The 101,237-nt window shown below is 55.0% G+C and overlaps 4 protein-coding genes across 7 annotated transcripts; 2 read left to right on the top strand and 2 right to left on the bottom strand.

Moving 5' to 3' along the window:
* The first annotated feature begins 8,933 nt into the window (after window positions 1-8,933).
* Window positions 8,934-60,180, top strand: Zc3h18 (zinc finger CCCH-type containing 18). Of its 4 annotated transcripts, none has more exons than XM_078032810.1 (19): window positions 8,934-9,128; window positions 17,254-17,861; window positions 20,524-20,608; window positions 21,330-21,401; window positions 30,834-30,982; window positions 31,296-31,388; window positions 32,071-32,228; window positions 36,361-36,478; window positions 37,896-38,164; window positions 50,590-50,781; window positions 51,473-51,598; window positions 53,924-54,028; window positions 54,285-54,428; window positions 54,858-54,923; window positions 55,980-56,140; window positions 56,287-56,486; window positions 56,759-56,852; window positions 58,917-59,013; window positions 59,352-60,180. In XM_078032810.1, exons 2-19 carry the CDS (start codon window positions 17,268-17,270, stop codon window positions 59,548-59,550), a joined length of 2,922 nt encoding a protein of 973 aa, XP_077888936.1. In that variant the 5' UTR covers window positions 8,934-9,128; window positions 17,254-17,267; the 3' UTR covers window positions 59,551-60,180. The 4 variants fall into 4 exon arrangements, with proteins under 4 accessions (XP_077888936.1, XP_077888937.1, XP_005335484.2 ...); XM_005335427.5 differs by lacking the exon at window positions 8,934-9,128 and adding an exon at window positions 9,340-10,218; XM_078032811.1 differs by lacking the exons at window positions 8,934-9,128; window positions 36,361-36,478; window positions 37,896-38,164 and adding an exon at window positions 9,337-10,151.
* A 6,298-nt stretch (window positions 60,181-66,478) lies between these two features.
* Il17c (interleukin 17C) lies at window positions 66,479-67,706 on the top strand. Its single transcript, XM_005335476.3, has 2 exons — window positions 66,479-66,898; window positions 67,195-67,706. The coding sequence occupies exons 1-2, from the start codon at window positions 66,555-66,557 to the stop codon at window positions 67,454-67,456; spliced, it is 606 nt and encodes a 201-aa protein (XP_005335533.3). The 5' UTR covers window positions 66,479-66,554; the 3' UTR covers window positions 67,457-67,706.
* Window positions 67,707-68,878: 1,172 nt separating this feature from the next.
* Window positions 68,879-76,803, bottom strand: Cyba (cytochrome b-245 alpha chain). The gene is made up of 6 exons (XM_005335426.4): window positions 76,634-76,803; window positions 71,840-71,909; window positions 71,418-71,492; window positions 71,140-71,223; window positions 70,608-70,689; window positions 68,879-69,164 (listed from the first exon to the last, which is right to left on the bottom strand). Exons 1-6 carry the CDS (start codon window positions 76,689-76,691, stop codon window positions 68,946-68,948), a joined length of 588 nt encoding a protein of 195 aa, XP_005335483.1. The 5' UTR covers window positions 76,692-76,803; the 3' UTR covers window positions 68,879-68,945.
* Window positions 76,804-77,781: 978 nt separating this feature from the next.
* Window positions 77,782-88,192, bottom strand: Mvd (mevalonate diphosphate decarboxylase). Its single transcript, XM_078032816.1, has 10 exons — window positions 87,505-88,192; window positions 83,077-83,147; window positions 82,572-82,686; window positions 81,727-81,873; window positions 80,708-80,907; window positions 80,308-80,382; window positions 79,969-80,187; window positions 79,587-79,702; window positions 79,043-79,151; window positions 77,782-78,359 (listed from the first exon to the last, which is right to left on the bottom strand). Exons 1-10 carry the CDS (start codon window positions 87,572-87,574, stop codon window positions 78,279-78,281), a joined length of 1,203 nt encoding a protein of 400 aa, XP_077888942.1. The 5' UTR covers window positions 87,575-88,192; the 3' UTR covers window positions 77,782-78,278.
* Between the last annotated feature and the right edge of the window lie 13,045 nt (window positions 88,193-101,237).

Raw genomic sequence — 101,237 nt, forward strand, 5'->3', positions numbered from 1 at the left:
TGTCTGAGATGTGAGGTAGCCCAAGGTACCAGCATGATGAGGGCCAGGCTCACCAGGTAGCAGCTGGATTTGAGCAGTCGGATCCACTCAGCAAGCAGAGTGGAAGGCAGGACTGGGCAGACTGCCGAGGGCTTGGAGCGCGCGCGCACACACACACACACACACACACACACACACACAACTCACATCACACAGCATGCACAATACCCACAGCATACCTATACACACGGCCCCCAACACAATAAACACACAGCACAATGTGTGCACGTGTGTGCACACACAGAGCATGGCCTCCTGCACACACACTCCTTTTCCTTGTGCCCCTGCGGTGGGTGTAGAGTGTGGCGGCCAAGCCCCAGGGCCACGGGGGCAGACAGCACAGGGGACCCCTCCTGACCCAGTGGCACCCCCGCAGCCCACCATGGGGCAGGAACTAGCATTCCAGGCACTGCAGAGCAGAGGGAGAAGCCATGGTTCCTAGGATGCCACCCACACACCTGCACGCCCCTGGGACACAGCACAAAGCTTGGCCACATGACGCTCCACAATGCAGCACCTTGTGCAACATGTGCCGGCCCTGCCCATAGTGCAGGACCCAGGCCGAGGTGTGCAGGCCCAGCTCCTCCCCAGCGCAGGACTGCACTCAACCAGTACACAGGGCCACACACCAGAGCAAACACAGAGCTCCATGCAACCCCGTCCGCTCACTCCTGAAAATGAGCCCTGGAGCCAGTGACAGTCAGAAACCGCAGCCCACAGAGGCTGCAGCTCCCAGTGGCTGGACCAGGGTCTCACAGTGGCTCCTCCAGGCACAGCCCCTGCAGCCTCATCTGCAGGAACCCCACCTGCTCTCTTTTCCTACAGAATTTTCTCTTCATGCAATTGGGACCACCGCCTCCCAGTCCAGACCCCAAGAAAAACTTCTAAGCACAGAGAACTTACCTGATCAGAAGACTAAGAGCCCCCCTCCCTCCAGAGGCCATTCTGAGGCAAGACGATGTGCAGATGTGCACAGCCCCATCCCTCCCCCTGCAGAGCCCAAAGCAAAGCTCCAGCTGCACTAGCAGACACGCCCCTGCAGCAGGTGGACCTGTGAGAAGGACATAGGGACCCTTGCTCCCCCTGGGCTGTGAGTGGCTCCCCAGGATTTATCAGGATGCCAAGGACCTGGGTATCACCCACTCAGAAGGCCGGCCAGCTGAGCAATCCCTGGCCTGAGAAGGAAGAGACCCAGAGAGGAGCCGGGGAGGTGCTGGGCCAAGGTCCCCAGGTCCTGTTGTCCATGGAAAGCCCGGCCAGGATGACAGGGATGGGGTGGGGGCATCCAGGGGTCTGGCACCTAAAGGCGATTCTGGTGTTCAACTCCTCCAGAGGCCCCCACAGTCATCTGGGACCAAAGGAGCAGAGGCATGACGCTAGGCAGCTCCTGCGGCCCAGTCAGAAATTCCCACAGGGCAAGGACCTCTGGGAGGAGACTGACACGCGGGAGCCTGCTGGGGCGCAGGGGCTGGTACAGGAGCCCATGGGAGACACAGAGGCACGATGTGTCCAGGCCCTCCCAGCTAGGGCTGATGCACAGCTTTCCCCCATGGGGACAGCTGGCACTGTCCGCAGCGCTGGGGAAGAGGTCTGAAGGGGTCCTAGGCACAAGACTACCTCCCCAAATGGCCAAGAGATTTAAAAATGCAGTCCAGTCCAGTGGCACAGCTCCAGGCCCCAGAACCAGGTGGAGGTGCCAGAACCCCGGCTGCACTCTAGACCCACAGGACCCCCGGCTCTCGGGTGGTGCCATGGATGCGATTTTAGTGGCCAGCTCCCCTAGAAAATCCAATGGCCCCTAACGCCTTCCTCACCCTTGATTTTATTATTCTGAAGCGCAGCATGCAGAGCAAGGCCCCACACTCATGCATCATAGTGTACTGCAACAAGGGCGACACTGGAGCACCCCAAGCCCAGGAGCCAACTGCTCCAGCCCATCACTGTCAGGTGACGCCTAACGCCAGACTCTCACCTGGGAGCTCCTCACAGCATCGGCTTGGCACGACTGGTGGAGGGGCATTTGTGCTACGGAAGCGTGCCTCCTCTTCTCCCACCATGTGGGCTGACTAGACTACATGTGACCATGCAGCCACCCCACCCTCGGCCTGGACTGGGATGTGCCCACTGCGTGGTCACAGTCAGGCTGCACTAGGATGTATTCAACCACGACTCCATCGATGGGCTCCTGGCTGTGTCCAGTCGTGGGTCGGGACAAGGCTGCCAGGAGAACCCTGGACAAGAATTCCAGCTGATGCTCTTTCTATCCACTCTCAGGACCCAGCTAAAGTCAGGACCACACAGATGAGTGGAGGCAGGCGAGGTTGGGAGAGGAAGTGGTGGCAGAGGGGATGACCACACCAGGCAGGCTGTGGACCCCCCAGGACTCCCAGTCAACACCCCACAGCTCACCTAGAGCTGCCTGGATCAGCAGGGGGCCATCCCATCACCTACTGCGGCCTGAAAGACTGGCTGCAGCAGTGGACGTGGGTCCCCACCTCTCCATCCCGGCTGCTGGCCCAGCCCACCTCACTCGCCACGGTCTTCTGCTCCAGGTGGCCCTCACAAATTCAGTCCCAGGGATGGCTCCTAGGATGCTGTCTACCCCAGCAGGTGCTGAAATCACCCCAGCTCCATGACCACAGAGGCACCCAACCTGGAGCAGAAAGGAACGGGTGGCCCAGGAAGGAGCCAAAGGCCTTCAACCCCATGCTCCCCCACGTGGAAGGGAAAGCACCAGTTCACAGCCTATGACCTGCCCAGGTCCCAGAGCCTGGAGCCCAGTGAGACTTCCCACAACAGCTGGGACTTACCAATTGCGTCCTGCACACTGGGCACAGTGCCAAGGTCACACGTGGACCACCTTGGCCTATCCACAAAACGAGCTTACAACTAGGAGAAAGCTCACCCACAGGCAGCCCCCTTTCTCCATCCCCCTCTCTCTAGGAGAAGAGAGCCATGGTCACCTTGCCCAACAACCTAGGAGGTCCCCTGCTTCTGCCCCAGTCCTCATACGGCTAGCTTGCCTGCGCAGGGCCTGAGGGACGCTCTCCTCCCGCCACGCGCACCTTGTGTGCACCAGGAGACTTGCTTCCCAGGCCCAGCAGGGCAGCAGCAAGGAGGCCTCAGAGCACCCTCCAGTGCTCGCTCCTGTTCACATGGAGCCTGACGCCACGTCCACAGGACACCTGAAGGTGTGCAGGCAGGCTGTGCAGGACAGTTCACAAGACGTAGCATTCAGCAGCACTGTGACCAGCCAGGTGCTGGGCAGGCACCAGGCATCTGCATGGCCACAACCACCCACAGGTTCTCACAGCTCTTGCTGCAGTTCTCCAAAAAGGAAGCAGAGGCTGAGAGAGGTGAGGCTCAGGCCCGCAGCAGCCATGCAGGACCGGCACTGGACACTACTTCTACAAAGCTGTGCTCAGCACAGGCTTGGGCAGCCTTCCTTCCCACAGGACTCTGGAGAAGCCCGAGGGCAGAACACGGGCCCCGTGTTTCCTTGTCTGTTATGAACGGGGAGAAGCATGCTCAAGCAGCTGCCTCTCTGTGGCATCTCTCCTGTGCTTGGTCCCGCACAGTGGAGGTGGGCAGGCCGGGGGATAGGCTGCTCCACCTTCAGTGGGGGACACAGTGAGCCGTTTAAAAGGTCAGCCACCAATCCGCAGGCTTCAGGCTTGGCAGGTGGTGCAAATGCAGCTGGAAAGGGTGTCTGGAGAAGGTCAGGGTGTGGCTGCGCCAGCTCTGAAACCACTGGCCACTTCCACATGGCATGCTGAGCGCTCAAGGGCCTTCCACCTTGGCTACCCCCACCCTGAAACCCTCCAGGCCTCCTCCACAACCTGGGAGTCAAGGGCGAGCCTCTGGTCCCACTGCTGTGATCCTTCTGGTCAGCTGACAGCATCACCCAGGAATACTGGGAGGTGGATTATGCAGAAATTTGGTCAGAAAGGTGTGGACAGGTCCAGGCCAAAAACAGAAGGGGTGGGGCTGGGATTGTGGCTCAGTGGTGAAGCGCTTGCCTAGCATGTGTGAGGCACTGGGTTCGATTCTCAGCACCATGTATAAACAAATGAATAAAATAAAGATCCATCAACATCTAAAAAAAATTTTTTTTAAGTGGAAGGGGTGGGTGTTGGCTGCATAAGAGGTGGAGACAGACATGCAGAGGTCAGCACGAGGACACGAGGCTGGTAGGCTTGACGTTCAGTGGGCCAAAGGCAGGGAGAGATGGCATGCCGTGTGGAGTGACGCGTGAGCAGCCTCTGCTGGGGCGGGCTTCAGCACTGCTGCCTTGCTGTCTCCCCTCCTGTGGGCCAGCTAGGTGACTCTTCTCCTTGAGACGAGGCTAGAGTAGCCAGACTCCCCACACTGCCTACAGGGCAGGAAATCGCCAGGCCTCCCTGAGGTTCACACCACACCCAGCATCTGTTGGTCTGGGAGTCACAGGCAGCACAGGCAGGAGGACAAAGCCCTGTAGTGGTCTACTGGCCGGCTGGACTCTGGCTACCACAGCCACTGTTACAGAAAGGGCTCTGCTGATGGCAGAGGCCTTGGGTGGGGAGGTCCTGGCCGGATCAGAGTGGGGAGGCCCGGGATGGAGCAGAGTGGTTCCCTGGCCCACACCGACACAGAGCAGTACTTTGGGGTGTAGCTGTGACCCCATGAAGAAATCCCAGGCCTCGGTAAATCCCAGGCCTGGGTAGGAGCAGAGGACACTTGTTCTTTCACTCGGCATTCACTCCCCCAGCCTGCTACGGCCACCCAAGACCTTACCTGGCTCAGCGTGGGGGGCCAGGAATCCTGCCTAGGTGCCCTGGGGGTCTTAACTCCTCAGGGAAGCAGGGGGACTGGGGGCTCTTGCATGTCTCTAGGGCGGGAAGGAGACTGGGTGGGTTACCATCTCCCTACAGCAGAAGTAGGGTGTAGTGGAAGTGGGGGTCCCACATAGCCTAGGGTGCAGGACTTCCTCCAAGCTGCACCCACAGGCCCAGGGCCTGACCCACCTGAGAACAAGCTGGGCAGGCAGATGTGCCCTCTGGTGGCTATATGAGGAATTAGGAAAGGTTTGCCCTAAAATGCAGCTTCTAAGCCAAGAGGAAGGGGGGTGGAATGAAATCCTGGGACTTTGCCACAACGAATCTTGCACATTATAACACATTAATTAAAATAAGAAGAATGATCGAAGGGATTATCAGCAGAGTGGAGCAGAGCAAGCAGAAGGGGGGAGGAGACCTTGGGGAATAAGCCGATTATGTATGTGCACCTAGGAGTGTACAATCATAATGCACCAAAAACTCACATAAATAAAATAAAATGTTGCTTGCAGAGAGAACCGCTGTGTGCAACCCTCTGGCTAAAGACAAAAGCTGGACAGCATGAGCACGCATGCAGGGCACCCAGCGCCCCAGGCCTGAGGCCGTGAGAGAAGGAAACAAGGGGGCCTGTGCTCCCTGGCTTCCCCAGTGGGCATCTTCCCAGGGTGGATCAGAGAAAACAGACAACCTTGCTGAGCTGAGGAACAGGGACTGGAGGTAGGCAAATCTAGAAGGGAAAAACAGGAGAAGGAGCCCAGGAACCTGGTGCAGACTCCCTACAGGCTGTGGCCTGCCCACAAGCTGCATGAGGACTGGGAAGCTCCTGAGGAAGGAACAGCTGCAGGGTCCTGCGCTCGCCCTGTGCGAGGATCAGGCTGACCCTGAGCCCAACAAGGCAAGGCCGGTAACACCCCAGGTTACCAGGGATCTCCCAGGAGAGCACAGAAGTCCCCTCTCCAGAGGCAAGGGCTCCCCAAACAAATAGCAGCTCTGTAAGCCCCAGAGTAAGCCTTCACAGGGCCCAGAGGATGCCCCAACAGGCTGGCTGCCACACAGGGAGGCCTGACCTGGTCCAGAGCAGGCCACACTGCGCTGGTCCCTTCGCAGTAACAGGTCTACCACAGCCAGCATTAAATCATCACCAGGCATGCTCCCAAAAGGGACCAGATCATGAAAACCAGGGAAAAGACACTCAACTGCAACAGACTGGAAGGTGACTGGGACAAAGGTGTTATCAACAAGGGCCTTTACGATCACCTACACGAGCCAGGCATGGTGGTGCACACCTGTAATGCCAGGGACTCGGGAGGCTGAAGTAGGAGGGTCACAAATTCAAGGTCTGTCTCAAAAAATAAATAAAAAGGGGCTCGCTCAGGGTGTAGCTTTGTGGTAAAGTGCCCCAGGGTTCAATCCCTGGCACCAAAAGAAAATCACCTCCATGCTAATTTGTTACTCCTCTGCTCAAGAGTTCACTGTGGCTCCCCTTCACCTTTGGTGAGGCAGTCACCATCCTCTTTGGAAGCAACTTCACAGAGTGGACCCAAAAAGGAGGTGGGAGATCTGACCATAAGAGTGGCCAGGCCAGGGTGTGACTTCAGGCACACCCGGCTTCAGCCTTCCCTCTACAAATAAGGACTGAAGGAAAACTTCCAAGTCTGTCCTGGGAGGCGTGCCATGTACAGCAAAAGGCCAGGTCCTACCACAGAGTGATGACAGTCGGGTGGGACTGAGGCAGCCACCTTGCGAAAACGACCCCCTGCCCTCAACACTTCATGAATCCCTCGCACAGTTGACTTAAAAAGCTGGTTCCTGCCCTCTTCCTTCCCACTCCACTCCAACAGGTGACTGGTTTCAGCTCCACTTTCTGGCACTTCTTCCTATATAACATTTATACTGCTGCCTGTGAAGGCACACACCTGTGATCCCAGCAGCTCAGGAGGCTGAGGCAGGAGGATCTCAAGTTCAAAGCCAGCCTCAGCATTTTGGTAAGGCTCTGGGCAACTCAGTGAGACCCTGTCTCAAGGACGATTCACCATTTACACTCCCAGCAGCAGTGACTCTCACTTGCCCCATATCCTTGCAAAAGCTCATGATTTTCATTTTATAATTTTCATCTTTGTTTTCTTCTGCCACTTGGCTTTTTTGTTCAGCATCAATTATGAACTTCACCCTTTTTCTTTTTTCCAGTGACAAATAAAGTTCAGGAGCATCAGGAAGGCTCCTGATAAGAGCGTCTGGATGCCGGGAGACCTGAAGAATGATGAAATGCAAGCCATGCAAAGGAGAAAGGTGGGAACCATGTTCCTGGCAACCAGGACGGCCTGTGCAAAGGCCTGGGGGCAGAGAAAGAGGTGGAGAAAGCCAGGCATGAAGGTAAGTTTCAACCTGGTACATCATGCTCAGGAGTTTGGGTTTTATCTGATGTCCAGAGAAAGCCAGTTCAAGGTGAAGTGAGAGACCCAAAACCTACATGAGATTTAGAAAAGGTAGCTCTAGATGCTTGGGAAGATGAGACAGTGGCAGGAACCAAAAAAAAAAAGGGAAGCTGTGGCATTTACCTTGGCAGGGGACGGTGGCAGGAACCAGGGGTGGATAGCAGGGTGGAAAGGACAATTTAAGATTCATTTAGAAGGCAGACTTGCCCCATCTCTTCCTCTCCCTCTTCCTATCTTCCTACCCTTTCCCCTTCCCTTTATCTCCCCTCATTTTTCTTTTAAAAAAAATCATCATTATTGATAAATAATTCAAACATTATATGACATACACACCTTTTTTTTCTGTATGTGGTGCTGGAGATTGAACCCAGGGCCCGTGTGCTTGCTAGGTAAGCACTTTACCACTGAGCTACATCCCAGTCCTTTTTATTTGAGACAGGGTCTCAGTAAGTTGCCCAGGCTGGCCATGAACTTACGATCCTCCTGCCTCAGTCTCCCAAATTGCTGGGATCACAGGTGTACACCACCACATTCAGCAAAACTCGCCCTTTTAAAGCATGCAGTTAGTTCAATGAGTCTTATATACTCAAAGTGGCACTACCGTTCCCTAATCAAACATAATCATTACTTCCGAAAGCAACTTGTACCCAACAAATATTCTCCACGCCTCACACTCTTCCTGACTTTGTGAATTTTCCTATTCTGGTTATTGCATATAAATAAAATAGATGAGTGATCTCGGGCTGCTACAACAAAGAACTCTAGATGATGATTTAAGCAGCAGATATTTATTTTCTGTTTGGAGGCTAGAGGCTGAGATCACGGGCCACACAGCGGGTTACGGTGAGGGCTTTCCTTGGCTGCTAGAGGGCCGCCTCTCCCTGCATCCTCCCGGGTGGAAGGCAGAGAGGGAGGGAGGGAAGAAAGAGCTCTCGGGTGTCACTTCTCCCATGGATCGGGGCTCCACTTTACGACCTCAATCCGTCCAGCTTACTCCCTTAGAGGCCTCCCCTCCGATACACAGGACTGGAGGCCAGCGCTCCACCCGACAAGTGCGGAGCGGGGCTCGGGGCTGGGCTCGGGGCTCGGCCCGGAGCCCGGGATCGCGCCGCGTGACCCGCGGGCTGCGCTCTCCTCGGCTTTTCCAGGTGCGTTCCGGGCCAGCCGGTGTCAGGACCCCATGCCCCCGCACCGATGACGGCCCACCTTCTGTCCTTCCTTCGGGACCTCGGCTGCTCCCGCTGTGTGCTGGCCGGGAGGCCGCAGGGGCAGGCCGCTCGCCGGGCAGCCCAGCCCGCGCCGGGATCAGCCGCAGAGCTGCGGGCCGGCAGCCGGCTCCGGGCGGCCGCAAACCCCTGTGCCGCGTCTACCGGGTTGAGAGCGCGGGTGCGAGGAAGGCCCCGCCGCGACCACCAGCAGGGTCAAGCTGCCACTCTAAACAGCAGAGGAGACGCTCCCAGAACCACCGAGTCGCCACCCGACCCCACCGACCTCACGAGACCGTCGGCCCCGCGCAGGCGCCGTGGGGTCGCCGACGGACGAAGAGACACGCCTCGGGGGCGGGGCGATGCGCGCGCCGGCGCCGTGGCGCTCCCGCACGGAGGCCGGAAGGCAGCGCGAGGGGCGGAGCGAGCGAGGGAAGCCCGCGGCCCGCAGGACGGCCGTCGCGGCCGGATGACGTCGCACAATGGCCGGCCCCCGCGGGTAGTGGAGCCCGTTTGTTCCGCCAGCGTCGCGCCTGAAACCGGAGCCCGTGAGGAGCCGAAGGGCCGAGGGACGTCCTGCCCGCGCCGCCCCGACCCCAGCGGAGCCGTGGCCCCCTCCCCGCCCTCGCGCTGAGGTAAGCGGCCGCGGCCGACGGGCGGCGGGGGGAGGCCGCCTCGGCGGCGGGAGCGAGGCCCGGAGCCCGGCGCCGCCTCCGCAGCGCTCGGGCGCGCCCCCGCCGTGCGCAGCCGCGGGCCGCAGAGAGCCGAGCCGGGGCGGGACGCCGAGACGGGCGCGAGCCCGGCCCGCGGCCTGGGCGCCCGGGCCCCGCGGCCCCGCGCGCTGCCTCCCGCCCGCGGCGGAGTGGATTTTCCTGAAGCTGTCATTTCTCTTCCGGGCCACTCGCGTGGCACATGTTTGCCGCCCACAAAGCGGGGAGAGAGCACGCTGGTTCGCCCGGGAGAAGGCCCGCCCGGACTGTCGATGGGCTCTTCGGGGAACTTTGAGCTCTTTGGAGCCTGCCGGAACTTGCTCCCGCAGCTCCCGCAGCACGGCTCGGACGTACCGACTGCGCCCCAAGACGCGCGCTGGGCTCCTAGGAATGTGTAACTTCTTGCCCCTTTGATCGGGAGCTCAGAGATGCCGGGTCCTTGACATAAAGTAACTGCAGTTATGATGCTGGAAGCAAATAAGACTTCAAGACTTACAGTCTTGCTCCTGCTGGAACTTGAGTTTTCCCGAATCCTTTCACAGTTGAGTTTACTGGGCCCAGTGGTTGATCGTTTTAAATGAGCTTCCAAGAGTAGGTCATTCTTCAGACCCATTTGGGGGAAATGGAAGAGGGCATTTGGCACCTGAAGTACTGTTGGGGTGTCACAAGGCTCTCATCGTTTCTTCTATGAGCCTCACCAGTGTGGCATTGCCCATCTCAGTTCAGTGATTGGGATTCTCAGGGTGGGCCTGGACTTAGGCTGTATCCCACTTTCCAGCCATGGGAGGAGAACCTTTGCCTGATAATTTTAAAATCTGAGCACACATGTGGAGCCCAGCCAGCTCTGGAACCAGTCAAATGTGTCCCAAAGCCTGGAACTCTTCTGTTGTAGATGGGAAATGCTCAAACATTGTGAGAGAGCTTTGTGGAATCACTCCAGAAAGACAGGTAAACTGTGGCCTTGCTCATGTTTAAAGATATTTTTCACCTTATCACAACTCCAGATCGTCTCAAGGTGAGTACTTTCTTACCAGGGAGTTTTGGTGGTTGAGCTTAGTCAGTTTGGGAATGGTATCTGCCACTAATCTTGACAGCTTTCTTTTAGATATTGCTAAGTCTGTTAAATTAGGCATCAGAATTTTGACCAGATGTATCAGAACTTAGGCATTCAAAGGGGGACGCGCTGTTAAGAGTAATTGTCCCAAAAGATTATACTTTTATTGCATTGATGATCCTTTGCTAAAACCACTTCATAACTTCTTACTTATGAGAAATTTGGTCTCATTCAATAGTCACACCCCATGTTTGACCAAGAGTTATCTGGCTTGATACTAGACTAGTCTCTGAGTGTTTTACAATAGTTTCTCAAAGTGACCCACCAGCAAAGAGGAGGATTGGCCACTACTGAGCACACCCAGAGAGTGTTCTACAGACTGCAGAGCTCATTCAAAAGGGGAAGTTCCAAAAAATGTCCTGCAGGTCAGCAGTGCCATTGGAATCAGTATGCCTCCAGAGTGTCTTTTCCAAGGAGAGATGGCACCCACTTTGTGTCTAAGTTCTACATTGGTCGTATGGGACAGTTACTTAAGTATTGAGATTTTGTCATTTATTCACCGAGCACGTATCAAGTATCATCTGCCAGGTGCAGTTGGCACAGAGACAGGATAATGGATACTTGCCATTCTCTTCCCTGGACAGGTTCAACATTGTGGATTAGAGGACTAAAGATTTAGCTCTCAGCCTTGCCAAGATTTCTGGATTAGGGGGCGATGGTTATGTAAGAAGACCAAACTGAGCAAAAATTGTAAACCTGCAATCGGGTGTGGTGGCGCACGCCTGTAATCCCAGCAGCTAGTGAGGCTGAGACAGGAGGATGGCGAGTTCAAAGCCAGCCTCAGCAACAGTGAGGTGCTAAGCAACTCAGTGAGACCCTCTCTCTAAATAAAATACAAAACAGGGCAGGGATGTGGCTCAGTGGTTGAGTGCCCCCGAGTCCAATACCCAGTTAAAAAAAAAAAAAAAAGAAAGAAAGAAAATTGTAAATCTGGGAGTGGGTGAGCTTGACCAGAGGAGCCCTGTTTCGCTTTGCACTTAATAGGCTGCATGTTTCCTTCCCTTGCACCTGGCATAGAGTACCACTCAGATATCTGCACCTTTAATTAACCTCAAAACAGGACACTGGTACTCAGAGAGACAGTTAACCTGCCAGGAGCAGGGCCTAGAGCTCAAGCCATCTCCTGATTCCTACTGAGGTTCCTTCTCTTCCGTGCACAAGATATGACTCTGCTTCTAATAAACAGATAGATTCATTGGCATGTTTTTCTCTGAAAGGTCGATGGACTGAGTGAACTACAGCAGTAAAACTCCAGGAGGTCCTCTGGGAAAGAAGGTGATATGATTCCTTCCTTCCCTCAAGAAGCCTGTCAGGGCCTCCTAGAGGTGACTGTGTCCCGGGTACTAGGGCAGTCCTGCGCATGCCTGCTAAGTTTGTTAATGGTTTCCCCATCAGTCTCAGAAGTGTGTTCTAGTTTAGATAGTATGTTATTTGGTAGCTGGGCTATTGATTACCAGCTCTTTGCTGAGTTCAAGGAACAGGAAATGAATCTGAACCCCCACACTGTGTAGGGGGTATGTTAACTTTCCATCACTAAAACAAATCTCCCAGATAATCAACTCACAAAGAGAAAAGGTTTCTTTTGGCTCACAGTTTTGGAGTTTCCCATCCATGATTGGAAGGCAGCAAATTACAGCCACAGTATGTGGTAGGACAAGAGCACCCGCCTCATCGTGAACCAGGGAACAGAGAAAGAGACCAGAGTCTCACAGTCCACTTGGGGACACACCCCAGCAACTCAAAGACTTCCTATTAGGCCCCACTTCTTAGAAGTTTTAGCACCTCTCAGTAGCATCCCTCTTGGGACCAGGCTTTAACACATAGGCTTTGAGCTGGGGGGGGGGGGCATTTAGGGTCCAAACTATAGCAGTAGGTGGTGGTGGGGGGTATAAACCATTGCAATACGACCTGTAATGGAATGAAGGACACTATACAGAGGCAAGAATTCTTAATCTGGTATTTGGAATTCCCTGAAGTAAGAGGAAAATTTTACATGCCTAGGGTGAGGGCCCCTACCTGTCATTAGATTCTTAAAGCAGTCTGTGACACACACTCCCCCAAGGCTCCACTGACAAACTGGCAGTATCACCCAATCTTGGTGCCTCTTGCCCTGCTGCTTTGTGGGAATCACCATGAGCCCTTCAGTGGTCAGGAGAATTTGACTTACTGTACATTCTACTGTGGAGGGCTTGCAGGCTCAGTAAGTGCTTCTTGGGATAGTCTTACAACGGTCCTTGCTCTCTTGGGATCTAACTCTAGGTTGTACTTCCTGTGAACTTTGCTCTCTTGGGATCTAACTCTGGGTTGTACTTCCTGTGAACTCAGCATAAAGGTGAGATGCCTTGTATTCATCTTTAATTTAAGCGCCAGACAGGTTAAATCAAAATAAATGGTTGATGTCACCATTCAACTCTTAGTATGGTCATCACTGTTTTTTAAGTACTTAGCAGTCCAAACAGATCATATACTAACCTTGTCTTCTGTATGAAACTGGTTTTCTGGAAGGACTGAGATAGGGTTGTAGATGAATCAGCACCAAACTTTAAAAGGGAGAAAAGGAAAACAGGCAGGATGCAGTTGAGGTTAATAGAAGACTCCAATTTATGAAAGGGCTATGTTCCAGAAAAGAAGTTATAAAATCTGTGTAGAATTTGGGTCCCACTGTTCTGTAGAAACAGTGGCTAAAAGTGGATCTGGTTCCCAGGCAAGGAGCAGAAGCTCACATTGCCGTGGTCCAGGAGCATCTGCTCCAGAGAAGGCTTTTGCTACAGCCCCAGGACAGCCACACAGTAGCCATGTGGCCTTGGTGTCCTTACCTGGGAAAGGGGAGCAGTGCTTACGTGGAAGGTTGGTGTGAGGATTGAGTGACCTGGTAAATGAGTTAGTCAGGGCTGGCAGTAATCTCAGTATGATAGTGGTTGTTGGTTTTATAGTGGTGTTTGTCAAATGAGACAGGGAAAAAACAAAAACTATTCCTGAATGCTCCAGGAGACTTGAGCTGAAGCTTGGCAGGAGTGATTAGAGTATGATTTTTTTTTAATTGAGGATTGTATCTGTTTACATTCACCTTAGTTCTGTTTAAATTAAAATGTGTCAAACCAGGCATGGTAGCTCATACCTGTAAACCTAACTGCTTGGGAAGCAGAGGCAGGGGAATCACAAGTTCAAAGCCAACCTTGTCAATTTTAACTAGAGCCCATCTCAAAATTTTTAAAAAAGGACTAGGGGTATAGGTCAGTGGTAGAACACTCAGGTTCAGTCCCCAGTGCCACTAAATAAGTAAGTAAAAAGTAAATAAAAAATAGATAAATAGAAGGTGTGGAGCATGTCCCAGGCATGTTATCAGTTATCAAATTGTTGTAACAACCTCACAAAGTGGCTACTGTTATCCCTATGTTTTGAATGAAGAAACTGACTTCTAGCAAGTTCACATAACTTGCCTAGGATCTTAAACCTAGGAAGCAGCAGAATGAGGACTATGGTTCTCAGAAGCCCCAGTGACAAGCTAGAAGACAGTCTCCCCACTCTTGAACTGGCCCTTGGGCAGTAGTTCAGTTTTTTTTTAAATTATTTATTTGTTCTAATTTGCTATAGATGACAGCAGAATACATTTTGATTTATAGTGCACAAATGGAACACAATTTTTCATGTCTCCGGTTGTACACAAAGAAGAGTCACACCATTCGTTTCTTCTTACATGTACCTAGGGATAATGATGTCCATTTTATTCCACCATTTTTCCTACCCGCAGACCCCCTCCCTTCCCCTTCCTCCCCTTTGCCCTATCCATAGTTCCTCCATTCCTCTCATGCTCCCCTCCCCCAATTCCGGATCAGCATCCACTTATCAGAGAAAAGGTTCGGCCTTTGGTTTTTTGGGATTGACTTACTTCACTTAGCATGATATTCTCCAAATCCATCAAATTTACCTGCAAATGCCATGACTTTATTCTCTTTGAATGCTAATATTCCATTGTGCATACATACCAGTTTCTTTATCTATTCATCTATTGAAGGGCATCTAGGTTGGTTCCACAATTTAGATATAGTGAATTGTGCTGCTATAAACATTGATGTGGGTGCACCACTGTAGTATGCTGTTTTTAAATCTTTGGATGTAAACCAAGGAGTGAGATAGCTGGGTCAAGTGGTGTTCCAATCCAAATTTTATAAGGAATCTCCATACTTGGAGATTGCACCAATTTGCAGTCCCACCAACAATGTAAGAGTGTGCCTTTCTCCCCACATCCTTGCCAACACTTAGTGTTGCTTGTATAGATGTTCAGATTTTTTAAGTATTGTGGGGTTTGTTTTGTTTTGTTTTTGTTTTTCATTTCTGACCACAGAGTTTTAAGATTGCCAAAATATAAGAAAAATTTGGTTATACCTAATGATGACAGTGAAACCAAACTGCCAACTAGTTTGGGCTCCAGAAAAGAGCCTTTAGCAGGTTATAAGAGGCTGTGGTTCTGCTGTGCCCAGGATAGTATGTGGCAAGGCCTACAGCAGCCTGGGCCAGTGTTTTCTGCAGAGTATCAATTGTGTGATTTTTAATCTAGTTTGAGGGGACATTTAGTTTTGCATAACAGTGAGTTGATTTAAGAGATAACTTTGTTTCCAAGGTTGCCATAAGCTATATAATGTAAGCAGTGTGTTTTAAGTGGGTTATCTGAGACTCAGTGACCAGTCAGCAGGACTGAATTCCTACGGGCACCAAAGTACCACACCCAGGGTTTGGGAGATGAAAAGTCCTTGCCTTTCTCTGGGGAAAGTTTTAAAGTAAGTCTAATAAAAACCATACAAAGCTAGGGGTAGGATGTTCTACACAAAGGCAATCTTATGGGCACAGTTGATTTGTTGATGTCACTAATAATCAGAAGCTACAGGTACTGCCAGTTTGGCGCTAGCCCCTGACTGACTGCTGTAACCCTGCCACTGCATGCACACATGAGCTTTTGGTCTTAGCAATGGGAGAGCATGGAGGCCCTGGCCCTCCCTGACTGACCCTGGCTCCAGTCCCTTTGGTGGTGAGCTCTGCCCTTGCTGCAGGAGTCGATTTGCAGCCCTGTGTGGAGGCCCACCCAAAGATGGGTGGTGGGCTCCTCAACTTTCTGCTTCCGGTGTAGTTTGCCACTACAGCGCTGATGTTTAACAATTCTTTCCACAGTCCTACCTCTGAATACAGCAGTAAGGAAAGCAGAAACTAAACTGCCTACTTTGGAGTGACATAGGATAGGTTGGTTGGTTTATAACTTTATATGATGGTTAACCATTGTGTCTTTATAATGTGGTAAAATTTAAGTGGTTCTTCTGATGTTTATTCAATTATAGTAATCTGCTACTTAATATACATATATGTACATGTATGCTTTTTTATTGTTGTTTTAGATATATATGTATGTATGTATACATACTTTTTCTAACTGTAGTTTTTAGTACCAGCTCAGCCCTTTGCAAGTATAAATTTAATAATAATAAAAAATATTGAAAAAAGTAAAAGTATAAATTTACAATATACATATTTTTACCTTTAACGTGTAAATGTAAAATTGTATAAATAACTTAAAAGATATGAAATATGTGAATGTGCATGATTTGCTACCTCTAAACCCATAGTGATCTGGGAATGAATAAACTGTTTCTAGATCTTGCAGTTCTAGAACATCCTGACTATGATACCCTTATTTTAAACAGAATTTTTTAGTCCAAGACAATGGTGCACACCTGTAACCCAAACTACTCGAGAGGCTGAGGCAGGAGATTGCAAGTTTGAGGTCAGCCTGGGAAACTCAGTGAGATCCTTCCCTCAAAAAAACTTTTTAAACAGCTTCACATTATGAAGAATCAGATGGATGCCAAACTCTTGCCCATACCTGTCACCACAGTTGAGACTGCCCATTGGTTGGAGGGTTGGAAATGCTGGTTTATGGGCTGATGATCTAGGTGCCCTGCACGTGCACTCTGACCCACGTCAGGCAAACTGCCTTTGAGACAAATGGAGCAGTGTGCTTTCCATGGATTTTCAATGTGGGAAAATAAGAAAACATGGACTCTGTAATTAAATCTGGATCAGTGAAACAGAAGTGCAGTCTTCTAAAACTCTGCCATGCTTTTACATAAGCCCATGGCTTGGTGTGTGAAGTTCTCTACCACAGCAGGTACCCACAGGGAAATAGTGTTGCTGTCTCTGGCATGTCTCTGGACACTGAGCACTGCCCTGGGCCCCTGCTGAGTCTGAGTGCACAAGTCTGTGGTGACAGCCTGAAGGCTGTCTCTCTGTCTCTTTTAAGACCCTTTTTTTTTAATCTTTATTTTTATGTGGTGCTGAGGATCAAACCCAGTGCCTCACACATGCTAGGCAAGCACTCTACCATTTAGCTACAGTCCCAGCCCCTGCAGGCTCTCTTTAAAGATTGTCCACCTGGGGAACTGAGCAAATGAAGGCTCTGCTTTGAAAATTGTCCTCAGCAACAGGAAAGGCTCCAAGCTTGCAAACCACTGACCCTGACCCAGGCTGTGCTCTATTCCCTTTGGGATGACCCCGGACATGTGCCTTTGAGTTGTGCTCCCTTGATCCATGAAAATCTTACTGACTTTGAGAAGTAATTTAAGAATCCAAATAGCTGTCCTTTGCCGTCTGTGGCTTACTGTCTGTTAACCTTGAAGGTTGCACCTGAGAGTGGAAGGGCTATGCCAGGCCATGTGTCTCATGCTACCAGATTGCCAGAAAAGGAGGCATGTGCTATGCCGCTTAGTAGAATGTGGTCCAGCCTTGTGGGGTCTTTCTGCAGGGTGGCATGTGGGTTCAGGAGAAGCCATGTGGGCCACATACAGTGCAGGTCTGCTTCTTCCTTCAGGTGCATGAGCTAGGAGAACAGGATAGGGTTTACCCTCCATCCCGATCCATGCTGTAAGCCTGTGTTTGTTTCTTCCCCAGAACCGTGGGTACCGATGGATGTGGCTGAGAGTCCTGAACAGAATCCTCGCTCCCCAGAGGATGAAGAGGAACAGCCAGCCCTTTCTGACGATGACATTCTAAGGGAAAGTGGGTCTGATCAGGATTTGGATGGAGCTGCAGGGAGGGCTTCTGATTTAGAGGATGAGGAGAACACAGCCAGGGCACCAAGCCAGGAGGAGAGTCGCTCTGATGAGGAGGACCGAGCCAGTGAGCCCAAGTTCCAGGATCAGGACTCTGAGGCGCACGAGCTGAACAGGGGTCCGGCAGGCTCCCCCTGTGAGGAGGAGGCAGATGACGGCGAGGAGGACCGTGCAAGCGACCTCAGGGATGAGGCCTCCTCTGTGACCAGGGAGCTGGATGAGCACGAGTTAGACTATGATGAGGAGGTCCCCGAGGAGCCGGCTCCTGCGGCCCCAGAGGACGAGGCCGAGAAGACAGGGGCTGAGGAGGATGAGAAGGCGGAAGGCACTCCTGCAGAGGAGGGGAAGCCTGAAGCCCAGGGAGTGGGCGAGAAGGAGCCCCCAGAGGCTGCCAAGGAGAAGAAAAAAGAGGACGATGACGGAGAGATTGATGACGGGGAGATAGACGTGAGTACGAGGGGCAGCCTGGCCAGCAGGGCATCTTGCTCCCCGATGGACTCCTGTTGGTCCTCTTTGCTAGGGGGGCAGGGGGCAGGCTTGTGCTGGGACAGCAGGCAAGTGCGAACACGGAGAATGCCCAGTAGGCCTGCAGCAAGGCTTTTGTGCCAGGTGGCAGCCAGCAGTCTCCACGGACCCCTGAGAACACCCGGGCCCCACTGCAGTGGGGGTCTGGCCTTCAGTAACTTCATCTTAGACGTGGGGGGGTCTCATCTCATGGCAGGTAATTATGTTGAAGAACTTGAATCAGCAGTGTTTTGGAGAAAATAGCCTGAAGTCTGAGCAGTATTGAACTTGAGACGAATGAGGGGACAGAGCTAATGGGAGGTCTGGGGTTTCTTGGGTGCCCTGGGAAGAGCGTCTCCTTGTCCGTGTCATTAAGTGGAAGGAAGGTATGTTGGACGTGGGCTGGAAGGAGAGGGAAGCCTGCCAGTTGGATGTGGAGTCTAGGTTAACCCATGTACCCTCCTCTCCAGCAGGACACTGGTCTGTGTGGATTCAGTTCAATTTGGGCTGTGGTTTACTGCCCTGGTCATGCTGGGCAGACAGAAGGATTGTGGGTATTACCTAATTGGTATTGGTTCCTAAGAGCAGAATTCTGGGGTGTGTGTGGCTATGAGTTTAGGATTTTAGGTCTTTATCTTCTTGCTGTGTGCTCTCCTTAGTTAATGACTTGCTTAATCCGACCTTGCAGGGGGTTGTCAGGACTATGTTGAGCAGGTTTCCTTGTGTTTTGTTTTCCCTGCTACTGTTCTTGGGAAGTTTACCTCTATCCCAGGGTTGGCAAAGAGAAAAGGTGCTGTGAGACTCAAGTTGATCAATTTGGGTGAGGTTGTGAGTTGTGATTGCTCATGAGTTTGGGTTTTTGGTGTTTTGGAGAGAAACACTCTTTCCAAAGCCAGCAGGAGTGTGGTGGGGCCAATCTGGGCACTGGACACTCCGTTTACAGTTGAGAGGACTGTTATAGGCCCTTCCAGTGTCAGCGATTTAACAAGTCCTAGGGGAGCATTCATCAGAGGGGGTCAGGGCTTCCTTGGGATGATGGAGAATCTTAGTGCTGCAGCTCTGCCTGCACTGAAAGCGTGGGCAGTAAGGAGACGAATGCAGCCAGCCAGCCCTGGACAATGCCACAGTCTTATTTCCCCTAGAGACAGTGTGTGCCCCCACTTCGGTCCTGTGGTGTGTGTTGGGGCTTTTTGTTGTTTGCTTGTGCCTCCTACAAAAGCCCCTCAGCTCCATTGCAGTGTGACCACTGTCCTTCAGCAGCAGAGGAGGCCTTTCATTTTCTGTGCCAGGCCCATGATAACATGCTGGGGGTGTGCCAGGGAAAGCAGGGCACACCTTAGCTGGGTAGGTAAGTGGGCAGGAGCTGTGGTTGGTAGCTTTGTCCCCATTAGAGCACACCTGACTTGCCCCAGGAATAGTTCTGGTTTCTTCCTGCTGTCTCTTGCCCAAATATACATCCTGGTTGCCTCCCCATCCTCTGTGGGGGCTCAAGCCGTCTTCACTCCACTGTGATTCCAGGGTGCTGGTTGCTTCTTCAGACCCCATCCCAAGAACGGAGACTCCTAGGTTGGGATCTATTTGACTGATCAACCTCTTGTCCCCAGGGCCTGACACATTATAGGCAATTTGTTGGTGACTGTTGAGCAAATAGTTGAATCTTACTGCCTTGGGGCACATTAAAGTTGAGGGACTTACAGACATGAAGTGGCGGTGGTGGAAAGTCTACACTCGAGAGCCGTTTGCATGTAGAGCGTAGTCTGCACACCAGGGTCCACCTCCACACACCCAGTGCATGCGTCTGCTTGTGTGTGGCCTTGAACTGCCTGCTGGTCTTTCGTTTTCCCACACCTCTGAGTGGTCTCTCACCAGCCAGGCTTCCTTCCTGTGTGCCAGAAGCAGTTTCTTTGGTCTTCATGGGTCTTTGCCTTGGCATCACCAGCTCAAGTCCTCCTGTCGGGTCTCCTTGTTCTGCGTTTATATCTTGTCATTTGATTAGCAGACCTTCAGCCACCTGGAGTATACCATCCCTTTGGGAAGAGTAGAGGACATGTTTGTTCATTCTTCCTCTGGTGCTAGGGCTATGGGGAGGGTACTGTGTGCTCGTGTGGGCTGGGATGGTCCAAGGAGGAGTCTCAGCTGAGAGACATAGGTGGGAGTCTTGGCTGTAGCTTGTTGGGAACGAGCCCTGGGGCAGTGGGTGGCTAGGGAGCACAAAGCAGTGGTCAGGTCTTGGTTGCTCATTGGAACCCCTGGGCTAGGACCCAGCCTTTGGTCTTTGTAAAATCCTGAGTCACTTTAGAATTGGACAGTAAGGTTAGGACCCTGGATCAAGAATCAGCCACAAGGCAGAGTAAAGAGCTTCACGTAGCCCACACTGTAATACAGTGTTCTTCCTGTGGCCCTCAAGCTTACAGGCGAGCTTTGAGACCATCCCTGTGGTGCAGGATGGAATCCAGGGTTGGGGAAACGGACATGCATTGGTGAGTGGCCAAGACACGCCTCATGGAAAACGTCAGTGTTCCCCACACTCAACTTCTGTACTGCCCTGCGATGGAGGCGGTGCAGGGGGCAGTCACCTCATTAAGACAAGTGTCCTCTGTTGCAGGATGATGATCTGGAGGAAGGCGAAGTGAAGGACCCCAGTGACAGGAAGGTGAGGCCTCGCCCCACCTGCCGATTCTTCATGAAAGGTAATTGTCTGGGTTGGGCTCTGCTCAGGCTGCAAAGCCATGGCCTCTCCTGGGACCCTGGTGGAGGTTCAGCCTCATCAGGGTCCTGCTGTGCGAGGCTGCTTGTAGGGCCAGACCATGAGTGCTGCTGCAGCTGCTGCTGCTCAACAGCAGACCCTTTTATTGGTCCTTCCCTCGCTTAAGAGACTGCCTTGGAGAAGAGCCAGCCTGTCACTTTCACACACTTGGAGTAGACCCGTGACTAACAGGCAGCAGCCATTGTCTTTCTAAGGGGTCCCTTCTGTCAGGCTGAATACTCCGGCACCCGTGTTAATGTCCCCCACCTCTGTAAGAGATGACCAATTCCTGCAGCACGTTCTTCACTGGGGATGGACTTGAGAAGGCAAGGGAGGGCCTCTGGAGGCCACAGGCACTCTGCAGAGAACAGTGTGAGTTGAGTAGCTGGGCAGCAGGGGCAGTCTGGTAAACCCTTGCTTAGAAATCTGGACTGACCCCGTGTCAGCATGTAGCATGACCCCTCAGCATGGTGATACTGTGTCTCGTTTGTAGAGTCTTGGGATGTTAGTTTGTAAGAGTTTCTCTGATGGGCATGTTTCTTGTATGGGTGCTTCCCTTGGATAGGTAAGGAGATGGTTTCCTCTTGCCCTTAGATGACTTGCTCACTGGCCAGCTTGTGTGTGCAGTCTAAAGCTCACAAGAGCTTCCTGTACTTCTTTTCCAGATGTTGTGACACCATTATCCACTCTTCTTCCACCAATACCAAATTCCATACCACTCAGAGGCCAGGTTAAAGGTACAAAATATCCCATATTCGCTCTCTTTAGTACCTTAAAGTCCCCTGCTCCAGAGGCCAGACTTCTTCCTCCTGGATCCAGATCATGCCTGGGAAACTGCAAAGAAGGAGGGCTTCAAGGGACAAAGAGCTGTTGTGGCTGCCCTTTTTCCTCCGAGGCACGAGAGCCAAAGGTGGAGGCACAGGCTGCAGCAGCTTGCTTGGGAGGAGGCAGGAACTGACTTGGGGTGGGGGGAGTAGAGTCCCGTCTTACAGATGGGGCAGTTTGCACTGAGACTGGCCCTTGAGTAACCCCACCCTCAGGCCAAGAGACACTCTGATGAGGGATTCCTGAGAACCCTGGTCAGGCTCGCTCCTCTATGGTGTGTGCTTTTAGCCTACACTGTCTGTATGCTTGTTTTTGCCAAGTGAAAACAGTTGGCCCATCTGAATTATATGTGCATGCGATGGCCCCAGTGTGCAGACAGTCCTGTAGGACCAGCGGGGTTGTGGAAAATCTAGAGCCAACAGCCATGTGACATGTCTCTCCATCTCGTGACAGTCACCGTAGCCACACTGAGGACACAGCAGTGTACACCACATCTTAGTTTCTTAAAAACTTGGGCATTTCTAGTGTTGGTATTTCAGAAAAGTGAAACGTCGTTAGAAGACCTATTTTCTATAGTGGTGTGAGATTAAATGATGTCAGACGATCTCTGATTCCTAGACGTAAGTAATACGGAGAATTCTGCATGCACGCACACACACAGCTGCAGCCACTGAATTAGCACTGCTTACAGACTGTGCCACACACAGTTGGTTAGGACTGGCCCACAGGTTCCATAGCAGGAGACAGCAGGCCCACTGTCTCTGAGTGGAGGCGCTGGACCAGGAACTGGGCTCACACTGCTACATTGGTTCTCAGAATTTAACAACCAAGGCACAGAACAGATGAAGCAAGGTCTTACTGGAAATGTAAACTGAATCTCTGGGAAGATGCCTGGTACACGAGAGCAGCGGCATTGTCTCCATGGATGCAGGGCAGTGTGGGTGAGACTGCTAAGCTTGAGTGTCCATGAGTGAGGTCTCGCAAAGCAGTTTCTGCAGTCAAGAGAGTGGAAACTAGGGCCAGTGGTATTTTTGCAGCTAATTGAACGTGATCAAAAACTTCTTTCAAGAATGATTCTTTTCTTACCTTCCCACAATGTGGGGGATCAAACCCAGGGCCTTACACACACTAAGCAAGTGCTCTATCATTGAGCTACATTCCTATCCCTGGTCCTTAGTTGTTTTGGGTTTTTTTGTTTTGTTTTGTTTTTTCTTTTCAGAGATAGGATTTTGCTGTGAGGCCCACGTTAGCCATGAACTCGCACCTCAGCCCTCCAAATAGTTGAGATCACAGACCTATGTTACTGTGCCTCGCTGAGGAGTGTTCTTAAGCATATTTACCTTTCTTCTTGTTGGTTATTCTGAAAGGTGATGTAGTATGAAAGGAAACCATTGAATCCATTTAGCAGAACGTCTTCTGCTTTTTCTTAGGAGAAGTTTATTTGGGTGTAGGTGTTTTGTTTACCTGCAGTTTGAAGTGTGATGTTAAATTGAGATGAGTTGGTCTAAGAACTCTTCAGGAACAAAAGGAATCACTTTAAAAGTGTAATAGAGTTTGTCGTTGGTGAGGACAGGAGCAGAGCACACTGGCCCGCTCACACAATGCCCGGTGCGTGTGAGATGGTGCCCTTGCTTTGGTGCAGTCTGGCTGTTGCTCAGGAGTAAAGGACATCGTTAGTTACCCCATGGCCCTGCACTTCTGCTTCTGGGTTTCCGACCAAGAGGAGGGAAGACATATGGCCCTGCCAGAGGGCTTGCAAGCACTCAAAACAGGAAACCTTCTAGGTGTCCCAAAGCTAAGGAGACCATCCGTGCAGTGGAACACTCCACGGCTGGTAGGAGCCCAGGGAAAAGAACGCTGGCTAGCTGCAGGAACCTGGGGGACATGCCAGCGAGGAAAGCCAGCGTGCAGGGCTGCTCAGGGCTTGGTGTGGGACTCCAGGAACATGCATCTCCAGAGCCGGCAGAGCCCACGTGAGGCTGGGGCTGAGCGCTGAGGAATGCAGGGCTTCCTTCTTGAACATTCTAGCTAGATGGTGGTTATGACTGCACAGCTTTGTGAGTACACTAAAAACTACTAGATTGTACGTTTGTCTCTTTTTTTTGTAGATGGACATGATTATTTTATTTATTTTTTTATGTGGTGCTGAGGATCGAACCCAGTGCCTCATGCATGAGAGGCAAGCAAGTGCTCAACCACTGACCTACAACCCCAGCCCCTAGATCATATGATTTTAACAGGTGTGTGAGGTATGCTTCCATGACTACTTGTGATCTATTGATAAATCATTTAGTTGCCTAGGGCACACATTGGTACTTGTGACCACTGACTGCAAAGTGTACCAGCAATACAACTTTTAAACATTTTCAAGAATTGATACTTTGTGGCATGTTTTTACCTCTAGATCTGTTAAAGCAGAACACAAGAGTTCCATACACAAAGGAATAAGAAGCATTTGGAGGGTTTTTTTTGTCCTTTTTTTTTTTTAGAATTGGGGATTGAACCCAAGGGCACTTAACTACTGACCCACATCCTTAGCCCTTTATTTTTTATTTTGAGACAGGGTCTCACTAAGTTGCTGAGGCTAACCTTGAACTTGAAATCCTCCTGTCTCAGCCTCCCAAGTCATTGGGTATAGTTGTGCCTCACCACACGCAGCAAGAAGCATTTTCCTTAAGCTGTCCTGCTTCAGGTTTCTGTATCCCTCTGTGAACAAGCACTAGTCCATTTGTAACTGCCCTTGTTGTTGGTTTTTTTAATTGTGGAAGAAACGTGTTTTTCATGGAATTGACCATCTTGATTCAGGGTTACTGAAAGCACTTTGTTGTGTGACTGTCCCCATCAAGCATCTCTAGGACATTGTCAGCTCACAGCACTGAAACTGTGCCCAGCAAACCACAGTCCCTGTTCTCTATTCCAGTCCCAGCACTCCCCACTCTGCTTTTTGTCTCCGTGGACCCAACTTTGTTTTGGTACCTCATATAAGTGGAATCATGCAGAATTTGTCATTTGGTGACTGGCTCATTTTGTAGGGCCTACTTCTCAGGGTTCACCTGTGCACAGCATGTGCTGGAATTTCCTTCCTTGTTAAGACGGAGTAATATTTCATTGAACAGACAGACTGCATTGTTTTTGTCTGTTTATCTGCCGTTGCACACTTGGCTTGTTTCTACCTCTTGGTACTGTGGATAATGCTACGAACACGTGTGCAAATATCTTTGAGACCCCTGATTTCAATTTTTTTGCAAATAGACCACAAGTGGGATTGCAAATCATAGGGTAATTCTACCTTTGTTTTGATAGAGCTGTGATCAAACCCAGGGCCTCATATGTTCTGAGCAGCTCTTCACTGAACTAAACCCCTGCTTTACTTTTTTTTTTTTTGGTACTAAGGATTGAACCCAGGGGTGCTTAACCACTTAGCCACATCCCCAGTACTTTTAAAATATTTTATTTAGAGACAGGGGACAGGGTTTGGCTGAGTTGTTTAGTGCCTCACTAAATTACTGACGCTGGCATTGAACTTGAGATCCTCCTGCCTCGGCCTCCAGAGCCACTGGGATTACAGGCATGCACCAGCACCTGGCCCCCAGCCTTTTAATGTCTTGAAGAACTGCCCAGCTCTATTCCACAGTAGGTGCACCCTTCTGTGTCCCCCGGCATTGCACAAAGGCTCCCATATTTCCACACCCTCACCAGCATTGCTTTTGATTTTCTGTAGGAGCATTTCCAGTGGGTGCAAGGTGGCCTCTTGTGCGTTTTTTGTTTTGGGGGGGTACTGGGGATTGAACTCGGAAATACTTAACCATTGAGCCACATCCCCAGCCCTATTTTGTATTTTATTTAGAGACAGGGTCTCACTGAGTTGCTTAGCGCCTCACTTTTGCTGAGGCTGGCTTTGAACTCGTGATCCTCCTGCCTCAGCCTCCAGAGCCACTGGGATTTGGCATGCACCACTGTACTGGGCCACCTTATGGTTTGGATTTGCATTTTCCTAATGTGTGTGTTTAGCCACTTATGTGCTGCTTGGCCTTTTGTATATTTTCCTTAAGAAATATCTTTTGTTCATTTTCAAATCCCTGCATTCTCTTTTGTGTTTAAAGCAGCAGGCCTGAGTGTGGACTGGGGACCCCTGGGGGTCCTTGAGACCCTTTCAGGACACCTCCTGCAGGTTAAAACTGTTTCCTAATACTAAGACCATGCTGGCAGTAAGGTGTTCACCATCGTGCGCTCATGAAGAGTGCCGACCCATTCAGCGTCTCATACAGCAGTGAGCATTATAATTTAACTAAATTTTACACTTGAGTAAATGTCTTCTGAAAAATGAAACATAGGGCTGGGGTTGTGGCTCAGCGGTAGAGCACTCACCTAGCATGCCTGAAGCACAGGGTTCGATTCTCAGCACCACATACAAATAAATAAAATAAAGGTCCATCAACAACTAAAAAATATATATATATATATATATATATATATATATATATATATATATATATATATATAAGAGAAACATAGAGGTACAGCTTACGTGCCACAGAAGTCACACATTTAAAATGTACAGTTTTTAATTGATTTTTACTGAATTTGCCAAGTTATTCAGCAATCACCACAATCCAGTTTAGAGCTTTTGCACCATGGTGAAAGATCCCTTAGTGTTCATCTCAGCACAATGGGATGGCCTTTTGCACGGAGCCCTCGCCCCACACCCAAGCCTCTTGAGAGGGACTTGAGGATCTTAAGGGATAGTGCTTTGGAGGTTTGAGTGACAGGTGATGGAATGGTGCCTGGAAAAAATGACAGACAGATGTACCATAGCATTGTGGGCCTAGGCCCTTGGCAGGAAGAATGTGGGCCCCTCACTTCAAATAGAACAATGGCAATTTGCAAACAGTGTTAAAACCTGCACTCTCAAATAAAAACGAGACTTTGGAAAATTGGAATCTGCCACCGACTGCATCTGCTTCCCATTGTGTAGCGAATTCTCCACCTGACCACTGGGTGGTGCTGCAGAGTCATGCCAGGGAAGAGGTGCGCTCAGAGTTGCAGACAGACCAAGAACTTCATGAGAGCTGGGGTCCCACTGCACAGCACTCGTCTGAAGGACTGTGGGGACAGCAGCAAGAGTGTCTGGGGGGCTGTGAGCACCTCTCTGCAGTTGCACCACCCTGGAGCACAGAAGCAGATGGAGCATCCTGCTGCTGTCAGCAGGACGAAGCTGCCAGAGGAGACCTCATGCCACGCCTCCTGTCAAGTAGTCAAGGAATGTTTTCATGGAATATCTATGTTTTCAGACATTTGATTTATTTTTAAGTAGATTCATGAAATATCTTTGAGGTTTCTCATTTAGCTTGGATACAGAAAATATCACTAGAAATGACCCCCATAAACAGGCCACCTAGGGTGCTGGGAAAAAAAGGTTAAGAAAACTGCTAGTCTCAAGTCTGTGTTCCTTAAAGAAGCAGCTGAGAAGGTGTGCTGTTCTCTGCTGTTGTGAGCTGAGGAGGGATATGACCTAGGAGTCCTTGTGTGGTGCCCGCAGTGTGCAGAGGTTCACTGGGTTTCGGGCCTGTCAACATGCAGATTCGGAGCTCTTTGGTTTGTCTTAAGCTTAGTTACTGTTTTTTTTGTTTTGTTTTGTTTTATATTCTGACTTCCTTTTGTGAAGTGTTTTTGAAAAACCACTGAAGCACTTTAATCTGTTCTTTACCTAGACAACCTCTGTTTATTACCTGCTTGGAATTATGCAGGCTAACAGGAAAGAAGGGACTGAGGGAAATTCAAATACAATCACTGTGTCAGAAGGCTTTGTTTACAGTTAGGGTATAAAGCAAGTACTTTGTGTGGGAAATAGAAACACTGTAAAATTACCTCAGCTGTTCTAGCAGTACCTTTGCAAATGTGGGGATGGTGTGTCTGAGGGATGGGATTGGTTGGCTGTTCAACAAATCAAAAATTAAAATTCTGGTAGTTTGTGGACCCAACACACATGAGCACTCATGCAGTTGCACACCACAGACACTGTGCATGCTGCTCCTGGTGTCCTCACACTAGGAAAGAGGGATCCCCGGTTGTTGGACGTGGGATTGTGGACAGCAACTGCCAGGCCAGAGGTGCAGCAGTTTCCTGTACATGGGTTGTATCTGTTTCACTGACACAGTTTGGGTCTGTTTCTATTAAGGCCGTGGGTTCCTTTTTTGTAGCTATATTGTTCAGTGACAAAAAGCAACACAGAGTAATACAGTATACACAAGGGAAACTGGCAAGTGTCTCATTAGAGGTTCATTGGTCCCAATAAGTTAACAACTGCTTTTGGCACAGGACCCTGGAGGCCTGGAGTAGGAAGGATTCTTCACGGGCTGCCTTTTAGAGTTGTGGATACTTTTTATTTACATGCATTTCTATGTCTAGTTGTTCTATCATGAAACATGTATATAAAATATACAGTGTCTATAGGGGCATAAAGCTGAATTTTTAAAAGGGTAGAATTGCCGAGGTGCCCACCCTCCAGTTAAGAAAAGAATACTCTTTTCCTGGGAAGCCCCATGTGCTGAGGGTGGCACTTAGATGTGCAGGGGTGAAGGAACTGCCGGGCCGTCTTGACAGCTCTGGCTCGTCTCCATTTCCACTTGCAGAGTTCTAGCACGGGAAGAGTGAGTGTTTGTTTATGCACTCAGAATTGCAGTTCACCCAGGTTTTGTGTTTGTGAAATTCCATAAAAGCAGACGACCAGCTGAGTGAGGCAGCGCGGTCTGCGATGCCAGCAGCTCTGGAGGCTAAGACAGGAGGATGGCAAGTTTGAGGCCATCCTGCCTCAAAATAAAAAATAAAAAGGGCTTGGGTACAGCTCAGTGGTAGAGCATCCCTGGGGTCAATCTCCAGACCACAAAAGCATACCAAAACAACAAGCAGAAGACCTCGCAGTTCTAAAACATTTGCATTTTTGCTTCTGTTGACTTTTTTTTAAGTTGTAGATAGACAAATACCTCTACTTTATTTTTATGTGATGCTGGATCAAACCCAGTGCCCCACACATGCAAGGCAAGCACTCTACCGCTGAGCCACAACCCTGGCCCTCCATTGCCTTTTTTAAACAAATTCTTTTAAAATGATGACAGTAATGTACTGATGGGGCGTCAAGTTTCCCCTCCCCTCAGTCCCAGTGGTTTGGTGCTGGGCTTAGGCACTCTTGTTCTGTGTCTGCCCTTTGCTAGACAGCTCTCCTCCTTCCTGAAGCCCTCTTCCTCTTTGCTTGGGTGGCCAGGGCTCAGGACCCTTCTCAGCAGGGTGCTGGCTTAGTAGCCAGTAATAGGCGGCCCGGGGAGCTGGGCGTTGTCACTGCATCTGGCAGAATGCCTGGGCCCCCTCTCACCTTCCTCCTCATGCTCCGTGGCCTCCTCTGGCGCACCTGTTCCTTGTTTCTCCTGCTACATGCGTGCCCTGGGGTGTCTTTTGGTAGTGGGTCTATGGGTGGTGCTTTGGTTTTTGTCTTGAAAATTTGTGAATTTCGAAAAATAGCAAATATCTGCTCATTTACCACCCAGATATATATGATAAGGAAATTGCAGAAAAGTGTGATTTATGTTGTTAATACTTTTCTCTACTTGAAAATTTTCTACGGTAAGCTTTTGTTGTATTTTAATAACAAACAACATTAACTGCGGCATGGATGTTGTGGGTTGGATTGTGAAGTGGATGGTGCTTGTGATCTCTTCCATGCCTGATTGCAGTCTTGCTTCTGAGCCCTCTGAGGCCTGGGGACCCCAACCCCACAGAAGAGTGTTTCCAGCTGCTTTTGACTTACATGTGTTCTCTTAAATATTTTTAGAAATTTAAAAAAGTCATTTTGTCATTTTTTTTTAATTTCCAGAGAAGCAATTTTTTAAGTATACTTTATTTCATGTTTAATTTAGACCAAATGCTATTATGTTATATTGAGTTGGTTTTAATGCAAGCTTTATTCATAATGCTTAAAAGTAAAGTTTGGTTTTTCCTAAATACCTAATGACTGTTTTTATTTAATTATAGAAGAGAAAACGTGATTTGTTGACAGAAATATTCAAACAGAATATCATTGTTTTGGATTGAACATATATTTTTAAATTACTTAAAATCTAGCTACATATTACCCACTGAAAATGTTTTGTAAAACTATGTAGATGCTATAAGCCATGTTTGCTTTTGAACCTGTTGTATATTCTGTTAAAAAAATAAATTTTTAAAAAGCAGTTCAGTCACTGATAAGGCATTATACATTTTGTGCTGAAAAGTTTATTGGTTTCCCTTAATGATCCTGGTTTTCTGTTGCTGAAAATCAGTTTTGATTCTTTGTGAGCAAAGTATAAAAGCCTAGTTTTATTATAATCATCGCTGTGTCTTTAATTTATCACACATTTTTAAGTCCCAGAAATATCCCAGAGTGGTTCTGAGAATTTTGATAAGGAAGTACAAATATTTGGAGATGGTGAAGATCACCCTGGGATAGACCTGCAGAACTCTGGTAATTGTCAGTGCTTCCCATCGATTTCTACTTCAGTGTGAATGTTCTCTGTGCCTGAAGAGGCTGCCTGGAGGCTGCAGCATGTCTCTGCACTGAACCTTGGGTCTGCAGAGCTCTGGGAATTTTCTGTTTTAATTAATGCTCATTGATATACACAACTGTCCTTAGTATCCACAGCCAGTTGGCTCCAGGATCCCCACAGATGCCGACATCTCAGGTGCTCAAGTCCTGGTGTGACATGGCATAGCACTCACAGAGAGCCTACACACACCTTTCCATAGACTCAGTCATCTCTAGATCAGTGGTAGTGCCCAACACACTGTAAGTGCTGTGGAAACAGTTGTTATACTGTATTGTTTAGGGAGTAATGACAAGAAAAGTCTGTAAAGGTTTAGTAATGATGCAGGGAATAATTTCAGTCTACATTTGGAGAATCGTATTGCAGATGTGGAGGCTAACTGCATGCACGCCTCACAAAGTGACTTTGAAACAGGGCCTGGGGATCCCTGTGCCCACCAGGAGCTCCTCCTCTAGGGAGTGCTGTCTCAGAAGCTCTCAGCTGAGCCAGGGCCCAGGTGGCTCAACCTGTCTGCTGTGGCGCTCTCGTGTGCAAGAGGCTGCTAGCCTTGTGGAGGGGCAGGAAGGCCAGGCAACCCTGACTGCAGCCACTGGCTCTGGGTGTCTCCAGGCTCAGCACATCCATCTCCTCATCCAGGGACCGCTGGAGCACTTGCTGGCCATATAGAACATTCCGGGTCTTTAGTACATGCTGCTGCTGTTCATCCCAGTCACTGCCCGTACAGTTAGGCTACTGGCATCCTTACTGACCTGATTTTTGTTTCCCCAGGAAATTGTACCTGGGGAATGAATTGTAGGTTCATACACCCCGGAGTGAACGACAAAGGGAACTACTCCCTCATCACCAAAGCTGACCCTTTCCCACCTAATGGTGCCCCGCCTCTTGGACCTCACCCACTGATGCCTGCCAACCCTTGGGTGCGTGAACACCTCTTCTTCTTTAATTGCTAGCATATTGAACATCTGGGTACTGTCTGAATCTCGGGCTTAAGACAAATTAGTATATGCCTCGTGGACAAGGCATCTTCTGGCTGAGGAGAGGCATAGAGTGGCCCTTTTGGATGCTTCTGTGCAGAGTGGCCCTGGATGTTTTGGGGGACGCTTTAGGCTTGGGCGGGAGAGTCATTCATGTGCAGCGAGCTTGTGTTTTAGTTGATGTTTTGCTTTGTTTCCTTTCGATTTTAAAGTTTTGCTTGCCTTATCAACTTTTCCACTTTCGTTTTTTTAACAGGGTGGGCCAGTGGTCGATGAGATCTTGCCTCCACCCCCTCCAGAACCTCCAACAGAGAGTGCCTGGGAGCGAGGACTCCGGCATGCCAAGGAGGTAACGGTCCATGCGGCCCTGAGGAGGCTCCATGGTGGGCTTGCCTTGCACCAAAACCTAGTCAGAGCTTTGAAAGCTGTGGGGTATTGCTGTGGTTCCTGTGAGAGTTAAAGAATGGAAATGATGTCTGTCTCTGTGAGTTGGCCCAGGTCACACGCACACCCCAGGAGGCCAGGGAGGTCAAGCCCAGAACACAGACATGCCATCTTTAGGTGGTTGGGGCAGCCTAGCAGACAGAGGGCTGACTCCAGCCACTCCATGGGGCCCACTGCCCAGGACCCACCCCCCACCCGCCTGAGGCCCAGCACCTGCTCCGCTGGGGCTCCCGTCACTGCCCAGTGTGGCTCCTGCTTAGTGCTCTGGTCATTCTCCAGGGAGAGGAAGACAGAGCCCCTCCTTTCACACGCCCTCTGAGTATACACACTTGTGCATACTCACCACACTCGGTCGGTCCTCATTACCAAAGGACCTTGGTCCTGTCCCTCCACTGTTCACAGGAAGTGACAAGCTCCATTGTGCCTCACTTGCACTTACATGAGCCACAGCATCGCTTTCATGCCCCTCCCAAGAGGTGCTGGTGCTGGGGGTCCTGTGCCTGCCCCTTGCCATCGGCCTCAGCAGACCTTTTCCCTGCGTCCCTCACGGTGACTTGAGTGTGACTTCTTTCTTCCTCCAATGGTAGGTTTTAAAAAAAGCAACCATTCGAAAAGAACAGGAACCTGATTTTGAAGAGAAAAGGTTCACAGTGACCATTGGTGAAGATGAACGCGAGTTTGACAAAGAAAATGAAGTTTTCCGAGATTGGAATTCTCGGGTCCCGAGAGATGTCAGAGATACAACGTAAGGACTGCTCTTCCTCCTCTTACAGAAGATCGGGGGTGGGAGAGCTTGGTGGAAAGCAATTGCCTAGCAAACAGAAGCCAGAGTTTGTTCCCCAGCACAAAGGGGGAGGGTCAAGTGCCCCCCCCCCCCGCTCACCAGTGCTCTGGTGAGAGTGGCCACATGTGAGTCTCAAGGCACCTTGGCATTGGTGCCACCCATCCTTGAAGGCGTGGAAATGCCACCCCTGAGCTAATTCAGACTCCCTCTGCAGTCGCTTCCCCTTGTTTGCTGGCCTCTGGTGGTGTCCCAGCTCTACCTGTGGGCCCTGTGGTGGCTGCAGCTGTCAAGGGAGCCCCTAGGTGTGTCTCTCTCCTCACTCTGCTGGTCACCAGGAGCCAGGGAATGTGCACCGTCCACCACAGCAGTCCAAGGGCATGGCCATTGTGGCCCTCTCACTGTCCATACTGTGCTATTGCTGCCCTCCAAACCTTTAGTGCTGGCGTTTAAAAGTCGTGATGGAGAAAGTACGCGGAATTGAATGAGTCGGATTCTGAGGCATCACGCGGCCTGGAAAGTGCTGCCTCCCCTGCCCACTTCTGCCCTAGGGATGGTGCTTTACCCTCACAGAACAGAAACGGGCGAGGTTTCTGCTGGCAGAGCAGTGAGGTTAGGGCACGGGTCCTGGGAACTGACCTCCATCTCACCCAGCGGTCCCACTGACTTGTCTCTACCTGGGTCTTGGGGCAGTGCTCATGTTGCAAAGTTGGCAGGCAGGCGCACACTGTGTGGTGCCAGTCCTGCCAGTGGGGCCTGTGCTCAGGACCCAGGGTGGAGACCACAGGCACAGAGCCCCTTACAACTTGCATTATGCCGTTTGTTGCTGGTGGTCAAAAATTCAGCTGGAAAATTCCAGAGATGAGCAATTTAAGTAACTCGGGTCATCCCATATCGTCATAGTCTACGTTATTACGTCAGCCTCTCACAATGCCTATAGACTTCATCACAGGCACGAAGGGAACCATCTGTAGAGTTGAGTCTGCTTGCAGGACATGCTGAGAGGATTCCCTGTGGACGGGAACACTTGCACATCCTTCTAGTGAAGTTCTGCACATGGACGTTGGCAGATGGCAAAAGGATGTTTAAATCAGAACTGAGTGTGGCCCAGATGTCTGCAGGGTCACCGTGGGCAGGGGGCTGACGCTCAGGAGCCTCTTCTTGAGCAAGGTGTGCACGATGGTATTGTCATTCACACCTGGAGTATTGGTGAGCGTTCAGGAGGTGGTATGACTTCAGGAAGTACAGAATACTCTGAATTCATGTGCTTGTTTATAGGAGGGAAAGAAGGGCAGTTTTTACACCCTGTTTCCCGTTCCCCTGGCTGGAATGGGGAGCTGTGAGGTGTGTCTGCTTGGAGGTGGTTCAGTGCCAAGTTTGATGACAGACTTCACAGAGTGCCCTGGCCTTGGTGCAGAAGCCTGTAGTTCCAGTCCTGCCCTGCGTGTGGTGCAGGAGCAGCCCTCAGCTGCTTAAGCTATGCAGGTGGGGCTGAGGCTACGGGCAGTGCTGAGAGCAGGCTTTTGACTGCGTTGTGTTCCTGTGTTTTTTAACATTCTCTGTGCTCAGAGTGGATGTGGGGGCTTTGTGCCTGACCCCTTCCAGACTGGATGAGTCAGGATCTCTGCAAAAGCACCCCAGTGTTTGTTGTAGATGTTGGGGGAAGACTGCCAGTCAGAGTCTCAGCCAGACATAGGTCACCCACTTCCTGTAACAAAGAGTGGCCAGTGGAAGGAAGTGTTCACCGTTTGGCTGCAAAACCAGGAGCAAAGACTGGGTACCATGGAGGGAGTGAGCCAGTGCCAGTTGAAACTGCTAGAACTGAGAGGTTAAGAGGAAGTTCAGAAGGAGTGAGACCCTGGCCTCTGAGAAGGTGCCAGCTGACCTGTGGACAGTGAAGCTGGACAGGGAGGAGGGAACCATTGGCACCTGGTTGCTCCAAGTGGACCCAGCAAGTTTCCCTTCGCCTGGCTTAGCTGAGGGGCCCTCCTTGGCCAGTGGGGAAGGCCACTCTGCTGCAGCATGTAGAGGGTGGCACAGATGCTATCCCTGCAAGACTGTTTCTTTGAGAGATACTTTATAACTTGGGATAAAAAGCAGAGGTGCATGTTTTAGAATCTTTAGTATTATTTTCTGAGCCTGGGTTTCCTTGTCTTTGAAGTGAGGGGGTTGAACTCTAAACTTCTAGCTCCCAACTTCAATTCTTACATATTCTCTAGCAGCTTCACTTTGCACCTTATCATGCCACTTCCTGGGTGGACTGTAGACAGAAACCTCCTCCTCTACAGAGAGGGACAGTTTCGCCCCATGGGCCCTGCTGATGTAGTGAACATAGAGCTCCAGGCCCACAGAAGACCTGTCATGCAGAGCGTCTCTGCCATCTACCAGAGCATGTGCAGGACCCTGCAGTGCCCGCTGATTAATCAGAGACTCTACAGACCAGGAGTACACGATCCCCTCTGCCAGATGCAGCCAGGGAGCCCAACCTTGCCTACCCTTGGGCGAGGGCCATTGACAGCTCAGGTTTCCCAAAACACAATTTGGGAAATGATTGTGGAGACCATGATACTCTTTAGTGGAACTTGTTTTTACATCAATGAATTGAGCAAACATCCTCCAGGTTCATTACAGATGTTTCTCAGTGTTTTTCAAAACAGTGCCTGAGAAGTCTGTTGTGAGCAAGCTCAAACTTAACAGCAGCATGTTGATGGGTGCCCACCTCGAGCCAGGCTGAGGAAGTGTGTGCATTCCATTCTGTTAGCTGTCTTTGTCTGGCTCATCTTGTGTCCCAGGGAAACTCTGCCTAAATGGAAAGAGGCCTTTCCATTTAGCTTAAATGATGTTCCCAAAACAGATATGCTGGCAGAGCCCTGGTGTCAGAGAACACATAGCCCTGAGATTTGATGGTGTTGGGGGCCTTTGGCTTTCTCTTGTCTAGGCCCACTTCAGGGTGTTTGCTTGCCCCTGCATGTCTGCAGCACCCGCGCACCATCACAGACCCACCGAGTACTGAGCTCTGCAGGAATGAAAAATGCAGGCATTGTCTGCAAGAGCCTTGGGGTTTCATCTCTGCCAAAGCCCTTTCGATCTTGGAGGGGAGCTCCTAGAGAGCAGTCGCTGCCCTGGAGGTGTCTGGGACCCATGTGAGCCACATGTACTCTCTGCCATCCTCCAGCTGGTGTGGCTGGTGCAAAGCCCAGGTGCTGGGCTCTAGTCAGGTCTCCCCAGGGGGTGGTCAGGTGCCTCATTCAGTGAGGAGCCACCCCGGCCTGTGTCCTTGGGTCTGTCTCTGGGCTCCCAGCTTCCCCCATCAGTTGTTTGTTTTCATGCACAGGATGACATGAACGGCGGGGGCTCTTTAGGATGTTGTGGTGTCTCAGAGGGTGTCTGCACTTTTGCGGGGTTTATTGGCTTGGCTTGTAGGTATGTCTTCCCCTGTGACCTGGGCATCTGCTTGTGCAGCCTCATGAATAAGGTCGCTGTGTTCTCTGGAATGGGCTTATGCTTATGAGCAGTGCAGGAAGAGCTGGCTGCCCAAGGCTTCTCGTTTGTTCACCTGTTCTTTTTATTTTTCAGGATAAACCTGCCATTTCTGGCTTGACACTCTCTTGTTCCTGTGTGATTTTCTTCTTCCTTGGTGTTGTGAATGAATTTCTCACACTGTCTCCTAACTAGTCCTCACCAGGGTCCTTGTTCATCAGCTCTCTGGGTTGTTGAGTCTGCACGTACCTTACAGAGCGAGCTCGTGCTATGCGGTCTCCAGGGTCCTCTGTTCGTCTTGTTGGGAGAGTGTGGGTTTCCATTCTCTTGAGTGCTTTCAGTAGGAATGGGTATTGAGTGTTTGTTGGATGTGCTTCCGAAATCTGTGAACATGATTCTGTGCTTTTTCTCTTCGGGTCTGCTGTTAGATGTAACCACACATTACAGATTTCCTAGTACTGACTCAGCCCTGCTTTCCTGGCCCAAGTCCCATACCGTCATGGTGTGTTGTTTCCGTAACGTGGTGCTGGGTCTTCCTTGCTTGTATTTCATGTAGCGTGTTTGCCTCTAGTATTCCTAAGTGATAAGATTTGCTTCTTACTGGCTCTCTTTTCAGACTTGAGCCTTATGCGGACCCTTACTATGACTATGAAATAGAGCGCTTTTGGCGTGGTGGACAATACGAGAATTTCAGGGTACAATATACAGAAACAGAGCCGTACCATAATTACCGAGTAAGTATGACTCAGATGTGTAGATGTGAATGTCACTGATTTACCCATTAAAACCACCACCACCTCCCGCCTTTGAAAAGGAATCTAAGTAGCCCAGGCTGGCCTTAGACTTGCCAACCTCAGCCTCCAGAGTCACTAGGATTGAAGGTATGCACCACTGCACCTGGCCAGAATCACCCTTTTCATTTATGGACTTTCACATGAGCTTATTCTGTCAGCACAGAGTGCTGATTGAACCCAAAGGGTTAAATTCAAGCCCATACTGGTGGTTTCTGGAGGACTGATTTGGGTACCCTGGGAATGCTTGTAACCTGAACAGGGGCTTCCCCGGACTTTGTTCTTGCCGTGGTTTGTAAAGTCAGACTGCTCATGAGGTCATTGATGCCAGTTTTCAAGGGACTCTGGCCGTCCCTAGCTCTTCCTCTGAGAGTCTCCTTAGCCATATTACTCACCTGTAGTCCACGGGCTGAGGACCCGTCTCTGACCACTCTGCCTTCTTGGTGTGGCAGAGGGTCGTCTGCGTTGGTGCTTCCTCCTGAGTCACTCTGGCTCTGAGAGCTCAGTGTCTGTGGACTGTGTGCTCAGGACTGTGAGCCCAGGTCTCTGCTCTTGGAGGGACATGGAAAGGCTATTCCAGGAAAGATCCCTCAAAAGCAGTTTGGCAGGTTTTATGTTGTGACTCAGGACAGAGCCAGGAGTTCTTAGGACCAGAGGGAAGTGGCCATGGCCCCAGGAGCTCAGCAGATGGTCAGAGGACCCTGTAGTCCAGAAAACCCCTGGCTGACCCTCTGGTGCCCACCTGCTCTACCGAGCAGCTTCCTCCTGGCGTTGGGCTGCAGGCTCCTGGTATACTGTCCCTACCCAGGGCAGCCACTATGATCCTCCTCTGCTGGGGGGTGGGGGCAGCAGGAAGGCCACGGTGTACACAGCGTGTCCCTGGAGAAATGCCCAGAATCTGTCAGGTGTGCTGGGCTCGGACGTCATTCTGTTTTGACACTGAATGTCAGAGGGGATGCACAGGTCTGCACCAAGGGTTGTGTAGAGGGTGCCACTCTTCCAGGCACCACCCAGGGGAGCCCCTCCTCGCACCTGCTGGCCTGGGCAGCTGTGCAAGCTCCATCCTCAGAGGAAGGAGCCGTGTCCAGAGGCCATGTCCTCTGGGTCATGTGCAGGAGTGCCAGCTGTGCACAGCTCGTGCCAGACTGGTGACAGGTTTGGAAGTGGCGGTCAGGGCAACCTCACTCTCGGATCTTGTGTGCCTCTGATTGGCACCTGCCTATATCTTAACGCGTTCTGAGGAGAACCCTGGGAACACCATGACTTGGGCGGTCCACACGCCAGCCCCTGCTCCCTCCCTCCCTCTGCCCGTCCATCAGGCATCCTACTGACAGCATGTGTGTTTGGCTTTTTAACGAAGGAAAGGGAAAGGGAACGTGAGCGAGAGAACAGACAGCGAGAGCGAGAGCGCGAACGGGAGCGTGACCGAGAGCGCGAGCGTCGGCAGAGGGAGCGCGAGCGGGAACGGGAGCGCGAGCGAGACAAGGAGCGGCAGCGGAGGAAGGAGGAGTGGGAGCGAGAGCGAGCCAAGCGCGACGAGAAGGACAGACAGCACCGCGACCGGGACAGGGACAAGGAGCGGGAGAAGGAGAAGGAGAAGCCAAAGCCCCGCTCCCCACAGCCACCAAGGTAGGCCACCTAGTCCTGGGGGGCTGGGGTCCTGAGCATGGGAGCGCCTGCCCTGAGCTGGTGGGAGGCTGCTGCTGCTGCTGCCAGGCAGCCCCCTTGACATGCAACCCGCACAGTTGCCAAAGAAACAGGTGCGCTTTGTTGGGTAGGTGCTGCCGGTCATGGGCAGCTGTTGTGTAGTGCACACTCCATACTGCGCCCCTCTCCTAAGCCCAGACAGTTTCTGGCCCCCGAGCTTAGACAGGGAGCAGTCTTGCTGGGCACCTATCGCTGGCAGTGTGGTGCTCCTGCAGCTGGAATGACAGCGGCACACGTCTTTCCACCGAGACGGCGGGTTCTCATGTGTGGCAAGGAAGCTGATGGCCTGCCACCTGGTGAGTGGGTGTGCATGCTGTGCTGGACCAGGCGAAGGCCTGAGAGGCAGGGCCGTGTCTCGGCCCGCACTCGGGGGACGTCCCTGCATTTGTCTAAATGCACGTGGGTACTAGGATGGAATGATGGGCCTCAGAGAATTGGGCCAAGTTGTGTGTGTGCACTTTCTACAGCTTTATTGTGATAAAGTGGGTGTACCTGTTAAAACGTACAATTGGGTGGTTTCTAGTATAATCACAAAGTTGTGCAGTCCTGATTACAATAACTTTAGAGCGTTCTTGTCTCCCAGAAAGAACTCCCCTACCCGCTGGCAGGCTCTCCCGTCTCCTCCACCCCCGTTTGCTGGCTCTGGCACCACAGGCCGCGTCCTCGTGTGTGTGGGTGTTCAGGGGGTGGTGTGGGGTGGCAGAGCCTGGCGGTGGTCTTCTCATCTAGCCTCTTTCCTTTAGAATATCCAAGGTTCATCCAGGTTAAAGCATTTCTGTTTCAGTCCTTCATCGCTTCTTGTAGCTGAATCAGCATCACGGCCACGCCACATTGTCTTTATTCATTCACTGTTGGTGGACATTCGACCCTTACACCTTTTGGCTGCTGTGACTGTGAACACTGTTGTGTGTTGTGTGGACTTCAGTTCTCCTTGGCCGTGCACTGAGGAATCCCAAGGTCACCTGGTGATGGTGTCGCTTCCTGAGGCCCCGCAGACTGTCTTCCAGGTGCAGCCCAGCCACCCTCTCTAGCAGTCTTGTTGCCCCTTGGCCGTCCCCGCGTGTGCGCGTGCTGCTGCCTCACGGCGTGTTTCCCTGGGGACTGAGACACCAAGCTGTCTCCTGCTCACTGGCCGTTTGTGCTTCTCTGGAGAAGTCTCTCTCCACACCCTTCCCCATCTTGCGGTTTGGCCTCTCAGTGCTGCTGCTCTAACAGCTCTTGCATTCTGCATTCAGGCCCTTGCTGAGTCTCTCGTTGGCAGCCGCGTCCCCATTCTGCCAGTCATCGTGCTGTCCTGATATTGTCATTAGAAGCACGTGTTCCCTTTGTACCTGTTTTTATTTTGAACCCTTGTACTGTTGGTATCATGTCTGAGATGACATTGCCTGATCCAAGGTGTTTTCCTCTTAAGAGTTTCATAGTTGCAGCTTTTATTTTTAAGCTGTTGAGCCGTTTTAAGGTACATTTTGTATATAGTGTGAGGCAGGGCTTCAGCCTCATTCTCCTACATGCATTGTCCTTGCACCGTTTGAGGATACTGTCCTTTCCACGTTGGAGTTCTAAGACTTCTTCTAAAAAGCTTAATAATGACATCATCCCATCCCATCCCATGCTTTGCTGGTGTCAACACCCTCCCATGACATGGGGCAAAATGTGGGAAAGGGATCAAAACAGCTTCTTTGGTGGGGGAGGGGGGAGGATAACTGGGGATTGAACTCAGGGGCACTCACATCCCAGCCATATTTCGTATTTTATTTAGAGACAGGGTCTCACTGAGTTGCTTAGATCCTCGCAGTTGCTGAGGCTGGCTTTGAACTCACAATCCTCCTGCCAAACTCCCCAGCCACTGGGAGTACAGGCGTGCGCCACCATGCTGGGCTTAAAGCAGCTCCTTATTGGGAAGTGCCCCAAAGCCCTTCCAAGGTCCATGCACTACAGTTGTGTTTTCTTTAATTCAGGGATTTTTTTTTTAAATTGCTTTTATTTTTTAAATATATGACAGCGGAATGCATCACAATTCTTATTACACACATAGAACACAATTTTTCATTTCTCTATATAAAGTATGTTCACACCAATTAATGTCTTCATACATGCATTTTAGATAATGATGTCCATCACATTCCACTATCATTACTAACCCCCTGCTCCCTTCCTTCCCCTCCCACCTCTCATAACATTCTTTATTTGGGCTTTAAAAGGCCCATTTTCAGCCTTTAGAATCTGGAAGGGTCGACTGTCCATCAGAGGACAGGAATGGGCCCTTTGTCTCCTTGCCTTATCCTCCTGGCTGGGCTCTGCCTTTCCTCGAGCACTGTTAGCAAGAGTGGGCTCTGGACTGCCCCTCTGCAGCAGTGTGCAGCTCCAGTGGGTGCAAAGATTGACGGCACGTTTGCAGGTGCAGCGATGGATCTCCTCATATGCTGTACTGGCCAGTGGTAGTCCAAGTGACATTCCTAGAGAGTGTTCAGAATGAGTCACATGTTTCCTCATGTGTCAAAAGAGTTTGTTCTACAAAGGACTGCTTTAAAGAACTCTTTTTTTTTTTTTTTTAATGTTTTTTAGTTGTTGATGGACCTTTATTTTATGTATTTACAAGTTGTGCTGAGAATTGAACCCAGTGCCTCACACTTGCTTGGCAAGCGCTCTGCCACTGAGCTACAACTCCAGTGCCTCTAAAGAACTTTTGCCAGGTAGCAGTGCACACCTGTAATCCCAGCTGCTCAGGAGGCTGAGACAGGAGGATCGAGAGTTCAGAGCCAGTCTCAGTAACAGCAAGGTGCTAAGCAACTCAGTGAGACCCTATCTCTAAATAAAATACAAAATAGGGCTAGGGATCTGGCTCAGGGGTCTGGTGCTCCTGATTTCAATCCCCAGTACTGCCTCTCCCCCACTCCAATAAAAGAACTCTTAAAGTGGCTCTGAAGTCATCCAACAGAAGAGCCAGTGCTGCTTTGGTGTTGGGCCCTCTCAAGCCTTTCCTGCCTTTTTCAAGGCAGGAGCTCATTGTGTTCCCAGGTTGGCCCTAAACTCCTAGGCTCAAGCCTCTGCCCTAGCTAGAGTGATAGGTGCACAACACTGCACCCAGGTTCAAGCCTCCCCCCAACCCTGCCAGTACTGGGGATCAAATCCAGGGCCCTCTGCATGTTTGGCAAGGGCTGTACCACGAGCTACATCCCAACCCTTCTCATTTTACTTTGAAACAGAGCCTTATTAAGTTACTCAGGCTGGCCTTGAAGTGCAGATCCTTTTGCCTCAGCCTCCTGAGTAGCTGGCATTACAGCTGTGTGCCTCTGTGCCTGGCTTAAACTTGTTTTCTTTATGGAAACTATTTTCCCTGCTTTTCCTAAAATGTGCTGCATTTTCAGCCTGGACTCAGTCCATTGGACCACTGCTAGGAAGACAGGGCCGTAGCCGCCTCTGCTCTTGGCTGGCAGCGTCCCCTCTCCTGAGTGGGCAGCCTCTCACTTGCTACAGGGTTTGCTCAAATTCCTGCTAAGAGAGGTCCCCCCACTTCTTCTGCCCTCCATAGTTCTTAGTGGCCCAGTACTGTATTGTCACAGACTTCTTATTGTCCCCTGGAGGGCAGCAGTCTCAGTGCCTGTCCTGAGACCCAGGACAGTCTGATGCTGACATTTGACAATGTTTTGAGGCATTAGTATTTATGGCAGCCTACATTTCTGCCAGGTGCAATTCAGTTGATTGTTGTAGGACTGATAAAACTATAGAAGGGTTTCTGCATATAGAACTAGCTTGTTTTGCCTTCCAGAGCCAGAAAATGGCTGTCTTCATGCCTGTCCAGACCCTTGGTCTCAGCACAGATGCAAGAAGGACTCTTAACAGTGCCAAGTGCAGCTGTGGCTTCCTGAGTCTCATCAGGAGTCCACCTCTGTGGCTTACAGAGGTGTTACTAAGAAATGCTACTCTGGCCATGGCCCTCTCCAGCCCCTACTGGTGTCCAAGAAACCAGGAGCTCTTCCCACCCCAGTGCTTCTTGTAGAGGAGTGTGCTGGTGAAGTGTGCTCGGCTGGGACAGGGGCAGGGGCAGGAGGCAGGTGCACAGCTGCAGTGCCCGCACACCTGCCTCCAGAGGGAAGCTCTTGGGAGGTGGTTGGTGTGGCCACCGGGCGGCAGGCCAGACATGCACAGGTGGACCCTCGCATCAGTGGGCCTCTGGAGAACTCGTGGCTGTCTGGGCCCATCCAGACTCACAGGCAGGCTCAGGACACTCGGGACTCAGGGCATTCATCCCAAATCAGACAGTTTTTCTCAGCAGCTGAGCAAAGCCGTGTCCTGTTTCTGACCTGGCTTAATCCCATTCAACTTGACTCTCAGCCCTTTTCTTTTCTTCCCAGAACACTGCCTTGTGTTCCTGTGACCAGACCAGCCAGCAGCCTGTCAGCAAGGCTAGGCTGTGGTCACCTGGAATCAGTTCAGCCTCCCAGGTGCTGGGCATCCTGGGTCCTGGGGTCTGGGTCTTGTTATCCTCTGAGGCCAGCATCTCATCAGGGCAGAATTCCCAGTGCAGAGCTCCTATTCCTTTTTCCTTTCGAAGCAGAATGAGTGCAGCTACTCTTCTAGGGAGTTGACTCTGGGAGTAGAGCGTGTGTGACTGCCTTTTATTAGTGGGACAGCCTCCAACAGATGGGGGGTTTAACCACACAGAAAGAACTTTTTTCACCTAAGAACAGACAGCAGACTTGCATCCCGGGGGGGGGGGGGGGGAAGGTCGTGGAGAGGCGGTGAGCACTCCTGCAGGGGTTCTGGCCCGGGCTCGCCCAGCCAGCACACCACTGCCCCCACCTCCAGGTGGCTGTACTCCGCCTTGTCTCTGTTTGGGTGTGGCCCTTCTTTCTCGCCCCAAGCCCTGCACACTGAGGCCAGCCTGTTTTCTTTGGGGTCCTCTAGGAATGTCTGGCAGCCCTTGCAGGCTTGGCTGGCAAGCAGCAGCGTGGCCTTTCCCAGTCTTGCGTCATTGTTCACATTGGTATTTCATAACTGGGCCTCACAGACCTTTTGCCCACTTCTGGGCCTGGCTATATTTAAACTAGAGCCGAGCCTTCCCACCAGCTCCATAAAACGCATCTGTGCAGGAGGGGAATTCCCACTGCCAGCCTCAAACTGCTTTGCACAGCCGGGCTGCTGGGTGTGCTCAGCTGGTGCGGCTGAGACCAGCCCCTGCACAAAGTCATAGGTGCCAGTGGTCATTGGGCCTTCCTGTGGGAGTCGCCCAGGCTGCCACTGTCTTAGGAGGCTTGCACCGGAGTCACATTCACATTTACAGCTGTTGGTGCCCCTGGGCACAAGCTGCTAGGTTTCTCGCTCCCATCAGGTGGGCCTAGCCCAACTCAGGACCTACTCACCATCCTGGTTCTTGGTTCTCACAAAGCCACACTGTTTTCCTGGTGGGGTCACAGTCACCTCTGTATCCACACCCCACACACTGCCCCATCCGGCACACACCTCCTTCAGCTGTCGCCTCATCTCAGGTTGCCTCTCACTTATGTGCCAGTGTGAGGTGTCCCAGGGCTTCAGGTGGGCCAGAATGGGACGGGAAAAGATAAGCAATGCTGCTTTGGCCTTCTGGAAGGGCCTCGTCAGGTTAGGGATCTTGGTGTGTGCTGTGATTTACTGCAGCTTTCTGAGACGTGCCCTTAACAATGTGGGCGAGGCTGTGTGGCCTGCTGTCCAGGAGGTTCTGCGGTGTGGTGAGTCATTCAGGTCTGCTGCATCTGGCCCCTGTCCACTGTTGCAGAACCAGGTGTTGCATTTCTTTCAAGCAACTTCCCCTCCCTGGTTTCTGGAGCGCACTGTCCCCCCCAAGCCCTGCCCAGCACTGGTGCTGGCTGTGCGGCCAGGTTCCATTGCCAGCCTTTCAGAACTGTCCCTGTGGTAAGCAGGTCTTACAGGGTGGAACTCACATGAGAACTTGCTCCTGTGAGTCGTAAAGGTCCGTGCCTAGATCGCCTCTGCTGACCCTGAGTGCATCTGATGACAGCAGACGGCAGGATGTGCGTGACACTCTGTAGCCACCCACCCACTCATCGCCTGCTCTGTGCTATGCTTAGCTGCCTCCTGATGAGCCAAGGGTTGGAGATTGCTCAAAGCTAGAATTTCCCAGTCCTTGTGAGAACTCTCTTAATGCCCTCATGGATCTTTCTGTTGTCACAGAGAAACTCCTCTGAGGATTTAATAAGCCTCCCCTGGTCTTTCTGACCTGTTCTGGATGTTGCTTAACTGCCTGCCTCTGAGAGCCACTGAGCCCTTCAGGGAAACGTGTGTAACTTCTTGATTGTGTAGCCAGGGAGTTGCTCCAGCAGCTCCACCTGCCCTTTGATGAAGGTTGGTGAGCGGATGAGTGTAGTGCTCGCTGGGGTACTCCATCTGACTGTAGGCGCCTGGTATCTGCAGGTACTAGATACACACGGGTCTACAAACACGGTCGTGAATTAGAGAACATTACTGAGCCTGGCGAGTTCTTCTATAGGGTGGATCCAGGATGGGCAGTGGAACAGTAACAGAAAGAGCCCAGGACAGCGTTGGTAGCCTTACAGACGTTAGAAGGCGCACTTCCTTGGTGCTGGCCTGCACCTGGAAGCAGTCCATGTGGGTTTCTTCTTTCTACTCCTGCAGGAATTGACAGCAGTGGGTGGAGCGTAACACACCACCGCATGTGTTTCTCCCAGGTTCACACGTGTGTGCTTAGATTCCAGTGCATTTTCAAAACTCAGGATTGAAACACTGAGTCTGTGATCTGTAGGGGTCCCCTATGGGCAAAGCCTATCTGTCTCACCTCACCTCTGGACCCTCACTTGGAAAAAGGCCATCCAGCTTCAGTGGCAGCCCCTCGTGAGCAGACTCTGGATGCATAGGCCTTAGGAAAACCCTGCTCCATGTTGGGACTTCAAGTTTGGGTCCTGGACTCTGGCCACTCGGGATGACCAGGTATTTCCATTACCTCAGCCATGTGGATGGAGTTTCGGAGTGGCCTTGTGTTGCGTTGGAGGCCCATTATGCCACATGCTGTCTTTCAGTGGTGGATTTTGTGTTCGAGTCCCTGAGAGAGGGCCAGATGGTGAGTGGTGTAGGTAGGGAGGACTACCTAACTATCTCTTGAACTATCAAGAGTTGTCCTCCAGCGTGGGACACCGCGGGTAGTGCCTGGTCAGGTGGATGGACGTGGTGGAGGTGGGAGATGGTATTGGGAACCATCCACCAAGGCAAGGACAAAGATGTGCGTGGTGACCAGGGTGGAGGGCCCAGCAGAAGGCCGGAAAAGCCCCATGGCAGCCCCACGGGCACTCAGCTGCCTTGGGCCTTTTCAGCGTCCCAGGCGCGCAGAGCGCACACCTGTTGACTGTTGCCCCACCAGTGCTGGCAGATTGGGGTGAGGGCATCAGGTTTCTCCAGAAGTAGATGTGGACAAGTGTAGTCAGAGCAGGAACCACAGGCTTCGCCTTCCCTTTCTGTCTTCATGAGATGTTCAGCCTTGTGAGTTTAGAAGGGAGTGGCCGTCCAGTTTTATCTTTCTTCTTTGGCCCCCCAATTTGGCAGCTGCCCAGACTGGAGCCCAGGCACACCTGGGTTTGTCCCCTTGCCTGGTCACCCTTGGTGCTGGCTGTGTCAGCCAGATAGAGGCTGCGCTGCCCGCGGCCACTTGTGCTGCTGGTTCGGTGTCTGGGCAGCACAACGACCCTTGCCCCTCAAGCCTCCCGCAGCCTTGGACGAAGGACAGTCCCTGGCAGATAAGAGCATGCTCTCCGCTGTGGGGAAGGTCGCTTCCTTAGTCAGAGATCACCTGCGGGATCTTTCCTCTGCAGAGGTGTGTATGCAAATCCCAGCCTGTGCTGGCCTTCCTGAGGTCATCCCTGAACAGCCTTCTTCCTCCCAGCCTCTGCTCCACAGAGTAGCTGCGCACACTCCTGTGGACCCGCAGGCCCTCAGGAAAGCTGCAGCTCTGGGTTCTGTTCTCTTTTGTCCCCTTGGCTTTTGGGGTCTGAGCAGGGTGCTGGGGCTGACTGTCCTTTCGAGGGGAAGGGATTTGGCCTCAGGTTTCTCGGGGTGTCTTGGGAAGAAAGGTGCAGCTCGGCAGCCTCCTCCTCAGCCCAGGTGGCCATCTGGCCACCTCAGGGCAGGAGCAGAGTGGTGAGAAGTACACTCCCTGCCCTTCCTGGCACAGTGTGCTGGCTCCTGGTGTGCACCCAGGGCCACGGAGGGGGCCCCTTCTCCTTTGTTGAATGCCCACCCTTGCTCCTCCTGGGGTGTCTGCCCTTGCCTTGTTGGTTTCAATTGTGTGTCCACATCTGAAAGCAGTTTTTTCATGGTTTGACTCCCCGCAAACTGGGGACAGATCCCAGCAGGCTCAGCTTGTTGACATTGTCTTTAGTAGGCACGGGTGTGACTGAGGAACCGCATAATACCAGGCAGATGTGGCTCCTGCCACCAACATGAATTTCTGTATCCAGATACCATCTATGTTGTTTGTTTGCATGTTTTAAATATTTTCACTTTTTTAACTTAAATACCTTTTAAAAGGAATCTTAGATCATCACTGTAAAGCAAACACCAATCATGTGCCATAGTGAATCACTGGAGTAATCCAATAAAAAATAAGCCGGGTGTGGTGGCCCATGACCGGAATCCCAGCTATTTAGTAGGTTGAGGCAGGAGGATGAGAGTTCCAGGCCAGCTTGTGCGAGTTAGCAAGAGCCTGTCTCAAGATGAAAAACAATACAAGGGCTGGAGATGTAACTCAGTGGTTCAATCCCCAGTCCTGAAAAAAAAGATTAAAATATCTGGCTGCACATAAACAAAAATGAGTGTGCTGTGTTGCCGTGCTTTGGAACGTGGGCTTGATGCGTGGCATTCCTGCCTGGCAGGGCCTGGTGCCTGCCCTGCAGTGGTGAGGACATCAAGGCCCATTGGTAGCCCCAGCCTTGGCGGGGAGCCTTCAGGTACCCTGAGAGAGGTGCCCATCTCCAGAGGCCCTGCAGGTTTTCCTGGGGCCAGAATGGGGGCACTGTCTGCCTCTGTCCGCTTCACTTTCCATGCTGCAATGGAGACCAGCTCAAGTATCTGTCCACCCTATCCCTTAGAACAGCATCACAGTACATCTGGAAGGAGGCAGCCTCACCATTGCCTTGGTGAGCACAGTGTCCACTTCCTGTTCCATTTTCAGGATGAGGACATGCAGGAAGTGTAAAGGTGAAAGGAGCTACCTAGTGGCCTGCGCTGGGGAAATCAGCAGCGAGGTTTTCTCTTCCTTCCTGGATTACTTTCCAGGTAGCACCCGGATGTGCCTATAGCCCTTAGGTTTGGGCTGAGATAACAGGGACTTAAGCCTCAGTCATCGTGTCCTTGAGGAGGCTCTGAGTGCTGGGCGTTGCTGCTGCCCTGGATTCTCCACAGGGGACAGGCTTGGTGCCTGCTGGCTCGTGGCCATCAAACAGGTTCTGAGATCACCAGCCGGCAGCTGTTCTCATGTTCCACATAACCCAGGTAGTGCTGGTCACAGCCACCCCAACACACGATGGGTGGTGGAGAACCCCTCAACAGGAACAGCAAGCCCTGTGGAAAGCGTGACGGCAGAGCTCCTGTGAAGAAAGCAGCACCCTTTCCTGAGAGCCGAGTAGAAGACACAGTGAATGGCATGGTGCTCTGATAGGTTCCTTCTTTCTTCCTTCTTTCTGTTTGGGTCTTGCACTTGGCAGGCAAGTGAGCAGCTCCCCGAGTTCAGCCACGACTGAGCCACATCCCAGCCTTTTTAATCTTTCATTTTGAGGCAGAGTCTTGCTTAGAGCTTGGCTAACTCACATAGCCTTGGCTTGAACTTGGGATCCTCCTGCGTCAGTTTCCCAAGTCGCTGTAATGACAGGTGTGTGCCACTGCGCCTGCCCTGTTAATGAGCTTGATGACACTCCAATCCAAAGCCCAGTGGGATCTGGAGAGCAGTGCATGACACAGTGCTGCCAAAGGTCTTCTATAGGTGAGCACAGGCAAGGTGAACCGAGAAATCTGAAAGTCAAACGCATTCAGGGTTTTGAATATGCCACAGGCCGAGACACATACAACTCTAGCATGAGAGTAGCTGAGGTGCCAGGCATGCTGGTGCTGGCCTTCCGTCTCAGCAACTTAGTGAGGACCTGAGTGTGAGCACACACACCTCCAAGTGGCACTGCTGTTCATCCCATCTGCACTGGGGAGGGTGGCCCTGCCCGTCCTCTGGGGTGATGAGATGAAGTCACCTTCTCTGTGGCCCACAGGTCGTCCTCACAGTGATCGTCCTATTCGGGCTCTGGCTTGTCACGGTCCCGATCCTGGTCCTCATCCTACAGCTCCTACTCCAGCTACTCTTCCGGACACAGGCTAGGGAAGTGGCTCAGTGGTTAAGCACTTCTGGATGCTATCCCCAGTACCCATCCCCCCCCAAAAAAAAAAAATAGCTAAGGTCAGTGGAAGAGCATAGCCCATGAGAAGCCCCTGCAGAAGAATAAGAGTCTATATTCACGAAAGGTGGCATCGTGGGCCCTGGGCAAGAGAGGGCGCTAGCAGTGCTGCAGACCACTTGTGAATGGAGGAGGAGCCTCCCTGTAAGCCGCGCGTGGCACCTGGCGCTAGTGAGGCAGGGTCCAGGGAAGCAGGTGGGGGGTGTGGATTACCTGGAAGAAAAAGTCAGGTGAATGTGACTGAGGAGCAAAGAGGAGCCTTCTGAGCCCAAAAGGATGCATGAGGGAGGGCAGCACACTGGGGTCTGCTCAAGTCAGAGGCCACAGCCAGCCACAGTGAGCCAGCCACAGCGCAGGACAGTGAAGAAGAGCTAGCTCAAGGCTGCAGACAAGCAGAGGGCTGGACACACGCAAGCCCAGCCTTGCCAATCTCCAGCCACATCCTGTCTGCAGAGCTCTGTTTTGCTGGCTTTCATCTGTGTGTGCCACCATGGTAGGGAGCGGTGCTGCCAGCCCTGTGAGTGGCTTAACCCTCAGGGGAAGAACTTGCTATTTGCTACTAATTCCATTTATTAGGAATTTGCTCTAAATTAAAAAAAAGAAAAAAGCTATGATGATTTTTATAAAAAAAGGTCATCTTACTATCTTGTGTTTTTAAAAAAGAAACCCCAATATCGAAATGTTCAGAGGGTGAGAAATCTCAATGAATTCCCCTGCAGTCAGAGACAGCTCTCAACACAGGTGGAAAGCCCTCCTGGGCCAGCCAGGCAGTCCCTCAGCAGGCCCAGAGGCAGCATGTCCATCCTGGGAAGAACTCAGGGCTGAGGGAGACGCACAGAGGTGCTGAACATCGGCAACAGGGACTTTTATCTTCTTAATTTTGTGTATTCCAGAGATTTCAAATGAACTTTTGTGATTTCTCTACTGAGAACAGATTCCTCCTGAATAGATACTTTTGTATTAGGCACTTACATTTTCAGGTTTTCTCTAATCATTATAATTAAGTTACTTTTCTGCTGGTCCTGGGGCTCTAGGTTTTATGTCTTTGATGCAAACTGTTTGAATCTTGAGGCATTCTGTTGGCGCCAGGCTTCCCAGTTAGGAGCCCAGCCTGCCTTCCGCGGGCAGAAGGCTGCAGTCTCTGCTCAGTTTCTCTCCAGCACAAGCCCTGGCCAGGGCATCAGAAGTTACAATTTTAGGACAGATTGACGATCCACCACGTCCTATCCCTCTCGTGCTTGTTTGTGCCTGGCCTGTGTGGTTGAGGAGACGGTCTGCCCACACGTGGCCCACCGGGTACTGTGGAGTCTGGCTTTCCTGTTTCCAGTTGGTCCTTCTGTGCCCACTTGCATGACCACATGCACCAGCCCCAGGATTTGGAGGAAGGTCCCTCTGTCCCCTCTCCAGCCTACAGCCCCACCCAGCTGCTGAGGCCAGCCCTGTTGGGAAGGCTGGGAATGCGCTTTCTGGGGTTAGTCAGGGTTTTTTCCTGACTGCACTGTAGCCAGTCTTCACACGTAAGTCAGAGGCAAAGTGTTGAAGACCTAGACGTGTTCATTCACAACGTTTTTATTGCATTTGAGAAGAGTGATTTTTGTTCCTTTAATCTCGTAATTATTTATGATGTGCAGCACTACAGACAGATGTTTCTGGACGTCACAGTCCCCAGCTGACGGGATAGAAGTTAAATAAGTGATCGTCATAAAAAGCAATTGCTGTCATGGTGAGGAGACAGGGTGTTCACCTGAGAAGGACTTTGGCTGGCTTTAGGGCCACCCTCAAGGAGGCCTGGCTGCCTCCTCCTGAGGTTTCCTCAGCTCTGTCCCGAGTTGCCTCGGTCTCAACAAGCAGCATTGCAGGGAGAGGGCAGGCAGCCTGAGCATTGCCACTCTGTGATTGCAGCCGTCAAGCTGAGCCACCAAAGAAGGAGGCCGCCTCTGTGGGGCCGCAGGTGAAGCGAGCAGATGAGTGGAAGGACCCCTGGCGACGGTCCAAGTCTCCCAAAAAGAAGCTTGGGGTTTCCGTCTCCCCTAGCCGGGCACGAAGGCGTCGAAAGACCTCAGCCTCATCAGCGTCTGCCTCCAACTCCTCCAGGTAAAGCGGCAGCCTGTGAAGCTGGCTGGCCAGTGGGTGTCCACTTACTACCAGGCTGCCTCTCTGTGTGTGCTGCTGCCCAAGGGCAGGGCAGTGGGATACCAGGTAGGACTGATGCTGAGAACCTCAGGAAGTCTTTACTTCCCCCAGAAGAAGCAGAAGCAGGCAGGCTGGGGGACCCAGAAGGGAAAACAAAACACCAGGCTGGCCGGCCGCTGCTGGGGGTCATGTGCCACCCCAGGCCCTGAGAAGGAGGTTCTGGGGCTGCAGACAGGAGCTGTGCACACTGTGAGCCGGGCAGCCAGGTTCTCAGGGAGTTTGCCTCAGCAGCTCCAAGCTGTGGCTCTGGGTGTGAGCCGAGTTAGAGACGGGGCTGGGTGGGCCTGCAGAGCTCCGCAGGAGCAGGAGGCTCCAGGGCACAGGTGGGTGGGTGGGGAGGGCCTGGGTGCAGCGGGCCCCTGCTCCAGAACGGATCTTGGTTTCTGCTCCACTCTCCAGGGAGGGGGCTGGATGCAGCGCCTGCGCAGATGCCAGGAAGAGGGTCCGAGTGCCGGGTGTGCCTGTGTGTGGCTCTGCCTGAGTGTGAGCACATGCACCTCTGAGTGGCCCTGCTGTGCATCCCATCTGCACTGGGCAGGGTGGCCCTGCCTGTCCTCTGGGGTGGTGAAGTCACGTTCTCTATGGCCCACAGGTCGTCCTCACGGTCATCATCCTACTCGGGCTCTGGCTCGTCACGGTCCCGATCCCGGTCCTCGTCCTACAGCTCCTATTCCAGCCGCTCTTCCAGACATAGCTCCTTCTCAGGCAGCCGGTCCAGGTACGTCCCCTACTGGGCTGGCGGCAGAGCCAGCAGGTCGTGTCTGCCACCAGACAGGTCTCATGGGGCCTGTCTTCAGCTGTTGGGGTTCCAGTGCCCATTGGTGGTCTGAAGAATGGTGTGGCAAGGCGCTGGCAATTCCCAGCACTGCAACAGAGCTGGTGCAGCCTGTCCTGCACAGCCATGTCCTCCACACCACCTTGCACAGAGAGGGCCACAGGGTGGACCATGCATAAGCCACATTCCTGGTATTCAGTGGCCTTGTGCTACTGATGGCACCATATTGAATGGCAGACATGGAAAGCTTCCATCGTTCTAGAACGTTCAGCTTTTTGTTGTATTTTCCCCATTGAAAATAGGCATTTTGTCACTTTTAGATAAGATTCTAAAATTCCACAAGCACATACACAGTATTCCGTGTCCAGTTTGTCTTGCCTGTGGGCACCCAATGATGTGGCCCCCTCTGGCACTCTCTGCCAGTGGGAGTGGAGAGGGCCAGCACCAGGCTCCAGCTCCATGTGGACCTTGCTGCACCGTGGTCACTGCGGGATCTTCTGGGAGGGGCAGCAGAGTGGCATCCAGCAGGGCATGTGCACAGGGATCCTGGTCTCTCTCACTGGACAAAGGACCCCATTTATACGTGTGCAGCTGCCACTCTGGGAAGCATCGTCACCAGGTGTCTTGGAATAAGCTGTGTATACTGTGATGATCTGGTGTTCCCCCAGTGGTGCCCTTTCCTGCATAGAAGATTATCACGCAGTTGTCCAGTTGCGTTTTCATGAAACAGAGGGCACCTGCACACTGTCTGTCTCCTGCGACACTACACTTGGTGAGGCCAATGAGCAGCTGAGACAGGAAAGGCGGAGTTCTTAACCTGAGGTGCTGCAGGGCCAGTCCTGGTGTACCTGTGCTCCCAGACACAGGCCTGGCTGGTTCCTGCGTCAGAGTCAATAGAACCTGAGACAGGTTGACACGGGCCCTCGTGTGAGTGGTTAGGACAGGAAAGGACAGTCAGAGCATCACCCTGGAATACTGTGGGGCTTCATTTAAGAGGCTGATGAGTTGTAGAGGAGAAATATTCACACCATGAGGCCAAGCTGGGCCGTTTGGAAATTTTGGACTTAGGAAGTCACGTGGGCGAAGAGTTAGGTGATCTTTGCTCTGGGCGTGCAGCTGACGATGATTACGGTCCCAGGAAGAAAGCCTTGCAGTGACATCGAACACCAAGGTCAGGGTTCCCAGGCCGAGAGTGGGGCTATGATGAGTGGTCAGGGCAGAGCAGTGGTTCCCTGTCCTGTTCTCCTGAGTGCCACAGGGGCAGGGGTGTGTCACGGCCACGTGGAGGCATGACAGCACCTCGTGTGTGATCTCCTCACCACTGAAGAGAGGAACGTCTTAGACACTGTGGGGCACTGGCCCGCCCTCAGGGGTGCTTGGAGCCCTGCTGCTGCTGAGCTAGGACCAGCTGTACGTCCCCCGAGGCAGGTGCAGGGTGCGCACTGGAGAGGGGAGCTCAGTCTGGGAGGTGGCTGGCAGGGCTGCCACTGGCTCTGTAAGAGCTCTTGAAGGTCCCTGCCTGTGCCTCTTGGTCCTCTGAGGCCAGCCTCCCCCTGGTCTGTAGGCGCTCCTGGAGGTCCCTCCCTGTGCCTCCTGGTCCTCTGTGGCCAGCCTCCCCCATGCCGTTCTCTGAAGGCAGCAGCGGTGGGACTGCAGGAGCCCCGTGAGGCCGCACTGCAGGGCTGGTGCTGCTGCAGTGGGGGGCTGCACGGGACAGCTGAGCAGGGAAGCTTGAGCCTTCCTCGACCCTCACAAACAGCAGCATCCTAGATTTTGTCCTTGGTGCTTTGTCTACCCTGCTGACACTAAGACTGTGTCAGATGGCTGCCAGCCCTGTCTGTGCCTGTCACCTTGACCTGCTCTGCTTGTGGATCTTTGTCACCCATACCTGTCTCCTGGTGCCTTGGGCCCCCTTCAGCCCCGGGCCTCTCTGGTCCCCCCACAGATCCAGAGCCCTGTCCACTCGGCAGCACATGGCCAGGTAGCCGGCTCAGGCGTCTGTCTCGCTGGCCATTCTGTGGGCTGTGGAACCAGCCCATGCCTTGCCTCCTGCATGCAGGCTCAAGGGCCTTCCTGGGCACAGCTGCCCCGGCACTCTTGTTTCTACTCTGAGGGTGTCTCTTTAACAAATGGTGGAGTGACCTGAAACCAAACTTAGTCTGAGACATTCTCCATGGGCTGGGGCTGGGGCTGGGGCTGTGTCCTGGGCTCGGCCAGTGAAGAAATGCGCTGAGCACCGGGGCCCTCATTGTCCTCTTTGCTCCCCAGGTCCCGGTCCTTCTCCTCATCGCCATCCCCGTCTCCCACGCCTTCTCCACACAGACCTCCCACCAGAACCAAGGGGGAACCGGCACCGCCCCCAGGGAAGACAGGGTGAGTTCTGAGCCGCCCCAGCTCCCCGTTCTGCGTCCACACTGCTCAGGTCTGGGGACCCCACCTCCTCCCCAGTCTTCTGCTCTGTGCTTGTGATTGGGCTAGAAGCATGGCCCCTGGAAGACGGGTGGAGGCAAGAGGCTCAGATCCTGAACCCAGGTCCTCCCACTACCTACCAGAGCCCCGAGGTGTGGGTGCCTTTCACAGGGACACCAGCCACGTCCCCAGCCCTGTCCTGAGCTTCTCTGTATCACAGAGAGAAGTCGGTGAAGAAGCCAGTCCCACCGCCCGTCCCACCACAAGCTACCAAAACCACTGCTCCTGCCCCTGAGCCCACCAAGCCAGGAGACCCCCGGGAAGCCAGGAGGAAGGAGCGGCAAGCCCGGTCGCCCCCCCGGAGGTGAGCGCTCAGGCTCTGGTCTCCCTGGGGGTGCTGTGTCCTGTGCCGCCACAGAGCAGGTGCTGAGGCAGAACTCCAGAGCACGGGAGGGCATTTGGGCCAAGTAGTGGAGGCCATCAGCTGAGCCCAGACCCAGAAAGCCTGTCCTTGACCTCTGCAGCTTTGGCTGGTCGTGTGCCCCAACTGAGCCTTGGTTTCCCTGGAGCACAGTGGGTGGGGTGACCACTGCCCACGGTCCCCAGGCTCCTGGGAGAGGGCTGTCTCAGTGCTGCTGCAGGTGCTGTCTGTGGGTACTTGGTTTCTTACTTGGAGAGGAAGCTGCACCCAGAAGGATAGCAGCAGACCCAACAGCGTGCAGGTGTCTGGCAGCGGTGGGCCTGCGTGCCCAGGGCTCTGCCTCCAAGCAGTGGCTCTGCTGTTGTGTTGCAGGCGGACGCTCAGTGGCAGTGGCAGCGGCAGCGGCAGCAGCTACAGTGGCTCCAGTTCCCGATCCAGGTCACTCACTCAGCCCCACTCCCCGTCCACCTTGGCCTCTGTCCCTCCCCAGGCAGGCTGGCCACACAGGGGCTCCAGCATGCAAGGCTTACCCAACCCTGACAGGCCTGGGCTCCAGGGCTGTGGCTCAGGACGCTGACCTCACACGAGAGCACCTGACTGTGGGCTAGGGGGCCAGGTGGCCAGGGCGCAGCCCAGAGGGGCAGAGCAAGGCTGGTCCAGGTCCCCTCCCAGGAAACCTGAGGGGAGGTGCTTGAGAAGGGCTGTGCTGCTGGGAAGGAGCGTGAAAGCCCGCCAGCCCTTGGCCTTACCCTGGGCTCCTTCCATTTCCAGGCAGCAGGCGGTTTGTCCATGTGTCCAGCTGTTTCTGAACATGTCTGAAGTGTTTTGAGGAATTAAAAAAAAAAAAAATGCCTGGCATAGTGGCCATGCTTGTGACCCCAGAGGCTTGGGAGGCTGAGGCAGGAGGTGGCAAGTTCAAAGTCAGCCTCAGAAACTTAGTGAGACCCTGTTTCAAAATGAAAAATAGAAGCAACTGGGATGGGACTCAGTGGCCCTGAGTTGAGTCTTCAGTAGTGAAGAAGATGGAAAATGTTTGGGCCTCTTGTTTCCTTTCCTGTGTGCCATTGCAGCGCCTGACCGTCAGGAAGCGCTGTGCCAGCTGGTGGGTGGGGCGGGTTGGGGCCGCGTGCCTGTGCTGTGTGGAACCTGCGTGTGGCAGCACCACAGGGCACGCCCCAGGCGGTGAAGTCGCCACCCCCGTTCTGGTTTCACTGTAGGCTCAGACCTGCCATCTCCCGTGTTCCTCCCCAGCACACAGGGCCACCCTTCCTTAGTGAAGCACAGACCCTGGTTCAGTGGTGTGGCCACCCCTTCACTGTGGAGACCTTTGGGCCCCTCAGAGTCCCCCTGAAACCTCATGTCCCATGAGTGCACACTCCATAAGTGGGAAATCTGGGTCGAGGTGGCCATGGAAACCCACTGTCACCCCTCCTTGTAGCCTGCAGTCCAGACCCATGGTTGAGACTGTGAGGCACAGCTGTCTCGTGTGTCCAGGTCCCTGAGCGTGAGCAGTGTCTCCTCGGTGTCCAGCGCCACCTCGAGCAGCAGCTCAGTGCACAGTGTGGACTCAGAGGACATGTATGCAGACCTGGCCAGCCCTGTGTCCTCAGCCAGCTCTCGGTCCCCCACCCCAGCCCAGACCAAGAAGGAGAGAGGTAGGCTGGGCCCTGGTGTTCTGGAGGTGCCTTCAGGGCGGGCCTGGGAGAAGCTCTCTTTGGGTGTCCATGGTGCCTGGTGGTCGAGGTGCACATAGGAACCTGTGGGGACGCACCTGTGGCTGAGAGGTGTCATTGATTGGCAGGAAAATCAAAGAAGGAAGATGGTGTTAAGGAAGAAAAGCGCAAAAGGGATGGGTCCACACAGCCGCCCAAGTCCTCGAAGCTCCCGGCAGGCGGGAAGTCCTCCCAGCAGCCCTCAGCACCCCAGCAGGCACCCCCCGGGCAGCCGCAGCAGGGCTCCTTCGTTGCCCACAAGGAAATCAAGCTGACGCTGCTGAATAAGGTGAGGCCAGGGGCTGGGCTGGACCAAGGGTCTGCCTGCTCTCAGAGAGGGCTAGCCAGTGGCCTCTTTCACACCAGGACAACCTAGGCATGTGCAGGCAGCACCTCTGGGCAGTCAGCCCCCAGGAGCTGCAGCCCAGATGGCCTCTTAGGACTCCTGTGGCCAGCCAGTTCCCACGGAGCAGCATCAGGCCCACCACCGTCTCTGCTGTATTAGTCCCACAAAGTGGTGGCAGCCCAGGCCTGCCACCTCATGGTTCTGTGTTGTTTCAGGCGGCTGACAAAGGAAGCAGGAAGCGGTATGAACCATCAGAGAAAGACAGGCAAAGTCCTCCAGCCAAGAGGGCCAACTTATCCCCAGACCGAGGTGAGCCTGAGGCCCCAGCCAGCACAGCCCAGGGGTTCTCAGCATCCCGTCTTCTCTTGAAAACTAGCAAGGAGAATCCCGAAGAATTGTGTGCGATGTATCCATCAGTATTTATAGCATTGAAAACTGGAAATTTTTGTAAATACTTATTTACTTTAAAATAACAGGGCCTAAGGTGGTGTTAACCCCGGCAACTTGGGAGACTGAGGCAGGAGAGTCACAAGATCAAGGTCAACCTGGGCCTCTCAGCTAAATTCTGACTCAGAATAAAAAGGGCTGAGTGCCATGGCATACGCCTATAATCCCAGAGGCTCGGGAGGCTGGGGCAGGAGGATCGCAAGTTCCAAGCCAGCCTCAGCAACAGCAAGGTGCCAAGCAACTCAGTGAGACCTTGTGTCTAAGTAAAATACAAAATAGGGTTGGGATGTGGCTGAGTGGTTGAGGGCCCCTGAGTTCAATCCCTGGCACCCCCAAGAGGGGAAAAAAAGAGGTAAAAAGGGCTGAGGGTGTAGCTCAGTGGTAAAGTGCTCCTGAGTTTTCTCTCCAGTACCAAAAATGAATAACTTTTTTTGTCACGTTCCACGACTAACACACTCAGGGTCACTCTAGGGGAGCTGGGCTGCACAACATAACCACACAAAGAGACAGGGACACCTTTTTCTTTGGGGCCCTGTGAGGGCTCCTCTGACCTCAGGGGTCCGTGAGAGCACTGCTGACCCCTTTTATTGAGGAGAAGCGATTCAGATGAGGCCAGGGGTCAGGTTTCAGGGGCTGAGTCTAGCTTCGCCATGTCTGCTGTCAGGTTGACTGACATCTAGGAAGGCCACACCCAGGGGGCAGAGCAAGAGAAGGGGACACACAAAGGGAGCTTCCATGGAACATTCTATCCCAAACAGAGCAAAGGGGCAGTGTTACAAAGGAGCAGGTGAGCGTAGCTCTACCCCAGGGGTGACACCTGAAGACACGCCCTCAACTTCCTGAGCCAGGACAACGCCCAAGTCACCACGAAATGCAGTGATGGGCCAGAGCCTCTTGCTTCGGGATGGAAGGCGTGGGTCATCAGGGGGGCTCCCCACGTTTGTTTGTGTTTTAAGGCTGGGGTGTAGCTCCAGGCGTAGGGTTTGTCTAGTATGTAGGAGGCCCTGGGTTCCACCGTTGGCACTGCCAAAAAATTACCAATCATAAACCACTGTCTTTCAACACAAATAGCATTTTTTATGAAAAGCAACCATCTTCCAGAACAAAATGAAGAGTGTGTTCATCTTTTCTGCAAGTGCCTCTACCGTCTGTCTGGCAAAAGACAAGGGGTTCTTGTCCCCTGGCTGGCCTGTCCTGTGCGACACATGAGGAAAAGAACAGTGTTTCCCTGTCACTGTTTCACCACAGAGACCTAAAGGGTCTCGGGCCCAGCCATCCCCAGACCCTGCTTGGAGAGGCCCAGACCCAGGCAGAGACAGTCTTGCTGGCTGGCTTTGATGGGTAGAGCCAAAACCCAGGCATCCTCCCCTAAGGAGGTGTCCACCTATAGTAGGGGGCCTGGGCCTGGGCCCCTCACAGGAAGGAAACTGCCCACCTCTGCCCAAGCACCCAAGGTGGACTGCACCCTCAAGGGCCGGCCTAGGAGCAGCCTTTACTGTCCTTGCCTAAGGTTGCATGACCCTGGGTTTGTCCACCAGCCTGTGGACCTGAGCCAGGCACTGACCTCCAGTGCTCTCACTCCACGCCTCCAAGTCCAGGGCTTCCTCCCGTGGCAGTGGCATAGAACACTCGTGGTCTCTTGGTTCTGCTTCTGGTGTTTAAAGGGGCGTGCTCTCCTGCCATCCCATGTTGCCAGAGGCCAAGGTGCCAAGGCTGGGCGCAGCTCCAGGCCAGGCTGCAGCACTGGCCCAGCACTCGGCTGGCTCCTCTCTGTCCCTGGCTCCCTTCCTGCTCTGTTCCTGGTAAAAGCGGAGGTGTGCTGAGCTGCCCTGGGCTCTGGAGCTGGGCCCCAGGCCTGTGGCCAGGCCCTCCTGAGCGCCACCTCTGCGTAGCAGGCGACGGTCACACTCTCTTCCCTCTTGCCAGGTTCTCGGGACCGGAAGTCAGGAGGGAGGCTGAGCTCCCCGAAGCCCGAGCGGCAACGCGGCCAGAACTCCAAAGCCCCCCTGGTCCCCACAGACAGGTGCGTCCACCTGGGCCTGCTGCATCTCCCCCCGCCCCTACCCCTTAGCCCCCACCTTGCCAGCAACTGCCAAGGCCACCAGGAGAGGGCCGGGGCAGCCAGTGCAGCCCAGCCAGAGCCTGAGTACCTGATCTTGTTCCTTAAGCAGCCCAGGGCTCTGGGCACAGAGAGGTCTTGAGGTGGACCTCAGAGAGGGTAGATAACCAGCAGAATGACCAGGTGCACCAGGCCAGCCCAGGATTCTCCCAGTCCTTTCCCGCCAGGAGGGAGCCCTGGGTGTGCTCCAGCCTTCCACCTGCCAGGAAGCATCTCACATCTCCGCCTTCCCATCCCTGCAGGAAGCGCCAGCTGTCACCCCAGTCCAAGAGCTCCAGCAAGGTGACCAGCGTGCCCGGCAAGGCCACAGACACAGCTGCAGCCAGTGCCAAGTCCGGGAAGGCGAGCACGCTGTCGCGGCGGGAGGAGCTCCTGAAGCAGCTCAAGGCGGTGGAGGACGCCATTGCTCGCAAGCGGGCCAAGATCCCCGGGAAGGTGTAGGCCCGGCTGGCCCCCGGAGTGACTCGTGTTTTTATATAATAGGGTAAGCGCAGCCGTTTTGGATTTTGCAGTTAATGTCTTATTTTGGCTGTGATTCTTTTTAAAAATTAAAAAAAAGAATAAAAAAAGTTTCTCAGCTGGAAAAGAAGCCACACACAAAATGAAGATGATGCTGAGTCCCGGCCTCCCCCTCCAGAAGGATCGGTCCCTCCCGAGCAGAAGTCCCACCAGCAGACAGACAGGCCGGCCTGGACGAGGCGTGGTTTTATGTAAATTATAAGTCCCCTACACGTGGCCCAGCCTGCGATGCTCTCCTGCCTCCTGTCTCCACCTGCCGGGGCAGCCTCCTCGCTGGGCGCCTCTCCAGCACGCCTCCATGGGGACGAGACCTGAGCACATCTTCCTCTCCCTCACCGCCCGGATCAGAAGTATATATATATTCTTGACTCAAGTCTGATTGGGAATATTTCCTGTCTTATCTGAAGCTGAAGCATCAATTTGTTTTAGTTGATTTAAAAAGGAAAAAAAAAAAGACCAAAAAAAAAAAAAGGCCAAGGGTATTGGGGTGTCTGTCTAATGTGGAGGGTCTTTTTTTGAGGGATCTCCTAAAATAAAATATTTTGATAAGCAGTTTCCTGGCCTTCGTGGTGTTTTGTGTGTCTACGTTGCCTGTCTCCGTCTCTCCAGCCAGACACCAGGCCTGGTGCACCCTATCCTGCACCCTGCCCTGCATGCACCCACACTCTTCCCTGTGGCCTCTAGTCTGCCCTGTGCCCTGCCCAGTGCCCATGCTCTGCCTGTGCCATGCCTTGTGTCGTGCACCCTGAACTCTGCCTTGTGTTGTGTACTCTGCCCTGCATGCACCTGACTTTGTCCTGCATCTGTGCCCTGCCCTGCATGCACCTGACTATCCTGCATCTGTGCCCTGTCCTGCACCCTGCCCTGCATGCACCTGACTCTGTCCTGCATCTCTGCCCTGCCCTGCATGCACTTGACTCTATCCTGCATCTATGCCCCACCCTGCATCTGCGCCCTGCCCTGCATGCACCTGGCACCCTGCCCTGCATGCATCCTACACCCTCCCTTATACCCGTGCCCTGCCCTACACTCACACCCCGGCCTGCATGCACCTGATTCTTCCCTGCACCTGTACCCTGCCCTGCATCTACCTGTCCTGCATCCACTCCCTGCCCTGCATGCACCTGATTCTTCCCTGCATCCATGCCCTCCCTGCATTCACCCTGCACCGGCACCTGCCCTGCATGCACCCCGCACCCTGCCCAGTGTCCTATGTTCTGCCCCGCAGGAGAACAAGACAGCGGGGGCTGAGTCAGCCTCTTCCTGCTGGGGTGGCCCACCCTGGAGAGGTGGACTGCTCCGTCTGCCCTCAGCCTCTAGCCTGTAGTCAGGGCTCTGCCTTCACTTCTGGCCCTGTCTCCAGGGCTGCAGCAGGCCTTCCCTGGGACATGAGCTGGTGGCCCCTTTCACAGCAGCAGGCCCTGGACTAGGCAAGCAGACCAGGTTGGGCTGCCCTTGAGCCACAAAGCTAGTTGTCACCTGCTTTGAACATGTCACTAGACCGCTACCAGGTGTGTGTGTGTGTGCAGGTTTGGGGCCCAGACAGGCTGTGGTGCCTCACCTCGCTCCGGGGCAAGGTGCTCCTACCCGTGGTGCTAAGTGCCCCACTCGTGGCCTCCAGGGCAGCGCCAGACCTCCTCCTCTGTTCTCACCTGCAGGGCCCTGTGCAGCCAGTGGCCTGAGGTCCTGCCCTGGGTAACAGGGCTACTCTTCGGAAGGCTGAGGGCACTGCGGTATGGAGTGGCGCTGGAAACAGGAACCCTGCTGGTGACTAACCTGCCCAGCTGGGTTCCATGTAACATCCATTTAAAGGCCCTGAGATTGTTCTTGTGTCAGTGACCTCGAATGTGTGCCCAAGGACTTTTTTTTGGGGGGAGGGTACCAGGAATTGAACCCAGTGGTGCTTAACCACTGAGACACATCCCCAGCCCTTTTTTGTATATATTTTTTTAGATTTAAAGACAGTCTTCCCGAGTTGCTTTAGGCCTTGCTAAGTTGCTGAGGCTGGCTTTCGACCCGCAGTGCTGCTCCGCAGGGATGGTAGGTGTGTGCCAAGACGCCTGGCTGCCCAAGGACTTTCCCCAGGTTTATCTGAGATGCCATCAGGTCAAAGCCAGGTGCCGGGGACTCCTGTTCTCTGAGGGATGGCTTTCAGAGGCCTGAGCCAAGCCAGGGTCACAGCCCAGGGGTCTGCAGAAGACCAGGAGAGGCCCCCTCTGCTCTGGCCCCCACCCTGGCCTTCCTGGGAGCCCTGCCAGGTCCCCCCAGACCGAAACTGGGTTTGAGCTTCTCGCTGAGGGCAGCTGTCCATGCTCTGGGTGTCCAACCTCCTCAGGCCAGGATGGGGTCCCTTCAGAGGCTCAGGAAGGTTGAAGGCCTCACCCCGACCCACTGTCCCCCCTTTGGTCTAAGTGGTGAGCACTTCCAGGCAGGCACTGGGACAGGGGCCTCTTTGTGGAAGGGGCATGGCAGCGACAGGCCAGCTGTGGCGTGGCGGTTTCCTGCACCCTTTCCGTGGCCTGCACACCCCACCTACAGGGGTCGCAACAACAGGCCACCACTGGGCAGCAGCCAGCTGAGCTGCTGGCTGGAACCCAGCCCAGCGGGAGGCACCTGCCGAGTGACAGGCCGATTGGACCCCTGCCCTGGGGGACCGCTGCTCTCCGCGGGCAAGCAGCTCTCGGTCACCCGGCCTGTCGCGGGCAGCCACTGGGGCGGGGCCTGATTGGGTGGGTGGGGCCACCGCCCCTCTGCCGCCCTCTGTCTGGCTGTCCAGTCTTGCCCAACCCTGGACTTGTGCGCAAGTTTCCGCCAAGGAAGCCAGGCCGCCTGCGCCCTTGCCTTCGGGCGGTGTCCGCAGAGCCTTGCCCTCGGGTGGTGTCCCCCAAGTCACCTGCGCGAAGAGGGCTCCCACCGGCCATTGAAACGGAAAATGCAGCCGGGCAGGCGGCGCCCGCCTGTGATCCCAGCAGCTCCGGCGGCTGGAGCCCAGCAAGGGCAGCTTGGCGACATCCTGTCTCAAAGTAAAGAAATTCAAAGGCTGGGTGTGGCCCAGTGGTAGGGCACCCCCAGTTCAATCCCAGTGCCCCCCCGCAAAAATCGGAAAATGCGGAAACACCCCCTCCAGGGCGGAGGCAGGTGGACTCAGGTCATAAGGTAGCGACACAGGCAGGGGCAAACTTGACCCGGTCCGCCAGCCCCTCTTCCCGGCAGGTGCCTGGGCCAGGCGGCGCCCCTGCTGGGTCGGGCTCAGCTCTAGACTGGAGACTGGCTGGCAATAGGCAGGTCCCTCCCCACCCGCTTGGCATGAGGTGGCCCAGCGGCCTCATTCTGGTTGGCTCTGGCTGGGCCACCATGAAGTGGACAGCTTGGGATCAGGCATTCTCCGCCTCTCAGTACTGGGGGACCCAGGGCCCCACACCAACCCCTCAGTGTCACCCTCTGTCCTGAGAATCCAGGCCCTGTGGGCTCCTGGGAAAGGAACAGGACCAGGAAAGGGGGCCTGGCTGGGGCCAGCAACCGTCCTGCAGAGGCCGGAACCCCGCTCTGCCAGCCCGCATGCAGCTCAGAGCCAGCCACTGCCCCCGGAGCCGGTCTCCCTGCTATGAAGGCCAGGACCATGGCAGGAGCTGGCACCCGGCCGTGGCCAGAGGTGTCTCAGTCCTCCCTGGTCTGGGGCACAGGTGGGCTGTCTTGACACCATCCTGACCTGGGCCTGAGCCCGTGGACAGACCAGAGCTCTGGGAGAGGCGGCACGGGAGGGGTCCCTGGCTCCACGTGGACCTTTTGCGGAGGCACCATCTCCCCTCCAGCTTCTCCTTGCCTTCAAGGTAAGGTCGAGCTGACCGCCTACTGCAGGGGGCTCCCGCACCTGAAGGGGCTGGGACCTGCTGCTCCCTGCCCTGCCCGCGCTCGGCTGCCAAGGCACCTGTCTTCCTCCCGCTGGGTCCGCCACCCTGACACAAGACACTGTGACCCAAGACAAGTGTGGAAGCAGGAAGGCCCGAGACTTGAACCAGAGCACCCAGAAACTGAACCCAGAAGCCTCCTGAGCCCCCAGCACCGTGTCCATGGGGTCCCCAGGGGTTGGACGTGTGGATCGGGAGGTCAGGCCCTGCCAGCTGGGGAGAGGCACAGAACATCTCAGGCGCCCAGCTGCAGGCCCCTACGGGCATTTGGGGAGGGGCTTCCCGGGGGGCGCCTGGCAGGTCTCAACCCTGGGCCCCCCAGAGGTCCCAGGACCAGAGGCCCCAGCAGGGAAGTGCCGCCCGCCCTTGGCCGGGCTCCACCTGCAGAGAGGTGGCCAAGGAGCCTGGAGTTTCTGCCCAGGAGCAGCTGGGGGCCTGGGGTCCCTCGGGTGCTCCTAGTGCAGGCGGCAGGCAGTGACCTCAGGGGGACTGGGGCTGGGGTCAGGGCTCTTCCCTGCGTCCCTTTGTGGGTCACTGCGGGAGCACCTGGGACGTGGGCATGGCTCTTGTGCCAGGCACAGTGGAGGCACAGTCCCTGCCCTGAGGAGCTAGTGCTGCCCCCAGGGGGGCTGGGGGCTGGAGTCTACCCTGCAGGAAGCAGGGGTCAGCCCGGGGGTCCCTCCCGACCTGGGCTGACCACAGCAGGGAACTAGAGCGGCTCTACTGTGTCCGCCAAAGAGTCTGTCCTCTCACCCCCACCATCGGGAACCTGCCCCCATCCTGTGGGAAGGTCTGGGCTTTGATGTGATTAAGAAAGGGGTTTCCAGGGGCTGGGGCTGGGGCTCGGTGGCAGAGGCTCAGTGAGCACGCACGAGGCCCTGGGCGCGGTCCTCAGCACCACATAAACGTAAAGACACTGTGTCCACCCAAAGCTTAAGAATAAATATTAAAGAAGAAAAAAGAAGTAAAGAAAGATGGGACTAGAATGGGCCCTAAATTCAATGATCCGTGTCCTTATAAGACCAAAGAGAGCCACAGGGAGAGGCCACATGAGGAGCATGTGCCTTCTGAGCCAGATGGGGACCTTGCAGCCAAAGGCCAGGGGGCTTGAGGGTTGTCAGAGGCGCCAGAAGCTGTGGAGCCTGGCAGATCCCCCAGAGAACCCAGAGGGGCTCAGCGCTGTCCACCTGGACTTCAGGCCACATGCAGACAAAGTCACTTGTTTAAAGCCACACAGATTGTGGCACTGTTGGAACAGTCCTGGGAACCAGAATGGACAGTGAGCTCCCCGCCACAGTAGGTATGCAAGGGCGAAAACAGAGGGCAGAGCTGCCCTGGGGCTCCGTGCAGGGGGCAGTTCCTTGTTGTTTTGGGCGTGGGGAGTGGACCAGGGTTGCTGAATCGCTGAGCCACGTTCCCAGCGCCAGTGTTTATTTTGAGATGGGGTCTAGCTAAATGGCTGAGACTGGCCTTGAACTTGAACTTGCGGGCCTCTTGCCTCAGCCTCTGAAGTTGCTGAGATTAGAGGTGTGCACCCCATGCCCAGCTCCCTGCAGCTTTGACTCTCCTCCCTAGACGGCTGGCACCAGGCAGGGTGTCCTTTACCCACTACGTCTGCACACACTGAGGCCACAGAGCGGGAGCCCGAGTCTACAGGCCGCTGGGGGTGGTGCTGGGAGAGCCCCGTGTCGGGGCCTCTCTGGCCCACCACCCTCCAAAGGCTGTGGTGTTGGCCAGGGTGGCCTTCCCAGGGCCGGTCAGCACTGCCAGCGGGGAAGAGAGACCGCAGGGGACACTCTCCTCCCACACCCCGCATTCACAGTGTCCCAACCCTGGCTCCAGCTGACCCCTTTTCCACCCCTGCAGCCAGCAGTGTTGAGCTGGGTCCTCAGGGCACCCCAGGTGCTGACCTGCTGACTTGGACTCAGGATGAAACCCCAGAGCCCCGCCGCCCCTCTGCGCCCGCCTTTGCAGCCTCGCCTTCACCTGGTCTTTTTTCCTTTGGTACCGGAGATCAAACTCAGGAGCACTTCGCCACCAAGCGCACCCCGGGCCCTTCGTACTCCTTTTTCTCCCCTTGGGGTACCGGCGATGGAACCCAGCGGCCCTCCACCACTGAGCCACACCCCAGCCCTCTTTTGTATTTTATTTAGAGACAGGGTCTCACTGAGTTGCTCAGGGCCTCACCGTTGCTGAGGCTGGCCCAGTTGAATTCGCCATCCTCCTGCCTCAGCCTCCTGAGCCTGAGATTACAGACGTGTGCCACTGTACCCAGGCACCTGGCCTTGATCATGTTGGGTAAAGACCACCTCAGTGCCCACTCAGAGGTAGATGGACCCTGTGGAGGGATTACAGGTTGTCAAGCAAGAGAGGCCCAGCCTAGCCGCAGGTCAGCTGGCCCAAGTGGCAAGCTGCTCTTGTCGAAGGTGCTAGTCAGTCAGACAGAGGAGGACTGCCCACTGCTCCCTCTAGGTGGGGAGGGGGCCTCACTGCCCCGCGCACCTGTGACGCCATCCCTGCTGGGGGCGCGGCAGGGCGGGTGCAGTGATTCCTGTGCTCCGGGGAACCCAGGGGACAGGAGGAGGAAGTGCCGGGGGCTGGGCCCATCCCAGGAGGAAGCGACGGCCGGATTTTCCCCAGGTGTGGCCCGAGTATAAAGAACCGGGCAGCTGGGGCCTCGCCAGGTGCACCCCGGGCCGCTGCCAGGTGTGAGGCTGTGCCAAGCCATGCCTGCCATCTCCGCCGCCACCACCACTGTGCTGGTGAGCCAGGCCGCCCCCCCACAGGGGTGCAGCCTGGCCCCGTGGGACTCGGAGCCCCAAGATGGGTGCTGGGAAGGGTCCGGGACACCCTACCTGGGGAGGGAGAGCCGGAGCCCTGCGTGTGGCTGCCCTAGAGCTGGGGGTGGTCCCTGGCCTCACTCTCCCCGTCTGCGGGCCAGGCTGAGCCGGGTCTTTTCACCTGGAGGCCGGCAGGCTGGCGGGAGTGAGGTGTCCTTGCCGTGACCGGGCTGACCACATGCCTGTCCTCCAGCTTCTCCTTGGCATCCTGCCTCTCACCTGGCTGCCCACCAGCGGAGCCCACCACAGCCACCCACTCTGGGGGGGCCCACACCCCCACAGGACCCCGCGCTGCTACTCAGCTGAGGAACTGCCCGACGGCCAGCCCCCCCCTCACCTGCTGGCTCGAAGTGCCAGGTGGGAGCAGGCCTGGCCTGTGGCCCTGGTGTCCAGCCTGGAGGCGGAGGGCCACAGGCGGCAGCCCCAGGGGGCCCTGGCTGGGCCTCAGTGCCCCGTGCTGCGGCCTGAGGAGGTCCTGACAGCCGACACTCACCAGCGCTCCATCTCGCCCTGGAGATACCGGTGAGGGCCGCGGGGCGGGCGGTCCCTGTGCCCTGGACCTCAGCGTCTTCATCCTGGCCTCTCGGTCCACCCCGTCCACCCCAGCCAAGGAAGTGAGGCTCTGTCTTCTGACAGGACCTCAGCCCAGATGTCGGCCCCCAGACCCCCAGGAAGATTCCGACCCCCACCCCAATCCTGTGCTCTTGGCGGCCATGGGGCAGGGACGGTCACCTCTGGGCACGGCTCCCGAGCACAGGGCCTCCTGGCGGGAGCAGGCGGAGCCTGGAGTGCTGAGCCTCACTGTCCTGTCCCCACAGCATCGACACGGACGAGAGCCGCTATCCGCAGAAGCTGGCCTTCGCCGAGTGCCTGTGCCGCGGCTGCGTCAGCACCAGGACAGGCCAGGAGACGGCGGCGCTCAACTCCGTGCAGCTCCACCAGAGCCTGCTGGTTCTGCGCCGCAGGCCCTGCTCCCCCCACGGGGCGGAGGCCACCTCGCCAGGGGCCTTTGCCTTCCACACAGAGTTCATCCGCGTGCCCGTGGGCTGCACCTGCGTCCTGCCCAGGTCGGCACCGTGACACCAGCCTGCTGCCCCGGACCAGGCGCCCCTGCCAAGGGCCCGTGATTTATGTGTATTTATTGTTATTTATGTGCCCGGAGCAGGGCCACCTGGGATTCCAGGGCCAGCACCACTCCGGCGGCCATCTGAGCAGTGCCCGAGCTGGGCATCCCCAGAGTCTGGGTGGGCTGGAAGGCTGCTGCTCCTGGTGCTGAGCGCCTGCCCGGCCGCTCCCTGGCCGCCCCCTGGCCGCAGGCTGCTCCCCTGCCCTGCTTCTCAGCAGCCTCAGGAGGGGGCCACTTTCTTAGACGATTGTTGATTCCCGCTGTGACTGCCATTAAATGGGATGACGCAGTGACGTCTGCACTCCTTCACTTCAGACCTCCACCCGCAGGTCCCAGGGGGCAAGAAGTCTGTGCGCAGCCCTGGGAGGAGACGGGCCTGGGCGCGTGGGCACGGGTGGGCCCTGCCAGCCCTGCGGGTTCACCTACCTGCCCGCAGACGGGCAGCTCCTGCCCTGGGCACGGTGCTGCTCCACAAAGCCTAGCCTCGACCCCCACCTGTTAGCACCTGGAGCACGGGGGCCATCTGTCCTGAGGACCGCACCCCTGAGGATGAAGCCCGGGTTGCTGCCCTTCAGGATGGACAGACCCCCTTGCCTCCCAGAGGGAGCTCACCAGGCCTGGACCTGGGCCCCCTCAGCCTCTGCCAGGGGCTGCTGCCCTCCCACTGTCGGCCTCCAGCTAAGGGGCACTAGCCGTGTGGAAGGTTGCCCGGGCCTCGGTCCTGCCTGTGACCACAGGCCCACCCCACCCCACCAGTGTCCTCTTGCCCTACTGTGAGCGCCGACTGTGTGCCCGTGTGTTAGCGGGAGGCTGTGACAGGAGGCCAGCCCAGGAGCCCCGAGGAGGCCGTCTCTGAGGCTTCCTGGGAGGCGGCCTTTGCCCAGGACTGGGAGCTCCTTGCACAGGGCACTGACCAGGGCAGTGGACAAGACAAGCCCTGCCTCAGCAGGAAGGAGGTGGCAGTGAGGTCGGACCCACAGCTTCCTGCTTGGCTCTGGGGCTCTGTGCCTGCCCCTGAGGACACGTGGGCTCCCACGGCTGGCTCTCCAGCCACAGTGCTGGGGCACGCCAGGGGCCAGGGCTGGGGTCCTTGGGGGCAGGTGGCCCAGGTCAGGGGGCCGAAGAGGGCAAGGGAGGGATCCGCTCCTGAACGAGGCCCTGAGCTCCCCTGGTGGTGAGAGCCACAGCGCCTGGACGTCCCCAGCAGGGCCCTGGACATCAGAGCACCCACTGCTGAGCAGGTGGCCCACAGGGGAGAGCTGGGCCTCCTGCAGCCTCGGCCACCGAGCTGGGGAAGGGTCGGGGGCCTGGAGTGTGCGGTTCGCTCCCCTGATACTGATCCCAGCCGCCGGGCCCAGGAAGATCCGCACGCGCCAGGCAGTCACTGCGTTTATTGGGGGCGCGGCCGCCCCCTGGCGGCCACGCTGGGGAGTGCAGGCGACATCACACGACCTCGTCAGTCACCGGGATGGGGTTGACCTGGGCACCCCCGCCCACCCCCGTGGCCGCTGCCGCCGCCTCCTCCTCACTCGGCTTCTTGCGGGCCTCGGCTGGGGGACGGGGTGGGGGATTGCTGGGTGGCTGCTTGATGGTGCCTCCAACCTGCGGCCGCTCCGTGGGCCTGGGCTCAATGGGCATCCACTGCTCTCCGCGGATGGCCGCCTGGGGAGAAGAGAAGAACTGTGCCATGCTTCAGGCCCCACTCCCTTCCTCTTGGGGGAGTCCACAAGATCCACTCTGTAGGAGTGACAGGAGTAGGCCCAGAGAGGTTAAGCAACTGGCCTGAGGCCACACAGCCGGGACCTGCACCTGCCTGACTCCAGACCCAAGCTATGCTGCCATATGGCCCCACAGGAGAGATGGGCGTGGATTCCACGGGCTTCTGAACCATCTTCTGGAGACCTCTTCCTGGTGCAAATTCCAAGACCCACAGGGTTCCCAGGCCTCCTTTAAGGGACTAAAGGCCCTGGGGAGGGCCCTCTTCTGCCTGGTGGTGACACCCACTTGCCCTGGCCCTGCCCTGGCCAGCAGCCGCCTTGGGCACCCAGGCATTTCTGCACAGAGGCCCAGGGATTCTGGGGATGCACAGCAGGGTTCTGCTCCCGGGTCCTCTAGGGGAGGCAGACTGCTGGCCCTGCCCGGCCCAGGTGGCTGCCATGGCAGCAGGCCAGCGAGCTGGGGACGTGAAGCTACTTTAGTTCCCGTCAATTTGATGAGTGTTTGTCGGAGCACAAACCTGAGGGAGCACAAGAAGGAGCTGAGCATCTGTGGTCCCCACCCCCACGGTGCCAGGACATTCCCGGGAGGTGCGAGGTGGCAGAGAGGCTAACGCCCGAGGGACGGCCTCATCCACAGAGGGAAGCAGACACAATGCCCGATACGAGGGCGCTGCCCTGAGAGACAAGGACGAGGCCCCACAGGACAGTGGGCCAAGGACAAACTGCAGACTGTCGGGCTCAGAGCCAGGGTCAGAGAGAGTCCACCCAACACTGTCCATGGCAAGAGCCGCGAGATGCAGAGCAGAGGGGAACCACAGCACTGGCCTGTGGCCAGGGTCCTGCAGTGGCTTTGACCCTGTGGCAGTGGGAGGACAGGCCCAGCAGGCTGAGGCCCTGGGGCCAGCACTAGGAGCAGGAGGGGACTCCAGAGGGAGCCTGGGGCTCGGCACGAGGTGACACTTCCATGCACAGAGCGGCACGGCAGGCTTCCTGGGCACCCAGACAAGCAGCACGGGGGCCAGCTCTGCAGGAAGCCCGTCCTGGGGACCGCACGCTCAGAGTCCAGTGTGGGGGGGCTTACGAGGGTCAGGGGGACACGGTGCAGCATCTGGGGAAACACCGGGTGGTGCGGGGCCTCTCGAGCTCCTTGGAGAGGCAGACATGGCCCACATGGGAGCAGAGGGAAGGAGAATGGGCGGCGTGCCTGGGCCTGCCACGTCCCCTCCGAGCTTCTGCCTACTCGTCCACCACCCTGCGTCCACCACCCTGCGGGGCTGAGGCAGGCTTAGATGGGAAGGTGCAGGGAGAGGGCCCAGCCTGCATCCGATGTGTGATGACTGGCAGAGCCACAAGGGTCAAGGATGGGGACCGCAGAGGACATACTCACCAGCAGGTAGATGACACTGGCGATGGCCAAGCAGACAGTGCCGAGGATGGTGGCCAGCAGGAAGCCTGCAGGCACGGACAGCCTGGGGGGGGCAAGAAGGGCCATCAGAAAAGGGCCAGGTGAGCTCGGCTGGCCGACTGCGGGCTGTCCCAGGACCCCAGCAGGGAGAGCGGCTCTGCCCAAGGCCCGGGTCCAGGGGGCAAGCCTCTCTCTGGGGTGCACCTTGGCCCTGCAGCCAAACCACCACATCAGGAAGCCTGCAGCTGTGGCACAGCTGGCCCTTCCAGCTGGCCCAGGCAACTGCAGGACGCCGGGCCCCAGGAGGAGCACTGAGCTGAGCCAGTCAGCCAGGGACCACAACTGCTATGGGGGTGGGGGTACCGTCACACCCATAGACAACAGGCGAAGGGAACTCGGCACCTGCCAGAGTCAGGGACCTGGTTTTAGTTTGGAAGACCACCCAGTGGGGGCAGCCAGGCCAGCCTCCTCTCAACCTGCGGACTGGGGGGTGGGGGTGGGGGACGGGACTCACAGGAGGTGCAAGACGGCCCGGATGTAGTAATTCCTGGTGAGGGGCCCGAAGAGCTTCACCACGGTGGTCATGCACTTCTGCCCACTGGACCCAGGAGGAAGACAAGCATGGGGCAGGGGGCCATGCCAACGCAGGACACAACCCCCGTCCCTCCCAGGGCCCTCAGCCCTTCTTCCTCCCAGGCTTAGGGACGCGGAAGCCAGGAGACACTGGCTGGTCCCCGGGGACGCCAGCCACCCACCCCCCCACCCCCCCGTGTGCAGAGGGAGGCCACTCACCAGCGCTCCATGGTGGCGCCCTTCCTCCTCCTGCCCCGGGGGTACTCCAGGAGGCAGACGAACACCCCCGCCACACTGGGTGCCAGTTAAGGCCTTCTGCTCAGCCCCAGGGCCCCAGGCCCGCCCGCACCCTCCTGCCACCCGGGTCTGCCGGCCGGCAGGACTGGGAGGGTGCGGAGGCCCAAGCCCAGGTCGTCCAGCGGGCTCCGCGCCAGCCCTGGCCCACGCCCGCGAGGGCATCTCCTGAGACCTGGCCTCCCCGAGGTGGGGCTGTTGCTTTGACTTTCAGAAGCGCAGCTGGAGGCCCCCGGGTCAAGCAGGAGGCGGCTGGCGCTCTCATACCCAGGTGCCCTTTGGGCACGGCACCTCGGCCCCCCACCTCCGGGCCCCCTCCCCTCCCCTAGATGCCAGCGGAAGGATACATGGAGTAGGCGCCAAAGTACCACTGGGTGAAGCGTCCCGCGGTGGCCACGATGCCCCCGGTGATGAGAACTGCGGGCGGGTAAGAGGGTGAGGTGGCGGTGTCACGGCAGGCCACGCCCCAACCCTGCAGGGCTCAGTCCCAGGGCACAGCCACCTGCCCCCCTCCTCCCACGGGGGCCACTAGGTCCCCTGCAGACAATGTGGGCTGCTGGAATGAAGGGGTCTGGGGAGAGTCCCCAGGCAGATCGGAGGGGACCAGGTTGAGCTGCAGAGGGACAGCCTGGCTGGAGGCCACGCTGGACTGCCAGCCTCAGCTCTGGGACCTCGCCTGGGCATTGGCCAAGCTCCTGTCACCCGGCAATGGCCTCTCGCATGGGTTGTGGCTTTCCACACTGTGGTGGACTGCCCCTCAGGACAGGGTGCCCAGTCCTGCCCCCCCACGGCCCAGCCTCCCTTCCCGCCTGGCCCGCGCTCCGCAGCGGCCCAGCCCTTTCCTTTGGGGTCTGTGTGCTCCTGCTGTCTGGGTCCTCCTCTGAGCAGCGTGGACCTGGGTTTTCTCCAGTCACTTACATTGTTTTCTTGCCACCTTTTTTTTTCCAAATATTTTTTAGTTTTAGTTGATCACAATCTTTATTTTACATTTATGTGGTGCTGAGGATCGAACCCAGTGCCTCGTGCATGCTGGGCGAGTGCTCTACCACTGAGCCAAAACCCCAGCCCCTTGCCACCTTTTTTTCGGTGGTAAAATAGATTTAGGATCCAACACTGCAGCCATCTTAAGGCGACATTCATAGTGGATGGAGCGCGAGGCCCCGGGTTCTATCCCCAGCACCACAAACCCTACACTAAGGAGGTACCACAGTGTCGCAGCCTCACCACCAAACCCCTCCTGGAATCCCGGGGTTCTTGGGGGTAGTGGGAGAACAGGTGCTGGGCGGGGCCACCCTATGTGTGCCCCGGTGCTCCACCAGCCCCCTGATCCTGGGCTATGTATCCGGCTTCTGCAGCTCAAGGTTGCGCTGAGGAGCATCCACGCTGTGCGGACTGCAGCCTGTCCTGGTGACTGCTTTTGAACTGAGTCGTTTTCCACTGCTCGGACCAGCCACGCACTCAGCATTCTGATGGCTCCAGCTTGCACCTATGGTAGGCAGTTCCGTCCCAGCCACCGCAACGCGCCGCAGCCCCGAGGACACGGAATGTAGACCACTGCAACTGACTTCGTCTTGTTTCCTGCACTTCTCCTGACCCTCCTCTGCACAGCAGTGGGGGTTACCTGTCTGGTCAGACTCGAGCCTACCCAGCTTCTCATTGTGCAGTTTCTCAGCACAAGCAGGAGCTTAGCACAGTGACAGTGACACCTCACCGCAGGTGTGCGTCCCCCCTACTGCATACCTATCAGCCTGAACGTCCGAGGACAGCACCTGAAGCTTTCACTAACCAGCACTGAGTCAAGTTTTTTGCATTTGGTGGGTACTTCTCTTTCATCTTTCCAAATCTAGAGCAGAAACTTGTTTAGAGTGTCCCACATTCTGGATCTGTCTGGTTCTTTATCAAGGTATGGTTTTCTTTTCCTTCCATTTTGGGATTCAGCACTAACCTTACTTGGACTCAGACGTTTTGACAAGAATTCTCAATCATAGTGGGGTACTTCTATTTCTCCTGTTGAGAGGCACATAATATCAAGGCATCCTACTATTTTTTCTTTATTTATTTGAAAATAAATTTCCAATATTCAAGGTTACTTATTTTGAGACCCTTCTTCCCAAACCACAGATAAAACTTCAGGATGTCTAGCCTCATTCTCTTCCAGAAGTGCTTGTTATTTGTATGTATTTGGTACTTATTCGCCAGTGTCTCAGTGTGCCGGTTCTTCCCTTGGCTCGGACGTCCCCCTGAGGAAGGACACCTCCAGCAGTCTTTGCAGTCAGCAGCCACCCCGCACACCAGTTGCCAAGGCTGGCCTGGACCCTGACCCTGCCCCCAGCCTCCGGGGCGCGGGGCGCGGGGACCTCAGGTGCAGCGCGCCCCGGGCTGTCTTCTGTAGACGTTAATTCGCTTTCCACTGTCCCTTCAGCTCCCACCTCGGTCTCCTTGAACATTTTAGACATTCTCAGGCCCCCTTCAAATGTGGTTCTGCCTCTGAGGACACAGGGCCTCGGGTTCTGCTGGGGTCCGCTTCCTCCAGCGGCAGCTGTGTGAGCTGCGGCCTGCAGGGGTTTCCCGTGGCCTGAGCCCTGGCTGAGGAACCGCCACAGGGGGCTCACGGCTGCTGCTGCTGGGGGCAGGAGCACCTCTCTATTCTGAACCTGGCTTGCCCTCATCCTGTGATCCGAAGGTCCCAGCCTCCCTGGCCAGCAGCTGGACTTCCAGGGGTCAGGCTTTCTGCAGCTCCCAGCTGGAGGGGCAGATCACAGTCCACTCGTGTTGTGGCAGCGCCGCTGGGCCCTGCTGCGCATGCGCGGCTCAGTTCAGCTCCTTCCACACACGGAGACCCCAGGACCACAGGGGCAAGCCTGAGCGTCCGGAGTGCCCTGGACTTCAGCTCCTGCTGGCCCGCTGGGAACCTGTTTTTGTTCCCTGCAGATGTCCTTCCTTGGTCCTGATCTCGGCTATATATTAACTGCTCTCAGCTGGTCAGCATTTGTGTGTGTGGACGAGGAAGGGCAGTGTCCTCCTGTCCCTGTCCTGAGCCTCAGTTTCACTGCCTGCCCTGGCCACACGAGGGCCTGAGGACCCATTCCGACATCCTACTCCAGGCAGGGACTCTGCGGGTGCTGAGGCTCAGGGAGAAAAGAAGTGTGGGTGTGGTTAGAGCAGAGGAGCAGCAGAGGAAACCGGCTGCTTCAGGCGTGTCGTCCAGAAGACATCTCCAGTTAGGCAGTGCTGGAGGCCATTTTGTTGTTCTTTTGGTGGGGGGTACTGGAGAGTGAACCCAGGGGCAATTTAACACTGAACCTCATCCCCAGATCTTTTTATTTTTTATTTAGAAACGGGGTCTCACCAAGTTGCTTAGGGCTTTGCTAAATTGCTGAGGCTGGCCTTGGAACTTGGGATCCTCCTGCCTCAGCCTCCTGAATCACTGGGATAACAGGTATGTGCCACCAGGCCTAGCTAAGGGTTGAGATGAAGGGAGGGGTCAACTTCCACAAAGGCCCTGAGGCACCTTCACCCAGGAACAGAGCAGGATCCTGTGCAGCTAGAGTGAGAATATGGGCAGGGCCAGGGAGGTGGGCAGGGGCTTGGGTAATGGGAATCTGGCTTTCGTTAGTGCCATAAGCAGCCACTGGAAGCTCTTTGTAGGGAGATGATGTGGTCTATTAAACGAGGTGTTTTGGTATAAAAAGAATCCTGTTGGCTGGGGCAGTGGCCCACACCTATAATCCCAGGGCCTGGGGAGGTGAGAAAGAACAATGGGAGTTCAAAGCCAGCCTCACAACATCAAGGCTGAGCAACTCAGTGAGACCCTGCCTCTAAAGTACAAAATAGGGCTGGGACGTGGCTCAGTGGTCCAGTGCCCCTGAGTTCAATCTCTGGTGTCAAAATTAAATAAATAAATCCTATTGGATGCCATGCTGGTAGGACCCAGCAGGCCACGCTGGCCAGGTGGCTGCACTGAACAGACCTGGAGAAAGGGGGCGAGAGGGCCACTTTCCACAAGCCCTCCTGCCGGACAGAAACTGCCGCAGCCTGGCACTTCTCAGGTCTCCCCTGTGGTGTCCCGGAGCTGGAACTGAGCAGCACCCCTGGGTGCTGGGAACAAGGGCCAACCAGGGGGGACCCTGCCCAGGCACTCTGGAGCCACCCAGGTGGGTGCTCTCTGACTCACTGTACTTCCTGGAGGGGTTTGGGAGGAAGGAGGAAGTGCAGCTAGAGTGTAGGGCATAGTCCATAGCAGGGAGGTGACAGTCCTAAAGACTACCAAAAGTAGCCACTCAAAAGGAGGAGGCTCAGAGCCAATGTCCCAAGGCTGCCACTCAAAATGTGGCTGAAAAGGACAGGAGAGGAAGACACCCTTGATTTCTGTCCCCACTCCCGCTGCTTACTGTCCCCAGGTGGCAGGTGGTGGGCCATGACCCCCTACCCCACTACCCCCCTGCCCACTGGGTAGAGGTCCTTCCACAGTGGCCAGAAGCTTCTGCAGGACTGGGACCAGCTTCGGGCTCCTGGACCTGAGAGGCACAGGGCCAAAAATCCGCTGCCCCTCATCAGAACTCCCAGCAACCAGGGCAGGGCAGGGCCATCCTCCCCCAGAGCCAAGCGTCTGGGCAGTTGAGCCAAGCAGGGCTGGTCCCTTCGGGTGTTTATGAAATCCTAGGCCTCCTTCTGGGCAGACTCCAGAATGGACCCCAAAGGAGCCACCAGAACTCCACACCAGACCTGAGCTCACACCTGCTGGCTCCGGGGGAGCGGAGAACCAGGGGACCCCAGGGCCCGATCCCCGACTCCAGAACAGGACGGGGGTGCAGGGGAGGGTCGTCGGCAGGGTTTTCTCAATCAGGAGGAACCGTGACGCCCCGGAAACCACCGGGGTAGGACGCCTCTTCCCCCAGCTTCCACTTCCTCCAGGGCGGGCGGAGGTCCGCGAAGGGGAAGTGCAGAGCAGGGTCGGGCAGAGTATGGGGGCAGGGAGGCGGGAAGCGCCGGGCTGCGGGGGGCCACAGCCAGAACGCCGCGCCTGGCCCGTCCGTGCAACCCTCCCGCCCTGCCCGGCCGCGCGCAGTCTCTGCACCCCCCCCCTCCCCCCCGCCGGCTCCGCTCCAGCCCGGCCCAGCCCGCTGCGGGCGCGCACTCACTCAGGCCGGACGCCAGCGCCTGCTCGTTCGCCCACATGGCCCACTCGATCTGCCCCATGGCGCCTCCTCGCTGGCCGCTCACTGCCTCCCGGCTGAGCGCGATCACCGCACCGCGCCTAACTCGACGACCCGAGGCCCGTGACCCGCCCGCCGCCCCGCCCCTCGGGTGACCAGGTGACCTGCAGGCGGGGAAGGCGGGGCCGCTGCGGACTCCCCCGCCCACATATTACCCGGGGACTAGGGACCCCACCCGACCTGACTGCCGCGGGGATACAGCGCAGCACCTGCCAGTGCTGCACTAGGGCTGCACTATCGGGGACCCCGGACCCCAACGTCGGGGCAGGCTTGGGCTCTGCACGAAGGGCAAGAAGGCAGTGATGCCTCTCCCAGAGGACCCCTGCCTCCTAGATCTCATGGTCAAGGGACACTGGAAGCTCCTGATGACAGCTAGCTGGGACCAGGGTTTGCTCCAGACCCTGGCTGGCCCGCGGACCTCCTGGGGTCACAAGGTCACAAGAAGGGAGGCTGTTCAAGACTGGAAAACCCAGGAGGAGGAGCCAGGAGTGCAGTTCCCTCTCCTGGGCCCTCCCCTTGGACACACCCCGCAGCAGGGCAGGGGTGGGGCGCCAGAACTGGCGCAGGCTGGGAGGTGGGGGGCAAGACAGGATGGGAGCTCATGCAGAGGCGGGATCTGCTTGGGGCCCAGCCTCTCAAGAGTTGGGGGATCCATGTCTTGCCAGCGGTTGGCTTCTGGCCCCATGCACTGGAAACTGGAGGTCCAGGGACCAGAATGAATTTTTTTGGGGGGAGGCAGGTACCAGGGATTGAGCTCAGGGGCACTAGACCACTGAGACACAACCCAGCCCTATTTTGTATTTTATTTAGAGACAGGGTCTGAGTTGCTTAGTGCCTCACCTTGCTGTGGCTGGCTTTGAACTCTCAATCCTCCTGTCGCAGTCTCCCAAATTGCTGGGATGACAGGTGCAAATGGAATTTAAGGGACTCGGGAAAGGAGAAAGAAATCCCTGGCTTTGCTTACCCTCTCCTATCCATTCCTAGGAGTGCTGCTCCCTGCTGGGCAGGGGACAAAACCATCAGACCAGGGTCTCCAGAACACTGGCTTAGAGAGCAAGAAAGGGCAAGAGGCAGATGGGCAAACTTGGTTTACTCCTTGGGGACCAGTCACCAGAGGCCCAGCCCAAACACTCCATCCACACCTGTGGCCTGAGTGCATGGTCAGCCCGGGTCTCAGAAGAAGCACTGTCCACCACCAGCACCCTTGAAGCACCTGTCTCCTGAGCCAGGAGCTGCCCCGCACACTCACACCCACAACTGGGAGGGACAGGGCTCCCCAGTGGTCAGGGATTCTCTCAGCAACGGGCTCAGGCCCTAACTCCCATTCTGGCAAAGCCCTGGGTGCTGGCTGGGCAGAGTGAGGCACTTGGTAGGATCTTCCTGACTGCCTGGGTAGCCACAGGTGCTCGTGCCCCATCTCCAACAATGACCTGGCCACAGCGCGTTGGCTAGGCCGAGTGCAGAGCAGCCCCACAAGTCCCCACAAATGCACACCAACAGGCGCTTGAGCTCCTAGTCCCAGAGTGGCCCCTTGTGCAGGCAGAAGGTGGGGATCCCATGGCAGAAGTAATCAGGCAGCTGGCTTCGGCAGGCCGTCTGGGCCCAGGAGGTGTGCGTGGGGGTCATCTAGGATCTGAGGCCCTGGGCCTACCTGGGGGTAGAAAAATCAGTGTTGTCATAGGTGACAGTACCAGCTCAGAGCCCTACTGCTGCATCTTCAAGGGCTAGAAGTCCTCAACAGGGTGAGTCAGACTCCTTGAGGAATAGGGTCACCAACCCAGATGATGATGCCCACTTCCAACTGATCCAAGCTGAGCTGCCTCTGCCTGCCAAGTGTGCCCTGGCCTGGGCCAGCCAGGACCCAAGTGCAGAACACACCTCAGAACTGTGGCAACAGCTGCCCAGAGCAGGTGGCCCCAGAACAGAGAGCTGGGATCGTGGCTCTGGCATGCCTGACCACTGACTCGGGACCAGCTGCTCTGGGAAGGGTCAGCGCACTGACCCCGGTGAGTGGGCCCTGGGGGTGGAAGTGCACCACTCATGTCTGGGGCTCCCCAGGAGCTGCCCACTCCTGGCGGCTGCTCTCCTTCCTCCTGTCTTCCCAGGGCCTAGGTCTGACTCTTCCTTCGCCTCCCCAGCCCCACCCACACACTCAGCCCCAAGAGGGCAGGGCATCCCTGAAAGTCCGCTCTGCAAGCAAGGAAAGCCCACCAAGTGCCTTGAAAGGGACAGAGGTGCAGGCCTTCTTTGCCATCACTGGCCCTCTGCTTCCTTCCCTTAGCTGGCAGGGGGCACAGCCTGAGCCTGGTGTTCAGGAGACAGAAGACGCCTCACCTGGGTAGCAATGATGTACTGGACACCACCAGGGCTGGGCTCCATGGCCAGTGCAGCTTTCAGCGTATCAGAGAGAAGAACAGGTGTCACTTGCAGCCCCTTCAGAAACCTGGGCAAAGAGGGCAGGAATGTGTGCACGGCTCCAAGAGTAAAATGTCCAGGATGGAGACGGCGGGCAGGTAGGGCTGTCAGGGCAGGAGGTGGGGCAGGCACTGCAGGTGGGGAATGGGTTTCCTTCAGGGACAGGGAGGAAGTCATGAGGTTGGTCGGACTCCACGCTGGACCCCAGGGGGGCTCAGGCTTTGTGGATCCTTCCCTTTTCTCTCTTCTGGTGCTGGGATGGAACCAGGGGCACTTTGCCACAAAGCTACGTTCCCCATCCTTCAGTGTCCATGTGTACACATGGCCCACGTGGCCCCAGGCAGGATGTGCCATGGTGCTTGCTGCCCGGCCCAGGCTCAGTGTCATGACCTTCGGTGCCCATGCCTGGCAGGATGGTCCAGGCACTGTCTCCAAGGAAGAACGGGGAAAGGACCACACTCACTTGTCTCCATTCGTCTCTGGGGGGAAGCTGTGTCTCACGGCAGCCACAAACTCAGCCACGGTGTCCTCCAGGGTGAAGATCACAGCGTTGGGGCCCGCGTCAAACGTGTACGCCACCTGGAGCCCACGGCAGTCAACCTAGTGCTCACACAGGGCCCATCCCTCCCAGACCCTCTATCTGCCAGGGGGATGTGGGTGTCCAGGAGCCGAGGGAGGCCCTTGGGGAACAAGAATGAGAAGTACTGCCGCCTGCCACTCAGGAAGAGGCAGTGGGGCTGTGACCCGAGGGGCCAGGCAACCAGCCAAGTAGCCCACAGCACCCTGGAGCCTCCCGGCTCTGCCTGCAGCAGGGGTCACGTCTGAGCTGCCCTGCCGCGCCTCACCTTCGTCTGTCCATGGCAGGCGTTGAAACGGTGCACCAGCTGTACGATCCGTCTGGAGACGTCGTTGAGGTACGAGATCGGGGGGAAGGTGTCCAGGCAGGTGGCGTGGAACTGGTTGCTGTCCTTCATGGTCAGCTCGGCAAAACCTGGGAAGTCCCGGGCCTGGATGCAGGAGATCATCTCCCGCAGGCGTGACGGCACCACCGACTCTGCCCGGAACTGCAAGGTTCAGGCCGTTCTCCAAGGAGGCACTGGCACTGGGACCACAGCGTGGCTCCAGCACAGGCCCTTGAGCCAGAGGCCTGGTGAGCCCCGGGGCTGCCCTCCTGCCCCACTCACCTTGAGCAGGGAGCTGGTCTCCACACTGGTCTGCATGCCCACTGTGCTGCCCATCTGCTTCTTCTCCGCGCTCACCTACAGCAGGGGAGCTGAGCTCTGCTGAGCAGGGAGCTGTGCCAAGCCTGCAGACCCCAGCCCCGACACTCGGCCCTCCCACCACGGGCGGGCAATGGGGGCCATAGTGAGGTGACCTGCGTTCAGGACTGGCCACATCCCCCTCACAGAAGGGCAGCAGCCCGGCCACATGAGGCCACTCCTAACAGCTCGGCCTTGGGTTGGCTCCTTCAGCCCTGCTGACCCAAGAGCCCAGGGAAGCCTGGAAGGAGCCCAGTTCCTGGTCTCAGCCCAACCTGACCGCAGGACCGCAAGCCAGCTGCTGGCCACGCCCTAGGCCACTCACCACAAGGACGAGGATTCGGAGTTGGGGCCAATGTGACTCAGGAGCCACCTGCCGGGCGACACTGTCCTTCCCATCAGCCTGCTCCCCCATCTGCCACTCCACAAAGCCCCCGTACAGGCTCCGGCAGGCGCTGCCAGAGCCACGGCGTGCCACTTCGGAGAGGTCGTCCTCAACCCCATACACCCGGGCCAGGGTATAGGCTGCAGGAGGGGGAGGGCGTCAGAGGGCTGGTACACAGAGCATCTTTATCACTGGGACTTTCTGAGACAGCAGATCCTGCACAGTGGCTCCCAGGGTCAGCACCCACCGGCTCAGGCACTCCCTGGTTACTTGGCACCTCCCAGGCCACACTAGAGGGGTAGTCTCCTGCAACTACCCAGGGGACCGGAGCCCCCGGGGCCTGGAGAAAGCTTCTCCAGGGTCAGTGACCAAGTTGGGCTCTGGGGATGGGAAAGAGTCTGGAAGGTCCCTGGAGAGAGACCAAGGCAGGAGGCCTGGCAGTGTGCCCACTAGGGGTGCAGGTGGCAATGGGAGGCAGGATGTGACAGGCTGCTTGCCCAGCCTGGGGTCTCTTGCCCAGTTTCCAGAGGGTGGTCCTGCCTCCAGGCCTGGCTCACCCACAGCCCTAGTCAGAGGCAGCTCAGAAACTCAGCTGGGCCAGTGAGCACCATTCTGGACTCAGAGGCGAGGGTGGTGGCTCGCCACTGTGTGACTGGTGGTGCCACCAGCTGGGGACAGCCTGCCAGAGGTGCCCCAAGCAGAGGGAAGCACAGCTGAGATTCTGGTGGCAAGAGCTGGACTCCTGCTGAGCCTGCTGGAGAGCCTGACTGGGCTATGCCCAAGGCCAGGGCAGCCCCTGCAGCCCTCAGTTCCAGGAGGAAGAAGGTCACTCAAGCCAGCCTGAGGTGGTTTTTGTTCCAAACTGCAGGGCCTGAACAGGGCATGTTCAGAGGTGAGTCCTGGACAGCAGAGCCTTGCGCTGGCTCCCTATGCGCTGCAAGAGCACAGAGGACACCTACCTAGGCAGGCATAGCCTGCTGCTGAGGAGGCCAGGCCTGCGGCCGTGGGGAAGTTGTTCTCAGAGGCTATGTGCACCTTGTAGCTGAGGCTCAGAGGCAATGAGTCTCCATCGCCTGTGCTTCTCCGCTTCCGAGCCAGGCGGCGAACTGCCGAGAAGGGAAGACAGTGAGTGGTCCTGCCACGGGGCAGACCCACGCTGGCGTCTTGCCTGCCAGGTGGCACCACCAGTCACACAGCGGGTACAACTGAAGAATGACCTCCACCCCTCAGACAGCGCTCCCCGCTCCGGGAAAGCCTGGGCCCCAGCCAGCTCTCTCCCAGTCATATGAATACCAGAAGCAATTACAGGGTTATTGACTGCTGACTGTATCAGTTAGTGAGTGTGTACTGACTGAATAGTGAATGATGTTAAGCAACGTGCCTGTGATGTAATGTGAACTGCAAAACTTAGATTTCAGTTAGTGATGTCAGCGTCTACCCCCAAGTGTACACCCCAGACCTCACCCAGTTTTCAGCTGTAAGCACAACTGAACTAGGACTCAAAATCCCAGACTTCTGGGGGGCGACGGGACTAACAGGCCTCTGTCACTGTTGTCCCCTCTGCACCAGATTCCTCCAGCCTGGATCAAGTTCCAGTGACCTGGACTTAAGACACGTCACTAGTGAGCGCCTGGGACCCTTGAGTGTAGACTCAGTTAGGACTTAGAATTAGGATGTGTGTCTGAAGTGTGATGAGCATTAATAAAAGATTTGATTAAATCTGACTGCGCCTCAGACTGAGTCTAGTAACTGCTCATGACACCCAGCCACAGGTCTGACCATGGCAGGAAGGACCCTGGCTTACTCTCTCTCAGGCAGGCCTGGAGGCGTGGCTGCCCCACGTCCTCCTCCTGGCCGTTCAGCCAAATGCGGTCCTCCGTGAAGTCCTTGCTGATGGTGGCCGTGGTGGTGGTTTTTAACTGGGAAGGAAAACAAGGGGCCTCAGGGACAGTCCTGGGCCTCAGGCCCCCAGACATCTTTCTGTGCACAAGGCCTTCCCTACCTGTGACCCTTGTGGCTGCCCACTCATGCAGAGCTGGGCACTGGGAGCCCCACGGGGACCCGGCCCTCGCCCAGCCCTGGTTCGCCACACACTCCCATCTCCACACAGAACGACTGCCCAGAACCTCCTGCACAAGGAGAAGCATCCCAAGGGGACTCCGGGGCTGTCTGCCATGCGGGTGGGAGTGGGCACAGCCCTGGCCAGGGATCCACGCACAGTCATCTCACCCTGGCCTTAGGTAAAAAGCCGCCAACTTTCTGACAGTTTGTGATTACGCATTTGGTATTTGTGGTCAGCACGTTCTCACCTGGTCCTGGTGCAAAGTGACACTCAGTGAGGAATTGATGGGTAGGATCAGCTCCTCATCTCGCTTCCCCCCTGAAACAGACAACCAGAGGCCCGGCCAGGGGGTTCCAGGACTGCACTGCACAGTGGCCCCTGCCCGCTCCCACAGCCCCGCTTGCCTCAATCCTGCTCTCACTATCCACCTAAGTCCTCCCCTTCCGGCCATGCCACTGACTTCCAGAAGCCCTCCTGGACTGCCCCTCCTCACGGGCTAAGGCCCCCAGCCCACCTCCCTAGTCAGTGGCCTGCTGCTCGCCTCCCATTCATACCACAGGTCACCTCGTGTCTGTGAGGCGCTGAGGTGCTCACAGCCTCCCCATCTGCTGTCTGCCCAAATGGAAGAAGCCCAGTTTTGGAAAGCTCCCCGACGTGCCCAAACCCACTGTCGCGCCAAGTCACAGCAGGCAAAGTCAGTCTCCAAAACCAGCAGCAAAGGCTTCCACCAGGAAGCTCACAGCGCCCTCTCAACACGCCTTGTTGCACACACCCAGGGCCACAGCTGGCTGTGGTCTCTGGCACACGAGACAATACCACTGGTACCTGCCAGGTGAACACCTTCCACAGTTCACAAAGCACTTCTCAGGCAGAGTGAGCAGATCTCCTTGGGGTCCTAGAGGACTGATCTCAGGGCCAGGCAGACTGGTCCCAGGAGATGGAGTGATGTCCGACACCCCTCCTCACTGCACACAATTTATGCCATCCAGCAGACTCTCAAGATGAGGGAAGGCAGACCCCAGGACCTTGGAGCTGGATGTGGCTTGTGGTGTGTTCCTCACCAGCCCCAGCCCCACAGCTGGGAACCAGAGCTGCCCAGGGGCGCAGACCACTGCGTCTGCTCTTACTAGCCACTAGGGCCAGGAATGCAGCCCACTGAGAGAGCGAACACCAGAGAGGCTGCTCGGCCTTGGCACAGTATGGATGTCCCCCTCTGGGCTGGAATGGGGTGCTCCACCCCCTCTTTCTCAACCCAAAAGGGTAAAGGAGGCTTTCATCTGAGCGGGGCACCTGGACTTCACCCCAGGCAGTGAAAGGTCCTCCCCTTGCCCAGCTGGGTGTTGCCAGAGGCCAGGTGGACACCAGGATCCCTGCCCCCAGTGACAAGACACACCCCGTCAGTGGAGCCTGGACTTGTGCTTCCACCAGGGGATGTGGAGTCTCAGTGAGAGGCTCCCAAGTAAGACCAGAGCCTCACACAGTGAGAAGGTCCAGCTTGTCAGGCAAGAAGGAGGGTCCAAGCTGAAGGGAAGCCACCACCAAAAGTGCCAGCTCCATGGATCAGGGTTATCTGGCCAAGGCTGGAAAGCAGCCATGATTAATAAAGTGCTTCAATAAGCAACTACAAACCCACTTGAAATAAATAAGAGGGGCTGGGGGTTAGCTCACTTGGTGGAGTGCTTGCCTTCATGCCTAAGGCCCTGGGTTCAATCCCCAGAACCACCTCAGCAAAAGAAGGAAGGAAGGAAGGAAGCCTCTGCAAAAAACAACAAATAAATAAAAGATCAAGCTGGCCACACTACACACACCTGTAATCTTGGTGACTTGGGAAGCTGAAGGAGAGGACTGAAATTCCAGATCAGCCTGGGCAACTTAGTAAGACCATACCTCAAATTCAAAACAAGAAGCTACATCTGGATTATAGCTCAGTGGTAAAGTGCCCCTGGTTGAATCCCCAGGACGAACCAGATCAAGAATCAAGTGGAAATGTTAGAGCTGAAAAGGACAATAACTGACATAGAAAGCTCAGTGGACAGACTTGATGAAAGGACAGAGGAAAGATTCCGTGAACCAAAGACTGAGTAATATTTCAAAATCAACCACAGTAATAACCTACCACAGTAACACTCCAATGAAGAAAACCCATGCAATATTATCAATACGCACAGAAAAGGCATTTGACAAAATTCAACAGCCATTCATGACAAAAAAACAGAAAAAGAAAAAAAAAACTCTCAGAAAAATAGGAATAAAGGGGAACTTCATCAATCTATAAAGAATACCTACAAAAGAGGTTGGAGTTGGGGCACAGTAGTGGCACAGTTGTGGCACTCACCTAGCACATGCAAGGCCTTGTGTTTGATCCTCAGCACCACAGAAAAATAAATAAATAAAAGTACTGTGTCCAACTACAGCTATAAAATAGATATTTAAAAAGGAATAAAAAGGGCTGGGGATGTGGCTCAAGCGGTAGCACGCTCGCCTGGCATGCGTGCGGCCCAGGTTCGATTCTCAGCACCACATACCAACAAAGATGTTGTGTCCACCAATAACTAAAAAATAAATATTAAAAAAAAAAAAGGAATAAAAAGAACACCTACAGAATGCCTGCAGCCTGCACACTTAGAGTAGCAGACAGAACTCCATCAGGAACAAGGCAGGAAGGTTCCCATCCCCACTCTTGCTCTCTTCTTTCTCTTTTTGACAGAAGGAAAGGGAAGGAAAAATGAGCAGGCAGACTGAAAGAAAGATACCAAATAAAATCACTCTTCCTTGTAGATGGCATATTTGTCTCATAAAAAAAACCTTGGGGAATCCTACAAAAAAAAAAAAAAAGCTAATAAATGAATTCACTAAGGTTGAAGGATTCACGATAAGTACACAAAAAATGTACTGTTTTCTATATGCTAGTAATGACCAGTGGGGATGACAATTAAAAATACAACAGCATTTGCTATCAGATGGGGATACAATGTAAGTTTAAATTAAATCGTAGACACTTGTATGCTGTAAATTACACAACACCGATGGAAGAAATCAAAGCTCTAAATAAATTACATACCATGTTCTTAGATAGGAACACTCAACATAGTAAAAATGCTGATTCTTCCCAAATTGTTATGTAGGTTTAACCCAGCACAGATAGAACATATCAAAATCCAAGCAAGAATTTCTAAAGAAAGATCATTCTAAAATTTATATGGAAATGCAAAGGAACTAGTAAGTAACCAATTTAAAACAAAGCAGAAGCAATTTGAAGACTTACTACATGGTTACAGTAATCCAGGCAGTTGACAGTGGTGGAAACAGAAACAAAACAGAAATCCCAGAAATAGACCACAAATACGACCTACTGAATTTTTTTTTAATAAAAGTGCAAAAACAGCCAGGTATGGCATTGTACATCTGCAATCCCAGCAACTTGGGAGACTGAGGCAGGAGGATTGAAAATTCAAAGCCAGCCTCAGCAAATCAGTGGAACCCTAAGCAACTTAGTGAAACCCTGTTTTAAAATAAAATAAAGAGGGCTGGGTATAGCTCAGTAGTAAAGCACCCCTGGGTTTGATCCCCAGCACAAAAACAAACAAAAACACTAAATAGTGAAGGAGCAAACAATTCAACTGGAACTCGGATGAGAGACTCCAAAAGACACAGGCCAAATCTGCACACAGAGGGGCTGGGGATGTGGCTCAAGCGGTAGCACGCTCGCCTGGCATGCGTGCGGCCAGGGTTCGATCCTCAGCACCACATACAAACAAAGATATTGTGTCCGCCGAAAACTAAAAAATAAATAATAAAAAAAATTCTCTCTGTCTCTCTCACTCTCTCTTAAAAAAAAAAAATCTGCACACAGAAAGATGGTCAGCATGAGTGGCCATCAGGGATATGTGAATTAAAACCACAATGAGCTTCTACCAGGCTCTCAGGAAGTGGCTGGGGAAGTGGGAAGGGATGAGGCTGCTCCTACTGCAGGTGCGTCCACAACCACATCCAATCCAAAACTTCCACTAGAAGTGGCCGTCTGCACCATCAGCACTGCCATCAGCACTGCCACCTCCCTCCCCAGCCTGCGACCCCTAGCACTGACCCAGACCCCCGTACCCCAAGAACTTAAACCCATGACCCCACCCCTTGGTCCTGACACCCCCAATTCCCAGCTCCGCGACCTTGATTTTGGCTCTGGGACTCCAAGTACTGACCTGTGTCCCCCAACCCGATTCTAAGACCCCATCCTAGGCCGCTCCACCTCTACTCCCTGCCTCGCGATCCCCATCCTCCACCCTCCACCCCTCGGCCCCAGCACCGGGTTCCCAGTCCCACGCCGGTCCCTGCCCCTCGAACCCCGTCCCCGGCCGCTCCAACCCCCGTCCCTGCCCCCTCGAACCCCGTCCCCGGCCGCTCCAACCCCGGTCCCTGCCCCCTCAAACCCCGTCCCCGGCCACCCCACCCCGGGTCCCTGCCCCTCGAACCCCGTCCCCGGCCGCTCCAACCCCGGTCCCTGCCCCTCGAACCCCGTCCCCGGCCGCTCCACCCCCCGTCCCTGCCCCTCGACCCACCGTCCGCAGCCACACCACCCCCGGTCCCTGCCCCTCGACCTCAGCCTCTCCAGCCTCATCCCAACCCTGGGTCGCGCCCCCCGACCACCGTCCCTGTGACCCCGGCCCGCGACACTCACAGTACTTGATGACCGCGATGTTGACAGGCGCGGTACAGGTGACGGTCGTCAGCAGCTTCTCGGAGGCCATGGCCAAGTCACCCGCAGAAACCAGCGCACAGCCGCCAACTGTGGGGACCCCGCCGCCGGCTCAGCCGCCTCACGCGCCGCCACGCTATTGGCCCAGGCGGTCCCGGCTGCTCGCGCGCCGTCCAATCAGAGAGCGGCGGAGCGCACGCTCCACCCGTCAGCCAATGGGCGGGATCGGACGATAGGCCGCCGACGCCGAGCCCGCCCCCGCTCTCCCGGAGCTCGCCCCGCGCCTGCGCGGGGCGGGGCCTGCGCAGGCGCCGGGCGCGCGCGGGGCGGGGTTCTGGTAGGTGCGCCGGGCGGCCTTCCGGGGTACCAGGTTCCGCGCGCGGGCCGGACCCTCTGGAGTGGGCGGGTCGCGAGGGCCTTGGGCCCCGAGCCCGGGGTATGACCTTAATCCCGAGATCTTCCTTGAGCCCGCAGACCTCGGTCCTCCCAGCGTCCCGCCGCTGCTGCGCCGGCGTCCTGGGGTCGCTTTTGCCCCCACCCAGGGTCCCCTGCGCCCACGTCCAGGGGCAGCCTGTGCCCCGCACCGTGCGGGCCCCAGCGTTCGGGTTCCTAGAGGGCCCGCCAGCGGCGCTCCTGGCCAGCCACTGCGCCGGGCGTGTCGCGGGCTGCTGATGGGTGGATTGCATGCGTGATGACGCATTTTCAAACGCCCTCGCCCCATTTGAGCGTCACATGAAAAGGGTTCCGTTTTCCGCCATCGACAGTGTTGACCTGTAGACATACTACGTGTGTGGGGGTGTTGCTGTTGACCTGTAGACATACATACGTGTGTGGGGTGTTGCTGTTGACCTGTAGACATACATACGTGTGTGGGGGTGTTGCTGTTGACCTGTAGACATACATACATGTGTGGGGTGTTGCTGTTGACCTGTAGACATACATACGTGTGGGGGGGGTGTTGCTGTTGTTGACCTGTAGACATATATACGTGTGTGGGGGTGTTGCTGTTGACCTGTAGACATACATACGTGTGTGGGGGTGTTGCTGTTGACCTGTAGACATACATACATGTGTGGGGGTGTTGCTGTTGTTGACCTGTAGACATACATACATGTGTGTGGGGTGTTGCTGTTGACCTGTAGACATACATACGTGTGTGGGGGTGTTGCTGTTGACCTGTAGACATACATACGTGTGTGGGGGTGTTGCTGTTGACCTGTAGACATACATACGTGTGTGGGGGGTGTTGCTGTTGTTGACCTGTAGACATATATACGTGTGTGGGGGTGTTGCTGTTGTTGACCTGTAGACATATATACGTGTGTGGGGGTGTTGCTGTTGACCTGTAGACATACATACGTGTGTGGGGGGTGTTGCTGTTGTTGACCTGTAGACATACATACATGTGTGGGGTGTTGCTGTTGACCTGTAGACATACATACGTGTGTGGGGGTGTTGCTGTTGACCTGTAGACATACATACGTGTGTGGGGGTGTTGCTGTTGACCTGTAGACATATATACGTGTGTGGGGGTGTTGCTGTTGACCTGTAGACATACATACATGTGTGGGGTGTTGCTGTTGACCTGTAGACATATATACGTGTGTGGGGGTGTTGCTGTTGACCTGTAGACATACATACGTGTGTGGGGGTGTTGCTGTTGACCTGTAGACATACATACGTGTGTGGGGGTGTTGCTGTTGACCTGTAGACATACATACGTGTGTGGGGGTGTTGCTGTTGACCTGTAGACATACATACGTGTGTGGGGGTGTTGCTGTTGACCTGTAGACATACATACGTGTGTGGGGGTGTTGCTGTTGACCTGTAGACATATATACGTGTGTGGGGGTGTTGCTGTTGACCTGTAGACATACATACATGTGTGGGGTGTTGCTGTTGACCTGTAGACATATATACGTGTGTGGGGGTGTTGCTGTTGTTGACCTGTAGACATACATACATGTGTGGGGGTGTTGCTGTTGACCTGTAGGCATACATACGTGTGTGGGGGTGTTGCTGTTGACCTGTAGACATACATACGTGTGTGGGGGTGTTGCTGTTGTTGACCTGTAGACATACATACGTGTGTGGGGGTGTTGCTGTTGTTGATCTGTAGACATACATACGTGTGTGGGGGTGTTGCTGTTGTTGACCTGTAGACATACATACGTGTGTGGGGGTGTTGCTGTTGACCTGTAGACATACATACGTGTGTGGGGGTGTTGCTGTTGTTGACCTGTAGACATACATACGTGTGTGGGGGTGTTGCTGTTGACCTGTAGACATACATACGTGTGTGGGGGTGTTGCTGTTGACCTGTAGACATACATACGTGTGTGGGGGTGTTGCTGTTGACCTGTAGACATACATACGTGTGTGGGGGTGTTGCTGTTGTTGACCTGTAGACATACATACGTGTGTGGGGGTGTTGCTGTTGTTGACCTGTAGACATACATACGTGTGTGGGGGTGTTGCTGTTGACCTGTAGACATACATACGTGTGTGGGGGTGTTGCTGTTGACCTGTAGACATACATACGTGTGTGGGGGTGTTGCTGTTGTTGACCTGTAGACATACATACGTGTGTGGGGGTGTTGCTGTTGACCTGTAGACATATATACGTGTGTGGGGGTGTTGCTGTTGTTGACCTGTAGACATACATACGTGTGTGGGGGTGTTGCTGTTGACCTGTAGACATATATACGTGTGTGGGGGTGTTGCTGTTGACCTGTAGACATACATACGTGTGTGGGGGTGTTGCTGTTGACCTGTAGACATACATACGTGTGTGGGGGTGTTGCTGTTGACCTGTAGACATATATACGTGTGTGGGGGTGTTGCTGTTGACCTGTAGACATATATACGTGTGTGGGGTGTTGCTGTTGACCTGTAGACATATATACGTGTGGGGGTGTTGCTGTTGACCTGTAGACATATATACATGTGTGGGGTGTTGCTGTTGTTGACCTGTAGACAGATATACATGTGTGGGGGTGTTGCTGTTGCTGTTGTTGTGGGTGGGGGTGGTGTTGCTGCTGCTGCTGCTTGGGATGGAACCCAGGGTCTTCCTTGTGCATGCGAGGCAAGCACTGAGCTATATCCCCAGCCCCAAACATACATACATACAGTTTTTGTTGTAGGAAAATATGTGTAACAAAAACTTACCATCGTAATTCTTTTTTTTAAGCGTACAGCTGCGTGGATTAAGCATATTTACATTGTGTAACCATTACCACTATCTGTTTCCAGAACTTTCTCATCATCCCAGAAACGGTTCCCAATGGACACCTAACTTCCAATTTCCCCTATTTTAAGCTTTAAAAGGGTTTAGAGGGCTGGGATTGTGGCTCAGCGGTAAAGCGCTCTCCTAGCACAGGCAGGACCTGGGTTTGATCCTCAGCACCACATAAAAAAAAAAAAAAAAAAAAGGCATTGTGTTGGGTCCGACTACATCAAAAAATAAATATTTCTTTAAAATATGAAAGTATACAGTAAGAAGTCTGCTGCTCGGCCCCAGCCATCCAATTCTGGCCCCAGAAGTATCATGTTGTCAACTCTTTGCAATCTTTCTTTGACGTTTTTATGCACAATATAAGCAAATAGTCCCCGCTACCCTCCCCATCTTTCCTTTTCCACTTAAATGTCTCTTGGAGATCATCCCAAATCAGTACCAAACATTTGTTGTCTAGCATTACATAATTTATTTAAGCCATCCTCTGTTGATGAGCAATAGAGTTGTTACCAGTTTTTTAATACTGTAAACAATGCTTTCCCACACATTTTGTGACAGTGCATTTTTTTAAAAATTATTTTTAGGGCTGGGGATATGGCTCAAGCGGTAGCACGCTCGCCTGGCATGCGTGTGGCCCGGGTTCGATCCTCAGCACCACATACCAACAAAGATGTTGTGTCCGCCGAGAACTAAAAAATAATAAATATTAAAAATTCTCTCTCTCTCTCTCCTCTCTCTCTAAAAAAAAAAAATTATTTTTAGTTGTAGTTGGACAAAATACCTTTGTTTTATTTATTTAATTATTTTTAATTGTAGTTGGACAAAATACCTTTGTTTTATTTATTTATTTTTATGAGGTACTGAGATTCGGATCCAGGGCCTTCCATGTGCTGGGGGAGCACTCTACCACTTAGCCACACCCCCAGCCCTTGTGACAGTGTGATAGTGCATTTCTTTTTTTTTTTTTTTTAAATATATTTTTAGTTGTTGATATATCGACATTTATTTTATTTATTAATATATGATGCTGAGAATCAAACCCAGTGCCTCACACATGCCAGGCAAGTGCGCTACTGCTGAGCCCCAGGCCCAGCCCAGCCTTGTGACGGTGCATTTCTGTAGGAGAAATTCCTGAAGTGGAGGTGCCAAGCAGTATATGCCTGGGGTAATTTTGATAGCTGCTGGCAAACTGCCCTCTCCAGAAACCAATTCCATTGTTCAACTTTTTCTACCAAAGTAGAAGAGCTTGAACATGCCTCTGCTGACAGGTGCCCATTGTTAGTCTGAGAGCCCCAGGATTGCATCTTGTCCTTGCTTAAATTTGCATTTCAGATGACTCTTGATTTTAATTTCTCTTGCAATCAAATTTCTATTTCCTTCCTGAAAAGCCACTAAGATATCTTAGCCTCAACAACTTAGCAAGGCCCTAAGCAACAAGTGAGGCACTGTCTCAAAATGTAAAAAAAAGCTGGGGTGTGGCTCAGTGGTAAAGTACCCTGGGTTCAATCTCCAGGACCAAAAAAAAGAAAAACGGGGCTGGGGATGTGGCTCAAGCGGTAGCACGCTCGCCTGGCATGCATGCGACCCGGGTTCTATCCTCAGCACCACATACCAACAAAGATGTTGTGTCTGCCGAGAACTATAAATAAATAAATAAATAAATATTTTTTAAAAAAAAAGAAAAAAAAAGAAAAACGTTACTGAGTTGCTCAGACAACTCGGGAGCCTGGGAAGGGTGGAGCCAGAAGCCCCATGGACCTCAGTGATCTGTACTCTGGCCTGAGAGTGAAGAGAAAGATGTGTACGAAGCATCTGTTTTTTCCAGACAGGGCTAGGTGCTTATCTGTGTTCCTGGGTACCTTACCAATATCATTTTTTTTTTTTTTAAAGAGAGTGAGAGAGAGAGACAGAGAGAGAATTTTTTTTAATATTTATTTTTTAGTTCTCGGCAGACACAACATCTTTGTTTGTATGTGGTGCTGAGGATCGAACCCGGGCCACATGCATGCCAGGCGAGCGTGCTATGGCTTGAGCCACATCCCCAGCCCCTGATGTCATTTTTAAGGATCACAGTATTACATATTCATGATTTAAAGCCGATTGACAGACCCCTGCCACACCTACCCACTTCCAGGTTCTAGCTACTCAAAGGCAGCCACTTTTAAGTGAATTTTCCTCCATGTTTCTTCTGTGTAACCTAGTGTGGGGGGCACATGATTGCCACAGGTTAAGCATCCTAATCTGGGAATGTGAAATTCAAAATTCTCCAAACTGAAAGCTTTTAACACTGATGTTGAGTTCACATGTGGAGTTAGTGGAGTTATGATCACAGTTAAGACACAGGCACACGTGACATCCGGGCTCTGTGTGTAAGGTACACACAGAGTGAACGTGTGTGGGTGGACTTGGTTCGCAGTTGGGTGGTGTGGGCACGTGCCTGGCAGTGTGTGAACAGGCACAGGCTGCCTTCCTCGGTGGAGAAACGCTCCGGGAACCTCCAGCAGGAGGCAGGACGCACCCCTGCAAGCCTTCCACCTGGGTGCACTCGTGGGGCTGGAGTGCATGACTAGGTCACGGGCGTATGTGAATGTCCAGGATGAGTTCAAAGGGTCCCTCTTACATGACTATTTTTAGTTTGCTGTCCAAGTGGCTTGTGGGGTCACAGTGGAGGAGATAACAGAGAACAGGAGATTTGAAATACCCTAACAGTCTTCTGATTTGTTTGATTATCAAGAGTTTCAAAGCAGAAGGTGATAGGTCCAGGGGAAGCGGAAAAGCGGTTTGAAATTCTGTGCTACCTACCAATAACAGAGAGAGGGCACTCTCCCTGCTGCAGGCATGAGCACTCCCATTCTGCCCCGATTTCAGCAGCCACGTTCCAGTCTCGGATTGCCCTGTGCCCACGAGGCCCTGGAGACGCTGTTAAGGTGTACCTCGGGCTCAGAGGTTGGAGATGGGCCTGGGACTCTGTTTCCAGCTGTACCCAGGATTGCTGGTGCAGTGGTGGCCTCACCTTGTGTGACACTACATCGTGTACAGGCCCACGGCCCTGGAGTCGGGCCAGGCTGTTGCCCTGTGTATAAGGTGGGAGCCACGCTCCCTACAGAGGTGCTGGAAATGCTGACAGGTGCGAGCCAGCCGCTGGCACAGGGCTTGGCACAGAAGCCCTGAATAAAAGGTTGGGCCTTCCGTGTGGTGTGAGAGACGGGAATGTGCTGCCCAGGGCAGAAGTGGAGACGTGGGTGTCCTGGAATGTCATTGTGAGGCGCTGTGTGAGGTGGGCACAGAGGCTAAGGGTCACTTCCCAGGCTACAGATCCCTGGGACCCACCTGATTTTCCCTGAGCCAGGAAAATAGGAAGGTAGCTTTCTATCCCTTCAGTAAACACTGTGAAGTGTCTGTCGTGTGTGTGTGGGGGGGGGGGCATGGCTAAGCGTAGGGACACACACACCAAACACAGCGTCCAGGTCCTTGGAGAAGGTAAATGAGAAGGGAGGTCATTCTAGCTCCGTGCTGCAGGCTGGGGAGTGATGGGGCCCCCAGGGAGGACTAACCAGGACTGAGTACCTGCTGGGCCCTCGGGACTTGGCCTCGACAGGCCAGCAGAGGGGACCAGAGTGCAGCCTGGACACTGACCTCTCCCAGCCCCTGCATCAGGGACGGCAACCCCAGCAGGTGACCTGAAAGGAAGGTGTGGATCTGTGCGTGGGTTTTCCTGTGTCCCCTTCACTTCAGCCCAGTGCGTCCAGGTGTCCTCAGAGGCAAATGTCTGCACAGCAGTCAGCAAAGTGAAAGCCCTCAGCCGGGCCCCTGGAGGGCAGCCCAAGCCGTCCCTTCACAGGGGCCAGCAGCAGCCCTTGCAGGAACAGCACAGCACGTTTCTGAGGTCAGAAGCAGACACGGTACTGAGGGTTGACATGGGCAAGGGCCTCTGGCAGGAGGGGCAGCCTGCCCAGGAGAGAGCACCCAGGCCTTGAGCACTGGGGAGCCTTCCCTCCCTGCAGGTAGTGTCCCAGGCTTGGTCCACGCCTCGTCCTCTTTCCCCCAAGGCTCTGCCAGCGCCCTGGCACTGGCTACTTGTCCCTGAAAGCTCAGGACTCTGCCAGGTGATCTCTGAGAGCCCCGCACGCCACGCCACTCAACTCTGACTGATGAACCACGGCTGGCCCTGGAACAGGGTGCGGCCTTTCTGTGAAGAGCCGGCAAGCAAATACCACCACTCGGTGGGTCCACAGTGGGTTGCGACTACTCTCCCTGCCCAGGGTATCGCAAGCAGCCACGCGCCTTGTGACTTTAGAGATGCTGAAATGTGGATCCTGTGTCATCTTTAGGTCTTGCAAAATGTGCTTCTTTTAATTTTTGTAATTTTTCATTGTGGTGCAATATGTGTGCAGTGACACTTGCCCCGTTGACCACGTAAACACATGACCAGAGAGAGCCCGGCAGCCGCCCTCACCACCACCTCCCAGCACCACCAGCCACTCTGCTTGTCTCTCCAGATGGGCCCTCTGCAGACTTCATGTAGGGGACTCCTGGGGACTGGCACGGTGTTCTCAGGCCCAGTGTGTGGTGACACGAGGTTCCCACACTGCGTACATCCCTGCCACGGCCCTCATTTCCCCTGGGCCTCCATCAAACAGTGCACAGGGGCCGTTTCCACATTTCGGCCACAGTGGACAGCACTGCCCTGTCTTTCAGTCCTGTGGCACAACATTCTTGGTTCTTAGCTTCATGAAGACAGGTAGCGACTGGTTTGGCCCACAGACCCTGTGGTTGGATGACCCCAGACTCCATCCCAGCTGGTCAGTCTGCTTGGCCTTTTTCCCTGTTCTGGGTCACCCCAGGGGCCACTGCAGTGGTCTGATCCTTCCCAGCTGGAGACCATGGACACAGGGTGCAGTGGGCCTCAGCTGAGGGTGGGGGGGATAGTAGAGAGGACGGGACCCCACTGGGTCCTAGCATCTGCTGGGATCCCGGGCTGCTTGTCCTGGCTGAAGCCCATCCATTGACTGGGATAGGACAGCCCCTGTTAGGTCTCTGTGGTCCCCAGAGCCAGTGTTTCCTGTCAAGGGTTTTCTGTTGATTAAGGGTACTGGTTGCAGAGTCCTTTGAAGCACTACAGACCACCTAGGGCTGGGGCCCTAGGTTGCTTAAGGCCCTGGGTTCAGTCCCCATATGACAAAGTGACAGCAATGATAATAAAATCAAGCAAGCCCCTGCGCCTCCGCAGCGTCCCCAGGCCTCCCTTGGCACCACCTCCCCAGGGTCTGCTCGCAGGCGGGCTTCCTGTCCACGGTGGCCTAGAGCAGTGCCACCTGAGTCCGCCCGAGTCCTCCTGAGACGGGTTACTCTCACGCACAGCTGTTTCTGAGATTCTTTGCTGTCTTCATTGGATGACGTCAACACCCTGGATATCTGGGGCAAAAGGAAAAGGAGCAAGCCCTGAATTGGGCCCAGCGTCTTCAGCAGCGAAGTTCCTGCCGGCATCCTGAGAAAGGCAGCGGCGAGAGGGCAGGGGTTAGGAGCAGAAAAGGAAAATAAGTTCTAACAAGTGTGTGTCGCGGAGGTGGTGAGTCGGAGCTGTGCGTGATGGAGGTTGCCCCTCATGCTTCTCAACTTTCGCAGAGGTCCTTCCCGTCCCCTCCTTTCCAAGGGAAAGTTCATGTTGTCTTCGCAAAGCCTCAGCGCAGGTCTGCTGAAGCCTGCTGCAGTGTCCGCACGCCTCCTGGTTGGTTCTCAGACCATTATGGAATGCCCCCCCACATGTGAGTCCTTGTTCTGCTGCTATAATAAAATGCCTTATGAAGAAAGAACTTACTTAGCTGTCCATGCCAGAGGGTCAGTGCCAGAGGGCCCTGCTGAGGGCCTGTGGCAGATGGCCTCACAATGGCAGAGGTCCCAGGTTCTTCTTTTTATATTGCTAAATTGCTGAAGCTGGTCTCAAACTTGCAATCCCCTGCCTCAGCCTCCTGGGTAGCTGGGGTTACAGGTGTATGCCGATGCGCATGTGTAGATCCTTCTAATTTAAACCAGAAAGACCAAGACCATGAAGCAGAGGTGTGTGTAGGGAGTGCATGCACTGAGCATTCATTGAGCACCCACAGTGTACCAGGTGCTGACCTAGTTTCTCCAGTGCTAAGCTAAGGGTCCACACTGGGCCCGCCATGCCAGGGTGAGCACAAGACCTGCCTCGGGTCTCCTTTCCAAGTTGGCTTCGGGGTTCACCAGCTTTCAGCCTCTGCCCTGGGCCTTCCTCCTCTCTCCCCCTTCCTGGGCTTTTTCTCATTCCAAGCCGTGTCAGTCACCCGAGATCCTGGAGGTCTCCTGCTCCTGCTCCCCCGGGACTCCTTTCACTCCTTCCCACTCTGCGTTCTATTTTTCCCTTCTTTTTGGCACCAGGGATTGAACCCAGGGCTGCTCGATCACTGAGCCACACCCCCCAGCCCTTACTATTTTTCATTTTGCGACAGGACCTTGCTAAATCGCCCAGGCTGGCCTTGAACTTGTGATCCTCCTGCCTGAGCCTCCAGAGCTGCTGGGATTGCAGGCGAGCTCCATCTTGCCCAGCCTCTCCGACAATCATATCTCCTCCCATTTAACCAGGGAGGCAGAAGAGATCCGGATTGCCACATGGGGATTCCAGAGCTCCAAAATACTTACCCGGATCTGTCAACTCCCTTCCTGCAGGTCCTCCTGGCCACCTCACCCCCGGCTGGCCCCTGGTCCAATCCCCGAATTCCTACTTGAGCGTAAAAGGAAATCTCAGAATTTCTTATTGAGCAGCTGTACAGCTTAGGGAGGGAAATGAAAGGCTGATGCCACATGGCCCGGGTTCAAATCCCAGCCAGCAGCGTGCTCGCTGTGTGACTTTGGACAAAGTATTCTTAACCTCTCTGTGCAGTAGTTTCTGCAACTACAGAGACAAGAAGGGAGAAGCCAGAGGAGCTGGGTGTCAGGGGGGCCTGCTGCCTGACAACAGGGGACACTCCTGTCCCTCATGCCCACTGACCCCCAGAACTCCCTGGCGGGAAGGAGGGACTTCCTGCAGCCAGGACTCAGTGGTCAAGAAACAGGTGCAGAGAGGCCCAGGCTCTGGTGGAAGGGCCTTTCCCTGGCACGCCTACTTGGCCTTCTGTTGAATTCCAACACAGAGTTACCTCTGCTCTTCCTCTGTGCACAGAGAGACTTGGGTAGTGGAGGACTGGCCACAGTGGGGCGCGGTGGCCACGCCTGTAATCCCAGGGGCTCAAGAGGCTGAGGCAGGGGGATGGCAAGATCAAAGCCAGCCTCAGCAACTTAGCAAGGCTCTAAGCATCTCAGCGAGACCCTGTCTCTAAATAAAATATAAAAAGGGCTGGGGAGGTGGCTCAGTAGTAAGTATCCCCCCTCCAAAAATAAAGGGAACTCAGCCACCAAGACGGGCTCGGGCTGGGAGGCCAGAGTGCCGGCCAGGGTGGCCTCTCAGCTGCCCCAGCCGGGTGGCAAGCTGCTCTCCGACTGTCGTGTGATCCAAAGCCAGTGTGGCCTGGAAACTTGTGTTCCCCGCAGCTCTGCCAGAGAGCTATACTTAGCCCCCAGTGGAGGCCAGGGCTGGGCTCTCCCAATATAGACAGTCACCAGGGGGCTATTTCCCAGCACGGAGAGCACCCCCTTGGAATATTTCTGGGCCAAAATGATATTTATAGACCCCCCTGGGCTTGTGGAAAGGAAGGAGTGATCTTAGTGCCTCTCGGGCTTGGGGGAGAGGCTCCTTTCCACAGGGAGGGCAGGGACAGGGCCCCCAGAGACCGCCGTCCCCACACACTGTCCCCTTGCTCTTGGTGTGCCCTGACCAGGAGCCCGCTCTCCTCCTGCTCCTGCCAGCGGGCGCCTGGCACAGAGGCCTGGGGCCCTCCTGCTGGCAGAACGGCTCAGCCCCATTTCCTCTAGAGTCCGGGAGCTCTGGCCTCTGTGCCAGCCCAGGCAATGGCCCAGTCCCACTCCCACCTGGGACAGAGGTCCACGAAGCCTTGGCAGTGGGCCTAAGGCCCTGGGCAGGAGGAGAGCCATGGGCAGGGACCACGGGTGGGGAAAGGAGCAGGCGTGGCGCCCAGAGCCCCCCGGGAGAGCCCACAGCCTCACCCAGCGCCAGTGCAGATGGGGGGGTGCCCCTCTGGTTGGCACTTAGCAGGTGCTGGAGAGGGCTCCGGAAACCGGAACCTCGACAGTGCCCCAGGTGGGTGTGCTGGTTGTGCCGGGCAAGATGAGGAAGGGCCCAGGACCCAGCTGGACAGGCACAGGTGTCCTCAGGGGCCTGGCCGCTGCTGTGGCCTAGCTGCTGGGTGGAAAGTCATTCACTCCCATCAGTTCCCTGGCAGGTGCCCACGCTCTTCTACCCCTCTGCCAACCCGCCCTGCGCTACCCCTGCCCTGCGCCAGCCCAGATATAACCGTGAGAGCATTTTCCATGGGTGGGTACTGAAGGGAAAACATTCTGCTTTATTTTAGGCCTGTGAAATTCCCTTCCTTCATGCCCAACAGGTGCAACTGCCTCATTTAGACGTGGGGCCCCCAAAATAGAACACAATCTACGCTAGAGCTCCCTTTAGGCATCTGGACGCTATTTTAAAAGCACCTTCCTACAAGCCGTCCAGGCCGGTTGGTGGGAGCTCCTGCCCGGGGCAGGCTGGGGCCTCTGCCCAAGGTTGGCTTAGCATAGGGGGGCCAGGGGCAGGTTCCGATTCTCATTGCCATCCAGGGCCCAGGTGCCCGTCCTCCCTCCCTCTGCCCTGACCAGGGAGTAAAGGGGAGGGCGGGGAGGAAGGTGACTCTTTCCCAACCTTGGAAATGTTTCCAGTAAGTCCCACCAGTTGGAATTGACCTCCCCTTAGGCCCTTTCTAGACTGAGAAGAAATCAGGGCGTCGGATTCTCCCCACTCCTCAGATCTCGTCAGGACCCGGTGGTCCTCGCAGACCCCCACGTGCTCATCAGTCTTTGGGCTGAATGGTGACCCCCAGAATCCACACGCTGAAGTCCCACTGCAGTACCAGAACCCCAGAACCGGCCTCTATGGGTCTGTGCAGATGTGACTGGCTGAAACCAGGTGGGGCTGGAGCAGGGTGGGGCCCAAGTCCGGGGACTGGGGATCTTACCAAAGCAGAGGCCATGTGAAGGCCAGGCAGGGACCAGTGCTATTGCTACCAGCCAGGGGCAGTAGGACAGCCAGCCCCCTCCTGAAGCTACGAGAGACCTGGAGCCCGTTCTCCCACAGACAGAGGGCACCTTGACCAGGGACTTCTGGCCTCCAGAGCTGGGAGGGAGTCCATTTTCCACTTGGCAGCCCCAGCCAAGTGGTGCATCCCCCAGGTCAGCACCTCTGCACTGGGTCTGGGAGCCCTGGCCCAGGGCTAGGGACGAGCCGGCTGTCCAAGAAGCCTGCCCCCTGACCCTGGCATGGGCTGGTGCAGGCTGTGACTCTTGCTCTCATGGGTGGGCTACTCTCTCAAGGTCACCCTTGAGCCCAACATCAAGTTGAGTTTCCCTGGGATGTCTCTGAAGCCCCTCAAAGGCCATAATTAAACCAGCTGCCCAAGACCCTACAGGGCCTGGCCAGCAGAGCAAGCTGAATCTGCAGATGGCAATGCCCAGGCTGGACACTCACTGCCAGTTTTGGCCTGGAGCAGCTGAGGGGCTGGAGGACCAGGCACTGTGCACGTGGTCCCAGCAAACCTTCCCGAGTGTTGTCTTATGTGGACACAGGCTCCTTGTGGGTGAGGGGGAGCCTCTGCCGTGGCCAGGCAGCTCTTTCCAGGGCCAGGACAAAGCCCCTAGCCATCCCAGGGCTGAGGTGGAGCTGCTGTGGCAGGCCACCTTTACCCAGAGCACAGCTCCCCTGCTGGGGGACCTGCCCCCCCCCCGCCCTGTCTGCCTGCCCCCCCCTTCTGGGTCTGCCTGCCCCCCCCATCTGCCTGCCCCCCCCATCTGCCTGCCCCCCCTCCTGGGTCTGCCTGCCCCCCTCCTGGGTCTGCCTGCCCACCCCGGTCTGCCTCCCCACCCCCTCCTGGGTCTGCCTGCCCCCCCCCCGTCTGCCTGCCCCCCCATCTGCCTTGCCCCCCCTCCTGGGTCTGCATGCCCCCCCTCCTGGGTCTGCCTCCCCACCCCCTCCTGGGTCTGCCTGCCCCCCCATCTGCCTGCCCCCCCTCCTGGGTCTGCATGCCCCCCCTCCTGGGTCTGCCTGCCCCCCCCCATCTGCCTCCCCACCCCCTCCTGGGTCTGCATGCCCCCCCCCCGTCTGCCTGCCCCCCCCATCTGCCTGCCCCCCTCCTGGGTCTGCCTGCCCCCCCATCTGCCTGCCCCCCCTCTTGGGTCTGCCTGCCCCGCCTCCTGGGTCTGCCTGCCCCTTCTCCTGGGTCTGCCTGCCCCCTCTCCTGGGTCTGCCTGCCCGCCCTCCTGGGTCTGCCTGCCCGCCCTCCTGGGTCTGCCTGCCCCCCCCCAGGTCTGC

This window comes from Ictidomys tridecemlineatus, chromosome 15, assembly GCF_052094955.1.
Source record: "Ictidomys tridecemlineatus isolate mIctTri1 chromosome 15, mIctTri1.hap1, whole genome shotgun sequence".
In the NCBI taxonomy this organism is placed as follows: Eukaryota; Metazoa; Chordata; class Mammalia; order Rodentia; family Sciuridae; genus Ictidomys; species Ictidomys tridecemlineatus.

Bases quoted from the DNA above. Each gene is read 5' to 3' on its own strand.
- Zc3h18 (XM_078032810.1), top strand. From the start codon at position 17,268: ATGGATGTGGCTGAGAGTCCTGAACAGAATCCTCGCTCCCCAGAGGAT. The intron at 32,229-36,360 runs GTAAGGACTGCT...CTCTCTTTTCAG, and splicing joins AGAGATGTCAGAGATACAAC to ACTTGAGCCTTATGCGGACC. The intron at 50,782-51,472 runs GTAAAGCGGCAG...TATGGCCCACAG, and splicing joins TCTGCCTCCAACTCCTCCAG to GTCGTCCTCACGGTCATCAT.
- Mvd (XM_078032816.1), bottom strand. From the start codon at position 87,574: ATGGCCTCCGAGAAGCTGCTGACGACCGTCACCTGTACCGCGCCTGTC. The intron at 80,188-80,307 runs GTGAGTGGGGCA...TGAACCTTGCAG, and splicing joins AGACCAGCTCCCTGCTCAAG to TTCCGGGCAGAGTCGGTGGT. The intron at 79,152-79,586 runs GTGAGTGTGGTC...CTCTTTGCCCAG, and splicing joins CCAGAGACGAATGGAGACAA to GTTTCTGAAGGGGCTGCAAG.
- Cyba (XM_005335426.4), bottom strand. From the start codon at position 76,691: ATGGGGCAGATCGAGTGGGCCATGTGGGCGAACGAGCAGGCGCTGGCG. The intron at 71,493-71,839 runs GTATCCTTCCGC...ACTGGCACCCAG, and splicing joins TACTTTGGCGCCTACTCCAT to TGTGGCGGGGGTGTTCGTCT. The intron at 69,165-70,607 runs GTGAGTATGTCC...TCTTCTCCCCAG, and splicing joins CCAGTGTCATCTACCTGCTG to GCGGCCATCCGCGGAGAGCA.
- Il17c (XM_005335476.3), top strand. From the start codon at position 66,555: ATGCCTGTCCTCCAGCTTCTCCTTGGCATCCTGCCTCTCACCTGGCTG. The intron at 66,899-67,194 runs GTGAGGGCCGCG...CTGTCCCCACAG, and splicing joins ATCTCGCCCTGGAGATACCG to CATCGACACGGACGAGAGCC.